Genomic DNA, 112973 nt, shown 5'->3' with positions numbered 1-112973 from the left:
CTGCTGCGCAAGAGAACTCTCTGCTCCTTTTGGTTGCTGGTCACAAAGTTGTCATTTCTGCCTTGATCAATCTCTGTCACTTTGAGGCACCTTTTGTTTCTGCTTTTGAACTGCTTTCTTGTTCAGCACCAGTTGAGGCTTTCTCTCAGACCTGGATAAATGGAGTGTTTTAAATGGCTGTTCCCATTTCTCTTCCTTTGCTGCAGTCGGGTGGCAGTCACGTCCCAGTAACTGATGTGTGTGTGTGTGTGGATCTGGAGTGGAATGTTATGGCTGAGTTTCTGATGCGTTGCCTGTGTGGCTCAGACACCCTATCAGTTTTCACTGTGTTTAGAGTTTCAACTGGAGCTGTGGTGAGGAAAGAAGAGAGTGTCTGTTTCCCACCCCTTAAAAAGGTTTGCTCTGAGCTGCAGCATCAGTCAGGTGGAAGGCAGCAGGCTGTGTTTTGTCAGGTTAATGGCATACTTAATACAACTTAGCATTCTCTGCACGTGAGACAGGGTGGTTTGGTTTTTTTTTTTTTAATAAGGTGATGATGTAGCAAACAGGATTTGTCACTAAGCCTTAAAGCAAACATCATAGTTCTTGTAATGAAAAGTGCTAGGTAAGCAGCAGGAGATATTTCCTGCCTGTATCGTTTCATCAATACAGGTATTTGTGGAAATAGCTGGAAACTTGCTTCAGTTTTTGGGGAGATATCTTGCCAGGCTGCTAACAGTAGGGGATCTCTGCTGCTGTGATGTTGCCTGTTTTGGGGTTGCTTTGAAGGTCTTGGTGTAAGTGTGGAAGTGCAGCAGCTCTTCTAGAGCCAGGCAGGATATAGGTGCACATTGTGTAAGCTTAATTATACAGCTTAGACACCATTTCTTGAACTACATCAACACCTGCTCACCATTCCCATTCCTTGGCAGAAGTGGGGAAAGAATAGCTGCTCTTGCAGCCAGGAGCCTGTTTTTCCATCATTGTGGGTGGGAGGGTGGTGTCAGGATGGGACACGTATTTCTAGTTCACACCCCAAATGGAATTTGGAAAGTCTCTGGAAATGAATACCTGTGGAACTGCTGCACCATTTTCCCCTTCTGTAACCCCCCTCTGGACACTCAGCTGTGCTGAGAGAGTTACTGTTGTCATAAGGAGTCATCTTGTTTAGTTGCAGATAATCAAGGAGCATTGCCTTGGACTGCAAGTTTTAGTGGTGAAAAGCAAAGGATGAGGACAGTGAGCAGTCAGGGTGCAGGGAAGAAATTCAAGTTGTATTGACTGGGGAAATGGGATACATAAACTGGTACTGATTAAGGACAGTGCTTCAGCATGGAAGTTGTCAAAACTTGATCTCAAAACTCTTACTCTACTCTTTCACACCAATCTTGGATCTCCAGGAAGGACATAGGAGGTTTGTACAACTTCCTTCTGGCAGTTCCCCTTGCACACTGCAGGTCCCCAGTGCCCCTGGAGCAACCTTTGAACTACAGTTTCTGCTTTTGGCCATCCTGAGTTTGGGCTTGCAGCTGTCTCTGCTCACATTGGAGCTACTCCAGTGAAGGTATTTTGGTTTAATGCAGTTTCATCTTTTAATGAAATTAAAGTATTTTTTGCCCTCACTGATCACCATCAAAAGTAGCTCTGTCTCCTCTAACAGTGTACATGACTATTGCATCCTGATTTTGTAAACAGGCCATTCTGTAATGGCCTCTGCCATTTACAGGGCTGGGAGTGATTAAAATGCAGTGCTTTGTGCTGCACACTGGGCATGAGGATGTTTTTTCAATCCTGGAAGGATGCACAAGTTGTCTCTTGGTGAGGATGAGGCATGTGGAGATCAAGAGTATAGACATCAGCTGTAGAAATGAAGGTTTCCTGCCACTGCTTGGAAAAATAGAGACAAGTTACTCAAGGAGATGGACAAGGTCTTGCTTAAATTCTAAGAGAAAATTGGCTTTTCTGTCTTCTGTTTGCCTGTCTGTCATCAGTCTTCTGAGGAATTCAGGCTCTCAGTGAACAGAAATGGCTTTGCTCTAGGTATGAAAAGATTTAGTTCTCATAAACAGCATTTAAAGTAAATTTCAGAGACGGTTTGAACTCCCCATTACAGTAATTTTGAAGAAAGGTGAACCTCCTGCCAAAACCTGGCTTTTATTAGGGCTATGTTGTTGTTGATTGCTAAGCTTTTTTTTTTTTTTTTTAATTGCCTTGAGAAATGGTCTGTGATGTTGATCAAGTGCAAAACAAAGACTCTCTTCCCCACCAGCCAGTGGCTTTTTGACATCCCACTCACTGAGAGAGGTTTCAAAAGAGGCTTTCTCCTGGGCTGGATGCTAATAAAAGAAATTGTCTTTTCTGGCTCATGTGCTTTGTCTGTAATTTTGTAACGAGACAAAGTGATTTAACAACAGAAGTCTTGGTTGGTTGTAACTTTTCCTACATTCCTGGGCCCCTGGAGAAAATTAAGCCTAAATGAGTAAGAAAATGCTGTGACCCTTGTGAATAACTGAGGTCCTTCCTCTTTCAGGAGGAGAAAAATTTAAAACACCTTTTGGGTCCTTGTTCTAGGGACATAAGTAGCAAATGCTGAATGGTTATAGAAAGCTGAAGGGTTTGCTGTTGGCAGTTTTATTTTGTCCAGTTCTAAAACTTTAATATTTTAAAAGTATTTAGTAAACAAAAGTATGATAGAATCACAGAATGGTTTGGGTTGGAAGGGACCTCCAAAGGTCATCTAGTCCAACCCCCCTGTAGTAAGCAGGGACAGCTTCTACTAGATCAGGTTTCTTAGAGCCTTGTGGAGCCTCACCTTGAATATCTCCAGGCATGGGGCCTCAACTACCTCTCTGGGCAGTGTCTTTCAGCATTCCACCACTCTCATATTGCAGAACTTGTTCCAAACATCCAATCTAAATATCTTAATCTCAAACCATTGCCCCTTTCCTCTCACTGCAGGCCTTTTTAAACAGTCCTTCTGCAGCCTTCCTGTAGCCCCCTGCAGGTACTGGAATGGGTATTGCCATTCTTCTGTGATTTATTGTTGCTGGAACTTCACATTCATTAAGGTACAGGGAATTCACTTTTTGTATTATGCTGAGTTTGGGAAACACTTTTAACAGCAGCTCAAATATTGGGTACAAAAGTCTCCTGTAATACATTAAATATCTGTCTCTTTACAGTGGAGTCAATGCTGGTATTTAAATTCTTCCCTTTTTATGCATGAATGCTTTTATCTTAAGTATGTTTTACAGAATAGTAGGGTTGGAAGTGACCTCTGAAGATCATTGAGTCCAACCTCCTTCCACAGCAGGATCCAGTTGACACAGAACAGGTTCAGGTGGGCCTTGGAAGTCTCAAGAGACAGAAGCTCCACCACCTCTCTGGGCAGCCTGTTCCAGTGCTCTGCCAGCCTCCAAGAAGCTACTTCTCATGTTTTGATGAAACTTCCTATGTTCAGGTTTATGCCCATTACCTCTTGTCACTGGGGACCACTGAGAGGAGTCTGGCCCCAGCTTCCTGACACCCACCCCTTAAAAATTTGTAAGATTATTTAATTAATATGTTTAGTTAATAAACGGGTAAAGTACCTTTTAGATTTGTATTGCTTTACTGAGAGCTAAAAAACATTGCAAAAGGCTTTGGAGGTGTTTTTTTTTTTTCCCCCTTTGTGTTTTTTTTTCTTCCCCTTTGTGTTTTTTTTCCCCTCTGAACAGATGTTAAACAGGTGAAGATGAGAGTGGCTCAGATCAACCTTGTACCCTGGGGACCACAATTTAAGCATTTAGGTGACAAAAGAGATAAAGGCAACATTTTCAGTGGTGTGCACATGAGCAGGGTGGATGCCTAAGCTCTCTTTATATAAACAAGACACAACAGCCACACAGGAAGATCTACTTAAGCCTTGGGTTCTGAAATAGTGATGAGCAAAGCCAGTTTTGGAGGGCTTTGGAGCCAGGAGATCTAACCCTCTAGAAACAGCTACTGATTTATTTCATCAGTCTGAAATTTGAAACCTATGAGTTGTCTTCTATGCCTAAGGTGGCTTTGTCATTTCTCATTTAGCTCTAATTTGTATCTACATGTTCTGCCCCAGATCTTGAGAGGAAGAAAAAAAAAAAACAGTACTGATGAAACATAACATTTTTTTCATTTCACTTTATTAATGTTCTTCCTTTTTATTGCTTTAGGATTCTTTTCACAGTGACAGTGATGGTTTCCTGCATGTAATGAAAGCTAATGACCTTTAATGAAAACAAATACAAATGGAAATCAGGGTTTAAATTGGTGTCTGAAGTAAAGCTTTCTACTTGGTGGTTGAAATCCTGTTTGGAATCGGTGACTGAAAGGTGGCAAAGTGACCAAACTGATGCTGCTGACTGAACATGAGTTTGGAGAGCAGTTGGCATGAATGTAGCTGTGTCTGTGAAAATGGAAAGGTAGGTGAAGGGTTTTGTGTTGTTCTGGGAACCAGTTGGTTATAGAATCATAGAATGGTCTGGGTTGGAAGTGACCCCCAAAGGTCATCTAGTCCAACCCCACTGCAGTCAGCAGAGAAAGCCTCCACCAGATCAGGTTGCTCAGAGCCCTGTCAAGCCTGACCTCAAATATCTCCAACTACCTCAACTACCATCCCGGACAACCTGTTCCAGTGTTCCACCACCCTCATATTTCAGAACTTGTTCCTAGCATCCAATCTAAATCTCTAATTTCAAACCTTTGCCCCTCTCCTATCCCTGCAGGCCTTTGTAAACAGTCCTTCAGCCTTCCTGTAGCCCCCTTCAGGTACTGGAAGGCTGCTATTAAGTCTCCCTGGAGCCTTCTCTTCTCCAGGCTGAACAACCCCAGCTCCTTCATCAGCTGATATCTGACAACTGATTCTGTTGAAACAAATGTTGAAGGTAGCTGCTGATAGTGTCAGAATACTGCAGAACTATTCATCACAGGGAAGAAATGTCCTTCTGTCCATGATCTAAATGTTATTCGCAGTATTTAATAATCACATGCATATTTTTTTTCCCCTAATGTGATTAGGAAGCAGTGATCCAAACCTTGTACATCATGAGGCACCAGGTAATGGATGCTAATGGTAATAAATCATGTACTATAGTTACACAAAATCAGTATAAACACTAGGAGGCAAATACTCTGACAGGGATTTCAGTGGTATTGGAAAAGTCTCAACCATTAAAATTGGGAATTATTAAGACCCTTTGTTTAAGACCGTCCTGAAGACCATAAGACATGGCAGGAGAGTTTCACACACAGCTTGGAGCCAGGGATGTGTACTCTGTAATAGTGTTTCAGCACTAGAGTATTGATCAGGTCTCATTTTGTACCAAGGGTGAAGCTTTGCGGTTCAGGGAAGGGGAAATAATGTGGCAAAGCTGGCAGGGTAGTTACCAGCCCTGACTCAATCTATTGCTTGTGTTCTCCCCTAAGAATTCAGACCTATTGATTTGTTTCTTCTTGCCTTGAAATGACTGTTTTGAGGAGAGCCTTGAGAGTCTGTGTGAAGTACAGAAATAAAGCACCTGTCCCCTGGGCTCTGCCTGAAGCTGGAAAATCATTGTCCCGAGGAAAGGACAACTGCCTGTCAATCCAGGGAGGGGCTCTGCCACTGAGGGTTGCATCCATGTGAGGAGACACAGGTGCTTGCTCATCCTTTCCAGGTGCTGTAAAGATGAGTCTGTAGCAGGTATTCTGGGATGCAAAGCTGCAGTGTTTCCTGGGCCACTGCTGTGGTGTGTCTGGGCAGGGAAGATGCAGCTGGTGGGAAGGCTGATGCCTGGACTGTTCTCCAAGGGAATGGCTGGGATTAGTGTAGCAAAGGGTGTCAGGAGCAAGGTTTGGCACCAAACTGTTCTGCGTCTGGCTTTCCCAAAGGACTCCAAGGCTTTGATGTGCTGTGAAGCACTTTGAGAGCCCCAGGGAGCATGAAAGCTGCAGCAGCAGCAGATGTTCTGGTCTGGCTCATCACAGTGTCTTCTGCATGTGGCCATCCTCTGCTACCTGAGTGCTTGAAGACCCTGAGGAACATGTCAATAGTCTTGCCTTGTAATGGATGTGAGCAACCTCAAACACTGGCTGCAGCCTGCACCAGGTGTGCCTCTTCCTGCTTGCTTCTGGGTGTAACCAAAGGTATTCACCTGCAAAGCCTCTGGGCAGAGGGGTTTTGTCCTTTCAGAGCCTCACAGGGACTGTGTCCCAGTGATGCTTCAGCTCTTTGTTGTTGCTGTCAGGTTCCTGGGCTGGATGACAGCAGCAGGGTGCTTCTGATGGGTGCATTTCCTTCCTGTGTAATAGGGACCTAACTCAGGAATACAGCCAGTTGAGCAGAGGCACAAGCCCAGAAGAGGCAGATGTCTCCTTCAGCCAACCTTCTGAGCCTTGCTACAATGCCCTGGTTTAATTTGATTTGATCTGAGGACTAGAAGAAAGGCTGAGAGAATTGGGTTTGTTTAGCCTTGAGAAGGCTGAGGGGAGGCCTCATTACCATGGACCAGTACATAAAGGGTGGCTGCCAAGAGGGGTGGAGACTCCTTTTTCACAAAAAGTCCCATGGAAAAGACCAGGAGTGACAGGGGACAAGTTACTGCTGGGGAGATTCCCACTGGCTCCAGAAAAAGTTGTTTTTGTTTTTTTTTTCCCCCATGACGAACAGTTAGAGATTGGAATCATCTCCCAAGGGTAACAGTGGGGACCCCTACACTGGGCAGTTTTCGGTCTCAGCTTGCCAGGGTGCTGGACCATCTCATTTCAACTATGCTGTTACCTACTAAAGTTGGACCAGATAATCCTTGAGGTCCCTTCCAACCTGGCATTCTGTGATTTGCTTGTGGAATCTTGGAATTTTCACTGCTTCAGGACCTTTTTGTTGCCAAATGCTTCGTGGAATCAGTGCAGTGTCTCAGATGAAGAACAATGTGGTGCATAACCAGGCAGGTTCCCTGGAACTGGTTTATCACTGGGGCTTGGAGGATGTGATGCCTGACCAGGGAGGCCTCCTGGCCTTGTGACACCATCTGACACTTGTGTCTTGCTGCAGTGTTCACTCTAGTGAGCTGAATGTGCTTCTCTGGGACTACCAACAGACTCACCACCATGCAGTTGTCGTTTGCCTGCAAGTTCTTGCTTAGCTCTCACCCTGCTTCTAAGTTCTTTAGGGGGCAGTTTTGCCTCTCAACTGCCTACCCACTGAGATATGGTGCTGTGAAGGGTGGTGAGGGTGAGTTGTGCCTGCATGTTTGCTCACTGGGTGCTCAACCCACCCATCACCAGAGCACAGGGAAAAAACTCACTTTTCTTCCAAGAATGGGGTTGTTACCTTCTGTTTTTTTTTTAGGATGAGCTGCACCCTCTAGCTCCTGAGAAGACTCACTGCATGGAGAAAAGAAGGCTCTGAGGAGACCTTATTGTGGCCTTCCAGTATCTTAAGGGGGCCTACAAGAAAGCTGGGGGAGGGACTTTTTAGGGTGTCAGGTACTGATAGGACTAGGGGGAATGGATCCAAGTCAGAGGAGGGTAGATTTAGATTAGATGTTAGGAAAAAGTCCTTCCCCATGAGGGTGGTGAGACACTGGAACAGGTTGCCCAGAGAGGTGGTAGAAGCCTCATCCCTGGAGAGTTTTAAGGCCAGGCTGGAGGTGGCTCTGGGCAACCTGATCTAGTGTGAGGTGTCCCTGCCCATGGCAGGAGGGTTGGAACTGGATGATCCTTGAGGTCCCTTCCAACCCTAACAACTCTATCATTCTATGGGGCTTGAGGTGCCACTTAGTGGTGGATCTAAATGCACAGTGGGGCTGGAAGTGCTGTGGCATGGTGTCATTGCTGCTTCTGCACTGTTCACTGGCTTAATGAGCCCCTTTAGATTGGTTTGGGGAAGACCTCAGGCTCCTGCTTGACCTTATTGCCTTTGTTTCCTGCCTTGTTAGGTGGCTTGGCTGATGGAAGAGTGGTAACACTGGAAGTAGAGCAGCTTGCTGTGAGCACCAGCACTGTGCTCTTTCCTTTCTCTAGGGGAGAGCAGAAGGCTGCAGCTCATGGTGCTGGCACATGACAGTGTTTTGGAGGCAGAGGCTCCTCAGGCCCCGTGACAGCGTGGGGGAGAGTAGCCATGAAGCTGTTTACATGGGGGAAAAAGATTTTTTTTTTTTTTCCCCCCCTCTCTCTCTGTTACAGAGTCATAAAATGGATTGGCTTGGAAGGGGCCTTAAAGATCATCTAATTCAAACCCCCATAATGGGCAGAGAGACCTTCCATTAGACCAGGTTGCTTAAAGCCTCATCCAGCCTGGCTTGGAACACTTCCAGGGATGGGACATCCACAACCTCTTTGGGCAACATCTGCCAGGGGCTCAGCACCTTCACAGTGAAGAACTTCTTCCTAATGGCTAATCTAAATGTACCTTCTTCCAGGTGAAGCCATCACCCTTTGTCCTGTCATGGCAGGCCCTTGTAAAAAGTCCTTCTCCATCTTTTCTCTAGGCCCCTTTCAGGTACTAGAAGGCTGCTGTAAGGTCTCCCTGGAGCCTTCTTTTCTCTAGGCTTGAACAGCTCTAATCTCTCAACCTGTCTTCATAGGAGAGTTGCTTCAGCCCTCTTTGTGGCCCTCTTCCAGACCTGTTGCAACTAGTCCACATCTTTCCTGAGCACTCCAGAGCTGGACACAGCATTGCAAGTGGAGTCTCACCAGAGTGGAGCAGAGGGGCAGAATCCCCTCTGCTTCTGGACTGTGGGTGCACACTGCTGGGTCATGCAGAGCTGCTCATCAACCAGCATCTCCAAGTCCTCCTGAAAAGGGCTGCTGTCAATCCATTGATTGCCCAGCTTGTGTTTGTGGTTTGGGATTGCCCTGACCCCCATGCAAGACTTGGCCTTGTTGACCTTCATGAGGTTCACGTTGCCTCACCTCCAGCAATCGATGGAGTCGATGAGCATTGAGATCCTGTGTTCTGCCCCAGGTCTCTCCAGCTGCACCTCACTCAGGTGAGCCTGCATGTTTCATCTCCTCACTCACTGTGCTGCCATCCCCTCTCAATTCCAATTTCACACTGACATGCTCTCGACACATTTATTAACCACCACTCTGATGTCAGTCCACTAAAAAGCAACCAAATATGTTCTAGAGAAATATTTTTCTCCTGTTGCTGTGGCAATCCTGGCTGCTGCTGAGCACAACGAGTGGGAGAAGCCAGTGTCTGTGCAAGAGCATCCTGCTTTCCTGCATGGTCAGTGTTGTGAAGGGCATCCAGTGCCTGCTGCTGCCTGTCTTGGAGGTGATTTTTGCCCCTGGAGTGGCTTTGATATGCCAATCTCAGAGGTTTCTGCAGGGAGAAGTAAAGGGGAACAGATTTGATTGCTCCTGTGGGGCAGTTGAGGCATAGGAGTGCAATCATCTGCTGAATCATAGAATGCACTGGCTTGGAAGGGACCTCTGGAGGTCATCTAGCCCAACCCCCCCTGCAGTAAGGGACATCCTCAACTAGGTGAGGTCACTGAGAGCCCCCATCAAATCTGACCTTGAATGTGTCCAGGGATGGGGCCTCAACCACCTCCTTGGGCAGTCTGCACCACTGCTGAAGGCAGAGCTGTTGCTCTCCTAGAAATGCCTTCTTGCCTGGGCTGTGGACTTCAGGGCAGCTTCATCTTTGTTAAGGTTTTGCTCTAGCTCTCATCTATGTCAGAACTTCATCCACACCTCTCAGCACATAGTCTCTTCCTCAGCATTACCCTCTTGTCTCTTCTTCATCCATCTGGGCAGACTGAGGCTCAGGCCAGAGCAGGTGACCAGATGATTTCTGGATAATGAGTTACTGCTAATCAGCTACATTTAGTAGTTGACTGTGAGAAGCTGGTTGCAAATCTAAAGTGGAAACGTGTTAGCACAAACCATTGGAAGAGAGCATGTTTTCCTTTGCAGTAGGTGGAGAACATGGGGATGGTCTGTTAATCAGATCTGCCAGCAATCAGCTGCCAGATGGCAGCTCACTGGGGATAATTAATCATTTGCTTGTGCAGGATGTTGAGTATGGAACAACAGCGTCTGCAAAGATTCTAGCAGAAGGATTTTGTGTGAGAGTTCAGAGAAGACCTGGGCCCCCTGGAATCTCTCCCTCCAAGGTGGGACTCATGGCTAGAGGCAGAATCACAGAATTGTCAGGGTTGGAAGAGACCTCAAGGATCAGCCAGTTCCAACCCCCCTGCCATGGGCAGGGACACCTCACACTAGATCAGGTTGCCCAGAGCCACATCCAGCCTGGCCTTAAAAACCTGCAGGGATGGGACCTCAACCACCTCTCTGGGCAACCTGTTCCAGTGTCTCACCACCCTCATGGTGAAGGACTTCTTCCTAACATCTAATCTGAATCTACCCTCCTCTGACTTGGATCCATTCCCCCTAGTCCTATCAGTACCTGACATCCTAAAATGTCCCTCCCCAGCTTTCTTGTAGCCCCCTTCAGATACTGGAAGGCCACAATAAGGTCTGCTTGGAGCCTTCTCTTCTCCAAACTGAACCACCCCAACTCTCTCAGCCTGTCCTCATAGGAGAGGTGCTCCAGCCCTCATCTTGCTGGGGATCACAAGCTTTCTGCCTACCACCTTTGGCTTTCCCAGGGCATCACAGAGCTAAACACTTGCAGAAGTTAAAAAAAGCTGATTGACATCTGTGGGCTTTGATCTGTTGTGCAGGCTTTTTCACCTAGCTCTGGGGCAGGGGGAAGGTGTTTGGAGAAAGGAGGAAAAAAAACAATAAAAGAAAATGTTTGTAGGTGTGGTCTGTTGGCAGTGTTGAGGTGTAAGGAGCAAGTCCCTCATCTGCATGTTGTCCTTAGGAAAGAATGAGCTGCTGTGAGTGAGCAGCAGCAGAATGATGTGACTCCCATGGCACATGTCACCGAGGAGCTGAGCATCCTCTCCATGTCTGCGCTGCCTGCAGGGCTGTCGGCTTTCCTGAGAGGAGGAGATGTGGCAGAGGTGCTGTCTGGAGACAACCTCAAGCTCTGGGTGTGTGGGTAAAGGTGAAACAGCCTGTGTCTGGGTTTTTTTGTTGTTGTTGGTTTGTGGGGTTTGGGATTTTTTTTTTCATGCTTCTTCTTTGTTTTCTCAGCACCCTGCTCTCCGTAGGCAGCTGTCTCGGCAGGGAGGGTGAAGGGCAAGTAGATGCGGTGCTGGTAGGACGAGGCTGATCAATGAGTGAAAACTCCTCCTTTCCCCTAGAATTTGAGGACTCTCTACAATATAATGTGAGGAGAGAAAAGGCCTCTCTCTGCAGCAAGGCTTTGTCAGGCTTGTTCCTGGCAGATAAGTTGCTTTTATTGAGCAGCTTGACGTGCGGTGCAAGGCAGCTTGTGGATGTTTAATGTTTACTCAGATTCTTTTTTTTTTCTAGCCACCCTAAAAATTAAACTTTGTGTAATGGTGCATTTGCTGAGGGAAGGTGCTGTCAAAATGTCAGGCTTGTCTGGAGCATGGGACCTGCAGGAGACAAGTGGCATGAGTGTGTTTGAGGATATTTCGTTTAGAAGTAATAAAGTCCCCAGCCCTTTGGTGGCTTTGTTGATTGAACTGCTGCAGAGCTATGAAGCCCAGAAGGGAGATGCTGTGATGCTGCTCACACCTGGAAAGGCAGAGACACTTGCAGAGGGGAGAGGGTTGGAACAGGTTATTTCTCCTGTAAAATGACATCAGAAGGATGTGAAGAATTGTTCCAAAATTATGTTGCTTTACCTAAATCAGAGGTTGAATCAGGGCTGTTCAGCCTGGAGGAGGAAAGGCTCCAGGGAGACCTTACAGCTACAATTCAGTATCTGAAGGGGACCTACAGGAAGGCTAGAGAGGGACTGTTTAGAAGGGCTTGGGGTGATAGGGTTAGGGGCAATGGTTTGAAACTGGAGCAGGGGAGATTTAGGTTGTACATCAGGAGGAAGTTCTGCACAATGAGGGTGGTGAAATACTGGAACAGGTTGCCCAGAGATGTGGTTGAGGCTCCAGTCCTGGAGACCTCCAAGATCAGCCTTGATGTGGCCCTGGGCAGCCTGATCTAGTTGGAGATGTCCCTGGTGACTACAGAGAGGTTGGACAAGATGACCTTTGAGGGTCCCTTCCAACCCAGTGCGATCTGTGCATCTGTAAATCACTTTAGGGAGGTCAGCTTTCTAAGCTGAGATTAGGTGGCTTGCTTCTAGGTGAGAAAGAAAGGGACTTGGGTCTGAGTTTGAAATTGAAAGGTGCTCAAGGGAAGAAACACAGCTGCCTATGCTCTGTGAATCATTGTGCAGGGCTACAGGAACACTGAAATGAATAATGGAAAGAAAAATGTCAGTAGACTTCTTGCAGCTTTCAGATTTGTGAGGCTCTCCTCTCCAAGAAAAACTCTTCCTAACAAAATGCCTTCCTGCAGAACCTGAGACTGGTTCCTTCTCACCATGCCTATTCTTTTTTAACTTTCAGGAACAGGGTATTTGAATGGAGATGTGAGACTTGGAATTCCTCTTGATAGCTTCCTTTTGGTGTTAAAATAATTTTCCAGATAGTTCTGTTTCTTTCCTGAAGGCTTCCCAGCTTTTACAACATTGGAGTAATTATTTCATTTCAATATTTCATTGCAAATTATTTCATTTGTAAGGAAATTGAGGCAGGGGACTGCAGCCCACGCTTAGCACTGCTGGCAGAAGCTTGCTGCTTGCCCCAACTTTCCAGCAAGCAAATAAAACTACATCAGTTAATCATCCTCCTCTGCAAACCCCACTTATTTCAGAAACACTAACACTGAGCTCTGTAACAATGGGCTAGGAGGCTGAGCTGATGTTGCTTACCTTGAGGCTTGGCCTTGGAAATACAGACTGCATGCTGGAGACCTTGTGTTGGAGGTCAGCATAAACAGTGGTTAGAGTTTTGGTTTTATGAGAGGGAGCTTTCTCTTACAGTAGGGAGTTTTTGTTGTTGTTTTCCCCTTCACCTTGGACCCTTTCTCTTCTGCCACAAGTTTAAAAGGATCCTTTGGCATTCTCCAGGGAAGCTCTCGAACTCCCCACTGTGGTTTTGAATTGGCTGTAAATAAAAGGTGGTGTGCTTCTGAAGTGCCCTGCCCAAGGGCTCTGGAGCACTCCACACGCAACTGGGCTGGAACAGCCAGCAGACAAAGCTATTAAATGTGAAGTGCCCATGCATGACTACCTGGCAGAGAGCTGTGGGAGAGTGTTTGCAGCTGAGTCCTCTGCAGAAAAAACTCCCTCAGCAGGTGGTACCTCTGGAAAAAGTCAAGGTAGGTCTTGTTGATTCACCAGCTAAGGCATTATCACTTCCTGTGTGGTGGATCTAAGCCCCTTGAATCTGGGCTTGTATGACTCATGGTCTTAGTGACATATCCTGAAAGCTGATACACAATCCTGAGAAGTCAGCTCTCATTTCTTCAGCTACCTTTGTGGAGTAAGACCCCTAAGTATAACTCCTGTACTACCTCTGAGCTTCTCTGGCCTTCCATCTCCTGGCACCTCTTCAATTCTGAACACGTAGCTTCGTTTATACCTCTCAGTACCACACCAGCTGGAACAGCTTCTTGCAGGGTGGGAGTCTGGTGTGCATGCTTTGCTGAGCCAGGAGAGCACTAGGAGATGAATGTGCAGTTCCCTCCTGTGGCTTGTAGCAGCTACATCTATATTTTTCAGGTGGTTTTTTTTTTTCCTTTACTTTCCCCATCTTACTGAGGTAGGAAGGGAAGATTATGGCACTTGATGATTTAATCAACATAATCTCCAGATAAAACATGCTTGTGTTATACTACTGGGAGATATTAATTTATGCTGGCTTGCTTCTCCTAAAGTAAATTAAATCATTAGTTTTAAGACTAGGTGCACAGGTCTCCTACCTCTTAGAAAGGCATTTCTTGATTGGCACTTCTTTGGAGTCATCAAGTCCTTTTGGCACAGGTGGCATGAGAAGTGGAACCAAGATGCAGTGCTGAAAGGTGCAACCACCAGTGCAGTGGTAAGTGAATGGCCCTGTGCTGGCACAGGCCCTGCTAAGGGCAACGAAGCTGGGGAGGGGTCTGGAACACAAACCCCATGAGGAGAGGCTGAGGGAGCTGGGGGTGTTTAGCCTGGAGTAGAGGAGGCTCAGGGGTGACCTCATTGCTCTCTGTAACTACCTGAGGGGAGGTTGTAGGCAGGTGGGGGTTGGTCTCTTCTCCCAGGCAAGCACCAGCAGAACAAGAGGACACAGTCTCAAGTTGTGCCAGGGGAGGTCTAGGCTGGAGATTAGGAGGAAGTTCTTCCCAGAGAGGGTGATTGCCCATTGGGATGGGCTGCCCAGGGAGGTGGTGGAGTCTCCATCTCTGGAGATGTTCAAGAGAAGCCTGGATGAGGCACTTAGTGCCATGGTCTGGTTGATTGCTTAGGCCTGGGTGATAGGTTGGACTTGGATGTCTCTTCCAACTTGGTTGATTCTATGATTCTTCTATGATTCTAGAGCCTTCTGCCCCCATTACCCACTAGTAGTCTTTTGCCAGCTCTTTAAATCAGTGAGGTTTTGCCCTAGGTCTGGGGAGCCAGCAATTGCTCCTTTGCTCAAACCTCTGTCTGGAACATCCAGTCTCTGTGGATGCAGAGCTGAGCTGTTTAGTGTGGGTGGGAGAAGACCTGGCCAGGGCAAGTGGTTGATGTCACCCCACTCTCCCACTGGAGAGAGCATAAAGACATCCAGGGCATGGACTTGTGCTTGAAAACAGGGCTGAGCAGAGCTGTAGCCCAGCTGTTGGGTGATCTTGGAAGTGCCATCAGCACCTCTGAACTGGCTGAAAACTCCCCCAGATATATTGGTGAAGCTCTGTGAGGGCACCACAAAATCTACGACTGAAAGGTCTTTGCTGAGGTGGGTGGGAGATGTTCCAACAGGGAAACTGAGGCATGTTCTGCCTCATGGCAGAGAGCAGCAGTAGGGTGCAGCAGTAAGATCTGGACACCTAATGCCAGTGGCTGCCACTGGAGTCTGGGCTTTGAGCAGATGTGCTGAGCCAAGCCAGCACAGCTGTTCCTCTGTGGTTCCTCTCAGGAACTCCCAGTGCAGAGGCAGTGTCTCCAAGTTTGAGGTGCCCTGTCTGCTTGGATGCTCTGCTGAGCAAACCAGGCCCTGCATCAGACAGATGGGAATGGCTCCTGACCACCCATGGGGAGGAGAAATGACAGAGGGCTCATGGCTATTTCAGGGCTATTAAAGATGTGATAATGAGGCATTTCCTGCATCATTTTTTAGCACTTCACTCCCCTACCCCCAGTTCAGCCCATGCATTAACACTCTCCATCCCAGGAGCAGGGTAACCACTTCCTGGGGCTCTAAGTCCATTTATTCTGCATCTGGGCATCAACAGGGCTGGTGCAAGCACAGCTGGAGGGGGTGAGGGGAGAATCGTTGTTTCTCAGAAAGCTGGCTCAGTTCTCCATCCACTGAGGGGATGCTGAAGTTACAAGTTAGATCATCAGAGTGGTTGCTGGTCCCCCAAACCTGGGGCAAAACCTTCTCACTGAATTAATGAGTTGGTAAAATAATACTATTAGGTGAGGGAGAGGCACAAAGTGGACATTACTGCTGTGGGATGTTCTCCAGCCAGATATGGAGATTTTCATGGAGGTATCAGTGCTTAAGGAGAACAAAAAAATAGAACAGGAGTATTTCAGTTGGAAGGGATCTTCAATGATCATCTAGTCCAGCTGCCTGACCACTTCAAGGCTGCCAAAAAGTTAAAGCATGGTATAGAGTCATGGAATGATCTGGATTGGAAGGGACCTCCAAAGGTCATCTAGTCCAAACTCCTTTGCAGCCAGCAGGGACATCCTCAAATAGATCAGGCTGCCCAGAGCCCTGTCAAGCTTCACCTTGAATATCTCCAGGGATGGGGCCTCAACTACCTCCCTGGGCAACCTGTTCCAGTGTTCCACCATCCTCATGGTGCAGAACTTGTTCCTAACATCCAACCTAAATCTGCTCTGCTCTAGTTTGAAACCATTGCCCCTCATCCTATCACCACAGGCCCCAGGAGCAGGACACTGACCACCTCTCTAGGTAGCCTGATCCAGTGTGTGACTACCCTCTTGGCAAAGAAATGCTTCCTAGTCTTGAACCTTCCCTGGTGCAGTCTTGAACCATGCTCTCAAGATCTACTGGGTACCAGGGAGAAGAGCTCAGAACCTCCCTTCTCCACTTACTCCCCCTCAGGAAACTATAGAGAGCAAGGAGGTCACCCCTTAAGGTTACCCCTTGGGTAAGATTTATCCCAGTGCACCCAGGGAAGGGCCACTATCCCTGTTTCTGTGCTTCCCAGGTGCTGTTTTCCTTGGTACAGTCAATCTTGTGATCTGATCCTGCACAGCTCCCCTCTTGGATGGTGAAATCTTCCACTGCTTTGCTTTACCTCTCTGGATCCCTGGGCCATCTGCTGCACCACAGTTCCTGGCTGGTGGTGAATGTACTGGGGGCTGCTCCAGACAAGCAGCTTTGGCTTTCACAGAGCTAGGCTGATGCCAGGAGAAGTGGGCACACAGGCAGGATTTTCCTACAGGACAGAGCTGGCTTGCTGTCAGGGTGGGGGGAAAATTTCTGATCACTCCAGTGAGCAGGTTTCAAATCTGTCAGAGAAAGAGCTTTTTAGTTCTTCCTTGCTACAAAACAGCAACTGCATCTCCTTGGAGGTCAGCAGAGAGGTGAATCCACAAGGCTGTAAATCATGTGGAGGGTGGGAGAGCAGCATGCAGTGGCCCAAGGCAGCTCTGTTTTCTTGTGCAGCTCTTTCCATCACGCTGCTGGATGGTGGTGCCTGTGCGAAGAGCAAGTCCTCCCTGCTTCTTCCTGGCTGCATTTTTGCTGTTTGACTATGCAGAAGCATTTTTCTGCTGTAGGGTGTATGTGCAGCTGGTGTATTGTGTGATGCTGTAGCACTGGGAGTCGATGTTAATGCAGGTACAGTCTGCTTTGAACTGGGCAGCTCCTGTAGGCATTTCAGGAACGAAATCAGCTGTGTAGATGTGGCCCTTTGTCACCCTGTAGGTGTGCCTGTTGATGTAGTCAGGCTCTTTTCTATCCCCACCTTGCCACAGGCACCCTCAAGAGGCATCCACAACCTTCAGCTTGTGATTGGGGATCCCTCTGTTGCTGTGTGATTGTGACTCCAGCTTCTCCTGGGCTTAGTTAGGATCATGGAATGCATTGGGTTGGAAGGGACCCTCGAAGGTCATCTAGTCCAACCCTGCTGCAGTCAGCAGGGACATCTTGAAGTAGATCAGGCTCCTCAGGACCCCATCAAGCTTGACCTTTAGTGTCTCCAGGGATGGGACCTCCACCATCCTTCTGGGCAACCTGTTCCTGCATTTTACTATGCTCATTGTAAAGAACTTCCTCCTAATGTCCAACTCAAATCTACCCTGCTCTAGCCTCAAACCACTGCCCCTTTTCCTGTTGCTGCAAGCCCCTCCCCAGCCTGCCTGTAGGTCCCCTTCAGATATTGAAATGCTGCTCTAAGGTCTCCCCAGAGCCTTCTCTTCTCCAGGCAGAATAGCCCCAACTCTGTCAGCCTGTCTAAGAGAGGTGCTCCAGCCCTCTGGTGATATTCGTGACCTTCCTCTGGACCCTCTCCAGCAGACTTCTGTCCTGCCTGTGCTGAGGACTCCAGGGCTGGACACAACACTCTGGGTGAGGTCTCATCAGAGCACGAGAGAGGGGCAGAACAGCCTCTCTTGATCTGCTGGCCATGCTTCTTTTGATGCAGCCCAGGATACAGGGTGGCTTTTTGGACTGCAAGTGCACCTTGCTGGGGGCTGAGCTTAAGGGTGGGCTCAGTTCAAGACATCCCAGGCAGGAGATGCCTTGCCCAAGGCAGAGGTCACCTCCCTGGTGCTGTGCAGCAGGTTGTCAAAGGAAGAGATGAAAAGATCCCCAGCTGGTAGTTGTTACTTGTGAGTGCAGACATCAGGGATTCTGTCACTGGCAGAGCAAGAGGCAACAACATTATTTGGGGTTTTCTGGAGCTGTTTTCCCTCCCCAGGCTACAGCAGCCCCCACCAGGCACAAAGCGCTGCCAAACACACTCAGATTCACCTCTCCCTTGGTGACTCTCGAGGGGAGCTTTGTTAATTACAGAAGAAGTGTTTGCAGTCTGTCGTGCTGGGAGACACCTGGGGGCGAAGCTGATATGCAAAATGTGTTTTGACTTGGCTTAATGTCTCTTTCAGGCTGCTGATGCCTCTCCTGCATCTCCACACCAGTCCCCCAAGGCTTGTCCCACCGCTGTGGAGGATCAGGCAGGACTGTTTGGAAGCAGGAGGGAGTTTGGAAGCAGGAGGGGTAACATGACATCTCCAAACTCCAGTCTTCAATGTGGAGCTTGGAGGAGAGAGCCAAAAGCAGAGGGTTTAAAGCCAGAGCAGGAGAAAGAGGCATCTCTCCCTCCCAGGAGGACAGGCAGGCTGCAGGCAGCACGGGGAGATGTGGTATCCCACAGGTGCTGAGCCATTCCTGCTTTCTCCATCCACGCTGTAGCCTAACAGAGGGAGAGACACCAAATCAGAAGTGGCAGGATTATTCACTGAGGTGGTGGTTTGAAGTTGAATGGACAGGAATAATGTTTCAGAAGTGGGAAAGGAAGAGCTTTCAGAGCTGGCTTCCTCTCTACAGAGCAGCATCGCTGCCCGCCACGGGGATGTCAGGGCGAATCTGTTTCGCTGACAACAAGATTGTTCTGTCTAGACAGGGAAGCAAGGCTGAGCCTAGCGAGGCTGCAGAATAATTGAAAGCCAAAATACTTTACAGACTTTACATGTAAAATAAAAACTGTCTTGGCACGGATGATGCTTGATGGATAGTTTGTGTGGAGGTGGGGTGGTGGCTTGCTCGAAGATACAGAACTTCATCCTGGTGATTGGCAGGTGTCACTCAGTGTGCCCTGCTGCCTGCTGACCTCACAGACTCACAGAGTTAACCAGGTTGGAAGAGACCTTCAAGATCATCAAGTCCAACCTATCACCCAACACCATCAAATCAACTAAACCATGGCACTAAGTGCCTCATTCAGGCTTATTTTAAACACTTCCAGGGACCTGTCACCTCTCCCAATAAGTTCTTCCACAAGAGCAGGGCCATCGAGGCATCCAGCTGGCCCCATGGAGCTCAGGGCAGGGCTCCTCTGCAGTACTTGCATTTTGCTGCTCCTAGGCAGCCTGTCCCTGTCCAGCCCTGCAGTGCCTTGTCCTCGCTGTGCTGCTGACTCTGCGGCTACCCCACTGCCTGGCCGCTGCTGAGAGATGCAGAAGGGGTTGTGTGGAGGGGGTGGGAGCCTTGCATTCACCATCTGCCTGGAGGGGCTGGCAGCCAGTGCTGTCTGAGGCAGCAAGATGTGGTGGTGTGATTGCAGCCCAGCTGGCATAAGGAATTTACTTTCTTCTGGCAGAAAAAGAAAGGTGAAATACTAAAAGCGTGGCTCAAAGACTGGAATAGATGTAATTTTTTTCCCCCTTTCTGAGGAGGGCTTCTGCTCAGCAGTGCTTGAGTGTTGGTCACAGAGACAGCAACCAGTCAGAGCAGGAGGGATGCCAGGGAGAGCAGGGAATGAGGCTGAAGTAAGGGAGGAAGGAGAGAAAGGTCTCACATGGGCTGATCCCAGGGCTCTGGGTGAATGCTGACACTTCAACTCCACCACAGCTTTTGGGACTTGTGATTTGGCTCCTCTTCAGTGGTAGGAAATAAAAACTTTTCTTGTCTTCTGTCAGGCAGCAAGGCACAGAGATTTGTGGTGTCCTAAACTCAGTCACATTTGAGGCCTCCTGTTTTTTATCCAAGCCATCACCAGACTTTCTGTGCCTTCATGCAATGATTTGGCTGTTGGGTAGGCAGCAGGACCCAGTGTCCCAAACGGGTGAGCTTGCAGGGAGTGCAAGAGGAGAGATGGTTGAGAGGCAGCAGGGAGGGAGAACCCAGGGCTGGGCATGTGCCAAATGAGGAGCTGCAGGGAGCCACCTCAGGTGGTTTAAAGCTTTTCATCTGTTTCTTTCTGTGAGGTGTCTTTTCTGCTCTTGCTCTGGGCCAGATTCAGAGGTGGTGTGGGCAAGGGAAGATGGAAGTTCAGCATCGGGGAGCAGGCTTGGAGCACTCTTAACTTTACACCACTCACTGGCACTGAGTGCTGCTTGCTTGCTACTGAGGTACCCAAATGGAGCATGCTGGGGAGACAGGGACTTGGCTCAGGCTCATGAAATGGGTCAGCAGTGAAACAGAGCTTGACCTTGATTTTTACTCCAGCTCCTGTTGAACCTCAGCCCTGGGCTGAGGTTTCGTCTCCGGCAGGATAGTTCAGAAAGGAAGCTCTGATGTCATTGCCTTTCTCTTGCAGCTTTGCCTTCTGTCCTCCCCTGCATTGCCTCTTCACTGCTGCTGCCTCATGAAAGACCCTGTGATTAATTACACTGCTCCACAGCCTCCAAAAATTTATTTAGGGTTTTATGTTTGCTGCTGCTGCTTACACAATGGCAAATCTGCCGTGGCTGCGTCCCAAGCAGGTGGCAGCTAATAGGTCAATAAAGTGAATCGCCCCATTAGAGCTGTCAGCTGGGCTGCCAGGAGCCAGGCAGGTAGAGGGGAGAGCTGGGGAGAAGTCAAGACAGATCTGCTTTAGCAGAAATGCATCTGGCTATGCTGGCTTGCAGGAAATTGCCCGTTTCCCTGATAGCATCCACTGCTTTCATAGATCAATTTTTCCACTACAGCTTGTCTAGCTTCAGTTTCCTTCTCCCTGCAAAGCCTGCTCTCCTGAAGATTAGTCTAATAGGACCTGTGCATCCCTGAGAGCTTTAGAAGTTCTTTTCCTTAATGATTTGCAGAGTGCATTGGGTTGGAAGGGACCCTCAAAGGTCATCTTGTCCAACCTCCCCCTGCACTAAGCAAGGGACCTCCAACTAGATCAGGCTGCCCAGGGCCAAATCAAGCCTGTGGTCTGTGAGGCTTCTCATGGAGCCAAGACAGCTCCCTGGGCAGAAGCAGCCTCTTCAAGCCACCTGTGTGAGCTGGTTTCTGTCTGGCAGGTCTGGTGGCACTGCTGGGCTGTCCAAACTCACCTAGGCACTGCTGATACAACCATGTCTGTGGCTTCTGGTGAGGCACTGGAGCAGGTTGCCCAGAGAAGTTATGAACACCTCATCCCTGGAAGTGTTTTGGACCAGGCTGTATGAGGCTTTGAGCAACCTGGTCTAGTGGGAGGTGACCCTGCCCATGGCAGGGGGTTGGAACTCGATGGTATTGAAGGTCCTATCCAATCCAAACTGTTCTGTGATTCCTTGTGGGAAAGGAGCTGGCTTTTGGCTTGGAGCATCTGATGAGAAACAATTAGTTAGCAACGATTGCAGCTGCTGCATTGGCTCTTGCTGAAGGACAGAAACAGTCAGGGAAAGGTCCTCCTTTGCTACCATCTCCAGGCAGAAGGGGTTTGTGGAGCCCTCTGGGGAGCAGGGAGGTCCCTGATCTCCTGGCTCTGGGGTCTGCTGTCACCCTGGTGCTGCCAGAGAAGGGCTGGTCTCTGCCCCACCATTGCCTCATGCCCTCCTTGGGGCAGCCGTGGGGCTGCTGAGAAGCACAGCATGGGCATTGCCCACTGCTGCAGGCAGGAGAAGGGCTCTGAGCAGGCAGCAGTGAACACAGACAGCTGCCTAACAGCTCCTTTCTGAGGCTGTGGGACTACGGTGGAGAAAGTGACTTTGATAGAAATAGAGGAGACTTCCTTTTGGGTCAAGTGCTCTGGAAAGGAAAGATTGGGAGATGAAAGCCTTTTAAGTGGGGCAATACAGATTCACATTGCCTAGGGGGAAGACTGCTTTGTACTGGGGTGTTTTTCCCTCTGGGGGCATCGCGACTGCTTTTGAAGATGAGTTTTCAACATACAAAGGAGAAGAAGAAAGCTGAGAGAAAGAAAGGGCTTTCAACGATATCAGGGGTTCTTGTGGTCTGTTTTAATTTGTCAGCATGTCTCTTGCTGTAACACCCCTGTAGGGTGCAGAGCCAGTTCCTCCTCTTCCCTTTGTGACTTGCTGCTTTCCTTGGGCATCTTTATCAATCCCAGTTTCTGGATTTTTTTTTCTTTCCTTTCCCCACCCCCGCGCCCCCCCCCCTTTTTTTTTTTTTTTTTCCTAAGCCAATCTTTTTGCACTCAGTGCTGCTTGGCAGAGCAGCAGCAGCAGCTCCTGTGTCTTGTGTCGGGTGGGGATCACATTATTAGGAAGGCTGGGAGAGATGGCAGAGCCTGCTGAGGGGCTCAGCTAGCAGAGGGGAAGGAGAGACCAATCCTCAGCCTCAAGGAATGGCAGCAATATTGTGCTGGGAGTAAGTCTCCAAACACAGAGCCCTGCTCTGACTTCCTCCATGTTTCCAAAAGCCACTGAGTTACCACACTCATCGTGGCAGGAAGAGATGTGCATCCCTCCCAACTCCTTCAGATGCAGTGGGATGTGTCAGTCTGTTGGGCCTCTTGGCATGGTAGCCCTTGGTGCTGTGCTTGGGTGCTCCCCAACCTGGACACAACCAGCCCAGAGCTGGTTGTACCCAGGGCAGAGGCAGGAGAACAGCCACCTGAAGCCCTCTGAAAGAGCTATGGAATGGACCCATTCCCTCTTGCTTTATCATCTGAGGGATCTCCTTTGAACACATTATGCCCCATGGACTGAAGGTCCCCAAAGCTTATTCTGGCTTTGATAAGACTTTGGGAAGCACCAGAGTGTCTTGCTTCTCTGCTTTTTGCTGGTTGTCTCTTCTCTTCTTCCTTCTCCTGGTTGTCTCTTCTCTTCCTTTTGCTGGTTGTCTCTTCTCTTCCTTTTGCTGGTTTTCTCTTCTCTTCCTTTTGCTGTCTCTTCCTTTTGCTGGTTGTCTCTTCTCTTCCTTTTGCTGGTTGTCTCTTCTCCCTTGCCCTGGAGGGATGAGGTGCACGCAGGACTCATCTCTGCTGCTGCTTAGTGTGAAATGCTGTAAAACCCAAGCATTGATTTCTCAATCAAAGGTGTCTGTTTGCTCCTTGCTCTGGGGCTTTAATGCCTGCAAATCCATCTTTCACTCCCCAACTGTTTGATTTAAGATTTTTAAATCACCTGCTGCGCTGCAGAGCTTTGGGGAGGGAATGGATTCAGTCAAGCCACTGTTGCTTGTGCTGACCCACTGGTGGGCTTTGAACCAGACAGAAACCAAACAGAGCCTGTGGGGGCTCTTGAGTCTCAGGTGAGACCTTTACCTGTGCCTAGGTGTGGTGTAGGACAGCATCAGTCTACAGTGCTTTGGAAAGCTGCAGGTCTTTCTCCTGTCCTAACAGTAAATCTGATTCAGGGGGTCTGTGGTCCCCAGTGCTTTGTGGACTGTAGGCTGAAGTTGCAGTGCTTCATGTCAACAGATGCCAGGAAAACCTGGAGACTTGTGTACTTTAAAGAGCAACACGATGATGCTGTCTGTGTCTCCTGGATTTTCCTACAGTCTCAATGTTTGCTGCCTGTTTTCAAAGCATTGTATTCTGCTGTCCTTCAAGTGCTGTATAGCTGGTGGAAGCCTTGTTGCTGAAATGCAGCTGCTCCTGTGGAGGAACACAACAGCCTGGGGTGGAATGGGTTGGTTGCTGCAGCCTGTGATTGCTGTCCTGCAGAGATTGCTGGTGGTGACCTGAGCTGGGAGAGCTGCCTGTAGCTCTTGCCTTGGCCTCTGCCTGCTTCATCATCTCAGGCAGATTGCTGTCACTGTTTAACCTCAGCTCCTCTCTTGCTAAAGGAGGGTGAATGACATGGAAAGCCCTTTCCAAAGACCAGAGCTGGGGTGGGTTTGCAGCCCTGGGAGGTGCAGGCAGAGAGTAGTGTGGAGCTAAGGGGAGGGCTGCTGGAATGCAGGTGACTCCTGGTGCTAATTGTATGCAGCAGATTTCTCTGGAAGGAGCTGAAAGAAGCATATCAAGGATGTCTCAGCTAGTCAAGTGAGAAATCAAATTAAACTTTCCATCAAATAGTGGAGCTGCTCTGTGCTAGGAGTTATGTCAAATTCATTAAAGGTTTCTACACAGCAGCCCCCCAGGAGTTAGTGGAGAGCAAAAGCAGTGCTCTGTGTCAGGGGGCTGCGTTTGCCTGCTCACCTGGATGTGTTAATGATGTGGGCAGAGGAACAGGGGATGATTGCTTTAACCTTCAAGATGCCTCCGTGGGGAGCTGTGTGCAGGGCACTGACTCCATAGCAGTGCCACTGCCAGCAAGCTGGGGTGGGTGTCCATCAGCCTGCACCAAGGGAGGAGAGGTGAGCACAGATAGCTGGGGACTGTTGGGATAAATGTCCCACTTATGCTAGGCAGGTGTGGAAAACACCCTTGTCCCAGCTGCCTGTCTCCTGATCTCCCAATAACAGGTTGGGAGATGGAGCTCCTTGGGAACCCTGGAGTGTCTGGGAGGCAGATGGGAATAACCTGAGGGAGGTGAGAATATCTGCCCAAGTTACCCAGGGAGATGGTGAAGTCACCATCCTGGGAGGTGTTCAAAAAAGATGTAGCCATGGCACTCTGGGACGTGGTTTAATGGCCATGGTGGTGTTGGGTCTATGGATGGACTTTGTGATCTTAGAGATCTTTTCCAACTGAAACAGTTCTGTGACTCTATGATCAGTAGCACACAGAAGTAAGCTTTCAGAATTGCTTCTCGTGGGGCACGACTCCACACCTGCTCCAGGCAAGGAAGGGATCTGGACAACACATTGCTCCCTCCATGAGGACAGATTGTTTGGAGGCTGGATGGAGCACAGACTTGGCATGAGAGAGCCTGCAGCCAGGAGGAAGCTGTGAGAGCAGTGGCAGGCGAGTCATCTGCTGGGAAGCTGGGATGCCAGGGGAGTTTGGCTGCAAAATGATTTCCCCACACCACACACCAGAGCCTCTGAGAGCTCTCAGGTGACCAAAGCACATCCATACCTGCTTCTCAGCAGTGGTGGGGCACACCAAAGAGCTGGCAGCCATCAGGAAGAGGAGGAGAGGAACAGCAAGCTCCATCCACTATGAACACTGAATGCCAAAGTTTTCTCTGCCTCATGTGCTGAGGCCCAGCTTGACTAATGCTGCCTGATTTGATTTCTTTTCATCCCTGGTGCATGCAGTGCCCTGCCTGAGAAGCACTCAAGCACTGGCTTGATATTTAAAAGCCATTTGCAATGCTGCTGCTCTGCTGGCAGGGGAGATTAGTCTGACCCTGGGATGTGCATAGCCTGGTGCTGGAGCAGGACAACCCAGTAACAGGCAGGGGTGAGGGCTCCTCAGGTGTCTTGCCAAATGTTAGGTCTGGGTTAGGATTCTCCAGCCAAGAAAATGTCTTTCCTTCCTCCTGTTGTCTTGCAAGAATTTTTTAGGAAATGAAGGTGCTAAACCTCAATTAGACAATGCTTAATAATTTCTGGGATGTAATTTATTTACAGAGTGTTCCCATTCACAGCAGCTAGTGCAGTTAATTGCTGTAGCTTGCTTTCCAGACCAGGGTTTGAGAGACTTGAAAAGGCAGTGTGTGTGGAGCCAGGCAGGCAGAGCTGGCTCAGGGGGGATCCTGCCACACAGGGGTACAAGGAGCTGACTGACAAAGGCACCCCAGCTTTCGCTGTAAGAATTCCTTGTCTTTGGGCATAGGAAGAGGCCAAGGATCTGGAGTGCTTGTCCTCCCTTTATGACTCTAATAATTCAACTGTTCTGCAGTGCCTTTTGCTGTCTCTGCTCTTCAGCTTGGTTCATTTGCCCCCAGTGTCATCTGGGCATCCTCATCCTGCTCCAGTGTTGCTGCAGGGCTGAACGAGTTACCTCTCTCTGTAGACCTGGAGGCAGAGCTGCACAAAATCAATGGGGCCAAGAGAAGATGAGGTACTACATGCTTGTCCTTCAAGCTGCCAGCACAGGGAATGGCATCTTTGCAGCATGATGGCTCAGGGCTATTTTTCTTTCTTCTCTCTCTGGCATGGGCTGTTGCTCAGAGATGCTGTACTGAAGCTCTGCTGACACATGGAGCTCTGTGACTAATGTCTCCAAAGCAGGCTGTGTTGTTTACCTGTGGGACACCAGGATGAGGTGTGCTGTGGGACTGAGCTGCTTGGAGAGCATCCAGACAGACAGAGGAGACTTCAACAGCTGGATGCCTCCATCTTGTTTTATCTCCATGAGAACCTGCAGATGCTGGGGCTGGGTTGTGGCAAGGGAAGGGGAGCAGCCTCTGGGTGTTTTTGGGAAGGAGAAGCTTCTCTCCATGGGTTGCCTCTTGGCATCTGGACCAGCACATCTTTAGGAGAGTCTCCCAGGTGGCTCCCTGGGGAAAGAATCAGAATCACAGAACAGTTGGGGTTGGAAGGGACTTCTGGGGATCGTTGAGCCCAAGCCCTCCTGCTAAAGCAGGACCACCTAGGGCAGGTCACACAGGAACATATCCAGACAGATCTTGAAAGTCTCTAGAGAAGGAGACTCTACAACCTCTCTGAGCAGTCTGCTCCAGGGCTCCAGCACCCTGGCAGTAAAGAAATGTCTCCTCATGTTGAAGTGGAACTTCTGTGTTCCAGTTTGTATCCATTGCAAGTTGGAGATTTACCAAAGTACCTCACCCAGAGCCAAGCTATTGGCCTCAACTTCTGCTTCCCAAGGACCAGCTGAAAAGGGTAAAATAGAGCTGCTCCACTTCCCCTCATAAAGGGCTGGAGGACTGCTGGGAGTACTTGAGCTTGTGTAGGACCTGTGCTGAGGCAGTAACCCTGCTGTTTCATGCAGACTTAGACAAATCATTGCAGAACAGCCCTGTCTTATCTTCTGGCAGGCTCCATCTCCCTGACCACATACCCAGCTCAGCCTGCTAATGAAGCAGTTGTTCTACACGGTGGATTTAGCCATCAGCCATCATCTCCAGTTGAGTTTGATCTATAGTACTGGTTTGTAGACATGGGAAGTCTTCAGTGCTCCCGGGAGTGGGTGCTGTGTGAAGCCTGGATTTGTTAGCCATCTGGCATGCTGCTGGGCCATTTGTTACTGAGGATCTTGCAGGAAGAGCCTCTGATGCTAGAGTCAGTTCTGAGCTGTGGGGAGAGTCAGGTGCTCATGGTGGTGAATCCTGGCCTCTCAAATGCCTAAAAACAGAGCTTGGACCACTGCCTGCCTGCTGTGATGTTCCTCCTAAATGTTCTGGTCCAAGTATCCATGGAGAAGTGTGACCTGCTTCTTCCCAGGCTGAGGGGGCCAGGATGCTGCTGGAGGATTTGTTTCTGAAGCCTGATCTCTTGCTGGTGTATTTCATGATGCCTTGTGGTGCAGTGAGCAGGGGCTGCAGGGAGTGTGCCTTCTCTTTCCATGGCTGACCCTGGAGCAGGGATTGGGTCCTGGAGCATCCCCTGCCCTTTGCAGGGCTTGTGTTCAGATGCTGAACTGGGCAGCTCCAGAAAATGAAATGCAAATGAAATGGAAAGCTGTGGGGCAAGGGGACTGCTGCCTTCTTGACTGCTGAACTCTGGTGCCTGCAGGAGAATTGTGTTCTGGCTGTTGCTTGTGTCTCTCTCCCCTGATTAGCCTGGGCAATGTGTTGCCAAGATAAAGGCAGGCAATTTCCTTGGCTGCTGCTGAGATCTTCTTATGCATTTCCATGAAGAGGGGAGGAGGGAGCAGCCCAAGCCTTCTGAAGCTGAGGCACTGCAGAGCTGTACAGCAGGGTGACCCTGCCAGCCCCTGGGGACACAGGCCTGGCCTTCAGCAGGTGGGGTGGGCTGAGGAAAGATTAAACCAGCTGCTAAGAAGCTGGATTAGTGACTTGGAGTAAGGGTACTGGCTTCCTGCTGCCTCCTGGACCATGCAGGCAACTGAAGAGCAAGGTTGGGAGACATAGGCAAGGAAGTTGGTGAAGGGTCTAGAGAACAGGACTGGTGAGGAGTGGCTGAGGGAATTGGGGTTGTTTACTGTGAGGAAGAGGAGCTGAGGGGAGACCTCATTGCTTCCACAACTCCCTGAAAGGAGGTTGGAGTGGGGTGGGGGTTAGTGTCTTCTCCCTAATACCAGGTGATAGAAGGAGAGACAATGACTTGAAATGGTGCCAAGGAGGCTTAGGTTGGAGATTAGGGAAAGTTTCCTTGCTGCAAGAGTGGTCAGGCATTGGAGCAGGCTGCCCAGGAGTCACCATCCCTGGAAGTGTTCAAGAAAACATGTGGCCATGGCACTCTGGGACATGGTGATGCTGGGTTGATGATTGGACTCGATGACCTTGGAGGGCTTTTCCAACTGAAATAATTCTATGATTCTATAGCAGGTGGGTGGAGAGCAGGGTGTTTATTTCTCTGCTTCCTGCCTGGTTGGAGCTGTTATCTATGTGCACAATGTAGAGCATCTCTTGTGAAATGCTGGTGGTGGTGGTGAAGGTGGCTGGTTGTGTGGGCCAAGGGGTGGCAGGGTGAAGTGTTTGTGCAGCCTCCCAATGCATTGTGAAGTGTCTGTGCAGCCTCCCAACGCATTGCCCTTGGGCACAGGGAGCAGCAGGAGGCCCTGGGTGCTGGAGCTGCACCTCTGCCCTCAGGGGCAGTATTGTGTCCTGACAAACTGTTGGCTGGAATGAGGGTGCTCAGTGACTCCTGCTCCTTGCTTAACATGCAGGGAAGGGAGGATAGCCACCACCTGCCTGTCTGCTGGGAAAGGTGTGCATTGTGTCAAGGCAGCTCCTCTCTCCATTGCATGAGCTGTCTGCTGACCAGCCTGGGGTCTGGACTGCCTTGGAGATGCTGCTCCATCCTGTCCTATCCTGCCAGGCCCTCAAGATGAGACACAAGCACACTTATCCAGCCTAACCTGCTGGTGGTGAGTCCCTGCCTTCTTGTCCCCTGTCACAAAGAGCTGTGGATGAATGAGGCCAGCGAGGGTGAAGCCAGGAAACCTGCTGTGTTTTGGGAGATGGCACAAGCTGGGAAGTGCCTTGTACCCTGGAGAAGCCTGGGTTGGTTAACAGAAGAATGCTTTGGTGAAGCCAGGAAACCTGCTGTGTTTTGGGGGATGGCACAAGCTGGGAAGTGCCTTGTACCCTGGAGAAGCCTGGGTTGGTGACAGAAGCATGCTTTAGGTAAATAGTTCTTGTGTACTTGTTAGATATTTAGTTCATGTCCTTCTACACGTTGAGGGGTGCATAAAGCCAGAGCTGAATGGTTTATTCATCAGTGAGACTCAGTTCCCTCATGCTGTGCCCTGCCTTTTCCCTTCCCATGGGAGCAAGCAAGTTGCAAGATGGAAGCAAGGTCAGGGTGTGTGTCAGCTTTGGTGTCTGGCCAGCTCTGGTGCCTGCCTCCCTCTGCATTGCGCTGGGAGGGATTTGAGACTGGAGACATGTTCACTCCCCAGACCTGGGGAGACATCCTTGGCCTTCAGCCCAGCCCTTGGCATCGCAGGGCTGGCCAAGGCACATCCCTGGCAGCAGCTAAGGCTCAGCCCAGAACATCCCCTCCTCTCCTCTGCACTAATCCCATGCAGCCCCTGTCCTCAGCTCCTCCCTGGCGAGGCTGCAGGCGTGAGAGGCTGGCAGCTGGGTTTAGGGCTGAATAGATGAGCTCTGCCCCTCGGGAGCCACTGGCTCAGTGGCTCTGGAGATAAGCAGGGCTGAGTCCTCCTGGCCCTGGGACTGCTGGGCAGCTGGCGGAGCTGCGATTAGCCTCCGTTTGTGCAGGCTGCTAAAGAAACACCTGAGAGCTTCAGGGACACAGGAGCCAAGTCATCTTTGCATGCAGATAGTCATGTTGCATTACACTGAGATCACCGTGCTGGGTTGTTTGGTTTGGTTTGGTTTGGTTTTTTTTTTTTTTTTCTGGTTTTGTGTGTGTGTTGCTTCTTAGAGCTCTGAGACATCTGTAGCCCCTGTGAAATTTGTCAGGGTAGGAAGCCAGAGATTGCTGCCAGCAGCAGTGACTCTAATACCCTGTGATGTTCCTGCAGGGCTGGGCTGATTGCTGTGGGCACCAGCACGGTTGGGACTTCTGGGGCTGCTGCCAGAGCTGACAACCCCCAGAACTGTTCTGCTCTTGTTGCTCTCTGCTGTTTGCTCTCCTCTGCAGCTCAGCCCTTGTCCCCTGCAGCAGACCTGCCGTTGTTGCCAGCAGTAGGATGGGCACCACGACATCGAGATCTGTCAGAGTGTTAAAGGGCTTCATGGGGACAAAAGGAAACCCTGCTCCTCTGGAGGCCTTGCTGAAGAGTCTCATCTAATGAACCTCAGAGGTGCTCGCTCCCAGCAGTGCTGTGTGCCAGCAAAGAGCCTGCAGATAGTCCCCATCCAGCTGCAGCTCACAGGCAGGAGGCTTTCCCTGGAAGCCCAACCAGGCTTGCAGCTGGGAAAGGCCAGAGCACAGCCAGGCTGAAGGAGCATTGCCCTTCCAGAAGTTTTGACTCAAACTGCAGTGATGTGGTTCCATATGGATGCAGGTGCTCTCTCCCAGTGGGATCCGCAAGCCCTGGAGCAGACTGGAGGGCTGGGCTGTGAATGGCTGTGACCTGCTCCATCTCCTGTCCTGTGGGATGGTGTAGCCTTCTGTGTGGGAGGTGGGTGAGTTTATTCCTCTCTGGGCATTTCCTGCCAGTCTGGAGGGAATTCTTTCAGTGAAAGCCTTCCCTTGCTTCTTCACAGAAATCCCATCCTCCCAGATGAAGGACACATCAGTACTACTGCTGCTCACCACTGTCACACACTCCCTTCTTTGTGGCTGTGTGCAGGAGAGATCTGCAGCAGCTAAGCTACCTGCTGATGTCTCTTCCATCCTCCACTCTTGTCTCCACTCAAGCCTTCAGCTCCATGACCTCTGAGCAAATAACCTATCAGAGTGGAGGCAGATACCCATCCTCACCTGGAAAAGAGGACTGCTTCTCAGAGGAGTTTTGAAGAGCTTGGGGCAGCCAAGGGGGTAAACCATGGAGTCCCATGGGGTGAGTTGGGCGTTTGGAGAGCTGCTTTCCACTTCAGTTGCCTGAATTAAGTATTTCCTCACATGCTTTTTGCCCCAGGCACTGAGCTTTCTCTCAGCTTTCTCTTGGAAAATGAGCTGGTGTGGGATGAGTTTCTCTCCTAAAGCCTCACAGCCATCCTGCTGGTAATTTGGGGTCTTTTACCTAACTGAAAATAGCTGCAGTGTTTGTAGCTCTGGTTGCTCTCCCTGTGCTTGTGTTTAGGTGGGTTTGGGAACCTGTGTGTTTCTAAGCTGCCTGCTGCCCCTCAGCAGTATTTTGGTCCTGCTGCCACTTTACCTCCCCAGTTAATTCCCCCTTCCACGCCGTGGGCTTTGATAAACTGCTTGGAAGCATTAAATTCTTGTACACTCTCATAGATCCTAGCACAAAGTCTCTTGAGACTATCAAATGAACCAATTAGGAGTTATTTGTCGAGGACATGGATCTGTGACCAGTCTTCTGGCTCCAAGCACCTTTCCCAGAATGGCAAAGCTTCTTCAAAAGGTTCCTTTCCCAGCTTCCCCTGATCTCTGCCATCCTTGGGGTTTGTGTAAGCAGCTCACGGCAGGATGAAGCAGAGTTCTGGATGGCTTCTCTTGCAGATGAGTCTTGCTGTAGCCCAGCAGGTCTTCCCCTATCAGTCAGGGCACATGCCTGCAGATCAGGGCTGTGCTTTATTTATTTATTTATTTAAATGCCCTCATCTCATCCTCCTAATGATGCTTCCTCCTGTGCCATAGTGCTGTGGGGAAGAGGTGAAGGATGCACATGAATCCTCAATTCTGCCACTTCTGTAAAGTTCCCTTTGTTGTTGTGAAAACCTCTCCCAGCTGAGCTGTGAGGGGAGCCCAGACACCATCAACATGCACCTTGTTGTGGAGAGAACACCACATAGTAAGAAGATGGAACAACACCAGGGCTGGAGTGTGTCCACACTTTGAACAAGACGGGAGAGGAGCTAAAGCTCTCCTTGATTTGCTGCCCCTCTGCAGTGCTGGGGTTTTCTGATCTTGGCAGCCTTTCGTGGTCCTTTGCAGCTCCTGTACAGTCACCCAAAGCCTCAGCTTCTTTGTGTAAAGAAGCCAGCAAAAAGGACATGTGCTCTTATCCAGTGTTCTGCTGGGGTCTTGATTCCCAGCCAGGGCTGGGGATGCAGACAGGGAGCCTGGCGCTGCTCTTGGCACTCTCCCACCAGGAGCAGATCCCCCCCAGCAGTGGCACAGCAGCGTCTTGGATGGAAGTAGAGTTTTTCTGAGTTGTAGGGGAGGAGAGGATCCTCTTGGCCATCAGTTAGTAAGTGTGAAGCTGCTGGAGCAAACATCTGCTGTGCTCGCCCCACCTCTGCGGTGATAGGGACCAAGGTCTCTGGTGTTTACCAGCCCCAGGCCCTGCTGAACACAAGAGGTCTGCCCCAAGCACGGCAGTGAGCTTGGGATCAGCTGGTGGATGTAACCCAAAGAGGGCAGTGCCGTGCCATGTTCCTCCTCAGCTTGTCCAAAATGTGCCTCCCCCAGCCCTGGCTGCTGTAAGAAGGGCTCTCAGCTGCACAGTTTGTTGGAAACAGCAACCCTCAAGGATTTTTTGAAGGGAAACTACTTTGGCTCATGATAAGGCATATTTCCTTCTTTCTCCTGAGGAGCAGCAATTACATTAAAGCAGAAGCTCTTACAGATAGCTGGCACTGACCTGCCTGCTCTGCCTGCTGCAATCTGCTCTCCTCACCAGCCCAGGCAAAAGCACACCTCTGCCCCATGCTAAATCAGCTGTGCTCTTCCTCCTGCTCTCATTTCTTCCTTGCCCTGCTGCCTTGAATCCTCATCTACTGAAGGCTGCAGGTTTTGCTGGAGGGTGCCCTGGGCATTGCTGGAGCTGTTGGTCCCCCCTCGTATCCTCTCTGTGTACCCACCCTAGGGTGGCTTCTGCAGGGAATTGCTCCAGATGGAAATCTTGCTTGCCTAGGGAGAAAAATGGGGAGAAATAGCTTTTTATTGGTCTGCCTGCTGCTGTGAGAAGGGGGGCCAGACCCTGTCCCTCTTTGGTGAGGGCCATGTAGGATCCCAGGATGCTGGGAGCTGTGTGTGAATGCATTGTGCCAGCCCTTCTGTGCTGGGATGGGGTGGGGTTTGTCATCTGTCTGTCCTGCTTTGCCCTGTGGATCTCTTCCAGGCAGGGAAACTGGCCTCTCTGCAGCAAAAGAAGGCAGCTCCTTGGAGATACATGGCCCTGGGCACCCTTGCTGCCCCATGGGTGTGTGCTTGGGTGGGGGTGGTGATGCTGGCACAACCCTGACCTGATAGGCAGGGCTGGTGCAGCCATTTCCAGATCATGCCCAGGGTGTTTGGGAGCACGAGTGGGCAGGGAGGGATGGGGAAAGCTCAGCTGCCTCTCCATTTGCTCCAGAGAGCAGGATCTGGCCCCATGCCTGCTGATGGCTTAGGAAGCCTGTGGTGCAGAGAGCTGCCAGGGAAGGGAGCAGGCGTTCCTAGGCTGCTGCTCTGCTCCATGGGAGGAAAGACTTCAAACAGCAATTAGCTAAGGCTGCCATTTCCAGAGCAGCAGCTCTTGGTGCACCGGACAATGGGCTGCAGGAGGCAAACAGGTTAAAAGCTCTGATTCTGGGGAGATATATTTAGGTGAGCACTTTTCCCTTTCAAAGGCAGGCAGGTTAAAAAGGCTCTGCCTCCTTTAAATAGCCTTCTCTTTCCTCAGCCAGCAAGGAGCTCCATGAGAGCACTGGCTGTTCCTTTCCACCCAACCTGTCCTGGTGCTCGTGACACAGCACCTGGGGCATCTGGAAACCTGCCCTCATGTCAGCAGCAGAGGGGCTCAGATCAAAGGGGCTGTTTCCACTTGACATCTATCAAAAGGAAGAAGTTAGCTGCTGCTTGGCTGGTTACATTATTTATTCTATTAGCTGAAGCACAGCAGCATAAGAGATAATTTAGTCTGGGTTAACACAGCCCGGTGCAAAACTCACCAGCAAGCCAGAACAGTGTTCTCCTGCCACCCTGCTCCTGCTGCCATCCTCAGGTGCCTGAACATCCCTGGTCCCCTCTTATGGCATGGGCTTGGAGCATCAGGGCAGCTGTAGACCCACACGGGAGAACTGATTTCAAGAAGCCCTGGCTGACAGCAGTGTGGCTGTTGGGGAATGAACATGGAGTTCATTTCCCAGCACTTACTCCCCAGGTTGTCTCCAGAATTGTCTGCTGCTGCCTTTGGGTGGCTTTCAGCACTGCTGTGAGCACTGCTGGTGCTGCCATGCTGGAGCTGATATTCTCATTTAGCACAGGGAGGCAGGAAGGGTTGCCCCCTCCACTGTCCTATTAGCATGCAAAAAGCCATCTGCCTGCAGAGGCTGGGTTCCAGACTTGGTGATGTTTGCTAACCAGAGGTTGGCAAATATTTGGTAACCAGAGGAGGAAGGTTACCAATCCTGCATTCACTGAAGCAGGGGTCTCCCATGGTCCCTTCCCACAGACCTGTGGCTCCTTGTTGCAGTGCCAAACCTCCTGGTGTGTCCTTCTTGCAGCTACTGAGAGAGGCTCCACGTGGGCTGGTGGTCCAGTCCTGCTCCTGCCTGGATGTGTCCTCTTCCTCAGAAGGTCAGTGTTGGAGGCTTGCCTACAGGAGCAGCCTCCAGTGCCAAGGTTCACACTGATGCTACTAAGCACCTTGACTCCTGAGGACATCTGGATGGCACAGCTGGTTGAAGAATGCTCTTACAGGGCACAGTCACTGATTATGAGCCAGCGTTTGCAGAGTCACTTTATACAATAAGCTGAGGCTAAGACCTGCTGAGGGCTAAGGGATACCTGCAGCTTGATGGTCTGCTCAACTTTTGGGGTGATAGCCTGACCTGGCCCACTCAGTGGAGCAGCCCTGGCCCTCTGGTGTGCCTCTTTCCATGGTCTCATCCACATTCTGCTACCTTTCCTGGTCAAAGCCTTGTCACAGAACAGAATCACAGAATAACACCCTGCTGACATGAAGTCCAAGAGCATCATGTTCTGCATGTTTACAGGTTCTAAGGGGAACAGATCTCTTCCTTACTCCTCTGAGCTTTTCTCACTCCTGCAGTGTGTTAGTTAAAACGTTGTTTAAGCTCCATGTCAGCCCTTGTTCTTGCTTACCCTAGGTGAGGCTGGCTTGTCAGCACTTTGTCTCCTTCCTTCTCCCATCAGAATCTGGGAGCTTGGGTAGAGCTGCCACATGCAGCACTTTGATTATCTCTGTTGACACAGACTGACCAACACAGCAATTCAAAGAGTTCATTGCTTTTGACAAGCCTTCTTTGCCCTGGATACATCAGGTACCATATCTTCAGCTGCAGTTAATAGGCAGCAGCATCCTCCTTATGCATCATCTGAAGGCTTCCAGGTCTCTCTTTCACTCAAAGGAGCTTCCTTGCTTCTACTGCAGCAGGATGCAGAGATGCCTGAGCTAACTCTCAGCAAAGAATTGTGGAGACCAGAATCAGCAAGACTGCTTTAAATGAGGCTGTTATCCTCTGTATTCATCTAATCTTGAGAAGCACAAGATATTTTCTCAAGCTGCAGGGTATTTTTTTCTCGAGGTAGGTTGGTTCAGCTCTGGCCTTGCTCTCTAGGAGTTGTCCTGGCAGTGCAAGGGCTACCAGCCTGAGTGGGTGAACAGAGACACTGGCTGATAACATATTGTGGCTGTTTTGATGCATGTTAGTTTCCCAGATCTGTGTTTGCCCCCCATGTTGGATGCTCTCTTGCCCTGCTGGAGCAGGGGCTGGACAGGCTGTGATCCCTTTCATGCTGTGCAAAGGAGCAGGGTGCTCTGAGGGTGGCATTTGCAGAGGGTGAGAGGAGCCAGCAGAAGCTTTTTCACATCCATTGCTTTGGTGTATCTGGGTCTTCTTCCCCATGCCTACTCCTTCTCCAAATATTGCTGCTCTTGGTCAACTCTTAGCAGCTGTGAGTTGTCCCCTTGAAGTGATGTGCAGCTCTGAGCTCCCCTGTGTGGATGTGAAGGTCCTTCTACCCATGTTTATGTCAGCTCCCTGCTGCAATGATCGGCTGCTTCTACCCTCTCTGGTGCTACAAGCCCAGTGCTCTTCTTCCTGTGCTCTCTTAGCCTGCACAGCCTTGTTCCCAAAGGCTTCTTGAGCAGAGCCCACCCATGGGTGAGATGCTGTCACGCTCTGCCCACACGCCTGCCTGCGGGGGCTTGATGTGATGGCTCCCCTTGGAGCAGTGGGGAGAGCAGAGAGGCACCTCCTTCCTTCCCCCCCTGCCAGCACACACCATGCAAGGGAGGATGATGAGGCTCCTTTTGTTCCTGTGGCTGGGTGGGAGGTGGCACCAAGGGTCCCTGTGACTCAAGGAAAGGTTGCTCTGTGCTCTTCCCAGGCTTTTTGGAGAGCCTGTGCTGAGGACCTGGAGGCTGCATCCTCTTTTGCTTCCCAGGAGGCTTGGAGCAGGCTCCTGCACACCTGCCCTTCCTTCTGAAGGGTGGGGAAAATTTATTGCTATTATCCATGTGGCTTTTGTTAAGTTTAATCTGACAAGAAGAGGATGATAACTGCTTGGGGTGTTGTTGGTGCCTGTTGCTCCCTCATGAGCCTTGGTGAGGCTCTAACTGCCCTCCCAGACCCCTTTGCCAAATTGCTGCAGGGTCAAAGCAAGCTCTGCCCTGGCAGAAAGTAGCCTGTGGCACTGGGTCCTCTTCCTTTTGGCTCCTCTTGGCCATGGCTGGCATGAAGGGTGTTTGCTGGCAGACATCCCTCCCTGCCCTGCTGTCTGCCTCCTGCTTTTTCCCAAGAGAGATGAGCTGCACAGGAGATCAGTCAGGTTCCCAGGTGTCCCATGCTTCCTGGGCAGGAGGAAAGGAGCTGGAAATCTGAGCTTCACCTGTGTGCAGGCTGGTTTGGGCTTTGCAGAGGCAAGGCCTGGCTCCTGTGGTGCCTGCTTCCCATAGCCACAGCTGGAGCTGGAAGAGAGAGGTGGGAACAAGCCTTGTCAAACCAACCGTGCTGTCACTGAGGACACAGTGCTGGGTGGGAAAACACTTGGGCATGGTTCTCCAGGTGTGCCTGCTGGACTGACAGCCCTTCCAGACAGGTGAGACTGGCTGAGCTGGTCTGGAGGGCTGGGTGGTGTTACTGTGGCAGGGGAGATGGTGGTTGTGCAAGAGCTGTCCCTGAGCAAACGCAGGACCAGTGGATTTAAAACCCAGCTCTGGCTCCTCATGCACTCCCAGGATCGTGAGCAGCAGGGGTGGACTGGGATGAGCTGCTGCAGGTTTATCCATCAGGTGGCCAGCCCCAGGGGGACAGTGTGACTTGGGGTCCCTAAGGCCCTTGGAGTGAGACACTTCAGGTGGTGCTCAGGGTAGTGGCTTAGGTTTAGCAGTAACAGTAGGATTGCCAGCTCCAGGTGAGTGGTTGGGCTTAATGACCTCACAGGTCTCCTTCAACCTCAACAGGTTCAGCAAGCTAGGTTAAAGCCAACTGCCAGCCATCAGGAGCTCCCATGGGCTGTGCACCCTTCAGCACACGAGGCTGAGTGCTGTCCTTTGCCCTTCACAAGGTCTCTGCAGTCCCTGCAGCTACACCCCACAGCAGATCCTGCCCTGCTGATGTGACCTCCCCACGCTCCCACAGCTCCCATGTCGCTTTGGCTGAGCCACCTCCTCCCCTTGCTGGGCTGCTCTGGCTGCTCATCCTCCCAGCTGGGTGCTCTGGCTGCATGGTGGGAACCCTGCCCTTCCTCCCTGCCAGTCCTGCCCTTCAGAGGAGCCCAACCTGACCACCCTGCTCGTTCATTTGGTTCGTGTTGCAGTTGAGGATGGAGTTGCAGATACTGCTGTGCAGTGATAGGATCTCAGCAGCCAGCTCTCCTTTAATAAGATGCTGGGTGTTTGAGGTGCCTGATCACCTTATCTCCCCTCTGCAGATGTGTGTTGCCCATTCTCTTGCCAGACTGGGAGGAACCAACCACAATGCTGCCCAGCCCAGCCTCTAGTAAATGCTACCACCTCTTCTCTAGCCCATATGAAAGGGGAGGTTGTATGTTAAAGTGAGGAATCAACATGGCACCACTCATTCTTCTGCAGCTCTTGGGGCCTCCTGGAAGCTGGATGATGCAAAGTGGGATATCTCCAGCCAGAGAACTGACTATATCAGAGCACAAGTTCTGGCCAGAGCAGCCACTGTGAGATCAAAAGGGAGAAAAATAAGTGGAAAGTGGAAGGTGGGAAAGAACAGAGCTCCATCCAGTATGGAGCCTGGAAAATGCAGAGATTGTGAAGGGAAGTGAAAAGATGCAATGAGCAAGTTTGGAGGAGCTTCTAACAGTGAGGAGGAGGAACTGGGATTTAGCATATGAAAAAAACCACACAAATAAATAAATGGGGGGAAAGAAAAAAGCTCTTTGCAATGCTACAGGAATTGGAAAAGCAGAACAAGTGTTGTCTGTGGAGAGGGAGTGATGCCTCCAGCCTGTGTGGTGGTGAACACGTGTGAATCTGTCTCTGCTCCTGCCACAGCCAAGGATCCCATCAGCAGTGTTCAGCTCAGGGCAGTGTTTGACTCAGTGCTTGGCAGGGGTGGCTGAGGGCAGCCAGGTTCTCCTTGTCTCCCAGCCCCGGGCTGGAGAGGAGCAAGGAGCAGCTGCTGATCACAGGAGCTGAGCTGCTCTCCAGGCTGGGCTCTTCTGAGAAAGGGTTGATGAAGGCTTTGTGGAGGTTGTGTAATGATTGACCTTACAGGAATGGGTCTGCAGAAAGCACAGAGCCAGCTCAGCTTGCTGCCGGGTCAGGCTGTGCTGCAGGTGGGGTCTCTGCTCTTTAGAAATTGGTGCTTTGGTCAGAAAGCCTTCGACTGCCTCATTGCACCCTGGCCCAGAAACAAGCCTGGCTCACAGCCCTGGTTCCTCACAGGGCATCTCCTGTCCTCAGGCCAGGCTGAGCTGTCCTACCGCCACCTGCCTGGCTTGCAAAGCCATTTTGGGCTTGCCTGCTGATGTCTAGGCAGTGCCACCACAAGTCTCTGAATCGGAGGAGCCCTCGGCCACAGCAGCCCTGGCAGGCTTCCTGCAGCACCGCTACTCTCCGAGATCCCTCAGCGTGATGCAGATGAACCCACACCTAATTGCTCTTAAAGTTCCTGGTTGCTATGACAACTCGCCAAGCCTGCTGCACTCCGGCGCTGTCTCTCGGCTCCCAGGTCTTGCGCTGCCACCACAGAGCTGTGTACCGACATGTGCTTCATTTCAGCACTACAAAGGTGCTTTAGAATCCCCTCGGAGCATGAGCAGAATCTCTCCTCATCTGGGGAAGGGTTTACTGGGAAGGGCTGATAATCAGGTTAAGGAGAGGCCAGCAGCCACTCACCCTGCTGCTGAGCGCTGCGATGGCTAAATTTAGCCCCTTGAGTCACTTCTGAGTCAGCACATCGGGGGCAGGGAATTTTGATTTCTCTCCCCACCCCCCACCCCTTTTCTTTTTTTTTTTTTTTTTTTGTGTGTGTGTGTGTGTTTGGTGGTTTTTTTTTCCCCAATAGCCAGGCACCCAAGGCAGGCTCCAGGTTGGTTTGGCTTCCGTCCTCATCCAGCACATTACCTGCCCACAGCACTTCCCCCTGGAGCCTTCATTGCTCTCTACAACTTCCTGCAAGGAGGTTGCAGTGAAGTGGGGGTTGGTCTCTTTTCCCTAGTATAGAATCACAGAATCATAGAATCAACAAGGTTGGAAAAGACCGCAGAGATCATCAAGTCCAACCTATCACCCAGCACCTGATGATTAACTAAACCATGGCTTCAAGTCCAATCCTTTTTTTGAACACCTCCAGGGATGGTGACTCCACCCTGGGCAGCACATTCCAATGGCAGATCACTCTTTCTGTGAAGAACTTTCTCCTCACCTTGAGCCTAAACTTCCCCTGGCACAGCTTGAGACTGTGTCCTCTTGTTCTGGTGCTGGTTGCCTGGGAGAAGAGACCAACCCCCTCCTGGCTACAACCTCCCTTCAGGTTGTATCAGGTAGTATCAGGTGATAGGAGAGGAAATGGCCTGAAATTGTGCCAGGGGAGGTTTCAGCTGGAGATTAGGAAAAATTTCTTTCCTGCAAGAGTGGTCAGGGATTGGAACAGGCTGCCCAGGGAGGTGGTGGACTCACCATCCCTGGAGGTGTTCAAGAAATGTGTGGCCATGGCACTTTGGGACATGGTTTAATGGCCATGGTGATGTTAAGTTGACAGTTGGACTAGATGATCATAAGAGATCTTTTCCAGCTGAAACAATTCTGTGATTCTATGATGCCTGAGTGTGTCCAGAAGAAGCAACAGCTCCTTTATCTGTCATCTGCTGTGACCTGTCCACAGGCAAGCAGCATTGTTTCCCATTACTCATGGTGTGAGGCATGGAAAGATGCTGGTTAGTGTTGTCTCTTGCTGGTTAAGTGCTGGTCAAGCCTGAGGGCAGGTAGAGCCTGCAATGAGTGAAGGTCCATCCAGATGTCTTCTCCCAGCATGGAGTGAGAGAGTGCTGCAGCAGGGCTAGTAGCAACTGGAGAGTTCTGAAAAACCCAGGTGAGTGCTAAACCAAGCACTATCAGAAAACCCAACTATCAGAGTTGCTGGATGTCCAAACCTCCTCCAGCCTGGCCTGTCCCTGTGCTGTGTGCACACCCAGCCAGCCTGCTCCAGCAAAGGGGCAGGCTCTGAGGTCCCCAGGGGACTGTGAGGGAGCAGGATCAGCTCCATGCTGTGGCTCATGGAGACCCTGTTCCAGGATGGAGCAGGCCAGCAGGCTGTCTTGGCAACTTCTCATGGTCCATGGGAAATCAACCCCGGGAGCAGAGTCTCCACTGTTAGCTGATTTTATCAGTTCGTATTAGATCCCACTGAGTGTGTTTTACATAATTTGCTTCCCAGAACGAAGTGTTTGACAAGGGTAGCATTTAATCACCTTGCAGAAAGGGATGAAAAACCATCTCCAGCCCTGGGGCTGGGAAAGAGCTAAAAGGGACTCTAGAAAAGAGCCCATGTGCTCACCTCATCATTTTAGCTGGGCTGGGAAGCTCAGAGAGCTGCACAGGCAGCCAGGGGTTGGCCAGGAGAACTCAGAGGGTCAGAAAGCCCATACTGAAAACAGCAGGCATGGAGATGTCAGAGTGGAGAACAGTCCCAGCATCCTCCCCCAGAGCTGGAGCTGCTCCCCAGCTCACTGTGCTTGCCTTCCGCGGGGCTGTGATCCCTGGCTGAAGGAGGGAGGAGGTGGTTTGGATGCTGCTCTTGCAAAGCCTCTGGAAGCCATCTCTGTAATGATTCCCAAAGCATACCTCTGCCCTGGTGCTCCCCTCACTTCTGGTTTTAGTGGAAACATCCCAAAACCTGCTAATACAAATATCTTCCCAGCTGAGTGGGGGTGTCTCTGGCAATGAGCAGAACCCAGGCAAACCTGTGTCAGGAGAAATGCTGACAACAGCCAAGACAAGAACTGCTGCTGACCCCACTGCAGTAGAAGAGAGGGAGCACCACCAGGCTCTGCACAGGGCCTGGCCCTTCCTCAAGGCACAGGAGCCTCTGTTTTGTTTAAGGAGTGAGTCATGCTGCTTCCCAGCACCTGGAGATTGAACCAGTGCCTTGCTGGACAGTGAAGGGCACAGTGAGTGATGAGTGCTCCTCACCCTGTTCTGGGTGCTTGCAGGGTGACAATGACTGCTGGCCTGGGTGGCTGCCATTCTCACTGTCAGGTTTGTTATTTGAGGTAGGTGAAAGATGAAAGATCAGAGTAATGGCCAAGGAGACAGCATCCACTTGACTTCTCTTGCCTGTGGCAGGAGCAATTAATCTAGCTAAAGCATTGCAGGGGGGTGAGACCTCAAGGTTGCACAGACTAAAGCCTGTGCACTCCAGGAGCTGAGGATGATACTGGACCAGCAGCCACGAGTATTGTTCCCCCTCTTCATCGCTGCCTTGTCTTTGATCTGCATGCTGGGAGGGGGGATATTGTTCCCAGCAGGGAGCCAGTTCAACCCAGGCTGGTGGAGCAGCAGGAGCTCTGCTGTTACTAATGAGATGTTTGCTGCTTGTTGGCTGACACGGTGGTAGGTGCTCAGTGTTGCCTGAGACCTGTGCTGATAAACCCAGTCTCCTGGAGATGGAGTGGCCTCCTCTGCTCCAGGCCTGTCTCTCCTCCCTCTTACCTGGTAAGATCTCTCCTTCAAACCCTTCTTAAGCCTCCTCTGTAGTGTAAGAGACTGCTGAAGTCTGATCCTGTCTGTGAAGCGAGAGCAGCCCCTGATCTGAGATGGGAGCAGGGCAGTGGGCTGCAGGAGGTTGGTAGACTCCCATGTCCCAAAGGTCACATCTGTCACCTTCATGGAGAGGGTCTGAGCCACATACTGTGGCTCTAGAAGATGCTGGAGGAGGGCCACCCTGCACCGAGCTAGCATGCCCCTGGCTTGGCCCCGGCCGTGTGATGCTGAAGGTCATGAGCAGCTTGGAAGGACATTCTCTGTTGGTAGCTGGTGATGCCTGCTTGTTGAAGGCTGTCAAACAGGAAAGGGAACAGGGGCTTGGCCTCCCTGCCTGGGAGCATGACCCTGCCCCTTGGACGTGTGTCACTGGCAGGGTGTCTGAGTCATGAGGCTGACTGCAGCCCTGGCTTTGAGAAGCCACCAGGGGTGGGTGCTGCAGTGCAGACAGCGCTGGGTGCTGGGTGTCTGAGTCATGAGGCTAACTGCAGCCCTGGCTTTGAGAAGCCACCAGGGGTGGGTGCTGCAGTGCAGACAGCGCTGGGTGCTGGGTGTCTGAGTCATGAGGCTGACTGCAGCCCTGGCTTTGAGAAGCCACCAGGGGTGGGTGCTGCAGTGCAGACAGCACTGGGTGCTGGGTGTCTGAGTCATGAGGCTAACCGCAGCCCTGGCTTTGAGAAGCCACCAGGGGTGGGTGCTGCAGTGCAGACAGTGCTGGGTGTCTGAGTCATGAGGCTAACTGCAGCCCTGGCTTTGAGAAGCCACCAGGGGTGGTTGCTGCAGTGCAGACAGCACTGGGTGCTGGGTGTCTGCCTCTGCCCTGTTATTTATTGTGCCATAAAACCCAAGCTCCCCCCCACCAATAAGAGCTGCTCAGGCCTGGGTGCGTCAGCAGCGCTCTCCAGACAAGGGCTCCAGGAGCAGAGGCTGGCTTGATGGATGGGACAGCCTTCAGCTGCCTGCACCTTCACTGGGCTGTCACACAGAGCTGCTTCCCCACGGCACCCTGGCACCACAGGCTGGCAGGGCAGAGGTTCCCCCTGCCAGCCAGGTACCTGCTGCAAGGGCGTTTTGCAGGCTCTGTGCTCAGAGCTGCTCACCTGGCTGTAATGATCTCCAACGCTGTCCCTGAGGCAGGGAGCACTGTGAGGCTCCCTGGGGGAGCTGAGCCTCCCACTGGGTGATTTTCCTAGGGAACAAGACGTGTGCCATGGTGCTCTTTGTCTGCATGTACATCTGACAGCTCCTGAGCCCCTCGCGTGGCCTCAGACATGTGTGACAGCAAAGCTGTCACCGCTGCTGACAGGAGATGTTCCTGCAAGGAGATGTTCCTGCAAGGAGATGTTCCTGTGCATCCTGTGAAAGGTACAACCAGGTGGGAGAGGGTGACAGCAAGCCCCAGCACAGAAGGACAAGCCAGCATGCACACACCCCAGGGATGTGCAGGAACGAGTCCTACACTTGTGTGGCCCACTCATGGGTGAAAGCTTTGGCAGGTGGTGACAACTTAGACATCAAACTCGGGTGAACCAGGAGACATAAATCCTGGTGTTTGGAATTAGTGCAGGTAATTTGTTTTAAAGACAGACAAATCCCTTTCCTGTAGGTGCCTGCTTGTCACAGGAGATGTGCCTCATCTCCAGGAGAGTTACTCCAGTTGAACCTCTCTGGGGAGATGGTCCCTGCAGTTGCTAATCACTGGGTCCAGGGATTATTTTTTTTTTCCTAACACTTGTGGGTGATTGCTGCCTCCTCCTCCCCCCTTTTGTCTTTCTGCAACGTCACAGGGTTGGGAAGGACCCATCTGCTGATTTGATTAATGGTCCTTTTCTGAAACAGCAGTAGAGACAAATGTCGTCCTGGAGGTGGCAAAGAGAAATGGAGAACCAGGCTGGCTAATTCTCAGCCATTATTTTGGAACCCAAACTCCCCCCTAGTATCAATTTAGCTATTATTGCAAAAACTAATTAATCTTCACTCAGGCAGCTCCAAGGGGCCTGTGTTTAGATAATTAACAACCCATGGATTATGAAAATTCTTGCTTTTGGATCCCACCACAGTGCCTGCCTTCAAGAACACTCCCACTGTCGTCCTGCTCACCAACTCCATTCATCAATCCATCTTTTTATTTTTGACAATTAAGAACAAATAATTAGCCATGATGGATTTTGCTTGCTTCTTGCAGCTCAGTTCCACTTTGAGGTCCTTAAATGTTCTTCAGCTGGGAAATTTTTTTGGTGGTTTTGCAGCTAATTACATCCAAGCAGGACAAGTCACTGCTGTTACAAGGAAGATGTGCAGAAAGGTTTTCCTTGGCTTACAGAGAAGCAGGGCAATGAGGTGTGAGAAAGGAGATTCTAGAAGGAAAGGGATGAGATATTTTTTTTCCCCCCTCTCCAGTCTTGCATGATGTAATGTGAACTGACCCCCCGTGTTGCTGTGCTGGGGCTGGGCTGACCTCTCTGCCTGGGGAGTGTTATCCTGACCTCACAGCTCTGATTCTCATGCTGTGCTGGATGGTGAGATGTCCCTGAGCTGTCAGGGCTGTGGGAGAGCTCTGCACAGCAAAGCAAAGGCGATGGGGTGGCACAGCCCTGGAGACAGCAGTGGAACAGGTTTGCAGCCTGGGCGGCCCCTGAGCAGGTCCTGTCCATGCCCTGTGTGCTCGCTGGCTGCAGGGAAGTGGATGTGGGCTGGCAGCACTGGGGGGTGATGCCATGCTTCATGCATTTGAATGGCAGCCACAGGTGATGCTGAGGTTGCACCAGGGGAAGATTCACATTAGAGGAAACCTCTCCACTGAGAGGGTTCTCAGGCAGCAGAGCAGGCTCCCCTGGGAGGTGGTTGAATGCCCATCCCTGGAGGTGTTGCAAAGAGGCAGAGATGTGGTGCTGAGAGATGTGGGTTAGCACCTGACTTGGCAAGGTTAGATAGTTGTTGGACTCAGTGATCTTAAAGGCCTGCTCCAACCAGAACTCTTCTATGGGTCTATGACAGCACCCCTCACACTGAGGTCTGTGGTTCTCCATTAACAGCCCAGAGTTTCTTTGTTCTGTTGAGGGCAAAGGAGCTGCAGGAGCTTGGCCTTCCAACCCCTTCCCCAGTGAGATGATTCTGAGGTTTTCTTGGGAAAATGATGGAACCTTCCCTCTGCTTGAGTGGCCAAGAGAGGAAAAGATGCACAGGAAGGAGATATTGCAAATTCCCTATGCTGTTAAATGGGAACTGGAGAGGTGGCTCCAACTGGTGCTGTTGTGAGCAATGCAAGGGAGGAATGGATGTTGGGATAAATCCTTGCAGTCCTTCCCATCTGGGACATGAGCTACACTGCACTGCACTGCACTGGAGAACATGCTCAAACTCAGCTTGATGTAGAGTAGCTCTCTGCCATCAGTCACACACTGGGGCTTTAGCTCCTTAAGTGTCAGTGGTGTCCTGAAGATGGGCTTGACTTGCAAGCTTAGTGTCTGTGGGTGTGCCAAGAGCCAGCATTTCCTTCTTCTAACAGGGCTTTGAGCTGTGTTTCCTGAAGTCCCAAGCTACTGATGGACTATTCTTGGTGCCCTTGCAAAACCTGCTGCTGTCCCTGTGCCAGCACAGGGAGATGTCCAGTCAAACTTCCCCATCTTGGGGGCCAGTTTATTGCTGGAAGCAAACAATATTTTAGACCCTCCCATCCTATGGTGCCTACAAGCTGCATGGGAGATGGATGTAGCCATGGCTACCTGCATTTGGGCTCTCCAGAGCCTGATGGCTGTCTGGAAGAGTCCTGCAAGCCTGGCTAGGTAAGAGATGACCTGTGGACACTCATCACTAGCACCACTGTTGCCACCAAATCCTGGCCTGAGTAGGCTTTAGGGCAGGTTTTCCTTCTGAAGAGAGGTTTGTGTGTTTCATGTTTTGCTGCACTACCCAGCAGGGTTTGCTCACTCATGTGGCACTTGGCCATGCAGGTGTGGTGGAGGCAGGACACCTGCACCCAGAGGAAAGCCCCAGGCACCTGCCCTATGCCCAGGAGGGGACAAAGATCAGTCCTCAGAGCTTCTGTAGTTTGTATCAATATTCCCTCAGTTTTGGAGGGGAGAAAGATGGGGAAGAGATTAAATGCTTCCCATTATGAGTTCAGAGCAAGAAGTCAAGCTCTCTCCAAATCCTGAATGCATCTCATCTCTGGGCTGGAGGTGCACAAAGAAGGGCTGGAGGTGCACAAAGAAGGGCTGGAGGTGCACAAAGGGGCCCATCAGGTTACTCTGGCTTTAAACAGCTGGCTGTGAGGTCATCTCCAGCAGAAAGAAATGCTGCCTGGTGAGCTGCTGGCTTTTTTCACATGGGTGATGCTTGTCTGATAAACCTCCCCAGGCAAAGCTCCTTGGCCAAGCTGCCTGACTCCTAACTAAATATTTACCAAGATGGTTCCTCACCCAGCCTCAAGAAATCTCATCCTTCCCTCTCTCCACTCTTGCAGCACAACCATTTAAGGAGAGACATTCATGGACTCTGCTCTGACAGCAGAGAACAGCAACCCTCTTGCCACCTTTCCAGTCCTCTCCATTCACCTCTGTGAATAAAGTTTGCTGGAGGCCCTGGAGCTCTGGACCAAAGAGCTCTTGCTGGAGGGCTGGGGATCTCCCCATCAGGTAGGATGTGATGTCCTTTCAACAGCAATCAGAGAGAGCAGCTGCCTGGGGAGGGAGCTGGACCCAAGGCTCCCTGGGGAGAGCTGATGGAGATGTCACCCCATGTGACTGCAGCTGCTGGGGGAGAGGTGAGGGTCAAGGCTAGGGGGGTGCTGCGTGGGGTCAGTGGTCACCCAGGCATAGCTGGCTGGGATGGATGCATCCCTAGGAGAGGTTGAGCTCTGGGGGAAAAGGGGTTGTTTTGTTTTGCTTTTGGCCCTTTTGGGTGGACAAGGTATGCTCATCTCCCCTGGGGCAGGGGAAAAAATCTCTGGTTTGAACCAGAACCTGAACTGGAGCAGAACCACAATGAAGCTGCTGGGAGGAGCCCATGTCAGCTGGAGCCTGTGTCTTGTGCAGTCTGTCTCCTGTGTCTCTGAGAGCTGCTGGGGTGAGGGGTCCAGGGTTGCCCCCCACCCTCCTCCCACTGTGCTGCCACTGACTTTGGGGTGAGGCTGGACTGCCCTGTTGCCATGGGGACCTGAGTGCACCTGCTCATTTCCACAGCTCCTTGGGTCCTCCCCACCTCCCACCCATCTGGCCAGACCATGCTCCTCACACTCCTGCCCCAGAGCCCACGTCCTGGGTGCCATCACTTGCAACCCAAGGACTTTCCCCTGTCATCTTTCACACAAATGAAAATCCAGCTGGGTGGTTTCAGAGCCCCCATGCCCTTGCACACCCAGGTGTCTCCTGCCTTAGAGAGTTGATGACCATTTCACCACCAGCCTGCTGGGAATTCTGAGGCAGCCTGCAAAACAAAGCTGAGCAGGGAGAGGCTTGGCAGCTAATTACTGTCCCCCATGTTCCCCACACTGTCACCACTGCTAGCTGGCTCCCTGATTGCTCCCTGTGCCTGACTGGGTTTAGCTGCTTCTTGTGGCTCATTCGTGGCTCTTGCTGGTACTCAGCTGTTGCTGCTTCTCTCTCTGTTCCCCCTTCCTCCCCCCTTCAAGTTTATTAATGAAAACCTTATCTGTCTGCACAGATAATGCCAGAAATAATTAGTGTTCAGTGAGGTCTGTCGGGTTCCTCTCCTCTCCCACCCCCTGCCCTCATCTCCTTCCTATTTGCAGTTTCCTGGGTGCTTGGTTAGTGCTGGAGGTGTTTTTTTGAGAGTGGATTTAGACCTTTTTCTCCCTCTGCAGCTTTCAGCCTTCCTGGCTGCCCCAGGTGCTGGGAAACCCCCTCTGGAGGAGATGCTGGGGAGAAGGTGAGCAGCTGCATCCATGATGGAGAAGAGAAGGCTGAGAGGAGACCTCATTGCTCTCTACAGCTGCCTGATAGGAGGCTGGAGTGAGGTGGGGGCTGACCTCTTCTCCTGGGTAACAACTGATAGACAAGGGGAAAGGGCCTCAACCTGCACCAGGGAAAGTCTAGGTTGGATTTTAGGAAAAATTTCTTCCCTAAAAGGGTCTTCAGGTACTGGAACAGGCTGCCCAGGGTGGTGGTGGTGTCACCTTCCCTGGAGGTGTTTAAAAGACATTTTGATGAGGTGCTGAAGAACATGGCTTAACAGTTGTGGACAGGGAGATGTTAGGTTGGACTCAATGACCTTAAGGTCTTTTCCAGCCAGGCAATTCTGTGTGATTCTGTGCATGATCACTGCTCTAAATCATCCAAGTTTTCCTTGCTCAGGACAAATCTGGTGCCACACAAGCAGGTGCAACCAGGTGTGTAGGGTGTTCTCACAGAACCTGGCTGGGGTGCAGGTCTCCCCTTGCTCCCATTCCTGCTGGAAAGCAAGGAGCAGCCTCACATTTGCTTCATGGACCTGTCCCAGCTCTTCTTGTGCTCCTTTTTTTTTTTTTGTTGTTGTTGTTGTTTTTTTAAATTTATTATTACGTTCATCTTTGTCATTTCTTGGCTTCAATCCTTCAGGCTGATAAAGGACGACAGCTCTTGTGGAGTGCCTGGGATGGCATAAATAATTCCTGTGCTGAGAGTGAGATTTACAGTGATATAAAATGTCAGGAGTGAGCCCAGTTGGTATTAATGGCCTTATTAGTTCTGTTGCTGTAAAATACTGATACTCCAGTTGTTAAGCAGCCATGCTTCTGCTCTGCAGCATTAATTCAATACATTGGGGCTTTTTGATATAAATCTTAAAGTCTGCTGAACCCCATCAGAAAATCCTTCATGATATGTCAGGGATCTTCAAATGGCTTTGACTGAGAGGGACCTGGGAAGGAAAAGGTTGTTGGGTGTGCAGCTGTGGGGCAAAGATGGTGAGAAAATGGACCCCCATGCCTGGGCTGCAGCTGTGGCATCCCCCTGCGCGATGGGGATGCTGTGGGATCTGGTAGGTGTTGCACAAACACTCTGGTCACAGCAGCTCTCATCCACCTCAGAGCCACCATGGCTTCTGGAGGTCTCCTGGCCATGCAGAGGCTTGGGGTGGGCTGGAGGTTTTCAACCACTGGCTCTGGAAAAGACATCTCAAGCTGAACTCCAGAGGTCAGGTCTGGATATCTTCTGTGAGCTGGAAGTGGTCTTGGCTCTATCCTTATGTTCTGGCTAACCAAGGCTCTGAGAGCAGGTGCCCAGAGGAAAGGGAAAGGGGAAGAGGGATGGTGCTTGGCTGGGGCTGGAAGGGTGCTCTCACCCTTACTCGTGCCCTCCTCTGCAGTGTCCCTGTCACCTGCTTCAGAATCATAGAATCACCTGGTTGGAAAAGACCTTTAAATTAAGTCCAGCCATAATCTAACATCTCCCTGTACACAACTGCTATGCCATAGAAGAATCATAGAAGAGTTTTGGTTGGAAGAGACCTTTAAGATCATCAAGTCCAACTGTCAACCTAGCACTGCCAGATCACCACTAAACCATGTCCCTCATCACCACATCTACAGGGCTTTTAAATACCTCCAGGGATGGGAACTCCACCACTTCCTTGGGCAGCTTGTTCCAGGGCTTGACATCCCTTTTAGGGAAGAAATTGTTAATCATAGAATCATAGAATCAAGAAGGCTGGAAGAGACCTCAAGGATCATCGAGTCCAACCTGTCACCCTAAACCTCATGACTATCTAAACCATGGCACCAAGTGCCACGTCCAATCCCCTCTTGAACACCCCCAGGGATGGTGACTCCACCACCTCCCTGGGCAGCACATTCCAATGGCCAACCACTCTCTCTGTGAAGAACTTTCTCCTCACCTCCAGCCTAGACCTCCCCTGGTGCAGCTTGAGACTGTGTCCTCTTGTTCTGGTGCTGGTTGCCTGGGAGAAGAGCCCAACCCCCTCCTGGCTACAACCTCCCTTCAGGTAGTTGTAGACAGCAATGAGGTCTGCCCTGAGCCTCCTCTTCTCCAGGCTAAACAGTCCAACCTAAACCTCCTCTGATGCAACCTGAGGCTGTTCTCTCTTGTCCTATTGCTTGTTAGTTGGGAGAAGAGACTGACTCCCACCTTGTTCCAACCTCCTTCCAGGGATTTGTAGAGAGCAAAAAGGTCTCCTCTGAGCCTTCTTTTCTTCGAGCTAAACAATCCCAATTCCCTCCTCCACCCCTGAGGTCCCTCAGCACCTCATCCAAACATAACTTAAACACCTCCAGGGATGGTGACTTCACCTCCCTGGGCAGCCTGTTCCAGTGCCTGACAACCCTTTCAGTGAAGAAATGTTTCCTGATATCCAACCTAACCTCCCCTGGTGCAACTTGTGGCCGTTGGAGGTGAACTGCCAGCTGGAACAATCTGCCTCACAGCTCCAAGGTGTCCATCCTTACCCCTCTGCCACCAGGCTGCCATCCTCCTCCCAGCCCCAGGCTGCTCTAAGAGGTGCCAGCATTGTGCCCATCCTGTCTGTCCCTTCATTTTGTGCTGGAGCTGCTGCTCCTGCTGTGGCTCTTCTGCAGCTCTGCAGACTTTCCACCAGGGATCTGCCGAGCGCGTGGGGAGGGAGGGCAGGAAGGAGGCAGGGGGAAAGCACCACGATAATTGAAAATAAATGGAGCATTGGATGAAATCAATGTCCTGCTGCAGCTGCCTTGCTGCAGCTGAGGGGGTTTTGTTGTTGGTTTTGGGTTGGTTTGGGGTTTTTTTAATTATTATTATTTTTCTTCCTAATGTTTGGAGGTGCCTGGCAAAAAGGGGTTTGGAAACACAGGAAGATCACCCCCTGGGCTGGCGGGGCTGCGAGGCTTTCACCCACGGCTTGAGGAGCATCATGCAGCCTGCATTAATGGCTGCTGGAGCAGGACACCAGTGCCAGGTGGGAATCCAGAGCAAGAAAGGCAGCTCTTAGTCCATGCCAGAGGTCTGTGGGTCAGGGATGTGTAAGAAGTGGGCAGGGAAACCACACAGAGCTCCCGGAACCACTTCTTTGTGTGCCACTGTTTGTATTTGGCAATGTCCCAGCTCTGGTGTGGTGTTCCTTTATTTAATGGCCTCCTCAGGGTAGACATGCTTCTCTCCTGAGCCTCCTGCCTTAGGACCTGTCTGAGTGTCAGCCCCATGCCACTCATAACCTGTCTTCTACAATGTCAGCCACATGTTGCCTTGGTGGGCACTTGGATTGGCCAACAGCGAGGAGAGCTCTGCTGCTGCCCTGCCTGAGCACACAAGTAAAACAAACAGACCCTCTGCCTGAGGTGGGGTTTGTTTGAAGTGTTCCTCTGCTGAGGATTGACTCCTGACACTGCTATTTGTTATGGGAAGAGGCTGAATTTTCCTGGGAGATGCTGGATTTAACTGGGAACACGAAGCTTTCTCCTGCTTTAGATGCCTGACATCACTGACTGACCGTGCTGTGGTTCTCATACCTTGATAAGACTTATCCTGGATTATTATTCAGCTGCTAATTAATCTTGAGAGTGATGTAAAGGCTTTGAACTGCTCTTTGAAGATTGAATGGATAATTTCTGCTCTTGTCAGAGAAAGAGGGAATTTGGGGGCCCTGTGAGACAAATCCTCTTGGAAATTGGGGGCAAATGGTGCTAGCTGAGGGAGTGTACTCCCTCTCTGAACACCAAAAGGACTCTGCCTGCAGGGTCAGTGTGGTTCAGAGCTACCAGCCCAGCCTAGCCCAGTTAGCAGCTTCCCCCCTCTCCTGTTTACTGACAGACTCAAGGCAGTTCTGACTGACAGCTCTCATGTCTCATTATTCACCACTGCCAATGGCTGTATGATGTCTGCTGGAGCCATCACACCAAGGTCCCAACCACTGCTGCTCCCCAATCAAGGACATTTTGCAGATGAGCTGCTTTCTGAAAACTCCAGCTGAAAGCTGGGAAGAAATGATTTTCCTTTTGGTGCTGAAGCCCAAAGAAGAAGATGCTTTCACCATGCCAGCCTCTTCCTGCCCTCAGCCCATGGGGTGAATTACAGAATCACAGAAATAGATGGGGTTGGAAGGGACCTTCAAAGGTCGTCTTGTCCAACTGCCCTGTGGTGAGCAAGGACATTTCCAACGAGATCAGGTTGCTCAGCACCCCATCAAGTCTGACCTTGAATGTTGCCAGGGATGGGGCCTCCTTGTAAGCCTGCATCTTCATAAAATACATTTTTTCCTTCTCCATGCTCACTGAGATCAAGGGCAGCTCCACGGAGGGCTGGAGGGTTTGTCTGATGCATTGATTTGGCAAAGGCTGGGGATGAAAGAACTGAGAATGTAGAGGGCTTTAGGCTGCAGATTTCCCAAATTCTGTCCATCACAAAGGGAACAAACACCACCAGCCAGGAGCCATTTGAAGCTGGAGATGGTTGGCAGAAGGGTTGAGCATTGATCACTGGCTGCTGGGTGAGACCCAACCACAACCCCACTGGTGTCAGGAGCCAACTCCCTCCCTCCTGGCTTCTGAACCTTGGTCTGGGATTGAAAACCAGCCTGCCTAGAAAGCAGCCACTTAACATTGAGCCAGGAGACTTCAGATGCCCATCGTCACCAGCAATGACCCCAAACAGAAAGGTTGGTGGACCTCAGCCTGTTTTGCTCTCAGCCTTGCCTGGTTTTGTGACATCCTGCAAACAACATCATCCATCACTGCCTGGAGGAGTGCAGGAAGGGAAGGTTAAACTCCTCTCCCTCACCTCTGCCACTCCCCCGCCACTGCTTTATCTCCCCAGAAGCTGCATTTGAGCACAATTCACTTTGTTATTAATTTCTTCTACACAGAGGCGTTTAAAGTGCCTGGGAACAGAGGCTTGTGTCACAGAGACACTTTACAACCCAGCAGCTGTACCACTTAAGTGCTGTTTAAACAGCCAGCTCATCTAAAAGTAGTACTAAAGAGCTGAGAGCTTGCCAGAGCAGCAGCCATGTGTGCCTGTTTGAACAGGAGGCAGGTTGGGACAGCAATGCTTCTTCCCCAGCAGCTGCTGGGCTTGGGCTAGGGATGGAACCACCTCACTCTTGCATCCCTTCAGGGACTCAATGCACCCAGCTCACCACCATGGGCAGATGAGGGCTGGGTGGCCATGGATGTTCTTTCAGCAGGTGACCTGTCTTAATGTGCCTGCCTGCTGGAGGACCATTTGTACCCCTGTGGTGGTCCTTCCTTGGCTGAGTGGGTCTCTCATGCCACACAGTCCCCAGGGGAGCACCCAGGCAGTGCTGGAACCAGAAGGCCACATCCCAAGCCAGAAAAGCCAGGAGAGGAGGCAGCAGCCATGGGAGCCTCTGGCAAAGATGGTACCCTGAGATGCCATCATCAGCACACAGCCTGACCTGCCATGGCAGGTGGTGGCTCTGAGGAAGTGGATGCACTGGGACCCTTCACATAGGTCTTGTTTGCTTTTAATCTGCTAGCTCAATTATGTTCTTCTCAAATACAAAATATGAGAGGTTTAATCAAACCCAGCCAGCCAGCACTGATGGAATCTTGGCAGTGGAGGAAAATGTTGCATTTCTGTTTGTTTATCTCTCCCTGCGCTCCTCTGGATATGCCCCAGCTCTTGTGGGGGCTCCTTGTGCTCAGTGGCACTGGTGGGAGCAGACTTTGCCCTGCTGTTAACCAAAACACTGTGCTGTATGTGGCAGGACCACTGGTACCCCACCTGCTCCTAGCTTCTTTCCCTGGCCAGACATCCCAGTGGCAGCAGTGAAACTGCCCTCCTTGAATACCTCTCCTTAGCCCCTTTCTTTTAAAGAGAAGGCTCTCACTTGGTGCCCCCATCCCAGCAGCTAGAGTTGGGTTCAGGCTTCCACCCCAGGTTTCCTTTCACCCATGACAGCAGCAGCATCTGGTCTTATGGCATCTCCAGGTCTTAATTTGTCTGCCTGAATCTTAGATGCTCTGTGGCTGTCGGTGGTGGGGAAGCTGAGCATCTCCCACCAGGCTTCAAGCAGCCCTGGGCAAGGGTGTGAGTGGTGATAAAGCCACTGGACTTCACTGCCTCTGCTCCAGCAGGTTGGTGTGGCTGGTACCAAGGGGAGACTCAGTGCTTTCCCTGCACATTGGAGCCCTTGGGACCCACCAGATCCCAGCGCAGAACCAGCTGCTCCCTCTGCCACCTTTCTCCAGCTGTCTTTTCCCAAACAAGGCTCTTCCAGAAATAGCTGGTGTGCAGCAAGCAGACAGCTCTCAAGCAGCTCCCCTCCTAGGACCAGGGGGGAAGCACGCTCCAAGCATTATCCCCCATGTCTCTTCCATGCTCCTGAGTGCTCAGTGCTGGCTGCAGCTGTAGAATCCCCTAGTGGCCTTGGGACACCTCTGAGCCCTGGGAAAGGGGGATGTGCTGAGGTCCTCTGTGTCTTGGTGGTCTTGTCCCAGATCAGGGGATCCTCAGTTTGCTGTGGGAACTGACTTGTAGCTTGCTCAGCCATGTGCATCTCACATCCTCATAGGAAAAGGATGGCTGGTGGCTTCCAGGGGCAAGGCAGGTGGTCCAGGGGACAGGACACATGGCCCCACTGCCACAGCAGCCAGGCACTGCTGTGCCCAGCTGGAGCACTGCCTCATGTCCCTTCTTATATTAGCAGGGGGGAAATGCCTTTTATTTTTCCCGTAGGTTTAACTGATTCATTAATAGTTTGTAAAAACTCAGCCATAAATCTGCTCTTTGGGATTTATGGGGCAAATACTCTCATCCCATATTAAAGACACAACTCATAACTGCCCCCACACACCAGCCTGCTGGCTTTGCCTGCAGGTTGTGGGTGTCCCAAGGGAGAGAGAGGCAACGAGCTCTCCCCAGAGGCTTCGGGAAGCAAATTTTTTGTCAGGGGCTGTCCCCTCCAGCCAGGTAGCTCCTGCTCCACGCTATGCATCCACCAAGGAGGCTGTCAGCACCATGCCAGCGCTGCTCCCATCCCTGCAGGCTCCCCCCAGCAGCCTCCTTTCCAGGGACCCCTGCAGTCTGCCGTGGCCTTGTCCCCAGCCCAGGGTGATGGTATTTACCACTGAAGTGCAGGAGGGTAATTGCTAATCAGATGCAGGCAATCAATCCGTGCCCCCGCCGCAGCCTCGCGCCTCTCCCTGCTGAAGGTGACTCCTGCAGGAATTCAGATTTAAAAATAAAGCTGATAATCATCACAAGTTCATTAAATTAGCATCAGGCTCATTTGCACTCGCCGAGGGATGAGGCAGAGGATGTGGGTGCCTGTCCCTGTTTTCCCTGTCCTCAGTCCCAGGGTGTCCTCAGGAGATGCCTACAGTGGGATGAAGCTCTGAGAGCCGTTGGGAGCTCTCCTTGATTTCCTCCTCCTGCCCCAGGGCTGCTGCAGTCGGGAGCCAACAGTGCAGAGTGTTTAAATGCAAAGCACCATTAGCCTGCATTAGAAGCTCTGTCATCGACCAGGCTGTGCAGGAAAGAGATATGACACCAGGACCCACCTAGCGACACATGGCTTCCCCCAGCCCTCCAGTAGCTGTGGTGATGAAGGTGACTCTGTGATCCCTCCCTTCTCTGCACCCTGGTCCTGTGGGAGGGGTCGTGTTGGTAGTGGCTTAGCACTGGTGGTGTGATTGCATAGAATCACAGAAGCATTCAGGTTACAAGAGACCCTCAGGATCACCAAGCCCAACCCAGAACCCTACTCTCCAAGGTTCACCCCTAAACCATACCCCCAAGCACCACATCCAAATGACCTTTAAGCACATCCAGGGTTGGTGACTCCACCACCTCCCTGGGCAGCACATTCCAATCCCTGACCACTCTTGCTGTGATTTTTTTTTCCTACTGTCCAGTCTAAACCTACCCAGTCATAGCTTGAGGCCATTCCCTCTTGTTCTATCACTAATCACCTGGGAGAAGAGACCAGCACCAGCCTCTCTACAACGTCCTTTGAGGTAGCTGTAGACAGCAATGAGGTCTCCTCTCAGCCTCCTCTTTTCCAGACTAACCATTCCCAGCTCCTTCAGTCACTGATCATAAGATTTAATCTCCAGGCCCTTCCCCAGCTTCATTGCCCTCCTCTGCACCACTCTCTAGGTAAAGGAGAGCAGCCACCAAAGAGACCACTCAAAGAGACTCAAAGTCTCTTCCAGCATCAACAGTTCTATGGTTCTATGATGATTGCTCTCCACGAGCCCACTAGCCCACAGGATCCAAGCCCCTGTGCTCCTCATAAAATCCAAGCAGGAGCAGAGCTGGTTGTTGTTGGGACTCTTGGTGATTCCCTGTCACCAAGATCTGGAGACAGTGTCTTCTCCTGGGTGGAGGGAAGTGAGTGAGGGAGGCAGAACAGCTTTTGTAGAAGGAGGGGAGGGGGGGGTGTTGATTCACGGCTCGTAATTTAATTAAGAGAGAGAAGAGATCAAAAGGGGACTGCGTTAAGAAATAAGTCAGGTAGAGGGAGTGGAGTTCCTGCCTTTAATTACAGCGTGGATTTGTAACGGCAGAGACTCCATCAATCACCCGGGAAACAAAAGGTGTCAGGAGAGAGAAGCCTTCCCTGGGTTAATCACCGCTAAGGGAGGGGCAGATTGTCGGCTGGCTGTCAGAAAGCCGATAGCTCCCTGGCAGCAACCCTGGGCAGCACCAAACCCCTCTGACGCTGGACATGGTGATGCCAGAGATGCCTGGTGGGTGCAGTCAAGGAGCTGTTTGTGATGCCAGGCAACGATAGGGAAGGTTTATTAGACATACAGAAAAATTTCTGCACCAAAAGGGTCATCAGGTACTGGGACAGGCTCCCAGGGAGGTGGTGGCAGGCTGGAAGAATTTAAGCTGTTCAGTGTGGAGGAGAGAAGGCTCTGGGGAGACTTCATAACAGCGTTTCAATATGAAGAGGACCCACAGGAAGGCTGGAGAGGGACTGTTTAGAAGGGCCCGTGGTGATAGGGTGAGGGGTAATGACTTGAAACTGGAGCAGGGGAGATTTATGTTGCACATCAAGAGGAAGTTCTGCACAATAAGAGTGGTGAAACACTGCAACAGGTTGTTCAGGGATGTGGTGGAGGCCCCATCCCTGGAGACCTCCAAGATCAGCCTTGATGTGGCCCTGGGCAGCCTGATCTAGTTGGAGGTGTCCCTGGTGACTGCAGGGGGGGTTGGACAAGATGGTGACCTTTGAGGGTCCCTTCCAACCTGATGCAATCTGTGAATCTGTGATGGGGGTCACCATCCTTGAAGCAGGTTAAAAGACATTTGGAAGAGGTGCTGAGGGGCATGGTCTGACAGTTGTGTACAGGGAGCTGCTAGGTTATGACAGGACTCGATGATCCCTAAGTCTTTTCCAACCAGGCAGTTCTGGGGTTCTGTGATTCTAAGGTGGTCTGGGGGCTGTGAGGGCAAACAGCCCAGGACTGGGGCAGATAATGCACAGCTGGGTCCAGGCTTGGAGCAGCTTTTTGGGGCCACTGGCTGTGCCATTGGTGGGGAGCAGGGCTGGGCTGGCAGCAGCCCCATTTGTGAATAATTAATTCTCTTTTGATCATCTGCTGTGTAAATCATCAGTGGCCAGGAGTTAATCACGCATATGAAACGAATCCTTCTCCTGCCTTAATGAGTGCTGAGTCGTGACCAGCATCCCTTCAGTCCTGACACTTTCATCTTCTTGACAGTCCAAACAACTAATTGTTTCAAATAATCTCCTTTTCGTTCTATTTTTACAAAATCTGGGTGCAAGCAGCCTGCCTGCTCTGGCTCCCAGCACCACCCCTCCCCCCCTAATCTTTGCTATTTTAGTCTCAGGTGAGGATTTGTTTTTCAGGAGCAGCGTGAGGGCTCCGCAGGTGCTCAGTGAGCCTGGGAAGGAGCAAGCTCTCCACTCTCCCAAGGAGGATGATGCTGGTGACAGACTTGCCTTCCTCACCAGCTGGGTTTGAGGCCGGGCTTTTCATAGTTAACAGCAGGCAGGAAGCCCGTTTGAAGGGGGGGAGCGTTTCCTCCTGCCAGGTACCTGCAGCAAACCGCAATTAATCCACTGCTTGCTCCGCCAACGCAAAGTTGTAATTGGATTAATTAGAGAGGAGCTAGCATCCACTCTGGGAAGGTCCATCCCCAGCTGCAGCCTCCTCCAACAGTGGGATCCGTGCCTGGACCAGCATTGCCAGGAGATGGCGGGGCCAGCCCCACTTCCCCGGGGCTATTGCTCACCCGGCTGCAGGCGCTGGGGCTTGGCGCTGGCTGATGGCAATGACCTGCCCGCTAATTGGAGTTCATGAGGCATGGCCTCGTTAACAGCTGCTTGGAAAAGGCAGCAGGAGCAGAGAGGGCTGAGGGTGGGCTCTGTCACCAGCCCAGGAGCTCAGGTGGGCTGGGGTCTTACAGGCAGCAGTGAGCCTAGGGGGGGATCCAGAGGCAAGAAGTCGAGATGGGGTCACCTTCCCCATCAGCCTCGGCTGTTTGATGGGCAGCAGATGATGTCCATCAGCCCTCATCTGCCTCACATTTAGGAGAGAAGCAGGCAGGGCTCTGTGTCCCAGGGCAGGTGGGAGTGGGCTGGGAGCTCTACAATGGGGGCTGAGCAGGACAAGCCTGGCCACACTGGACCTTCCTGCACTACCCAGCTGCTCCTGTAGCCTCTGCTGAGCACTGGGAAGGTGAAATCCCATGTTCCTGATCAGCTCAGCTCTCCATTCCAAACACATGGGTGCCGGCACAGTGTCTCACCTGGACAGACAGACAGACAGACATCCTCACTAGACCTCATCTCAGCTTGGTGAGCCTGATCCCCAGCATGGGTTCGTGCTCTGGGCCTGGATTCTGTGCTGCTGCCCAGGGTCTGTGCCATCAGTGCAGCTCCCCAGTTGCCTTTGGGAAATGCCCATTAAAGATACACATGTGTGTAGGTGTTGGAAAAAGCTTTGGGGGGAGCTCTGTGCTCAGCCTGCTGCCTGTCTGGCTGGAGAAAAGGTGGGGGGCAGGTGGAGGGTCTGCAGGGACAGTGTGTGTCCCTGAGCACAAGGGCCATACTCACAAGCTGTGGGAGGATGCCAGCCCTGCTCCTCCTGAGCTAAATTTGGTCTAACCTGGCTCAGCTGGAAACCAAAAGCCACATTTTTTGCAATTGCCTAAACCATCTGAAAAATATCAAAATGCCCTTGGGAAAGCCCACAGCTTCCCATGCAATGACTGCAGGAGCAGCTGAGCCACTGCTGGTGTGAAACATGGACCTGCAGCTCTTCTGAAGCCCTCTGAACTGTCATCACTGGAGCAAATCCTCAAGCCATCATCAGATACCAAAGTAAGTGAAAAAACAGCTGAGGACAGGCACTGCACCCTAAACCATGCAGACCCAAGCCTGTGGGACACCCACACTGCCTTTGGACCTTAACCCTATTAGATGGAGCTGGGACCCAGCTGTGCATCCACCAGTCCTGCTTGGGATGCTGCAAAGCTGAAGCCAGTGGCCTTTAGGTCTTCTAATCCTCCCTTTACCCAGAAGGAAGAACTAAACCCCACCAGCTCCTTTGCTCTCCAGAAAAATGAGAGGTTTTCTGAGATGAACTGACTTCCCCAGGAGAGAGCTGGAATAAGCAATAGCTTCAGAGACACGTGGGATGCAGTGAGCCATAACTGGGGTCTGAGGAAGGCCATCATGGCTCCCTCAAGGGGAAGCAGGCAGTCCCCAGCCAAGCAGGAAGGTTTGCCACAGCCCCAGCCTGGTTTGAGCTCCTGGCCAACAGCAAACAAGTAAGAGGACACCTCCAAGAGCCAGGGATGTGCAGATGCCCCCAGCTGCTCCAGAGCCATGGGATATGTGGGGTACTCACATCACCCCAGATGGCAACTCCAGACATCCTCAGAGACCTGCTGTGACCTTTTTGGTGAGCACCAGGAGTCGGTGGCTCTTGCTTTGACTTGTAAATCAGCTCAAATGATGATGGTGAGGTCAGCAAGATTTGGGGCTCCTGGACATGTCCCTTGTCACATCAGCTCCCGAGGCATACTTGACTGTAATTTTGCCTGGTTTAATTGGCACTCAAATTAGCCATAAATGGAGCAGCGCTGCAGCTGCAGCTGTGTTCAAAAAGATGCACAGCACAATGGCTTCACATTTCATTAGTGCTCCTTAATGGGAAGTGTCTGCTGCCCAAACTCTCCCTTCCCTCTGGAAGTTGACACCTTAGCAGTTGTGCTGCCTGTAAACACCCCAAAACACTCTGTGGGTTTTCCAGGGGCAGCATTGCTCCACAGGGATGGGAAGCCTAAGATTTAGGGGATGGGGTGTTCTCCTGAGGCATCTGTGAGGGGCTGGTGGGAGGCAGCTGAGCAGGAGAATCCTGCACCCTATTTTCCAGCATCCCACACCCCATTGGAAACATCCCATCAGCCCAGGTGGGAGCATCCTGCAATGGCCTGAAATTGTGCCAGGGGAGGTTTAGGGTGCAGATCAGGAAAAATTTCTTTGCTGCAGGAGTGGTCAGGCATTGGAACAGGCTGCCCAGGGAGGTGGTGGAGTCCCCATCCCTGGAGGTGTTCAAGAAATGTGTGGATGTGGCACTTGGGGACATGGTTTGATGGCCATGGTGGTGTTGGGTTGATGGTTGCACTCCATGATCTTAGAGGACTTTTCCAACTGAAATGATTCTATGATCCCACAGCCCAGGTGCAAGCATCCTGCACCCCATTTGGAGCATCCCACACCCCAGGAGGAGAGTAAGAGCCTCTTTCCCAGGCTGGTGCTGCCTGTCCCCCAGCTTTACCAAAGCTCCCAAGCAGTGCAATGCCCCCAGTCCATACCATGGAGGTTTTTCAGTCGAAGCAGGTCTTCAGCAGCAGCTCATTTAACACTTAGGCTGACACCCTCAAGAGCTTTATTTTACAGTACTTTTGTTCCTCTCCATTATAAGTAATAGTCTATGAAAGCTGGCACATGGCACTTCGCTCTCTCCTGCTTCATTCCCCTGTAGTGTGGGCAGCACAGTGAGGGCTGAAGAGACAGAACAGACCTCCTCTGCCCATGGCTGCTACTATCCCAGTGCACTAATCCAGAGTGGGGAGAGAAGCCAGGGGAAAAAACAAAACAAAACAAAACAAAACAAAAAAAAACCCCAACCAACCAACCAACCAAAAAAAAAAACCAACCTCAATGAGAGGTGATTGCATGGAATAAAACTGCATCAACAGACCCCAGGCAGGTCTGGTTAAATAGTTTGGGGTTTGTGACCAGCTCTGTATTTCTTGGGTGGCATCTTCCCTATCCCTGGTGGGCTTTGGATGGATGGCTCATGGTGTAAGATGAGTTTGAGATCTGAGCCCAAGGTGGGGATGGCACTTCATCTTTCTCCAACCTCATCCAGATCTCAGGTCCCCGGGGTAGATGGGTTCTTGTAGCTGGGATGGCCAAGGAAAGGTGAGGGGTTCTGAGCCCTGGTGAGTTTTTAAGGTTTGAGCACTTTGGGGGAACCAAACATCCTCCTGACCCTGGTTTGGTTCATGAGTTCAGAGCAGTGAGGTGCTGCCAGGCACAGGAAGGTGCTGGAAGAGGAGAGGGCAGGATCTGGCCCTGGGACCTGTAGTCAGCTGAGAATGGTAAAATCCTGATGCCACCTTGGAGAAGGACATGCATCTTGGGTCTGGCCCACTCCACCTTTCCCAACCTGGAGGCAAGAGCCTGATGCCTTCCAGCTCTGCAGCCCAAATCTGTGTTGAGCCCCCTGAAGCTCCCCCTCCAGCCAGCCAGACCTCAAGCTGGAGGCTGAGGTTCAACCAAGCTGCCTCTGCTTTGTTAGCTGATCACCCCAACAGACAACAGGGCTTTCTGTGTGATGAGAGGCTGCTAGTTGCCAGCTGGGGAAGGTGATGAAGAGGAGGGCAGCTCTGCATTTCACCCTCCTCATCTCTTTGACACATCCTTAGGCTACTGGGACCCTCTGCCCGTGGTCAGGGGCTGCCTATGCCCACTGCAGCCTGGCAAGGGCTCTCCTCTCTCTGCTCCTGGGCTGGCAAGCCATGCCCTGCCTCTGCTGCCCGGGCATGTGTGGCCATGGGTTCTGTCCCCCTCCATCCCCCTCTGCCAGTTACATTTGACCTTTCGGCAGCGGTGCTTGGAGAGCCATGGCAGCTGTGCAGCTTTGCTGCATGCTCCCTGGGGCCAGCTTTCCACCACAGCCACTGCAGCTCAGAGGGGAAAAACTGTTTTCATCTCCACCCCTCCATCCCCCTTCCCACCCTGCAGCTTTTTTTAGAGCCAAAGGGATGAAAAGGCCATGGTCTGGCTTTCCTGCCTCCCCTCTGCTCCTGCCCTTTCATTCCCTTCTTTCTGGCAGCTGCAAGTAGCTCTGCCTATGGATGCTCCTCTCCTCTGTCCCCAAGCCTTTCCTCTGCTGCTGTCTAAATATTTGGGCTGTGGTAGGTGAGAGAGGAGGAATGAGTGCTTTTGTTGGGCTTCTGATGGAGAAGTCAGTTGCCTCCACCGAGGCCAGCACAGAAACCTGGAGATGTCTGGTCCTGCTGCCACAGGTAGCCCTGGGGAGGGGGATGCAGGGGCTCAGAAGGTCCATGGTGTTCATCTGGAGATGATGGAAAGCTGTCCTGGAGCTGCTGCAAGGCAGATGGGGCCTGGCTGTGGGTGTCCTGAATCCTAAGGGTGACAACCTGCACTGGTCCCACTGCCAGTGAAGTTTCTCATGCCCCAAGCCTGCATGCTTCCCTTTTCCCTTCCTGAGGGCTGCACAGGAGTGGTGGAGCCAGTGCTGGGGGAGGGGGGGAGGGGCGGGGGGGACACATGGGCACTCTCAGCCTTTATCAGCTCAGACCAGAAGAGTACAGCTTTCCCCCCACCCCTTCACTCCAGGTCCAGCATCCCAAAGCTTTCGAGCCAGGTGCTGATGGATGGACCTTGTCAGCAAGGGATGCACCCTGATGCCCACAGCCCTATGGAAGGTTGCAGCGCTGCTTCCCAGCCTCTCCCTTATTTATGGCCCCTTGAGACACAGGTAGCTGGGAGGAGGGAAGGGACAGGGTAGCCACTGCACCCTGGGGTGTGCCTTGCAGCTGCCCCAGGGCTGTGGGTGCTCCCAGGTTTCTCATGGGTGAGAACAGGTCTTCCATGAATCGAGAAAGGAAGGACAAAATAAGAAACCTTTGGCAAGTGCCTCATCCTTGGATGTACCTGGCCATGGGGACAGGCAGAAAGGGGACCCTACAGCTGGGCTCTGCCCAGGGCTGTACAGGCTGCAAGGCCAGCCATGAGCCTTTCAATGGGGGGAAAAGAGTCATAAACCAGATATGAAGAACATTCTTTTGTAATGATAGACTCTGCAAAATGCATCTCCCAAGGGAAAGATGCTCCACAGTGCTGTGGGGATGATCAGCTGTCCCCCACCCTCTGAGGGCTGTCCCCCACCCTCTGAGGGCTGTCCCCAGCTCAGCATGCAGTGCTGCACATTGTCCCATGGCTGTTGCTACTTCCTTGCCCCACAGTCCACTCCACACTGCCTTTCTTGGGAAAACCACCTTGGCTCAAACCCCACTGAGGATCTCCCAGTGCCTCCACCCAGCAGCCCCACCCACACAGCATCCATCTGTATCTACCATGACATCTGAAGCAGAGCTGGGCATTGCTTTGCAGGCTCATGTCTCAGCTGCAGGTGTTATTTCAAGCAAGGAGCCCTTCTTCCTCCTCCTCCTTCTCCCTGGGCAAAGCAGGAAGACAGTGCAGGAGGCAGCAGCATTGCAGCATGTGGTGGAGAATCCCCCTCCTGCCAGGCAGGGCTGGCTCAGCCAAGGGATAATTGGTAGGTGATTCTGAAGTGCCATGAGTAGAGGGCACTCGCAGGCTTTGTTTGTTGACTCTTGAGTGATAATGAATACTTCCAAAGATAATTATTGATTTTCTGCATTTACAGCAAACCTGTGTGGCTGGGGAATGGGTGGAGCAGCACCACACCGATGCTGGCTGGAGGTGGGAAGAGGGAGGTTTGGGCAAAACCAGGCCCTGGTTCTTCCTGCTGGGTACAAGCTAAATAATAATAATAAAAAAATAACACAATTCAACATCTATAGAAAAATATTTGTGCAGTTCCAGGACAAACCAAGCTTTCTTCTCTCTGCTATGGGGAACAGATTAAAATTTAATCCTAGTTAAACACATTTTCTCCTTTCCCTCCCCCTGGGTACTTCTTGAGCATACAGGGCTTCACCCTGCTGATCACTTCATCCCTCAGCCCCAGAGCTTGTCCTCCTCGACAGCAGCTGAATGCCCACAGTGGTGCTCACCCAGAGCAGGGGCTGCTCTCTTTTCCTGATCACCCCCAAATCTGAACCCTGCCAATGGGGAGCCTGGGCCCTTTAAACATGGGGAAGGCAGGGCTGGGGCTGCTGAGCATCAATCCATCTCCACCTGCCTCTGAGCCTTGGTAGGTCCCTCTTTGGGTTTCCCTGGAAGGTTTGGGGCCCCAAGGAGGGCTCTGTGGGGCAGAGGGGTTCTGGGTCTTTGACTGTGGGGTGCAGGCAGTTATAGGGCTGTGGAGCTGGGTGCAGTAAGTGGTGCTGAGGTGCTGGCAGCTTTGGAGAGAGCTTTGTTTGCAGCCCTCCATGCAGGATGGAGAAAGCCCCAGCTCAGTCCTTTGTGTCGTTTGACAAAAACAAATCCAAATCATAGAAGAAGAGCTCTCTAGGCAAGAAAATATTTTATTTTATTATTTTATTTATTTTAAAATTTTATTTTAGTTTTAAAATTTATTTTATTATTAACATTTATTTTATTTGGAGGAAATCCTGCAGCTGTGTTCCAAGTCCCAGTTTCCCTATTGTCTCTGCTACAGTTTATTGCATCCCTTTGGATCTAAACATCTGAACCTGGCAGAGCCTCATGTTGTCACTGGGGCTGTGAATAACCCAGGGTGGCATTTATTGCAGTGCCCACAGGGTGAGTGACCACAGCTGGATGCTGCTGGCAGGCAGCAGTCTCACAGGGCATGGGCAGTGTCTGTGAGGGCTCTGGGGATGCTGGTTTCCAGAGTATGTCCTTGAACACCCTGAGGGCTTGGGGCAAGGAGGGGCTGCCTGTGCCCCATGGCACCATCCTCACAGCTGCTGGCAGGGACACCAGCCTGGGTTTGGGTGGGTGATGCCATGGGGTAATAGCTGCACTGGAAATGTAAGGCATCATTCCTGCAGATGATCTAGAGCCTTTCCAGGGTGCCTGGTGATGCTTTTTCAGAGCGTTTATTTATGAGACAATTTGTTACAGCGCAGTTATTCTATAGCAGGGAAGTCTATTCCTAGGAGCCTCTGTTAACTGAGCCAATTGCTTAATTGGCTCACTGATGTCTCCACAAGGTATGCCAGGAGAGAGGGTTCTTGGAGTAATGATCACAGCCTTCCTCCTGCCCACACACCACCCGTGCTGCTAATTTAATAGTGCAAACATTTATTATTCCTGTTATTTGGTAGTTAATTTTAGGGCATTTAGAGCTGTTGCAGGATTGCTGGAGTGAAATGCCCTGGGGTGGAACAAGGAGCCTGGTTGACAGCTGGAGGTGGTTGGACTCATCTTGCAAAGCCCAGGGGGATGCAGAGGCTGATGCCTTGCAGGGTGTTTGGTTAACGAGCTGCAAGCAGAGGGCTGGGGCTGACCTGGCTGCAGGGCTCCTGCCTGACCCCCACGCTGCATTTGGGTCATTCAGCAACAAAACAGAGCAGGACAAGAGCACATCTGCTGATTCCTGATCTATCTTTGATGAGTTTCATGTGCTCTGGAGGGAAATGGGCTCCTATGTTGTTACAGCCTGTTGGCTGTGTGTTACGGGAATGGCTGGGAGGGCCAGAGGAAACCCAGGCTTGGATCTCCTTGGGTGGTAAGTACCTGTCCCTGCCCAACCGTGGGAGAAGGGTAACACAGTAGTTGGCAGCACCCACTGCTGCTAGTGGGTGGCTGTCTTAGGGCTGGGAGGTGCCTGATGTGTCTGTCAGGCTGTTGCCTGTGCCCTACCCCAGCCAGACTTTTGCAGTGTGGCTGCTCTAGACCTCTCCAACCCTTTCCCCAGCTCCTGCTCTGCCCCACCATTTGCTGGCTGTGGCAGTCTCTGGAGGGTCCCTGCTCCCACATCTCCTGCCCATGGCATGTGTGATGTGCCCCAGGCTAGAGCAGAGCTGGAGTTCATACCCAGCCTTTCCCAGCCCCATCGCTTGGGGGGGGAGAGGGGGGGTTTGGGAGTGGAGAGCAGCCTCCCAGCGAGCATCTCTGGGCCTTGTGTGAATGTCACCCTTCCCAGTGAGGTGTTTCAGGCAACGTCTGGCAGAGCTGCCTGTGTCTCTATAAAGGCTGTTTGGATCCATGCCCGCTCCCGCTGCCGGCACTCCCCCAGCATCCGTCTCCAGCCGCCGGGGCCCAGCAGCACAAAGCCTGCAGCTGCCGGCTGGCACGTGCCACGGGGCCCTCGCCTGGCTGCTCCCAGCATGGGGACACGGCTCAGGGCCGCCTGGCCGCGGGGGTCAGCAGGGCAGAGCCCTGGCACTAGGAGCAGAGAGCAGGGACCCTGCTGTCAGAACAAGCCTTCCGCTCATTTTGTGCTCATCTGGGGAAAGCGATTCCCTTTCTCTGCGTTTTGTTCTTTTTCTGCTCCCACCACCACCTATTGTTCCTGACTCCACTGTCCCCCCCCTCCCCCCGTCACTTACATAAACGTGTTGTGTGGGTTTCCAAGGCACAACAGAGAGAGTCTCATTCATCCAAGGTCACCAGCTTTCACTTGTGCTTCAAAGCATCTGGTAGAAGAAGCATTTTCTCCTAGAGACGTTTTGGTTGTGCTTGGTGCTGAGGTGCAGGGAAATTGCACTGCTGCACTTGTGCTGCACCAGCCCTTCCCCTCCCCTTGTGCCTGGCCCCAGAGGGTTAAATACTGAGCTGGCTGGGACTCCACTGCAGGGTGCTGCTACCCAGCCCCGTTCTTGCCCCTCCGTCAGTGCCTGTTAAATGGAAGGGATGAGAAGGGGAAAATAAGGGAGAGTCTTCTAAAATCTCCTTCCTGTATTGATCCCGTTGTAGGGCAGTTACAGAAAGGACTCCTTGACTTCGTGCTGCTTTCTCCCTCAGCCATCCGAGGCTCTCCCTCTTTTCTCTGTCCTCTGTGGGCAAACACAAAGGCTATTGGTAGCTTATACTGGGGGACAGGGGCTTGTGGTGCTTTGCCCTGGAGAGTTCGTGTCCCACAAAGGGTGATTGGTGGGGGAGGCCATGATCCAGCATCAAGCTGGGAGTGGTTCCTCAGCTGGGGATGATAATGATGGGGATGGGTCAAAGAAGGTCCTGGGGACTATGAAGACAGGTCCTGGGTCTGTGAGCGAGAGTGGGAAAACCTGCCTGGGAGTCCCCCAGACTCCTCCGAGTCCCCCCGAGCCCCCTGATCCAGGGTGACCAGTGAGGCAGCCCGCGGGAGGGAAGTGAATCTAGCCCAGGAGGGAGCTGCTCCCCCTGCCCCGTCTACAGCGAGGCAGAACCGCGCTCATCGCAACCCCGGGCTGTGCCGTGCTGGGCTGGGCTGGGCTCCCCGCGGCTCCGGGCGCAGCAGCTGCGGAAGGCGGTGCCGGGGAGGGGACGGCGGCCGGGCCCTGCCCCTCTCCCCGCCTCGCCGGCACAAAACGGGAGGCGGGGGCGGCTCGGGCCGCAGATCTCTCGCCCGCCGGGGCAGTGTCGGGGCAGCTCCCGACACCGAACCGAGCCAGGCCGGGCCGGGCCGGACCGGGCCGGGTAGGGAGAGGGGCCGTGCGGGGATGTAGAGCTCAGCACCGCGGAGAGCGGCGGGGCCGGGGCCCGGGAGGACCATGGCCAGCGTGCAGCAAGGCGAGAAACAGCTCTTCGAGAAGTTCTGGAGAGGCACCTTCAAAGCCGTGGCCACGCCGCGACCCGAGAGCATCATCGTGGCCAGCATCACGGCCCGCAAGCCGCTGCCCAGGTAAGAGCTGCCCGGGCACGGAGGCACTCAGGGACAACCTCCTTCCCACCTCTGGACAGCCTAACCCTTCTCCCTGCTTCCAGTTAGTACTCCCATTAGGAGGATTTGGAGTACCTCCTCCTCCCCACCCCCAGTTAGCAGCTAGAGGACCTGGAGATCTCCCTTCGTGCCTGGGGCAGGGGATGTTGGCTGCCTGGGCCCGCTCCCCAGTAGGTTCTGTGTTCTAGATGGAAGCAGGCTTGGGAAACTTTGGCTTGGTGATGCTTGGAGCCCAGGAGATGACTGCCTCCTCTGGGGAGCAGGTGGTGGCCTGGAAAGTTCTAGTTTGGCTGTGGAGGGAGGGGCAGTAGTGAGGGTCATCAGCCAGAAAGTGTGGCCACCTCCGTCTCTGCCACGCAGACCCCTGAGGCACGTGTCCTGCTGGTTGGCTTGTCTCAGACTAACTTCGTTACCAGGTGCTATAGGAAGGTGATGCGCAGGGAGGGGAACAGCTTTGTCAAGCTGGACCCTTTCTTGGTGCAGGGAGGAGGCTGATGCACCCCAAGGATGTTTCTTGGGCTGAGGCTGCCCAAGGAACCTGCACACAGTGTGGACTGGGGCAGCTCTTGGTTGGGCACCCTCAGGTTCCAAAGGAGTCTCAGTTTTGCACGTTTGGTGCCTGCCTGCTCTGTCTTTCCTACTCCCAGGGTGGCTGGTGCTCCCCATGTTTGCCAGACCCCATGAAAGAAGGTGAGGGGGCTGCTTATGCCCACTGAGCTGCTCAGCTGGGCTGCTGCACGGAGAAGGAGCTGTGTGGCTTCCTCACAACAACACTCTGTTATTTAGATCAGTTTGATTTTGCTTCCTCAACACTGGTTAAAAATATCCTCTTTGCACTGTTTTTATAAGGAAAGGAGTCTTTTACTGGTTGTCTTCTCTCTTTGCTCTTTATTTCCACTGCTGCAGCTCCCCAGCCAGTGTGGGGAATAACCCAAAGTTTCATGAAGGTGATGAGTCTTGAGAGGAGGGGGGCTCAGTCTGCAGTAGGCTGGGTGTCAGGGGCTCAGCCTGTACTAAAGAGCAGGGAGCTCACAGGCAGCTCACTGGTTTGGATGCCTTCTGTGCCAGTGAAGGCTGTGAGCCACAGCAGTGACGGGGATGAGGGTCCTGTTCCATGTGCAGTGTCTCCGTCGCTTCTGTCCCTGCAGCCCAGCTGCCATAGAGTGAATTTTCCCAGTCTCTCTGATTGCCATTAATCAGGGTAGGGAATTAGGAAAGGCACAACCTAAATCTCATTTCCACAGGCAGTTTGCAGGGCTTCAGCCTTCATGGGGCAGAGGGACACCCACATCTTTCTCCTCTTTTGCCTCAGTTGGCTATGGTTGGCACTGTCAGCAGACTGGATGCTGGCTCTCACACTCTCCTGCCTGAATGTACCTGAGCAACCCAAGCTGCTTAAACACCTCACAAATGGAGATGTAATACAGCAGCAAATTAGGTTGCTGAGGAAATGCAGCAAGCCCAACTAACAGGAGGAATGCACAGCTCTGACCAGCAGCTAGGATTGCTGCGGGCATCCCAGTCGGGCTGAGCACTGCAGCTCAGGGTGTTTGCAGCTCCGTCAAAAAGTTAAGGAATGCATGTGCCAGCACCAGTGAGAGGGGAACTGTCTGTGCAGGGGTTGGGAGCTCTCAGCACACAGCTGTCCTGCCAGCTTGGCTTTTCCCCGTTTCATACCTTGGCACCATCAGATCCTCCATGATGGGGTCCCTAAGCTGTTGTGTGCTCTGAGCAGCTGCCTGTGAGGCCACCAGGTCCTGGTGTTGGTGCAGCCCAGCTTCTTTTGTCTCCTGTCAGTGTGTGCACCAGCTGAGGCCAGGGGAGCATTCCCTGTGGTGTAGCCATCTGTGCCACTTGCCCTTGTTAGAGATGTCAAGAGGGGGCAGCCCCTGTCCCCATGCCACAGGGTGGCTTTGCTGCTTAGGGAGAGGTTGAAGCCTAAGGCTGGGGGGAGCTGAGAGACTCTGGTCCCTGGCCTGTCTTATCAGGGCTGCCAGTTGGCTGGCATCATGCAGGGCTCTGCAAGGAGCTTAAGGCTGCTGTCTGAGCAGGATCATGCCTATGGGATGCCAGATCACACATTCCCAGGGACCTTGCAGAGGGTCCCTATTGGGGTGCACAGCAATGTCCCTAGCATCCTGAGACAGCAGCAGGTTTGTAGCTTTTGTGGAGAGCAGAGCCTCGAGGCTGGCAGCAGCTCCACTTGCAGCTGTCTCCTCACCCAGCTCTGTGCTGGGTTTGTTTTTCCCGAAGATTTCCCTGTGCTGCTGCTGGGATTGGCCTTTCTTCCCTGACGATGCTCCCGGCTAATTTAAGAGCAAACAACTGCAGTGCCAGTGAGCAGAGTGCACCAGAGAGAAGACAGGGAGAACAGTTAGCCAAATGAAGAACTAAGATTATCTGGATCTCTGTTTTGCTGCCTAAGCGTGTGCCCTCATGAGATCCCAAGGGGCTCACTTGTGACCTGGGGACCAGCTGGGAACTCCCAGAGTGTGTAAAGCCTAAATTCATTCCCACAGGGCTAAGGGCTCAATCCTTTCCCCTTGTGGGGTAACACTGGCATTTCCAGGGCAGGAGGTGATTTACCTTTTTACTCCCTTCCAGCTGTCTCTGGCCTGTGCCCCAATCTTTGCTGCTATCTTGCTGCTGATCCCAGAGATAATGCCTCTTCCATATAAATTGCTGTCAAGCTCTTTGGGAGGTTTGGAGGGTTAAAGCTCTGCTAAAGCCAAGGTTCATCCTGGAACAAAAGAATACATTAATCTCTTCCCTCCTGGTCCTGCCAGGGTTGGGGGGGCGGGGGGGGGCGGGGGGGGGGGGGGGAGGGCATGTACTCCAGCCCCTAACAGAGCTTCATGCCCAGAGCAGGGCTCTGCCAAAGTAAATGGATTATTGACCAGTTTGCAATGTGAAGGGGGAAAACGAAGTGCTGGGGAAAGGGGCTTTTCCAATTAACCTCTCCCCATGCTGGGCACAGCAGGGTTTTGCCATGCAGGCTGCGGCAGCGCTCCTGCGGCTGAAGTTGAGGGACTCAGTAGTGCGGGGGGACTCGGCAGAGCTGGGACTGTCCCCACACTTGCTTTGGCAGGGAGGTTGCTCCAGTACATGTAGAATCCCAGGATGGGATTGGAGGGGTTTGTGTGCCCAGCTGGCTGGGGAGAAATAGGGAAACCCTCCTACCCTGCCCCAAGCCACTCTGCTGAGCCAGGGTGTCCCTGCTCCCTCTTACTGGTCCAGAAGGATGCTGCAATCCCCACCTGACAACAGCTGCAAAAGGCTTCATCTCTTGTGAGCTGAAAACAATCTTTAAGCCTCCCGTGATAAGGTGCCACCTGTCTCTGCCCGGCCTTTGGAGACAGTTATCACTGTCATGCTGTAGCTGCAGCCTCACAACTGGGATCCTTTCTCCTCCCTCTTGGCTGCGCCTTTGCCTGCATCTCTTTCCCTGGCCATGACCTCAGCCATGGTGTAGTAGCTAGGAGTCCCTTCATACTCCATGGCCTGACTTTTCCCAGTGCTGCTGCATATTTCATCAGCATCAGTCTGCCAGGGAACCTGCAGCTGCCAGGGACAGACAGACCAGGAGATGCTCCAAGGTCCCTCTGGGACCTGGAGCTGGTGGCAGTCCAGGAGCTCGTAGATGCTTTTTGGAGGTGTTTGGGTTTCCTGCTCCCATACACAACAATCCACGGTGGTGTGGCAGAGACTGCCCCATCTCAGTACCCCCAAACTCATCTGAAAACCACTTGTATGCAAAAAGTGAGGGCACTGGTGAGGCTGAGGGCTGCAGCTCCTGGGGCAGCCGGTGATGCCGGGTGAGCACCGACAACACCCGGAGAAAGGAGGCTCCTGCATCCCTCCCTGCCAGATGGTCTAAGTGGGTCACATCGGAGCAGAGCAGGGGATTTGTGCTTTAACCCTCAGTCCCCCGGGATGCACTGAGCACGGAGCGGGAGGGGAGAGGGGTGTTGCTGAAGTGGGATTAAGCCCTATTTTGCTGTCTGGTTTGCCACCACAAGTGATCTTGGAGACAGGTTTGGGCACTGCTGCTGCAGCTGCTGGGATGAGGGTGGCTGTGCTGGGACTGGGCAGGAGCAGCTGTAGCACTGCAGTGCCAGGGTGTCACAGCACCCCCAACGAGGGCAGAAGGTGGCTGTAATTCCCTCACGGCCTTTGCAGTGCTTTAGTCCTAGCAGGGAGTCCCTGATGGGGACTTATGGTGAGCTGCGGACCAGTTCTCTCTCATCCTATTTATCTCTACCTTCCCAGTCACGTTTTGGTATCCCCAAAGCCCATTCGTCCCCAGAGGGCTGGTAGCCCCCTTGGCATCGGAGTGTGCTGCTGGGGAGGAAGCCCCCACTGGAGGCCCCGCCGTGCCCACGGCCCCCGCTCCCGTTAATCCCCCCGCACCTTGTCGGGGCATCTGCTCTGCGGGGAGAGGCGGCGGCAGGCCCGGCCTCGCCAGCAGCCTGGCTGCCATCTGCTCCCTCCGATCCCGACCGGCCCGGCGCTAATGAGCCCATGGCCCCGGCCCAGGCGGGGGGAGAGGGGTCTGAAAAGAAAAGTAGAGGGGGAGAAGAAAAGCCTCTTCCTCGGAGGGGCTGTCAATAGGGAGGCTTTTGTCTGCCCTTGCCCTCCGGCTCCAGCTGGACGGCGGAGCAGGGAGAGCTAATTAGGCAGCTCGGGAGCTGAGCGAGGGGCAGAGCCGGGGGATGCCTGCGAGACCTCCTCCCTGCTGCCTGCGGAGTCTTCATCCTCCTCCTCCCTCCCGCCCCCCGACCCGTCCATCTGTCTCTCTGCTGGATCGGTGCTGGTGACTGTGTCCTTGCTGGTCTCTCCAGGTAGGGTGGGGGACACCTCTGTCCCCAGAGAGGTGGCCCTGCCAGCGTGTCAGGGAGGAATGGGATGCAGTGAGCACATGTGTGGTATAGGCAGGCGCAGGACCCATGGGTGCCTTAGCCAGGTGACATGCATCAGCATTAGAAGCACCTAAGTATTTAGAGAAAGTGGCCTTTGGAAGCTCCCATTGGAGCTCTGAGCTTCTTAGAGACTTTGAGTACTACTCTCCCTGCTGTGCACCTGCTGTGGCCATGAGATCTTCTGTTACCTTCACCTAAAAGGTCCCAAAAGGAGATGTGAGGTTGAGAGCTGTCCCCAGAGCAGCTCTGCAGGAACTGGAAACCAGACGGGTGGATGGAAATGCTGTGGCTTGGAGGATGGGCTATTTCTGACCTGTAAAAGTTTGAGTGCTCTGCTCAGGGCCCAAATCTGGCCCTGTGGTTCCAGCAAGAACATAGACACAACCTGGCCCTCCTTTGAAGTGAGGGTTCACAGTGTATGCACTGGCTGTGGCGTCCCTTCCCTGCGGTGCTCAGCACCATCCCAGCACTTGAGAGACTGAAGTGTGGAGCAACATGTCAGGGTGAAATGTGGCAGTTTAGGGTCTCACAGAGCTGGGACCCACCCCTGCTGGGCTCAGGGAGAGCTGGCAGATGTCTTCTAGCAGCACTGGCTCTGGCCAGTCCCCATCCCTGCTGATCTCCTGTCCCTGCTCCTCCCCTGTTCCCGGAGAGGCAGGAGAGCAGGGCTCTTAAACCCTCCCTTGACATCTAGCTAATAAATATTTAGGGCTGTGAGACCCTAGATAATAAATAGCAGTGATGATCCTGATGCCAGGGATTGCTAAGCAGCTTCTACCCAAGAGTGGATCCTGAGGGTGCTCTTGTCTCCTTGCTGTCACTGTCCTGCCTCCAACATCCACAGAGCAGCCTGTCCTGCTGTGGTTTGTCCCCAGAAGGGGCCTTTGCAGCCCTCACTCTTGCTGACCTGGAGGTCCTCATCCTCCCCTGCGGCCCTCAGGATTGGGACATTTCTCCTTCCAGAGGCAGCTGGAGCTGAACCCTTGTCTGCTCAGCCACATTCCTACTCCTTCCCACGTCTCTGTCTGGCAGCTGGACCTTTCTGTATGTACACTTTTCTCTAAGATGAATTTATCAAATGCAAACCCCACATCACTGAAATGAAATCATTTCATGCATGACCATCCTTTCCGTTTCTTCCCCCTCCTTTTCTCCCTGCAGTCACTGAAGCCTCTTCATCATCGCAAAGCCCAGGCCAGGCCAGCAAATCCCACCCACGTTTTGGCTGCAGGTGATGCTGGGGTTTTTCCATAAGACCTAGTCAAACTCAAGCCCCCTGGTGCTCTTTGCTCTTTGGAGAGTGTGGGCCTGCTGTGACCCACGGTTCTGCCCTGCCCTGCATGTGTCTCCCAGTCCCCTGGATTCTCCTGTGGTCTTGATCCCCAGTGGTGCCCCCAGCTGAAAAACAGGGCTGTGTTGGGTCCCCAGATCAGAGCCCTTTGGCATTCCTGGCATAGGGCAGGGAGAAACACCAAACCCCAGGATCCAGTTTGTTTTCACAGCCCTAAGTTCCTGGCTTTATAGGGGTGTGCAAAGATGCAGAGGTCGTGATGCCTGAAATCTGCCAGGAGCAGTGGATCCCAGCAGCACGGCATCCATAACAGAGCTTTGGTGTGCCACAGATTTGGCAATGCCAGGGGGATGAGCCGTCTGGACCACCACCTCCAGCATCATGGCCAGGCACAGTGCCCACATTTTGGTGCCATCATCACCTAGCAAAGGACACAGAACTCTCTGCAGGATGCTGGGTGCTGCAAAAGTGGCTTCTCCAGCAGGCACTCGAGCCGAAAGCGCTGACAAACACGGGGAGGTTAAAAATAGCAGCGGGAGCGCTTCCCCTGCCAGCGCAGTGGGGACTGCAGGAAGGGCTTCAAAAAATCCCAAACTGGGGAAAAAAAAACTTTATTAAAAAAACTCTGTTGGAGTTTCAGGATGTCTGAGATGGGTCCCCCGTCATGAGGCAGCGAGACTGGGGCTAACTGAGCTTTGCTGGCAACCTGTTTAACACTTTGTGTTTCATTTATGTCTTGGCATTAATGAAAGTTGCTGCTGCCCAGCCTTGACTGGGTGCCTTGTGCAGGGCACAGGCTGGAGCGGGGACACCAGGGAGGACATCACCTGCATTCCTGGGCTGGCAAAGTGAGGGTAGGATCCTCAGCTGGCAGCGTTGCTCTTCCTTCTCCTTCCACCCCACTTCCTTGCTGGTACAGGCTGCAAGACCTTCCTGCCTTCATGACCTTCTGCCTCAGGAGTCAGATTCCCACCTCACATGCTAGCAGCTGAAAATGCTCTGCAACCCACGGGCTGTGGTGAGAAAATGGCTTTTCTCTGCCACTAGCACCAAATTCCAGCAGCACATCATCCTGGTGGGACTTGATAGCACTTTGGCAATGGGTTATAACAAATTTATCTCATGCCTGAGTGTGCTTGGGAGCATGTGCGTTGGGGTGTGGCTGGAAGAGAGCCAGGTAGGAGGCTGTGATGTTAGCTACCTTCCTGCCAGGATGAGAAATTAGTTATTGCCCAGCAAGAGAAATACTTTTGCATTAAGAGAGATTTCCCAGTTAAAAACCATCTGCTGAATTAATTTGTGCCCACCAAAGCAGGGCACATACAACACATATGTAGAGCAGTATGCAGACAGAACTTCTCTGCTGCTCCATCATCATCTGCAGGCAGTGGACCAGCCCTCCTTGGGCAGAGAGGGCATGACCACGTCTGGGAGGCAGTCAGGGCTTGGGGCTGATTTTTCCCCTGAGCCTGGTGGTTTAACTCTGGGAATCTGTTTCCTATAAAGTGTTTGCCCTCTTCAAACCTTCCCCCCAACCCCCACCCTGCACCCCGACTTTGATCAGCACATGGGCAGGTTTGTTATGATGGGGAGAAGCAAGGCAAGTGGGTCCAGCAGTGCTTCTTCCACAGGATGAAGTTTTTATTTGCCAAAAAACTCCAAGTTCAGAAACAGGTAGGAAAGAAAAAAACCCAAAGCAACAAAGCATCCCAGTGGCCATGTTTTGCCTGCCCTTCCCTGCAGCTGTGGGATGGGCTCCATGGTTATCTGGCTGCTGCAGCTGCCCCTGCCTTTGTCTGCCCATCAGCCAGGCGCTGGCTGAGCTGATGAAGGACAATGGCGCAGGGCCACCAGGGAGCAGAGGCAGGCGAGTAACACGCGCCGGGGAGAGGGACTGGGGTCTGGGTGGGCACTGCTGGCAGAGGAACAAAGGCAGCTGCTGGTTAATCACTGAGCTGGGGATATTCTACAGCCTGACACACTGGAGCATGGTGGTGTGCATGGGCTGTTGACCTGGCTGTGCCCTGTGCCTCCTAAACAAGGATGGACATGACCTCCTGGTGACCTCTGGCCCTGTGTCTCCAGACCCTAGCTGCCCTGTGGAGGGCTGAGCTCTGCAGGTCATGGGATATGTTGGCTGCATCTTCCCCAGGATCCCAGGGCATCTCTGGACACAGGTACTCTGTTGCCCATTCTGTCTGATGGCTGGAGAAGTCATTGGCACAGTTTTGGACCTGTCCTTCTGCTCTCCCATATGTTTCCCATGTGTGATTTAGGAGCCAGCCCAGGTCAAGAAGGTCCTTCAGATGTTTTGGAGTGTGTTTTGGATGTTTTGGAGAGTTCAGCTGGCAGATCCAAGCACAACCCTGCACTCAGCCGTGCCCCTTTTCCTGCCCTCACTGTGGGATTGGTGCCGTTAGCCCTGTCCCTGAAGGTGCTGAGATGCTCAACACGAGCACCATGTGCCAGTGGCAGGTTTGGCTCCCACTATTCAATGCCTCATGGCAGGAGGCACTACCCCATTGCTCTCAGAGGCATTCCAGATGTATTTTTTTCTCCACCTACAGCCCAAATTCTCCCCTCCTCATCCCTCTGAGCAGGCTCAGATGATCAAGGGCATGGGAGCAGCTGCCATGGGGACGGGTGGGTTAATTTTGCAGTGGAGGCTCATGGGCCAAAGAGCTGGCTGCTGGCTCTGCGGGGCTGCCAATGCCACTGAAGGCACGTTCATCCCTGATTAATGCAAAGTGAAAAGCAGGATCCTGAGGACCCATGGCTCCCCTGCCCCCTCCTCGCCACAGGCTGCTGCTGCCAAACCTCACCCTGTGCCGCCGCTGGGTTTGTCCTGAGTGGAGCAGAGGACAGTGGGTCTCGTCTTGACTTTCCATGGTGGAAAAGCAGGCAGCAAAGCCTGAGCCCTGCCTGCAGAGCCAGCACTGGGGCACAGCCACCCCGCTGCCCCCGCTCGCCCTCCCCACCACGTCAGTATCGATTTGCCTGAACTCCCTGGAACGTGTCCTGATTCCTTTCAATTAGGCTTTGAGCGAGGGAGGCCTCTGCGGTGGTCAATAGAGCTGGCCCCTGGACCAGGATGGTCCAGAGGGATGTGTTGGGGTTTGCTCCTGCATCCTCAGCAAGAGTATCCCTCTGTGCCTTGTTTACACCAGATCCTGTGAGGATAATACCACTGCTTAAAGCTTGTTCTTTGTCCCCTCAACACTTCCCAGCTCTGTCCATCCCCTGGGGCTTTGCTGCCCCAGCCCATAGGACACATTTGCTGCATCATTAGCTGGTTCACCTTTCTAATTTAGACCAGTACCAGACTTGCATGGTTCCCCTGTTCTGTTGGAGCAACCCAACCACCAGCTGGAGCTGAACAGAACCCAAGCAGCCCTGATCTTCTCATCCCTGGCAAAGCTGCCTTGCTTTCCCCTTTCTCCTTGTTGACTGTCATCTCCTTGGGGACGTACTTAGCCAAGTTGTGTCTTGGTGTCACGTTGTTTCCGGCAAACTAATGGGCAGAGTGCTTGTTTTCAGAGATGGCACGGAGCAGAAATCCCTGCACTTCATCTCCAGCTGCAATTACCGAAGCCGAGTCGATGCAGTTGATGGTAATGGGATGGTAACACTGTCTGAATTTGTATTTAATGCTGATTCCAAGGGCCTGCAATTTTCATCAGCACCACATGACTTTTTATAGAACAGAAAAATGTGAGAGCAGTTAATGAGCTGTAATTCTGGAGAGCTTCTGCCTTGATTGGGACTAATTATTTTCTTTATAAAAATAATTAACAATCCACACAACCTATAGAGTGAAAGGCATGTGGCATTAATTAAACCAGGCAGTATTTTCAGCACACCTTTATCTCCCCTTTCCCATCACAGCCTGAATAGATGGTGGTGTTGTGCTGCAGAGAGCCAAGCTGGCCACAAGCCACATCAGGGTGAGGGCTTGTGCAGGGTGAAAAGAACAGGTCCTGAGCAAGGGGTCTCATCCAGACCCTACCTCCACAGCCTCCTGGCCTGGCATGTACCATAAACCTCCTCATTTGGGCAGGAAAGGCTGTTCTGGCTAGAATAAGGAGATAGTTTCATGGCTGGGCTGTCCATGATGGGTGCAGAGGGAACACTGGGGATGTCTCTGCTGCTTCAGCTGAAGACCAGCCAGCAAGATCCTGGCTGAGTTGGGGCTGTTCAGCCTGGAGAATAGAAAGCTCTGGGGAGAACTTATAGTTACATCACAATATCTGAAGGGGACCTACAAGGCGGCTGGGGAGGGACAGTTTAGAAGGGCTTGTAGTTATAGGATGAGGGGCAATGGTTTGAAATGAGCAGGGTAGATTTAGATTGGACATCAGGAGGGTGTTCTCCACAATGGGAGCGGTAAACTACTGCAACAGGTTTCCCAGGGTGTGGTTGAGGTCCCATTCCTGAAGATATCCAAGATCAGACTTGATGTGACCCAGGGCAGCCTGATCTAGCAGGAGGTGTCCCTGCTGGCTGCAGGAAGGTTGGACAAGATGACCTTTGCCAGTCCCTTCCAACCCGATGCAATCTGTGAATCTGTGTAGTAAGGTGCACATGTCTGCTGCTGCTTGCCATGAGGCATCAGGATATCTCAAATTTGAGGTGTCTGCTTTGCACAGGTCAAGTCTTTGCTCTCCAGGGCTGTGAGATCCCAGGATGAGTTGTAGGCAAACATGCCCCAGCAGCAGCAGCAGCATGCGGGTCTGTGCATGCTTAGACACGCACTTACATAATGTACAATTGTTAACAAGACTAATTCCTTTATTTTCCTGGGGGTATCCTGAGAACTAATGAATATATTTGCATAATCTTGATTTTTGTTTATGAATAATTCTGGATTATCCAAACGTGGATAACACCAGGGCTTTGCTGTTCTAGATTGCCCTCAGCTGAGGATCGCAGAGCGTTTTCCGGATGTTAGTTCAGCCTCGCAAAGCCCAGCAAGCAATAAAATGATCACTGTGCCAAATTAAAGAGGGATATGCTGAAAAGTGAAAGGATTCTTTCCAGCTTCTCCTGGCAAGGTCTGCCATGGGACCCAGGAGTCTGGGGACCCACCTGTCTCCTTCAAACCTTCCCCCTAGGGAGCAGTAAAATGGATGATTTAAAATTATGTTCAGGGTTGTAGCATGGTGTGGGTGGTTGGGGAAAAGACCTGGAAGCAGAGAGAGAGTTTTCATTCTGGCTCTGAGCCCTAAACAGCCCTGGGTGCTGCAACACTGAGCACCTGAGTGCCCACTGTGTGGTAGGAATCATAGAATTATGGAATGGTTTGGGTTGGAAGGGACCTTCAAGATCATCTAGTTCCTCCCACCCTGCCATGGGCAGGGACACCTTCTACTAGACCACGTTGCTCAAGGTCTCATCCAGCCTGGCCTTGAACACCTCCAGGTAGGGGGCATCCACAGCCTCCCTAGGGAACCTGTTCCCCTCCCTAGGGAACCTGTTCCAGTGTCTCATTGCCCTTCCTGTAAAAAAATGTCTTCCTAATAACCAGTCTAAAGCTTGGAAGCAGTGGAGCACAGTGGGAGGAGAAAAAGCCCTGTCTTCCTTCCCAGAAACTCTCCCTAACTTAAACTCCCCTCACCAGTCCTTCCTGGACAGCTGGTGAGACCACCAAGGTGTTTCCCATGGAACCCAGAGGGTGTTATGGGGAGGAGGATTAGAGTCAAACAAAACCTCCCACCCATGAAACTGGAATTCAGGAATTTCTCAGCTCTGCTGAGAGCAGCAATGCAATACAGGGAGGCAAAGGCCCTTCTGTCCATAAAAAGCCTCCAGCAGCATGTAGCAGGGGATTGAAGCCCACTTGCCACCTTCCTTCCTGGGCTAGGATTGTTGTAGGCTTGCCTGTCCAAGAGGAGAAATCTGTTGCTTAATTCCTCTTTATGGGAGCTAATTGCTGCCCACACGTCCTGCATGAGGACATCTGCTCCTCACAACATCACTGAGCCCTCCTGGTTCCACATGGCCCTGACTGTGCAGCCCTGGGCATCATGTCAGGATGGTCATTCAGGAGACAAGTCCCACATGGGAGGGTCCCCAGGGACCTTTGTTTTAGCAGAGGTCCCAGGCACAGCAGCCTGGCTGCTCTACATGGGTGCATGGGGCAGAGCTTCACCAGTGCTGACCTGCTCGGATGATGTCCCTGGACACCCAGGTTGGGGTCACACATTCAGATGTGCCCATGGGTCTGTCCTGGGGGGTTGAGCATTTGTTAATGTCAGGGCCATTTCAAGCTGAGTGTTTGTTGTTCATTACCTGCAGGCAGGCATGCCTGTGTCCTGGTGGTTTATTAACAGAGTGTGGTGACTTTGTCCTTGTGTTCTTGTCCCAAGCCTGGATGGCTGTCTTCTCCATGGTTTCCCCATCAACCAGAGTTGTTCCCAGGGCAGCTCTGCTGGAAGGTGGTAGCTGTGTAAACAGGTTGGGTTTTTGGAGTTATCATAGATTCATAGAATGGTTTGGGTTGGAAGGGACTTTAAAGATCATCTTCAAAGGTCATTTAGTTCCAACCCCCCCTGCAGGGACACCTTCCACTAGACTAGGTTGCTCAAGGCCCTGTCCAGCCTGACCTTGAACACTTTCAGGGAGGGGGCATCCAAAATCTCCCTGAGCAATTTATTCCAGTGTCTCACCACCCTCACTGGAAAGAATTTCTCCCTAATCTCCAGTCTACATCTGCCCTCCTCAAGCTTCAATCCATTCCCCCTCATGCTATCACTACAGGCCTTTGTAAAAAGTCCCTCCCCAGCTTTCTTGTAGGCCCCCCTTTAGGTCTGGTTGTGGGGTCTCCAACTTGTTTTCCCTTCCACTTCCAGTGGCAATTCAAAAATAACAAAGGAAGGGAGAGGAGGAAGAAGCTTTATGTGAGCAGCAAAGGGAGCACTGCTGCTCCAAGCAGATCTTCTCCTGCAGTATTCTCCTCCCTGCCTCCAACATGCCTTATTATTAATTCATTTTTAAAGTGATCTCTCAGTGCTCCCAGGAGCTCCTGGTAACTGTGTGCTTACAATCCCTGTTTGATGAAAATTTAATGAGCTGTGTTAGGGTCTTGCTGCTCTCCACCATGCCGAATGGCATCGGGGTTTTGGCTAAGGGAGCGGATGGGAGCGTGGCAGAAAGCACTCCTCATGACCAAACACTGCAGGTGTGGCATCCCATGGCCCAGCCCTGCTAACACTGGGCAGCACACAGGATGGCTTCCTCACTGAAGAGTGAGCTCAGGCCTGCCGTGAGGATCTCTAAAGATCCTGGATTAACCTGTGTGAGGGACTGGCATCTTGTGAGCCGTCACACTCCCATCCATGGCAGCCAGCACTGAAGCAAGGTACTTGTGCAGGGGTTTGGCCTGAACCTGCTGTAGTGGCACTGGGGACATTCCCTGGCACTGTGCAGCAGATTGGGCATGAAGGTGTTCTCCAGATGCAGCAAAGCATATCTTTTCTGGGACATCCTTCCCTTTGTTTTGTTTTGTTTTGGTTTTTTTGGGGGGTGTTGTTTGTTTGTTTGTTGTTTTTTTAATTTTTTTTTATTTGTTTGTTTTATTGTTATTGTTGAAACCCTTCTAAAATGTTAAGTATCATCTCCCAGTGCTCCTTGGCTTCTAGCTCCCAGTGTTGTGTTGGGAAGTATCCAGCAACAGGTACTGGGGTCCCTCCCAGCCCATGATCTTGACCTTTGCCAGGCTATGTTTTCCTCTGCATGTGGGTGAGTGATTAGGAATTAGGAATTGAGCTCAACTCCAGGGTTTTCTTAATCACAAGCTCTGCAAGGGTTGCTTAGGCTTGCCCCCATGAATGGCCACCAGCTCTGTTTCCTTCACCAGGGAGTGGTTGCCCTTGTGGCTTCTCCAGGCTGGTGGGGGGTGATGGCAAGGATGGAGTATGGGAGTGTGGTTTGCAGCCAGCTGGGCTGCAGCAAGGGTTTAGCATAAGCTCTTGGCCCCAGTCTCTCCTCAGACCAGCCCTTGCCATGCTGGAGTCACTCAGGAGCCTGGAGTCTCCTAGAACATGGGTCAGGGATGTGCAGGATTGATGTGCTGTCATGTAGCATGGCACAGTGTCAGCAATTCTGGCTGCTTTCATGGGCACTGAGAGCAGCCAAGTCTCCTCCTTTCCCATTCCCTGACTGAGGAGAAAACTGTCTCCTTTACAGGCATGGGAACCTGCAGGGTGTTTGTTTAAGAGAGAGGATTTGAGTATAGGAAAGGAACAGGACTGTCCCCCTGAGAGCAAGCCGGGCCCAGCAGTGTGCAGGTGCTGCCGGGCACGGAGCACCACGGGGACCTCGGCGCCGGCAGCGTGGGAGGCACAAGATGCTGCAGAAGCCACCTGAGCTGAGGCAGTCGTCCAGGTTTCCTTTAGAAACGATCTGACCGTGTGCCATGCTCCTCAGGCTTCTCTCTGCTGTCACGGGCAGGCAGTTGGCAGAGCCATCCTGGACTGCTGGCAGTGAGGAAAGGTGACGCCAAGCCCTGCGTGGCAGCCAGGTGCTCAGGAAGGAAGGGGGACAGAGGTCCTGGTGCCCCTGGGGAGGAGGAGCACCAGCTGTTGGGAGCAGGGAGGAGCTATGTTCACCTTCAGGCTTGACCCTACCTAAGAAAGATGGTCCATGGGAGCCTCGCTCTCCCCCATGGAGTTTTAAGCTTGGCCAGAGCCATCTATCCCTTGCTGTGCAGTGGGAGCTGCTGCCATTGCCAGCTGGTGCCCGGGACAGAGTCCTCCCATGGGCTGCGACCACACAGTGTCCCCCAAAGCATCTGGCACCAAGCCTGCACAGCTACTGGGGCCTCTTCCAGCAGGGAAGCTCCTCTGTTCTGATTCAGCCATGCATAGCAAATCAGCTGCTGGAAAATAAAGAGCCAAGCTGCTTTTTTGGCCCAGGACATGCTAAGAGCAGTCGCTAAACCTTCCTGGAGGCCAAGAAGCTAAAGCAGCCGCTTGCCACACATGGGCTTGCAACAGGACACAGGGTTCCCAGGAGCAGGATGTGGAGGCTGGCAAAAATCAGATGAAAAAATGTGTATTAGAGAATTGTATTTCTCTTCTGTGTTTAAAGTGCCTGAAGAAAACCAAGGGCTTTTCTGCAGCTGGCACCTCTGCTGAGGCACAGAAAATAGCAGGGAGAAGATTAAAATTGAACTGGCTTGGAGTCTGTGTAATCAGGGAAAATATCTCGCTGATTTGCTATTATAATTTTCAATAACAAACTGCAGGGCTCCTCCTGCACTAATAATAACAGCTTGAATGAGGTGGGGAAAGAACCTGCCACGGGCTGGTTTTGTGTGTATGTGTGTGTTTGCGGGAAGCACTTCACAATTTCCCCCATCTCCTAATTTTGAAGAGGTATTTTTAGTGCATGTTTCAAAGAGCTTTTACGCAAACACATCTGCAGAAGTTTTTGCTTGGAAATGTCTTTACAACCTTCCCTTCTGCCTCCTCCCTCTCCTGGGACAAAGGAACAGTTTGACCGTTTTCTTTTTCAATCAGATAAGCAAAGCCAGAGAGCAAAAGAGAAAATAAAAGAATGAGTTTTGCCAGAGCCTAAAGGCTTCTCAGCACAAAGTGGTGGGTTTTAGAAAAAGCCACAAGCAGCTCAGCTCATCCTCACCAGAGCCAAGAGCCCAGGGCAGAAGCACTTCAGATGTGGTCTTGGCAGGGAGCTGTGGGGATGCATGTGAGCAGGGACCACTTGTCAAACCCACCAGCTGTCCCCTCCTGCCCAGCCAAAACCTCTGGGTGAGGGAAGGGGAGGAGTGAGGAGATGTTGAATCACACATCCATGCACTTTGTGCACATTACTCAGGAGAATTAGCCAGAGCATCCCTGGTGCAATCAGCCACAGGAGTTTCTCCCACATCCCCTCGTGGCTGTGTGCTTTCCACAGAGGCCTTCCACAGGCTGATGTTCCCAGTCCCCAGGTGAGGCATCCATCATCATTTTAATGCCACTGAAACATTCACAACTAATAGGCTCATCAGAGATGCTTTAACCTTCTTCTTTTTTGGGGCTCTGGTTGGCTGAAGACTCTCCTACCTTTTCACCAGGGGCTGTGGAGATGATGGAAACGCGGAGCCAGGGAGGGCTGAAAAGGGCGACGCAGTAAAGTTTCTTCATTGGCTGGGGAGGTTTAGGCTGGAGGTGAGGAGAAAGTTCTTCACAGAGAGAGTGGTTGGCCATTGGAATGGGCTGCCCAGGGAGGTGGTGGAGTCACCATCCCTGGAGGTGTTCAAGAGGGGATTGGACGTGGCACTTGGTGCCATGGTTTAGATAGTCATGAGGTGTAGGGTGACAGGTTGGACTCGATGATCTTTGAGGTCTCTTCCAGCCTTGATTCAATTCCATTCGATTCCATTCCATTCGATTCCATTCCATTCCATTCCATTCCATTCCATTCCATTCCATTCCATTCCATTCCATTCCATTCCATTCCATTCCATTCCATTCCCAATGCTCTGCCCTGAGCTTTGAAATGCTGGCAGTGCAGGGCTGGCAGTTGCAGACAGTGCTCAGGGCCTCCAAAGTGCTTGTGCATGCATCTGGGTGCACCCAGCACCCAGTCCAGCTGTGTGTGCAAAGTGAAGTAAATGATAAAAAAAAAAAAAAAGGCTTGGTTAGCATGATCCAGTACCAGTCTGCTTACACTGCTGCTTGCAAAGCAGCTGGAAAGAGCAGAAGGTCTGCAGCAAGGCCAGTGAGGGCTAGGACTGCTGGAGCTCTTGTTTTGGAGGAGAGGGATGATGCTGCTGTGGATGGGGACATGACCTGGTGTGGCAGTCTGGCAGCTGAAAGGTCACTAAGAAAGCAATTTTCCTGCTTTTCTCTCCTCTTGAGAAGAGAAGCTGAGTTACTGCAGGGAAAAAGGATGATTGATGAAAGCTTTGTGGCAGGAGACTGCTGTGGGGCCAGGGCAGAGGAACTCAGCTGGGACATGGGTGCCTGCAGGCAGAGAAGGGCAGCTGCCCAGCCCTGGCAGCACTGAGATGCCAGCATGCAGGGATTTCAAGTGCACACCAAACCCACACTGACTGCACATCATTGCAGGGCCGGGGGGGACAGGTGCCACTGGGCTCAGCTCCCGGTGAAGCGTGGCACCAACTGCCACATTTCATGGCCTGATGAGATGGCACTTGGCCATGGCACCAAGAGCAATGGACTGGGATGGAGGACTGTGGATGTTTGGTGAGTTAGCTCTGCTGCCTGAGGCAGTAAATGCCTTGTGCCTTTGCCCCATCCTCTGTGAAGGGTGCCAGCATCCAGCCCTGGGCAGGCAGAGCAGTACAGTCCCACAAGGGCTGACAAGGGGCCCTGAGGCTGGGCTGGTTTAAGCCCCAAGGACTCACCCATGGGGCTCACCTACGGCCCTAGAGGCCGCAGCACAGAATCACAGAATGTTTGGGATTGTAAGGGACCCTTAAATTTCATCTAGTCCAATCCCCCTGCAGTGAGCAGGACATCTTCAACTAGAGAAGGTTAGATCAGTTAACTTGGAATGTTTGTGGGGATGAGGCATCTAACACCTCTTTGGGTAATGTGGGCCAGTGTCTCATCACACAGGGCATGTTCTGCTCCGAGCTGGCTGCAGCAGCCCAGCAGGTGCCCTGCTGTCTGGGGTGTCTTTGTCAGGGGCAGGGATGCTGCTTTTGAACAGGTCTGATGGACAGGCTGGATTGTTGCATGGAAGAAAGAAAGAAAGGAAAAAGCAAAATGAGTGTAAGCAGTTGAACTGTCTAATGGAAATGGAGAAACCTGGAGGGCAGGCAGGAGGGGTGAGCAGCTGCCTTGTCCTGGCCTAGCTGCCCATGGCTAGGAGAGCATCCTTAGGGACAAACATGAACCAATACATTGGGCAGGAAAAGGCTTCAGCCCTCCTTCCCACGATGGAGCAGTGCTGCCCTCCAGCAAGGCAAACCCTGAGCATCCTTCCTGCCTCCTCTTCCTTCTGCCTTCTCTAGCACTTGTCCCTGTCCCCTGTGCTGAGCGAGTCCTGTGCTTCCAGCTGCATCACCTCGATGCCCTCCTGGGGCTGGCTCCAGCAAAGCACTTGCAGGGGCATTCTCCTTTCTGCTGCAGGCAGAGACTGGCAGGGGAAGGTGTGATAATCCTCTCTTTTGAGGCCACAGTAATCGTTCACACCAAACTGCAAGCACTTTTATATCAGTCATGAAAGACATGAAAGATAACAACCAAAGCCCCCACATTTTTATATATATATTCAATCAACGTCTGTGGAGCTTAATGCAAGGGGATTACCAACCAGTTTAGAGTGTTAGTGACTCTCAGTATTCATCAGAGGAGAACATTTGGTTGAATTGAAGCCAGCCTTTGATGGAATTGGAGAATAATTATTTCCATCAATAATTACTTCCATGCCCAGAAGAAATGGTTCCCTGAGTGTTGCAGGACAGGAGTCCTTGGGTGCCCCAAGGCCAATATGTTTTAACCCTAGGACCTGAAAATCCCAAGGAGCAGGAGCTGGGGTGAGAAGGGGACACTGCCTACCACATCCAGGTCCCACCTGAAAGGCAGCAGTGCCCCAGTGTGCCCCCAGCCTGGAGAGGGGCATTCCTGCCTCTGCTGCTGGAGCTGATCCAGCCCAGGGTTTGCACAGGTCATTAATTTGGGGACATTTTTAATGGATTCTAATGACTGAGCCTCAGAAGAGTGTTTTCAAAAGGGGCTTGGAAAAGGCCACAAGCTAATTAGCTCACACAAAGAAAGCAATTAACCATGTAGCTTCTCAGATGGTTAAAAATAACATAGATGTTGGGAAGCAACTGAGGGATTTATTTCAAGCAGAGTAATAGATTTTTCAAGCCAGAGGAACCATCACCTGCTGCATATCTGGGGCCACAAATATTTCACCCAGCTTCTCCCTGCTGATTCCTACCTCTTCTCTTTGCCTGGTGCACATCCTTAAATGCTCAGGCCATACAAAATGGGCTCTAAGAACAAGTCAGCTATTAGAGAAAGTGGGAGTTTCTTGAGAGAGAAAGCACAGGTGGAGAGAGAGGGCTGATCTTTCTTCTGCAGGTGCTTCTGGCCCAATTACAGCCCCAAATAAATTTTGCTAATGGCTGGGGCAGGCAAGTCTCTGGCTGTGCCTAATGTGGGCTAGTGTGCCATTTTAGCATCACACTGCTCTTAACAAACCTCTTGGCACCGTATAACTTCCTAGATGTGCAGCTTGCATCTGGCCCCAGCCCCTTGTTCCCCCATTGTCCATGTGTGATGGTCTCTACAGCCAAAGCACCCTTTGGGGTGGGGATAGGACGTGGGTGTGTGGCAAGGTATTGGCAATACAACAGCAGGCTTGGAGACTGGCATTTGACATGCAAAAGCTTTTTTTTACCCCCTTTGGTTTTCTACAAGACTGCAAGCTCAGTGTTGTCTCTGTAGAGCTGGGGAGCCAGAACCCATAACACAGAGGAAGATGTCTAGGAGTGCTGGTCCATCGCCCTTTGCTCTTGCATTGGATCTTGTGCTGTCCCTGCAGCGTCGTGGGGATGTCCAGCTGCTCCTTGGCTGCATGGTGCTCCTGGCACCTCTGCCTGAAAGCTGAGCACAGCGTGTCTGTGCTGGGAGGCAGCTTGAGAATGGGGGTTTTAGGAGCTTTGGTGGAGCATTTCCCACTGCAGGCTCAGGAAGTCCACGAACAACCTGCAGCTTTCCTTCGCTGCAGCACAGGTCCTGCCTGCCTAAAGGAAAGGAGGCTCCCCAGGCCGTGGGAAACCTTCAGCCGGCGAGCCCAGCCGCAAGGACAGTTGTTTATCGCTCCTCCTCTCCCTTGCTCCCGCAGCGGGACGCTCAGCTGCCTGCCGTACCCCGCGGAGGACCGGCGGCCCGAGAAGCTGAGCGGCCGCGCAGCCAAGGACACCTCCACCACCAACGGCTGCGCGAAAGGGAAGGAGAGACGGGACCATGCTCGCCACAGGTCACGCAGGTAGGAGCCAGGGCTCTGTACAGGGTCACCCCGAAGTGAGGAGGTGTCCGTAACTGTTCCCCCAGGGGGGCGGGGAGACCCGGGGGTGGCTTAAATGACACTGTGAGTGCACAGGAAAGGTTTGTGATTGTGTGAACTCTCCTGCAGTGTGCTTGCAGGAGACGCCTGCAAACCTTCACAGAATTATTGAGGCTGGAAAACACCTCTGAGATCAAGTCCAGCCTATGACCTAACACAGGACATCAGCCAAACCACACCACCAAGTGCCACGTCCAATCTTTTCCTAAAGACCTCCAGTGATGGTGATTCCACTACCTCCCTGGGCAGTCCATTCCAGTGCCTAATCAGCCTTTCTGTGAGGAAGTGCTTCCTAATATCTAACCCAAACCTTCCCTGGTGCAGCTTCATACCATGCCCTCTTGTCCTGTCACTAGTTGCTTGGGAGAAGAGCCTGACCCCAACCTGACTACAACTTCCTTTTAGGCAGTTGTAGAGAGTGATACGGTCCCCTCTGAGACTCCTCCAGGCTTCCACTCCATATCTTGCTCTGACAGCCTCTTTGCAAAGTGCCCTGGCTGGAAGATGATCTGCCAGCATCCCTGTGTGCTACTGGTTCTGCAGGGCATCCTTGCCAGGGCATCACCCTCAGCAATTCCTCTCTCCCCACACCTAACTCAGAGCAGCAGCGCTGGCTTCATCAGGAGACAGCTTTGTTATCAGTTTGTTGTTAGCCCCTGACACCTTGGGGGGGGGTGGAATGAATCAAATGTGGTAAGTGAAGAATGAAGCAGCCAGGGTCTCTAAGCTCTTCCTGTTAAACTGTCTCTGGGATTAAAGCCTCCCCATTTGCTTAAAGATGGTGGGAAGAAAGAGCAAGAAAGCACATTTCATATCTTCAGATTTCAGGCTAACCAGAACAATAATCTAAATTGTATTTTTAATTAGACTTTGATTACAATCACAGAGAAACAATTAAAATTGGATCAGTGTGGGGAGCAAGCTTCCACATCAAAGGCAAAAGGCTTTATCTTGCAAGAGGGAGAAGGGCTCTGACAGATACTGCCTGCAGCTGCACAGCACAGCCAGAGGTTTCTCCCTGGTCTCCCTTGGCTTGGCAGTACCTGGCCAGGGCCCTGGGCAAGGGAAGGCTGAGATGCAGCCAGGTTTGTTTTCTAGGGAGCTAAAATCGGTGCTGGGGAAAAGCGCAAGGGAGCTGGGGGTGAGCATACTGATGACTGAGGGGCTGAGATCAGCATTCAGGTATGTGGTTTAGCAGAGATCCTGAGGGTGGTTTGGGGGAGAAAGCTGAGCAACAAGTCGTCTGCTTGGAAAATGTATTTCTTCTACCTTACTGCAGAAAAGAGACCCACCAAGCCCAAAGTGTGCCCTGTCCCAAAGCAACCCTTCTGTTGGTTGGTGAAAAACCTGGGAGCACTAAGCAGAAAGGAGTACTTGATTGCTTCTCAGGCTACAGCATGGTTGCACCTCAGATTACTGCATCAGAAGCATGCAGCACTCAGTTATTCACAGGTCATAGCAGAAGGACTGGCAGACATTTTTGTTTTGCAGAGCAATTGGGGGAAAAAAAGGCATTAAAAGCACTGAGCAATTGCCTCTTTCTTTCTTTTTTTTTTTTTTTTTTTTTTTTTTTTTTTTTTTTTTTTGGCTAATGCTATTTTGGTAGTAATTCAAGCCCCAGACAAGCAAGTGTCAGGGTGCAGTGGAGCCAGAGTGCTTCCCCCAGAGTGATGTTTGCTCTTTGTAGTGATTTTATTAACCAGAATGTTTGTTCTTTCTGCAGAAAGGTGACTGTCACACATTCCCTGCTAGTGACCGCTCCTGCTGGCAGAGCGAGAAGTGGGGAAACAGAGGCCCAAGCCCAACACCCTCTTTTCCAACAGGGATTTTGCAGAGGCTTTGGGGAGCTAGCTGTGCCCCCTGCAAACCTTGGTCCCAGATCTGTTTGGGGATCCACAGCCAGACCTGGGGATCCATAGGCTGCCACCAGCTGCCCCCCTGTTTACAAATGCTTGCTTTGCTTAATGAGCAGCCACAAAGTATCTGTCATATTTTCACTCCAGTGCTCTGAATTAATTTAACCATGGTATTTGCTCTTCAGTGAAACATAATTTGATTTGGCATCATATGTTTAAAAAAGAAATTAATTTACAGCAGACTTTTTTTTTCTCCCAAGGCTTAACAACTGTGTAAGAGATGCATATCTCATTGAATTATCATAGCATCTCAATAAATATATACATTTCTAATCAATTGCTACTTACCATATGTCAAGTCCTTTATTATAGTCAGGTACATCTGTTTGCAATAATTATTGTATGCAAATTAAATGCCAATTAATTATTTAAAGCATATTTACAAAGAGCAACAAAACCTATAAATCCATTACAGAGGCATTAACCTCAGCAAACATATTTTAAATAATCAGTGGTGTACAGGAGCTGTCTCATTATATCTCCATTAGACCTGTGTGGAGGAGATACTTCATTTAAACCATGACCAAATCATTCATTAGAGGGTAATTAGGCAGACACCCGTGCCCCAGGTCCACCATGAATACTGATCTCTGCTCCTGAGGTGGGGGCTGAAGGGAGCAGTCCCATGTGGGCTGATTCAGGTTTTATTTTGATTATTTTTAATTGTCATTGTTTGGTTGGGGTTTTTTTTTCCGCCTCCTCCTCAGCCCTTCATGTGATGGGGAGCGTGCACCACTGCCAGCCCGGGGGAAGAAGAAGAAGAAGAAATCTGGCCGCAAGAAGAGAAGGAGGTGAGGATAGCCATGGTGGTGGGACAGGATGGGCAGCCCTCCACTGTGAGGGAGGGAAGGAAGTTGGTGGAAATGGGGACAGGGAGCCCTTGGCTGAGGGGGAAGGAAGATGGTGGAGATGGGAACAGGGAGCCCTTGGCTGAGAGGGAGGGAAGGAAGTTGGTGGAAATGGGAACAGGGAGCCCTTGGCTGAGAGGGAGGGAAGGAAGTTGGTGGAAATGGGGACAGGGAGCCCTTGGCTGAGGGGGAAGGAAGATGGTGGAGATGGGAACAGGGAGCCCTTGGCTGAGAGGGAGGGAAGGAAGTTGGTGGAAATGGGAACAGGGAGCCCTTGGCTGAGAGGGAGGGAAGGAAGTTGGTGGAAATGGGGACAGGGAGCCCTTGGCTGAGGGGGAAGGAAGATGGTGGAGATGGGAACATGGAGTCCTTGGCTGAGAGGGAGAGAAGGAAGTTGGTGGAAATGGGGACAGGGAGCCCTTGGCTGAGAGGGAGGGAAGGAAGGTGGAAATGGGAACAGGGCGCCCTTGGCTGAGAGGGAGAGAAGGAAGTTGGTGGAAATGGGAACAGGGAGCCCTTGGCTGAGAGGGAGGGAAGGAAGTTGGTGGAAATGGGAACAGGGAGCCCTTGGCTGAGAGGGAGGGAAGGAAGTTGGTGGAAATGGGAACAGGGAGCCTTTGGCTGAGGGGGCGGGAAGGAAGTTGGTGGAAATGGGAACAGGGAGCCCTTGGCTGAAGGGGAAGGAAGCTGGTATAAAATGGAGGCTGGGTCAAATGGCTGCAGGGAGGCATGAGGGACTGAGCAGGCCCAGGGAGCTGCCACCATTTTGTGGCTCTTGCCCTCAGGGCAGCAGTGGCCAGGTCAGGGCTCACCCTGCAGCCTGTCCTGGGGGTCCTTGTGAGACCCTGGCCCCTCTCTGCCCTGGGGGGATGCTGGTGGCTGGGTGAGTGTTAGGGTGTCCATGGAGGGCTGGGGGCAGCCCTGCAGTCCCTAATGCTCCCCTGCCTCCTCAGGTCTCCCTCCTACAGCCCCTCACCTGTGAAAAAGAAGAAGAAGAAAAGCTCCAAGAAGCGAAAAAGAAACAGGTATTTTTATTTTATTAATTTTTGCCTTGAAAATATCATTCCCTGCTTGCAGTGGCTGTTGGGGGGCATTGGACAAGGGGTAGAAGAAATCACAGCTGTCAGAGCTGGATGAGCCCAGCCCAGCAGACTCAGAGAGGTGTCAAGCACCTGGCTCTTCATAACAGCTGCCCAGATGTTGGGGGTCAGTCAGGAGGTGAAAGCCAGAGAGCTGAGGAGGGACAGAGGCAGCATCTTGCTGGGCAAGGAGGGCACAAAACAGGATGTGCACCCAGCACAGATAAGTCTCAGCCGTTGGAGTGTGGGGGAGGAAAACAACCAAGTGAGGCAAACCAGCACAAAGTCTGAAAAGCCTCTTCCTCTTGTCCTTGCTGTCCTATTTCATCTCGTGCCCGTCCTTGGGGATATCAATGGGACCAGTGCCTGAGGCTTGCACTTCCCCCATCCTGCAGAAAGTGTCAGTGCTGGGATCAGGAAAAGACTCAGACCACCTTCCCTCATCTACATCTCAGTCTTCTCTCCCAGCCCTGGGTGACTGCCTCCATGTTCTCCTCCTGAAGTCTCTTTTTAATTTAAAGAACATGATTAAATTTTAAAATTGCAAATATTTCACTGTTTTCTCTCAATCATTAAACCAATATTTGAAGAGAACTGTGGATGCCATCTCCCTTGGAAAGTTCATGTATTTATAATACATTGAACCAAAGACAGATGCTATCAAAAATGGATAACAGTGTGAAAAGCTGAGCTTGAATCTTAAAAAACAAGGGAGGGAGGAAGAGTGGCAAGGATATAGAAAATCCTTCAAAATACTTTCTTCCAAAGAAGGGATTCTTAGGCTCCTTTATGGATGCCATCTCCTGAAAGAAGCCCTGGGTTAGATGCTCCTTTAGTACCCATTAATGCCCTTGCAAGCCAAGGATAAGCTGTAACTGGTCCCAAAAGGTAGCATGATAAAACATTAAGTCTTAGTGAGCAATGGAGATTAATTCCAAACACTTGGTAACACTTCAGCTACAAATGCCAACTGACCTCACCACAGGCAATCTCACAGTCCCTCTAGGCAGAGCTTAGACCCCTAGGCCTGGTCTTCTGCAGTACGGTGTGCTCCAAGGTAAGGTGAGACACAGCAGACTGTGCAGTGTACTGGGGCCAAGCCTCGCTGCAAGGAAGAGAATTCTCCATGCTCCCAGGGTTTTCTACAAGGACTGCCAGCACAGTGTGTCATCCCTGGGATGCTCCAGGAGGCAAGTCTGAGGCAGGATGTTGGTTTGGCTGTGAGGCTTCTCTGGAATATATAGAAAAGATTTTTTTTTTTTTTCCCTTTGGCTGCTGCTTGGTCCTTCATACAGAAAACCCTCAGAATAAGTGCAGTGCAAGACTGTGGAGGCAGTAGCAGAGAAAAGGGACCCACCAGGAACAGGGGATGCATCTGATCTCTATAGACTTGTTATCCTGAGGATCCTATTCTCAGCTATTTGTAGAGTATGCTAGTCATTTCTACCACACCAGCATTTCTCAGCTACCCCTTGCCAGCTGGCTAAAGGAGAGCTGGGGCTGTTCTGCCCATGTGGTACATGAGATCTTCTCACAATGCTCACTCTAACACTGGGCCTAAGCATGTTTTCTCTGATTTAAATTTCTAGTTTTGTGAGCCCCTGTATTCAACATACATATTTGTGTCTTGCAGGTTATCCTCAAAGAAGAGAAGACACAGGTAAGAGTCGAACAAGTGTGGGTAGTCTCTTAGAAATATGATTTTAATAGTCTTTTCAAAATCTCACAAGGCTGATGTTCCCTGGGTGGGGGCAGAAGAAACTTTTCTTCTGTGTCTCCTTGTGGAATCCCCCTGGCTCCTTATGTGGGTCTGGGGATCCTTTCTGCCTATTCAGCCTTATGCATTCCTCAGGTCTCCAGTCCAAGCTGTGCAATCAAGCACATAACTGGTATAACCTACCTACAGGCAACCTCATCCCTGTTGCACGCATCCTGCGTCTTGAGCCTTCATTTCTCAAAAGGCTTCATTTGCAAAGAGTATGGCAGCCCCCAGCAGTGCCCATCTTTGAAACTCTTGGACTCACTGGCTTTGCAGGTGTGTACTGGAAGAACTCTCCAGATTCCAGTACATGTGTGGGCAGTATCAAGAACTATTGACCTTCTCCGTGGGAAAATGTAAAGCCACCAAGATGACTGATCCCTTTGAGGATCCTTTTTGGCCATGCCCATGAGCTAGATCTGTCAGCAGGCATCCAGACCCCCTGTGCTGCTGCAGAATCGTTAATCCCTTTTGTTTTCATTGCACGCTCTTGAGCAATCCAGCTGTATCACTGATGTGTGATTGTGCAGCTTTGTATCTGAACTGAAATCTCTGAATTAATTAGCCATTTCTTATTTAGTTCTTCAAGCCCCAAAAGTAAGAGAAAGGAAGAAAGAAAACACAAAAAACAGTAAGTAGCAATTCATGGAGTTCCCTGCCCAGCCTGCAGAGAGCTGTGGGGCTAGGAAGTGCTTGATGCGATGGGTCCCCTGGAGTTAACACCCACTGCAGAGCCCTAAGCAATTCTCAGGATTATTTTGCAGCTAAACCCAGCAATTCTGGGTTTGCTGGAATGGAAAAGGGTTTGCAGAGGTTGGGGATCTTTTTTTCTACTTCTCTTTTGTGCCACCTCATCTTTGTATCTCACAAGGAGGTTTGTGTCTTGTTCATCCAGTCCTGAGCAGTTTTCTGGTGAGAGCAACTCAAACCCATGGCCTCCACTGCCCAAAGGGCAGACTGGCACATTTACTGAGAAGGGCCTTAGCTCCTCCTGGCTTGCTCCTTTTGCAGGTTACAGTAGGGGCTACTCCTGACATACAGTACAATCAAATTTCTGAATGGGAGCAGAAGGCAGAGGGACATCTGCCTTGGAATCTTAGCAGAGCACAATCCTTATGCTGTAGGGCAGACAGTCAAGGGGTATGGTATAAAATGTGGTTCCTTGGGGCTGGAAGGAAGGCTTGTTAACCTTCTTGGGTTTTCACTACTTTGTCTTCTTCCTGGAATTGCATCTTGTGGGTTCTCACCTGCACTTAGAGCAAGGACACAACTCTGGAGCTGAACCCTGGGTACCAAGCCCCTGTTTGGCTTTGCTGGGATTTGGAATAGCCTGCTACAGACAGAAACTGAACTAGCTGGTGGAAATCTGGTATTAGTAGGACTTGCCCTTTAATTCTTCCCAACACAATCTTTATCCCTGAGGCAGAAAAGCGACAGAGGAACAATAGTCTCTGACAGTGCCAGTGTCATCCCAGTATGGGCTGGGACTGAAGAGACTGGGAACCCACAAGATGCAGAGTGTGTTGTACTGCCTGCACAGGCTATCTCTAGTGCATGCAGAAAGCCAATCTCATTTTCTCTATAGTTTCTGCCTGTTAGGTAGTATGGTCACCTTTTTGTGTGTTTATTTTTTTTCTCTCAAATGGGCTGCTATGCATCTAGAAATCTCAGTGGCTTCCCAGGTTATCAGCAAAAGCAGATATCTCCCCCAGCCAGTATAGCTCTGGCCAGTATACAGTAGCCTAACAGGGTGATTAAACCAAAGATCAGATGCCCTGTGCTGGTATAAACTGACCTAGAGGAATGAGAGCTGTTAGAACTGCTCTTTGGGGATAAGCTGGCCAAGGCCTTAAGCTTCATCTTTCAGCTCACAGATCAGAGCTGAGCCACTCCCAGGTTCTGCAAAGTTCTCCTAGCTCCCAGATGTGGATCAGACAGGTCCCATGAGCCACCTCAGGTCAGGATTTTTATATAATCACACTGCTTTGGATTATCTTTGTGTTGAGCAACTGGTTATCTAAATCACACAGGACCAGTTTTTCCTCCTGCAGAAAGAGAAAACTCTTAAACTGGAGGGACTGATGCAGGGGGTGAAGAGCAAATGTGGGGATTTTCATGCCCATCCACCATGTGAGGGGGAGATGTTTAGTGTTGCTGACTTCAGCTGTATGGAAATAAGGAAATATGAAATATTTTTAAAAATATGTAAGCACAGGATCAGAAAAGCACTGGGGGAAACAGCCAGGCAGAGTTCAAGTGATTACCCCAGGGGCTGCCCTTTTGTCTTACGGAACTGCTGTTCTCCAGCAACTGATTCACTGGGCTTTTGTAGCTGCAAATGGCTAAGTGCTGCCCAAGCAGCTCATTATCAGTGCTACCAGGGACTGCCCATGAAACCAGACTGTTCCCATCAGCTACCCCATTGCTAGCTTTGCCTGCTGGCACAGTGATGCCAGCCTGAGCAGATGGTTACACTACCAGATCTAAAATAAGTGCTGTGGTGAGCAACAATGAGAGGAAATGGGCACAGAAGGTGACAGGTAGCCTGCTACACATTGCCCTGCTATCTGCATGCAGGACTTCAGCTGTTGGCACAGGCAACAGAGGCAGCCATCAGCAACAGCCTGAGTGGAGCAAAGGGAAGTGTAGCAGGGCACTGAACCTGGGTCCCTGCCCATGGCTTGCTGGTAACTGTCCTGTGACCCTGTCAGAAGGGAGGAGAAGTGGCTGGACACCAATAAGAAGCCAGGTAAAATGGTCCTGCCCCTCATGCATGGCCTGTGCATGGGGCAGGCTGCAGTTTGGGAAGCTGTACATAATGTTTATATAGCAACCATAAGAGCTGTCCATAGGGCTGGCTAAGCCCTCCCACCTAGAGAGACTGAGGAAAGCTAAGTGTTATTTGGAGCTCATCTAGCCTTGAACAAGGAGCCTGCACTACAGAGAGGATTGGAGCAAGAAGTGTGAGGGCTAGAGCTCTGTGATGGGTTGCCCAGGAAGCCACTGCTCCCCAGCAAGGCTCAGGCTCTTTCCTGGCTGTCTCAGTGTAGGCCACAGGATGAAGGGCAAGCAGATGAGCAGGCAAGCACATAGCTGTTTAAAGTCTTGAAAGCAGAAAGGATTGGTGCTGTCTGCTCTGCTCCTGCATGCTAGTCCATAGGTACTCCCCCAGCAGGCTACAGGCCAGCCTAGGAGCTGGTAGTTAAAACACTGCCACAGACTTGGGTAGGGTGGCTTGCCCTCATGTCAGCATAGCTATGAAGGGTTGGAGCCTCGGTGTCCTGCACAACACTTCATACACCGATCCCTTTGGATTAAAACCCAGATCTCCTTTCTGACTCGCATGTTAGTGAGTTCAGCCTCCAGCTCTTGCATCTCCCCCATCTGCTAGTCTAAGGCTGGTTTTCCTCTCTGCTTCTTCAAGCTCTCGTGGGCGTGCCCGGAAGTCTCACCGCCATCGGCACCGCCGCGGCCGCTCTCGCTCGGAGAGCTCCGACTCCGGCTCCCCCAGCTGCCGCAGCAGGTAACACCACTGCCTCCTGACCTGAGCATCCTGCAGGACTTCCCACTGGCTCAGGCATCGCAGTAGACTGTGGCCCACAAACTCTCCGTGCAGAGCCGCATCCCACTCTGGTAGCAGCTATATGGCATCCTGGGAGTTGAGCTTCTTGTGGTCTCAGCCATGAAGGGGTTTTGCCTCGAGGAGCAGTGGCTGCAGCTCCTCAGTCCAGCAGTCACTTCTAATCCCCATTGTTGATGATCAGCCTGTGGACAGCTGATTCCAGTCTAATCTCTCTTCCCCAGCCCAAGGGCTCTGTACTGCTGATGTCCCAGGAAACATGGTCTTAGCAATGGAAATATGTTTGCCCATGGCAATCTATAGCCACTCTGACCTGATTAAATTCTCTGTCCTGTGGATGACAGATGCATCCTTGGGCCAGCTAAGTGGATGCTGGTGCTAGACCCAGCATCACTGCAAAACCAAGTCACATAGTTAATACCCACCATGGGCTCATGTTTCAGGTTTTCTGAAAGCACTTGAACAAAACAACCCCCACTCTCCCACTTCCCTCCTCCTAACTACTGGGAATTTTCTGATGAGAAGCTGAAGATTAGTGTGGGGAGGAACACAATCGGTAACTGGAGGGATGCTTCTGCAAAAGCAGAGCATGTCTTTTGGAGGTCCATTGCCATAGGGACATTCAAGGCTGTGCAAAAAGTGTGGTTTGCCCTGAATCACCATTGAAATTATGAGCTGGGGCTGAAATCTGAGGTTAAGGTCCAAAGTCTGGATGCAAAATATTTTTTTAAAAGTAGAAAATCAAAACACCCCTGTTCTTCCCCTCCTGATTGCACAGAGACCTCTTCCCACATGCAATGGCTCAGCACAGAGCTGCCCAGGGTTTCTGTGGAGCTGGTAAAGGGCACTGCTGCAATACTGAGGAGTAACAGCCCTGCTCTTCATGTCTTCTGGAGGCACAGAGCCAGGTCTCGGGAGGAAGGACGCAAAACGCGGCGAAGACGCTCCCGGCACCATTCAAAGATCACAGCAAAGCGAAGCTCCTCTGCAGAGGTTCAGGCCAGCCCAAAAGCCAGCCAGACCCTCCCACTCTACAGCTTCCTGTCTCCTAAGGAAGTAGTAAGTATTACACACTCTGCTTCTTTGCTTGAACTAGCCACGGGAGTCTGATATGAAATTTTTATAACTCAATTACAGCAATGTTAGACAAAGTTGGTTAAAACTGCATTACTTATTCATGGTGCTGTTCTCCTATATATTTAAAGTCATTCCTTCCTTCAGCACTTTCACACCAAGGGTGGGGCTGGAGAGGGGAAGAATTTGCAAAGGCTCTAGCCTATGAATAATGAATTGAGGACATTTAACCAAAAGTGGCTTCCAGCAATGGTATTTTAGAGGGAAGAGTTTGTTATGCAGTCTTTGCTCAGCTGGATGTGAACTTAATTCACTGGTCTTCATGTCCAAAAGTTTAGTCCTTCAGGGGAAGACAGGGAATCAAACATATATAAAAGGAACATTTACATTTAATGAGTTGGTGACTATTGGCAGAGGATGTTTTCTGACTATCAGGATCCTTCTAGGATCACTGCTGCTCTGGACTGACAAGCCCAGGAGCCAGATTTGGAACTTGGGAGCAGCTCTCAGTGATGCTAATGGGAACTGCATGTGCAGCCAAGGGTAAAATCAGGCACAGTGCCTTGGGATGTTTTTCCATATACATGGAAAGAAATGGTCTAATGCATGCCTTAGAGTTGAGAGAGCAAGAGAAGGAGGTGAATATTAGATACAGATAGATAGGAAGTTTTCCTTTTCCATGGCAAGTTTCCCCTTTGTTCCTGGTAGCTGCAAGCAGAGGTGTGATGGTCTTTGGTGGTGTTAGTATCTGACATGCAGTCTGGAGAAATAAATTGCTACACAGGGCTGAAGACAGTGCAGAATCTGGTACTCACGAGTGTGGATGTGTAATGTTTAGAGGTGTCTTGAGTACAGAGTCCTCCAAGCCCCCAAGTGGCATATAATGGGGAACTGATTTTCTCCTCCAGGGCTAGCCATCAGTTGGAAATAGCTCAGCCACAGGCAGCAGGTACATGAGATACAAGGTAGATAGTGCTAGCAAGAGGAGAGCCTTGCTCCCCTCACACACACAGGCAGCATTCTGCTCAGGATCCACAGCGCTGAGCCGTGGGTCCAGACAGGCACAAGCTGCCTCTCAGCGTTATAGATATGCATGTTTGCTCTCATTACATACAGCTACTGAGTGTGTGGTACATATGAGTCATTGCTTGGAAAACCATATAAGGTAGAGTGCAGAGCAGAACCTGCACACCCCACTTAGACACGTGTGTGTGAGCACATGCCTAGAAAGAATAACAAGATAAGAAGCTTTTATTGCCAGGAGCCTGGGGCGTTGCCCTCTGTTACCCTAAGAAAGCAGGAATGAATTAAGAGCTCCTCCCAAGAAATAGCCAGCCAAAGACTCCCATCATGTGACCAGGGTTTGGTTGATGTTTTGTTGGTTTGGTTTGGGTTGGGTTTTCTTTTTTCTTTTTCTTTCTAGTATGTTTTGTTGTAGGTTTTGTTGTTGTTGTTGTTGCTGTTCAAAGTACATATTTCACAGAAATGTTTTCAAGGCTAAGCCTGGTTTTTAATTGGTACTAGGTTTCCTCTCTCTGAAGCCAGGCTCCCTGAGTCCTGTGAGGCCGACTGCAAGCTGTTCTGTTCCCTGAGCAAGTGTAAACTCTAATTTAAAACTGTAAAAGCTTTAAAATGAGCTAAACTCAAGCATGCTGCACTCCCCCTTTCCACTTGCTTCTCTTGGGGTAAATGAGCACGCAAGCTGCAGGGCAGGAAAAAGCAGAGTTTTATGGTTACAGATGCAGGGGATGGATGCAAAGTAAAAGTCATCAGAACCCTGGTGCATAACACAGGCAAATATTTCAATGACTACAAGGCATCAGTGACTTTACTATGCAACCCACTAGTGTCCTTTTGTTCCCCAAAAGAAATAACCTCCCTTGGGACATTATTCAAGAGCACATTTAAGCACTTCTTTAAATTGAAGCCTCTGGTTAAGTGCTGCCCCTGAAATTTTTCTGAATAAGGTCATTAAATATCTTGTACTCAAAGCTGGCAAGGGAAACATGGAATGAGAACTTAAATCTCATTTATTAATGACTGTGCACAACTCTTTGATGCATCTCCTTCTTGTGAGTTAAATGGTTTCTCTGTAAGTATGCTTAGTTCTGTCAGACTCTACTTTGAGAGCAGTCAGAATGTGTTCCAAAATAAAATATGCTCTTGCAGAAAATGTTGATCACACATCAAAAATGAAACTACTGGGAAAGAGAAGATTTTTGTGGAAAATTCCAAAACTGGGATTCAAAAATACCATGGTTTGGTCCACCGTGGGGGTTGGTGTGTCACACTCCCTACCCTTCCCTCTGGACTGGGTTCCTAATCCTTACCTGGTGGGATTCATTGTCCTATCTCCAAAGCAAAGTGACTGTTCCAATGTGCAGAAGAGACCCAGTGAGACAATACAGGTACTCCTCTGAGGTCATGCTATAGCACTTTCAAATTAAAGAATTTACTTTTTAAGCCAGTTTTGGAGGGATAAAGCATTCAAAATAATGCCCTGTCCATGCATCTACCTTGCTGCTTCTTTCCCTCTTGCCTTTATGCATAGGTTGATGCATGCACACATGCAGAAACACCCCCAAATTCTCTGCTGCTTTTCTTTTTGGCAGGGAATTTCCAAGCTTCTCTCTTGTTCTCTTTAGCCCCATGCAGCTGCAGTAGCCACCTACTAAGAACATGCTGGTGGGTCTGTGCCTCAGCATGCAGAGAAACTGTGGGGAATACACAGCATCTATTTTTGAACAGCATACCCCATACCTGCTGCAGACACTTTATTCCACACCAACACAGATGCATTATGACATGCCACTCTGCTTTCATCTGAGCAGTGCAATATGAACACCTGCAGGGTACGAACCTAAGTGCCTTGGCTGTACCTGATGAAGATAACTGCAAGTTGCACAGCCTTTCCTTGCCAGCTCCTTTGCTTCTACTGAAGCTCATGTATGATGTCACAAATTGACACAGGCTTGAGCCAGGTTTTCAGTGAGGTATGGTTGTTCCATACTGATGCTGCTTGTCTTTGTGCCCGTGTGTCTGCAGAAAGGTAGAAACACGGCATAGGTGCTGGGGCAGCATGTGCAGGAAGGCTCAGAACAACTTGGCCTAGACCTGCACACTGGCTTGCTGTTGTCTCCTCACCTGGGTTTATGTTTAGCTATAAAACTATTCTTTCAGCTGCTAGGCAGCACATTTCTGACAACAAACAGGGTCTCTGAAGAGCAGAAAGGCACAGCCTTCCATAAATATGGAAGCTGTTCTTTTTACTTTTCCTTTCCTCCCCTCGCAGCCAGGGGACTGAGGTTACCCCTGGTTATTGCCTGATGAATTCTCAGCTCAGCACTGGGCTGAGCTGTACACCAAGTACCCAAGAAGGTGGGGGAAGGCAAACCCTTGCTCCAAAGCAGTGCCAGCCTGGCCCAGGACAAGGTGGGGCACCTTGGCCTGGGTCACACAGCACTAGGTGAACGCTAGCAGGCTGAAAAGGTCTTTGCGAAGGAACGCAGATTTGCCTGGCATTTTCCAAGGTTTACTCCCAGCAGAGGATCTGTGAGCCAGGCTGCTCAATGTTGCCATCCAGCCCTAAATAACCCAAGCTCTGACCTTGCAGGGAGAGTTGTGCCATTGCCTCCATGTTCCTACACTTAGTTTAGCCCTTGTGGTAGAGAAATCCTTACCCTGAACTCTCCATCTAGTGGGGGGTGGGGGAAAGCTATTTTCCACTTGATATTCCTTGAGTCTAGGATTCATAATTGTGCAAAAAGGGGTTATGCTGTATTCCTGCAGCACTGCTGGGTTTTGCACTCCCTTAATAAGAGGCTGGCCAAACTGTCAGCAGAGGTGAGCCCATCTCCTCCAGGCAAAAGCCTCTCCCCAGCTCCCTGTGCTCTGGCAGATGGAGGTACCCCAGACCAGGCACACAGGCTGGCTCCCCCAAAGAGGCTCTCTCAGCAGGTGCTGCTCCCCATGCCTACAGCTCCTCAGCAGATGTCTCCCACACCCTCTCCAAGAGCAAGGCTGACACGAGGTCACTGACACAAGCTCTTTGTTCCTTTCATTATTACAACACAGAAAAAGGGAGACATTATGCACCTCTGAAAAAGAAATCAACTCCACTTTGAAGTGGCAAAACAAGAGACAAAAGACTCAGGGAAGAACTCCTCCAGCTAGAAATGAGGCTGTGCCGTGCTGCTCCTTGATGGGTCTCAGTCCCCTTATGGCTGAGAAAATGTGTAGTCATCTCTTGCCTCGGGGCTGTTTGCAGCACAGCAAATGGACTTGTTCAGTTTAATTGAAAGAGTAGTGATTGTATTTGGGTAACCTATTAGGCCTTTTGGTTGAGGATGGCACTCAAAATTAGTCTGAAGTATGAGTGAGGGCCTCATTTCTACTCCCCCTTCATCTAGATTAAATAATGATTTAAAACAGAAAAATCATCTATATCTATATCTATATCTTGGGTTCCCTTGAGGGCAGCAGTAGGTCCCCTGCTGAAAGCTGGAGGAAGCAAAGTTCATTGAGATTATTTAATTACTTATTTTGGGGGGAGGGGGGGGGAAGGGAAAGCCAAATGTTCGCATAGAGAAAATTGGATTCATGGAAGAGCAGACTCTTTGAAGACAGCCTAGAAAAATAAAAAGCCATCAGAATTCAATTGAGCTCCACACAGTGCTTTCAGATGTGACAATCTTTCCATCTCATGTGGCTGGCAGGCCTTTCAGAAGCAGTAAAACGGGACCAGAAGCAAAGCTAAGGTCAGCAGATAGGAAATTCATCTGAGCAGACAGGGAAATCGAGTATCTGGGGCTTGTCCTGGCTCTTGCCACAGGACAGAAATCTCCAGAGCCTACAGGAACCTTCTGGCTGAGCAGAGGGCTGGAGACAGGCTGAGAGAGTTGGGGTTATTCAGTCTGGAGAAGGCTCCAAGGAGACCTTATTGTGGCCTTCCAGTATCTGAAGGGGGCCTACAAGAAAGCTGGGGAGGGACTTTTTAGGGTGTCAGGTAGTGATAGGACTGGGGGGAATGGAGCAAAACCAGAAGTGGGTAGATTCAGGTTGGATGTTAGAAAAAAGTTCTTCACCATCAGGGTGGTGAGACACTGGAACAGGTTGCCCAGGGAGGTGGTAGAAACCTCATCCCTGGAAGTTTTTAAGGCCAGGCTGGATGTGGCTCTGAGCAACCTGATCTAGCAGAGAGTGTCCCTGTCCCTGGCAGTGTGGAGGATGGAACTGGATGATCTTTGAGGTCCCTTCCAACCCTGACAATTCTGTGATTCTGCCCCAAGGTAGTGGGGCTAGGAAGCTGCTGTGTCCCTGCCATGGCACTTGCCTTACCCAGCCAGACCCTCCAGCTCTCACAAGAACTATGGGCTCTGTATTTCACTGGTATCCACGTGTTGCCTCTTCCCTGAGAACTGCTAGCACAGATGCTGAGCTACCCAGGAGCCTGTTGATCCCCCAGTCATGACTGAATTTGTGATGTGCTTGCAGCAGTTGCTACTTTGAAAGTAGACTTCAGTGAAGGCAAAGCAAAAGCAGCTGTCCCAGGTCCCAATGGCAGTCTTAAAAACTGGTGTAGAAATGCTAAGAAACTGCTATATTTCTTGTAAAAGGCTTTTTGGTTTAGATTGGGAGCATGCTGGGGTCAGGTTTTTCTTACCTCTGTAGCAAGGGAGTCCACATGTGGTGGTTTAAGGCTGGTGAATGAGAAGGGGTCAGAAGCTGGTTCCCTCTTGGTTAGGGTCAGACCTAATGCAAACCATAACCCATCTTTTTAAAAATACCTGTGCCCTGTCTGAAAGTACAACCCAGCTCTCCTGGGGCTCTGATTGTGGCATCAGGGCTTCAGACAGAATTGGTGAAGGCTCTAGCTGGATGACTGTCTGTCTTTGACATTCCAATTTCTACTGGAGCAAATGAGGACTGGTAGAGAAATACTAAAGCTGAGAAGTGCTAGAGCTGAGAATTAGCAAGGAACAGTAGCAGATGCTGAAATGAGGACTTGCAATGTGTCTCCACTCATTCCTAGTTGGGAACATTTGGGAGATGTTTTTTCTCTGTCCAGGTCTTCTGTGTTGGAGTAAGTTGGCTAGAGAAGAAGGATCACTTCATTTCCCATATCTGCTGCTGAGGCTCTCAATGCCTCCCACTTAGGACTGAACACAGCTTAAAAGTTAGTATGAGGTGGGGGGTGGGGCAGTCTACAGCTCTGGTATGGATTTACTGAGTTGAAATATCTCCTGTCCCTCTGTCCACTGTCCCAGAAGCAGTTGTTCTCTAGCAACACAGGCAGTACTTGGAGATCCTCCAGCTCCAGGTGTTTCCAGAGTGTGAGGATATTGTGGGCAGTCATCACTGCAAGGACTGTGTGCTGGGAGCTGTGTTGTGTGTTGGCAGCTCCAGTCTGGTTTCAGCTGCTGCACATGCCTCTGAGTCAGCCATCCCTGTCCCACTTAGCACCTCTTGAACTAGGGTGTGAGCAAACCCCACCTCCAGGAACACAGATCAGATGCTACTGGCAGGGGGGTGGGTGTGAAGGCACCATCTGATGGGATGAAGGAGCTTCGTGTAAACAGTGACACAGGCTGGGTCTGTAACCCCTCTGTGGATGAGAAAGGAGCCCTGTCCCTGCTGTATGACAGCTGGTCCAGGTCTCCTCTGCTCCCTGAGGTACTACCAACATTGCAGTGTGTTTTTCTTGGCTCAGAATAACCCAGATTTGTGAGGACATGACATTGCCTAGGTACCCAGTGTGAAGAGCATGGCACAGAGGGAAGGGCACTGTGTGCCCCGGAGTGTGGTGTGAGGACATGTGCAGGTGTTTGCAGGAGCATGGCTTGCTGGGAACATGTTGGAGGACTGTCCCAAGTAGGGAGAACCAAACCTATGTGGCCCACCCTTTAAGGACCCTGGACTGAACCTTGTGGGTGGGAATGCAGAGAGCAGAGCACTTGAGTGAAAGAGGAGAAGGCCACAGGAGAGTGCGGATGTGGTGGGTCCACATTTGGCCCTAATTCCCACCTCATGGCAAGAGCAAACATCGGCACTAACAGCCTTACTCCCAGTGCTGGTAAATTCCTGGACTGGCTCAGGTAAATGCCAGTGGAGTTAAAATTGAACCATAAAATATTCCAGTGATGCAAGTCGCCTTGACAGTGCTCAAGACCCCAGACAACAACCCTGCCCAGCACAGCCTCTGTGGGTTTGGGGTCCTTGCTGACCCTGTTGGCTTCAGCAACCAACAAAAGCCCAGTCAGGTCACAGCTGAACCCCCACTCAGAGGCTGGCAGGAGCAAGTCTGTCAGCCCTTCCCCAGAAGTCTCCAGTTCAGCACCAGGGGGATATTTATCCTCCTCTACTAGTTTTTTGTTGTTTTTTTTCTTCTTCCTCACTTGAGTTCCCTTTGTCATGTCCATGAAACCCCAGGGGACTCGGTGCAAGCTGTGACTTTTCAGCGCAAGCCATCAGCCCGCAGGAAGGGGCTGGGCAGCCTCATTGCAAAGCAGAAGGAAACAAACCTGCATAATAAAGGGAGACAAGGAGCAGACAAAAGGCAGTAGCGGCATTTGCATAGAGGAGGCAGCGAGCAGTTGGCAGTGTGGATGGAAGAGAGGGGTGATGTTTTTTTCATGTAATTTGAGACTCTAATGATGGACTTATGTTGCCCGCTCTTCCTTTTTTCTTACACCTTACCTACTAAAGGAGGAGTTCTTGATGGGTAAGTGGATGCTATCCGCAAGACACCAGGGAATTTATTAGAGGTCACTCGAGTGCATTAGCTTTATCTTCTCCAGGGGGAAAAAGCACACCAAGAAGTATCTGTATACCTTTTATTTCCAGAGGGAGTTTTCTTTTTTCCCCTTCCCCTCCTTTTTTCCCTTTTTTTTTTTTTTTTACCCCCCCCTTTTTTTTTGTAGTTTCAAAGCAATAACCTCATTTCTTTGCCAGTTTTTACTTTGTACAGAAGCCCTTAATTTAATTTAATTTAGGTTTTTTTTTTCTTTGCTTATTTTAGTGATATTTATTCAGCCTCTTTATTAAGGAAGCTTTAAAAAATTCACTCATTTACGATTTAATTTCTTTTTTTTTTCCTTTACTTTCCAAGGATTATATAGTTTTTTTAATATGTATATATCATAATTTTTTATTATTATTCTTTTTTTCCCCCTCTTTAAGGTTAAATAAGGGCTTTGTCCTCTGTTACACCATTATATTATTATTATTATTATTATTACTATTACTATTATTATTATTTATTTATCTAGTTAGTTCTTTTAACTCTTTGGTTGCCCATTTACTTTGTTGAGCTTTTGTTGAACATGAATTGCATGCTGATAGCTCTTTGCATGATCTCTAAATCTTCCCATTACCATAGCAGGGGGAAAAGAAGTTTCTTTTTACTGTGGTTTTCATTCAGGGATAATGTGCTTTTGTTTTGTTTTCTCCTCTTTCTTCTTTTTTTTTTTTTTTTCTTTCTTTCTTTCTTACTTTGTTTCTTTCCTTTTCTTTTGTTACAGTGCATTATGATGATAAAATTTCTGGGTTTATTTAAAAAAAAAAGGAAAAACAAACAAAAATAAAAAGCAAAGTAAAACCAAACCCCACCCCCCAAAAAAAAAACCCCATTCAAACAATGCCAAATGGCTTTTTTGCTTTCAGATCTCTCAGTCAGGGTCTTCTGCTGACCTCTTTACCAAAACAGACAGCCCGCCTGGCAACCTAGCCAGCCAGAATGGAGAGTATCATGAATATGACTCAGGAAACGATACTTCCTCCCCTCCCTCCACTCAAACGAGCTCATCCAGGTCAAAGGACAGCCAGGAGAAAAGAAGTCTAGTCCATGGTGGCTTTGGCCATGCCTTCTCGTCCGGGAAGCCCAAACTGGCCAACAGCGATAACAGCTCTGATTCAGGAAATTCCTTCACCAGTTGCTTTTCCCAGACCAAGGGAACAGCTTTGGAAAATCTGTCTCCAGATGCCCAGGGACAAGACCGAAGGTCAGTGATTACCAGTAGCTGCTGCTGGCAGCCAAATACCTGGTATGTTGTTGCTCTGTATCTCCTCCCCACTGGCCATCTGCAGTGGTGAGCTGGCAGGGAGCCTTTGTGGTCTGGAGGCAGTTAGATAGAATTCAGACCCACGGTCTTGCCAGTCTGGAGTCTAGAACCCAGCAATGACCAGTACTGTAGCCTAAGGAGGAAGATGAAAACCCAGCCATCATACCCCTGGGCACTGCCTGTCCCAGCTCCTCTGGCATGAATGTGGCTAATACAGGATCTGGCCCTAGGTCCAGCGATGTGCTGAGCACGTCCCTGCTCAGCTGGACATGACTGTGCTGGAGAAAACAGTCACTGGCCCTTCTGGGCAAAACCTGAAAGGTGCATCAAGGGGGTTGCTGTGCTAATTCCACCCACCCTGCTTACTGTGGAGAAGGGAAACGGAGTTAACTTTCACTAAACCATCACAGGCAGTTCTTTCACCTGTCCAGTGAGCCAGATCCAGCCTGCTCCTTCCCAGCCCGTTCAGGACTGGTCCTGGGTGACAAGATAGCATCTCCTGCAGGTGGGGGAGCACAGGGAGGGCCAGTACCTTGCTGGCTGCAGGGTAATACAGTAGCAGCTCTATGCTGGGGCCATGGGGCATCAGGACTGAGGCCAGGAGTCAAACCCTCATCCAGTGCCACGGGTCATCATCAGGAGAAGGGAGCAAATGCTAGCTTCCATTCCTGGGGTTCTGCCAGGTGATGTTGGGGATGAAGGCAGTGAAGCTCAGTGACTGGTACCCAAGGCTATGTTCAGGCAGTAGTGTTTAGGAGCTATTCCAGCTCAGGCCCTCAGGTCTTGAAGGTTGAAAGTTTAGAGTCAGGATGTGTTCTGGGGGTGGGAGCACGGAATGGTTGAGGAGAGGGAGACAGGGGAACTGGTGTTGGGAAAAACAAACCCTTGATTTTCAGTCAGAGGGTAAAATTTTAGGGCTGTCTATGCTAATCACATTGTGACTCCAATGGGATAACTCTGCCTTCACATGGGCGAAGCTGGGATTGCAGCTGGCACTGGCTGCTGGGTTCTAACCCCAGTTCATACCCAGGGAACTTCTGGAAGTGGAGGAGCTTCCTTGTCCAAAGGTAATGGGATGTGCCCGCTCAGTGCCTGCTCCTGCTGCTCCACAGCCAGTCTGAAGCACGGGCCCTTGCCTGCTGCTTGGGCTCTTCCTGGCTCCAGCACTTCTCACCTTGCTCCTTCCTCAGGGCCTGCACCACTCACCAGGCTGGCCCAGGCTATGCCAACAGACACCTCTGGTGTGTCAAGGCTTGGGGCAGAACTGCTGCCCCTTACACCACCTGCGACCTCTCCCACAGCCCTTCCCTGGCACAGCCTGGAGGATGAGTTCTGGGGCTCTGACACACATACAGACACACACATGGGGTCTCCTTGCAATAGCAGCCAGTGGAGCTGGGAGGTCTTTTTCGATCCCACTGGGGAATGGGAGGTTGGGAGAACTTGTTGGCTGGAGCATGGTGCTCCCCTCAGTCAGAGACTGTCCCAGTTCAGGCACAGCTTCAATGGCCATCCAAATATATGTTCACAGAGGGTGCCTGTCCTTGTGTCTCCGCTGTTCGGAGGAGAAAAAGCAAAACTTCTTCCCATCCCCAACCCACAGCTCCCCGCTGAGGCCATGCTCCCGCAGCGGGTCCTACACCAGCACGGGCAGATCCTCCCCTGGCTCCAGCTGCTCCAGCCGCTCCCGCTCCTCACACCGCAGGGCTTCTCCCAGCTACTCCCGGAGCAGGTCCTGCTCTTCAGGAAAGAGGTAAGGCCAGGTAAAACAGCTGTCTCTGTGATCCTGGGCAATGGCTAACTCTGTAAGCTGGCAAGCTCCTGGCAGGGCAGATATCCGGGTTTGGGGGGTACCTAGGGATCCAAGGGGCTTGGGGTGAATTGGCCACATGGAGCTCAGCCAAGACCCTGACATGTGGGGCGTGAGCCCAGATTTGGAAGACTTTGGTTCAGCCTCCACCATTTTTAACTCTTCTATGGTTCTTGCCTGTCTCTAGGTCTTCTTCACGTTCCCCCAGCTATTCCTCCAAATCCTGCAAAAAAAGTCCTGGGAGCAGGAGTTCAAGGCCTCGTCGGAGCCCTAGTTACTCCCGCTACAGCCCTAGCAGGTACGGCTCGCTCCTTTTGTGATATCTGCTGCCTCATGCCTTCCCACTGCCTCCAGCTCTTGTCTGGGCTCCAGCACACTTGCTGGCTCCTGCCATCCCCAAACTGTTCCCTCAGTTTCTTCACTGTGCACTTCAGCATCAGGGTGAGAGGGAGTCCACTGGACACAGGGTAAGGCACGTGGCAGTGTGTTGTGATGGCCTCACCATTCATGGCCCCAGAGCTGGTGCTGATGGCAGAGGGAAGAGCCCAGAGAAGAGCCTCTCACTTTCTGTAGGAAAAATGGATTTCCTGTAGCCAAGGACTGCCCTGCACTAACTCAGGGGAATTTAGCACACAGCACTTTGGGGGGTAGGTTGCTGGAAAGGAGAGCTGGGTTATCCCTGGCTTTGAAGCACCATGGTACCTCACACTCAGAGCATGTGAAGTGGCTGTTCCTCCAGTCTGAGCCCTTGTGGGGTACATGCTGTGCAGCAAAGAGTGCACATATGGCTGCTCAGTGGTGTTTGGCAGGGCTTCATGTGAGTGGGAGATGCCTCACAGGAAAACCCAGAGAGTGCCCCTCTCTGTCGTGCTGGTGCAAATGGTGGGCAGAATGTTAGGCTCCAGCTGGATCTGCCCACAGCTTTCGTTGCTGGAGAAGCCTGCAGCCCTTGTCAGACAGGGATCTTACTGCAGCATGGAAAGATACTCTGTTTTTCAGTCACAGCTCTGCCAAAGCCCTGTCAGGCCCTGGCAAGTGACCCCTCCTGTGTGGGCAGATGCCAGGTACCTTCATGCTGCCACTCACACAGTCTTGCAGAGGAAGACACAGTCCAGGCAACTCTGCTTCCTCCACCTGCCATTGAAAAGACACCATCTCACAGCTCAGCCCTAGAGATGCCTTTGGACAGATTTTTCTGGTGTGAACGTTTTGCACCTTCAAAATGTTACATTGCCAGGGTCTGATTCTTGCAGGCTGTAACAATCCCTCAGCTGGTGAGAACGTTTCCTGCGTGCAAGGATCAGGCCCTTGCCCTGTAACATGTTGCTCTGCAGATGGCATTGAGCAGGGTGTATGAAGTCAGCCACACAGCACAGAAAGGCCTGTGCTGACGTGTAGGGGAATTCAACAAAAGGGAAAACCATAGCAACACTGGCACTCCTCCTGGTGAGCCTGCCAGCCCTGCAGGGATACCGAGCCCTCTGCTCACGTGGGGCTTTCTCACCTGCTTCTGCAGCACGGCCAGCAACAGCAGTTTCAGTGAAGCTCAGTACAGTGTGCATCCACAGACACAGGTACATGGAAGCCATCTTATCTTGGCAGTGCAAGGCCAGCAGGAGACACTGCTGAAGCTCTCAGACACAACTAATGGGTGTCCATCTGTCCAGCCAGGTCTTTATCCAGCTAAGTGTGTGCAGGGCTGATGCCACCAGAGCGCTTTGCCTAGAGTGGTTCCTTTTGGAGCCAAGTGTGCCCTGCTCATCTCATGTGTGCCTTCACGTCTCGTTGCCTCCACATTCAAAGCCCACCCCACAAAAGCCCAGCAGTGACAGTTCCCAACCTGTGCCTTGCCCAGGGACCGTGAGGGAGAGCACAAGTACAGCTCCAGCGAGAAGGAGTCCCAGCGGGAGCGGCGGCGGCGGCGGAGGTCCTACTCCCCCCTGAGGAAGCGCAGGAGAGACTCTCCCAGCCACCTGGAAGCTCGGCGCATCACAAGGTAAGGGGATGTGGTCCCATCAGGTGGAGATGGGCTCCGCTGGCACTCCCCAGGCCAACATGGGCTGTCCTTTGGTCCCAGCCTTTGCCAGTGGAGGTTTCTGCAGCAGGAGACTGGTTTCCCTGAGCCTGATCAGCAGGCCCTTCTGCCCCTCCTGGAGCTTGGGGAATTCCAGCCATAGGCAGGGGGAGGCTGGGATGGGGGCCTCATTTACAACAGCGAAAGACAAAAAGCAGACAAAGTCAGGGCAGGGACTCACCCATCAGGTGCCAGGAGCATCGCCCCACAGGCTTTTTATTTCACCTTCTCCTGTGAGAGAAGTCCCACGCAGTGGAGAGAGTCAAATATTGACTCTAACATTCATGCTGAGGGCTCTTTGAGACATCAAGCTGAGCCCCTCCTCAGACTGGTGCCTGGGACATCCCCCAGGGCTGTAGGAGTGGTTGGTTTGAATCCCAAGGACTGTCAGATACTTCATCTTGTCCTGTTTATTTCTTTAAAATACACACAGTCACACTTTGGGGGAGTGCTGTGCAGAGTGAACAGGTCAAGTGTGCAAAGTATCTTTTTGGGGCTTTTGGCAGTAAGTCCATCCCTGAGTTGCTGGTAACCCATGTCTCTGTCCCTGCAGTGCCCGCAAGCGCCCCATCCCCTACTACCGGCCCAGCCCCTCCTCCAGCAGCGCCAGCAGCTATTCCTCCTGGTCCAGCAGCTTCAGCCGCTCCCCGAGCCGCAGCCGGAGCTACTCCAGCTACCGAACAAGCCGGAGCCGGAGCTGGAGCAGCAGCAGCACTGAGGACAGGAGCCACAGCCACAGCTCGGGCCCCAGGAGCAGCCGCAGCAGGAGCAGGAGCTATGACTCAGGAGGCAGCTCCGACAGCCTCCGTCGTTAGGGAGTGCAACCCTCGGCCACCTCCAAATTCCTGGCATTCTCTGCTTCCTTCCCACCTACCTGGCCATCGATACCAATCATCCTCGATACTGATGTGGTGGCAGTGCCAGGTCCCCCTTCCCCAGCTTGGAGTAAGAGCCCTCATGTGCCCGGTACAGCCAGCTGGCAGAGCAGGTGGACGGGTCCCAGCTCCCCAGGCCAGGGCTGGAAGAAGGGTTGGTGCTTTACAGGGGGTCTGTCAGGACAGACCTTGCTCCATCCTCCCTGACATCCCCATCTCCCCATCGCTGCCACTCTCTGAAGCATTGCCAGCTGGTCCAAAGGAAAGAATTCAGCTCCCTGCTCTTCTGCCAAACCAGGAGCCAGCAGATTTATTTCTATTGGAGGGAGATAGTTAGGGAGGAATTTGCTGGGAAGCTTTGATGAAAGGGGGTGACCTGTCCCCATCAAGGCAAATACCAGGTCCACTGGGACTCTCCTCCAGAATTTCTACCCACTCTGCAGCAGGCCTCTTCCATGAGGGAATATTTATTTATTGCTGCTCACCCAGGCCCTGCTTATAAATAGAAGGCTAGAAATCCCTCCTGACGT

General features: G+C 51.5%; 1 protein-coding gene across 1 annotated transcript; it reads left to right on the top strand.

Annotated features, from left to right (window-relative positions):
- Nucleotides 1-67940: 67940 nt before the first annotated feature.
- On the top strand, nt 67941-112383 carry SRRM4 (serine/arginine repetitive matrix 4). Its single transcript, XM_054392848.1, has 13 exons — nt 67941-68071; nt 88148-88291; nt 90993-91076; nt 92087-92158; nt 93846-93872; nt 94552-94602; nt 97396-97494; nt 98448-98610; nt 107287-107624; nt 109216-109437; nt 109682-109792; nt 111350-111490; nt 112122-112383. Exons 1-13 carry the CDS (start codon nt 67941-67943, stop codon nt 112381-112383), a joined length of 1845 nt encoding a protein of 614 aa, XP_054248823.1.
- The last annotated feature ends 590 nt before the right edge of the window (nt 112384-112973 follow it).

The sequence above is a fragment of the Indicator indicator genome, chromosome 26, assembly GCF_027791375.1.
Source record: "Indicator indicator isolate 239-I01 chromosome 26, UM_Iind_1.1, whole genome shotgun sequence".
Lineage (NCBI taxonomy): Eukaryota > Metazoa > Chordata > Aves > Piciformes > Indicatoridae > Indicator > Indicator indicator.
The sequence above is the reverse complement of the archived record's forward strand: the minus strand, read 5'-3'. Positions and strand labels throughout refer to the sequence as shown.

Coding starts and splice junctions, on each gene's coding strand:
- SRRM4 (XM_054392848.1), top strand. CDS start 67,941: ATGGCCAGCGTGCAGCAAGGCGAGAAACAGCTCTTCGAGAAGTTCTGG. Junction 94,603..97,395: donor GAAAGAAAACACAAAAAACA/GTAAGTAGCAAT, acceptor TGCTTCTTCAAG/CTCTCGTGGGCGTGCCCGGA. Junction 107,625..109,215: donor GCCCAGGGACAAGACCGAAG/GTCAGTGATTAC, acceptor ATATGTTCACAG/AGGGTGCCTGTCCTTGTGTC.